Genomic DNA, 121,896 nt, shown 5'->3' on the forward strand with positions numbered 1-121,896 from the left:
ACATGAATACAAAGCCAACGAGAGGTGGTTAGAATAGAATGGGGGTCAAAATTCTGTGTAACCAATAGAGAGCCAAAGTCCTGAGTGTGGGAACAAACATAGTCTGTCCCACGATAGTGTAAACAAGAAAGTTCATAGTCAACAAAGCATGCAGGAGTCATGAGACAAATAGCAAAATGCACAAGAAAAAAATAACGACTTGGGGCTAGCCATTGGAAGTTGAGTCACTCACCCCAACAGTGCCTGTGTGCTCGAGGCGAGCGAAAGCTCGGTAGAGAGGGGGGAGTGTGGTGGGGGTACTTGTACCAGACAGTGGTAGACAAGCCAGGGCAGACGGTGAACAGATCGCCAGGTGGAATCCAAGCAGCAGTGCAGCGGAAGTAGGTGTCACACCCACTTGGTAGAAGCTTTATTTCTGGAGGCAGATTTCTTGGGAACATTGATGAACCCCATAAAGTGCTCTTCAATGGCAACACCATTGTATTGCACACACAGTGTATGATACAGCTGTTCAGTATGGTTTATATCTGGCGTGTAGTCCATGATGACAGCAAATAATTTTACCTTATTAATCTTCTCAATTCCCTCTATGGTTTTATGTGCAACCAGAGTTATAAGTTCATTTTTGATACTCTTGCTAAGATAACAGTCACTTATTTCCTGATTTTCAAACTTTCTCAAACGTTCACTCATTACAGGGTCAAATTGTGCCATTACCTCCACCTGCCCGTGATTTACCTCAAGTGCCATTAACTCTTGGTTGATTGCGTCAATGATTGTGCATGTTTTCAATCTTTCCGCAAGGTGTCGCCAACTCTCCATGTTTTTTGTAAATGCTCAGTATAACACTCATGTGCTTCTAAATTGGTCCCGATATTCTTCCAGTAACAAAAACCATCACTGCTCAAATAAGTCACTTTTTCCAAAAATGCGACAACAAAAACAAAAAGCTGCATCAGCTCTACTTGAATACAGAAGCCATGTCTGTGTGAAATATATATTTTTTCATAGTTGTCACTACTAAATCTTCAAGGGACTGGGTCCCCATTTTGAGGGAATACAATATCTCTGATCTGTGTTGGTCCCTTTTTGACAAGATCACACCTATGTTTGTCAGACAGCACCTCCGGCCACAGTGCCTCAGTCTTCTAAATACCTAACCCTGGGATAGAGTTGTATTTTTCAGTGGGACAATTACACTCATTTTAATGCCAAAGACTCACCAGAATGTTTTTCCAAGAGGTGTTGAGTGTTCCTTAGGAGTCGAGTCTGTCCTGTTTTAAATCTGCTTGAAAGTGTGGGACAAGATTTGAATATTGCTGTCCAGCAATGATTCCTAACCACATTTACTGAGCTTAATAAGCAATTTTGAGAAAAACAATGGATATACACTATATGTACACAAGTACGTGGACACCCCTTCAAATTAGTTGATTTGTCTATTTCAGCCTCCGTCATTGCTGACAGGTGTATAAAATCGAGCACACCGCCATGCAATCTCCATAGACAAACATTGGCAATAGAATGGCCTTACTGAAGAGCTCAGTGATTTTCAACGTGACATTGTCATAGCATGCCACCTTTCCAACAAGTGAGTTAGTCACATTTCTGCATTGCTGAAACTGCCCCGTCTAGGAGCAACAACGGCCCAGCCGCAAGGTGGTAGGTCACAAAAGCTCACAGAACGGGAAAGCTGAGTGCTGAAGCAAGTAGCGGGTAAAAATCGTGCACAAAGCGAGGTCCATACATAAATGATCGGTGTGAAAGAACTTGACTGGCCTGCACAGAGCCCTGACCTCAACCCCATCGAACACCTTTGGTATGAATTGCAAAGCCGACTGCGAGCCAAGCCTAATCGCCCAACATCAGTGCCCAACCTCACTAATGCTCTTGTGGCTGAATGGAAGCAAGTCCCCGCAGCAATATTCCAGCATCTAGTAGAAAACCTTCCCAGAAGAGTGGAGGCTGTTATGGCAGCAAAGGGGGGACCAACTCCATATTAATGCTCATGACTTTGGAATGAGATGTTCAATGAGCAGTTGTCCACATACAGTACTTTTGGTCATGTTGTGTATGTTGCCCTAAGACTTGTACAGAGTTGGTAGTATCTTATTCAAAATTATTTATTGCTGTAATTTAGGACCGGTGTTATGGGTGGATGGGCAACCGTACCTCGTTGCCCGTCAAAATAAAATATTTAAATATTGATAATTTATTTGATGAGACGCTCGCCGACAGAAAGACATCAATCTCATTTGAAGCATCCGAGTGAGCGAAATAGCGCCCCTCTGTCTCACTATGTGTAGACCATGTTAAATACATGCTTAATCATGTGGACAAGTATCCTGCCTCTATTGTGTTTTGGAGAAAATGGGGGTCATGTTAGCAGTAACTGAAACCAAGGTAAATAAAAGCCATTTTTCTCAGTTCCACGCTATGAGCAGTTACTTCCTTTCGATCACTCAGATACTTTCTCCTGTGATATAGTTTCAGTAGAGAGGAAGAGGCAAAGCGAGAGGGCTTACACTCGCCAAAATCTGTCCAGTATAAGCCCAATGTGTTTCTATAGGAATAATATACAGACCTAAGCTTGTCTCCTGCCTTCCCGCCTCTGGGACAAAGACTCCCATTGTCAGGGCGGAGACATGAGCATCTCGCCATTACATACGGACCTCTAGTTTCCACCTCTTGCGAATTGGAAAGGAAAGTTGGCGAGTGAACAGTGCACTGTTAGGATGCTGGATTGCCCTAAAGTAAATGAATGTTTTGCCAAAATTCTATAATTACTCCTGTCCAGAGTCAAAAATCTGATATCAACTTTGGAGGGGACAATTACATGAAATTTTCTCAAGAGCAATTCCTGAGGGGGACACCAAAAGTAGAGCTGTAACACATAGCCTACGTTGTAATATGTTAGATGTATATTGTGGAATCATAATTACTACTACTGGATAATTGATAGGTAGTTAACTGATGTTTAAATCATTATAAAACTACTGCAAATAATAGTTATAGCAGTGTTCCTTATCAGTCCAGTATGTATGCAGGTATTTGTATTTACAACCAGCAATACCAAGAAAGGCCAGTAGGTGGCAATGGTACTGTACACTGTGTATGGGTGCAGTTTTCATAAATACAATGAGCATCGTGCGATCTCACAAAGTTGGTCTCAGTATTGTGCAGTGAAATGTTTAGGCATTCCAGCGCTCCAAGAACAGCAGAGGCAAGTGTGAGGCCCAACACAGTCTTGCTTTTGCTGAAGTGCTCAAATAAGCCACTGGCAGTTGAAGCTGTCTTGGATGCAGTTTTTGCCATCTCCTCTAGGCTGTTTAGTACCCACTCATACTGCCCTAGCACAGCTCTAATAGCAGTATTCCGCACAGTCCACCTTGTTGGACATAGGGGTTTTAGGGTGGTGAGATGTGTATCTTCGGACATGGCAATTGATTCAAACATGTTCTTAAACTTTCCTGACTGGACATAGAGGACACCTAACTGATGGACCCAAGAAAGGGAATCCCGGATCAGTGGGGAGGCTGAGCAGCCAGCCTGTGTAATCAGATTTACACAGTGTGCTCCACAATGCACATAGAGGGCTAATGGCTGCTGCCTCCTCACAATTGCCTGTGCAATTGAAGCACTTTTGATGTGCTGTGAATTGTACAATTGCTTTTCTCCAGTTCCTAAATCCTGCACTAATGAAGGCAGCATCCGCTCTTTGGTCAAAAGATGGCTGGCTTGAAAACGCTTGGCTACAGTGAAAACACAACACTCCTTTTATTGATGGCTTATAATGTAGGCAGGGGAAATCGCAAAACCATCTCTCTTGAAACGTCAACACTGTTGACAAGAGTTTGCGGTTCTATAAATTGCGGGTGTGGGTGATATGCTTTTGTGCCATCACTGAGGTAACTGGACAATGCTGTGCCACTGTCCCCTAAATGGTGCTGCTGACAATAAGGTTGACACCTGGTCCTGCCGTGGCTGTGACACTGTCATCTGAAGTCTCTCTCCCTGGCTCTTTCCCTTTCACCACCCTCAATGACTCACAGTCTGTCTCCTAGAAAATAAATAAGATTTGCCATACTCCTAACTACCGGTACCCAAAACTAAACAATTAATCGCAACAGCAATACCATTGCCTTAAACAAATCGTGGTTCAGTCACCAGTTTAAGTTGAGTGGGGGTATCCATGTCATTGTCCAATTATGTCCCTATTTTACAAGTCTAAAAAAAGAGAGAACTCAAAATGTTGCCAAACAAAGACACAACAAACTAACCTGAGACTCCCTGTCTCTGCCAGTCTGTCCCTGCCTATCTGTCCCCAGCTCTGCAGCCTGTGTGCAATCCGTTGCCTGCTCTGCCTAATGACATCATCATGAAACATTTCCATTAGCATTTCACCTCTTTCTTATGAACATTTTATCAACTAGTATTTGAGATATTAGGCTACTGGTTCTTCATTTGCGTTTGGTGTACTGAAAAATTCTCTGATATCTGTCTTTTTTCTGCCACGTTTCTACCTGGCTGGCTGGCTACACACACATACAGTGTGCGGGTTATTTACAGTAGGAGATGGGCTTCTATCATATATTATCGTCTATCATTCTATAATGGGCTTCGATCTATCAGGTAGCTAGTTAGCTAGCATATGTGAAACAGATTGCAGTGACAAGGGTTCACCACTTAAGCTACAACCTTTTGTAATTGTAATATAGTTTATGTTTTAGTTTTATATTGACTGGCTTCTCACAATAGCTGAATTTGCAGAGCTAGCGAGCGCCAATTCGATTTCTGTGGTGTTTGATATCTTTGCTATCTTTCCATCTTTGACGACGCCGCATAAATGGAATAGGTGCTAGCTAGCTTGATAGTTAATGTTTGCTTTAGTTTGCTCCATCGGTTTGCTCGCTAGCTCTGCAAATTAAACTATTGTGTGTGTGTGAACCCTGCCAACATAAAACAAAATTGCTATGGTGCGATTGACTGGATTAAAACTTCTTCTCAATAGGGGGTGCTGTTTGCACTTTGTAATAATTTCGTTCCCAAATTAAACTGCCTCGTACTCAATTCTTGCTCGTACAATATGCATATTATTATTACTATTGGATAGAAAACACTCTCTAGTTTCTAAAACCGTTTGAATTATATCTGTGAGTGAAACAGAACTGGACTTAGAGCAATTTTCCTATGTGGATGTGAGAATGCAGAATTCTGCAAGCTGTTCCCAGATCAGTTTATTAATTTGCCTGTCTTCTATTGGTTGAGATGCACTGCATACGCCTTCCCCTGGATGTCAGCGAATAGTGAGACTTGAAATGGAGTCTCTAGGCAGATCTGAGAGGTTATAAATGGCTTGGGAAGGAAAGGTCCGGTCTTTGCCCTCTTTGCTCTGACGCAGGAAGGACCTTGGCATATCGTACTAGAAGCTCCGGTTATAGCTCTTAGATATATCCGGCTGTGTTTTTATTCGATATAGGCGTTAAAGACATCATAATGTTGTTATTTTAAACCAAGTTATATCAGTTTATGTCAGTATATTGTGATTTTCGGGTATTTATTTGTGTGGCGTTCTAGGGAGTTGGGTATCTCTGGCTCACATGGCTAATGTTTACTGCTAATTGCAACGTTGAAGACTACATTCTACAACCGAGCAACGATTATTTTGGACAAAGGACACCTTTCCCAAGATTCTGATGGAAGCACATCAAAAAGTAAGAACTATTTATGCTGTTAATTCATTGTTCTGTTGAAAAATGTAAAATGCATACTCCGCCATTAATTTCAGTGCGGTCTCGCTTTGACGCACGCTGTATGTTGAGTAACGTTAATTTTAAAAATGTAACACAGCGATTGCATTAAGAACTAATGTATCTTTCATTTGCTGTCCAACCTGTATTTTTTAGTCAAGTTTATGATTAGTTATCGTTTAGAATAGGTGCCTCTCCCAAGATTTCTCCCGACATTTTGTTGGCAGCTTGGCTACTTTTCTCATTGTATAACCACGATTTGTGCCGCTAAATATGCACATTTTCGAACAAACTCTATATGTATTGTGTAATATGATGTTATAGGACTGGCATCTGAAGAATTCTGAGCAGGTCAGTGAAAAAATTAATATCTTTTGGTGGTTTATACGTTATCGCTATTTTTGTCTTGAATCAATGCTGTTGTGTGGTTTGCTATTGTGGTAAGCTAATATAACGCTATATTGTGTTTTCGCTGTAAAACACTTAGAAAATCTGAAATATTGGCTGGAATCACAAGATCTTTGTCTTTCATTTGCTGTACACTGTGTATTTTTCATAAATGTTTTATGATGAGTATTTAGGTAATATACGATGGTCTCTGTAGTTATTCTAGTTGCTTTAGTGAGAGTTGTGATGGTGGCTGCAATGGTAAACTATGATTTATACCTGAAATATGCACATTTTTCTAACAAAACATATGCTATACAATAAATATGTTATCAGACTGTCATCTGATGAAGTTGTTTCTTGGTTAGTGGCTATTTATATCTTTATTTGGTCGAATTTGTGATAGCTACCTATGCAGGAAAAAAATGGTGGAGTAAAAAAAGTGGTGTCTTTTGCTAACGTGGTTAGCTAATAGATTTACATATTGTGTCTTCCCTGTAAAACATTTTAAAAATCAGAAATGATGGCTGGATTCACAAGATGTGTATCTTTCATCTGGTGTCTTGGACTTGTGATTTAATGATATTTAGATGCTAGTATTTACCTGTGACGCTATGCTAGGCTATGCTAGTCAGCTTTTTTACTGATGGGGGTGCTCCCGGATCCGGGATTGTGTGGAAGTAGAGGTTAACCTTGAGTGCCTTTCAGACGGTAGACACAAACCCTCTGTCACCTTGCCAGCTAAGGAACACTACGTTGCATTGCTAGCTTTTCTCATTGACTCGAATTCAAACAGCTGCAAACACTGGTTGATGTTACTGTAGCTAGCTAGAAATCGTCAGCTAACCGCAAGCTAACATAAAGAGTGACCTGTAAATCAATGAAGCAAAAATGAAGACTTGTGACGGTTATAAATGTGTTTTATTGTATTGAGTGGTAGAAGTAAAGAAATGTCTAACATATCCTTTGTTTGAACTACTTACTGGAGGTCAGCCACCAACGACAGACTTGTCAGATTCCCACACATGCACTGTACCAACATCATGTGCCACTGTTGAGGGCTGGGGGGGGGGCAGTGGATCAAACCATTGTGAGGCAAAGGGCGGGGGTTTGCAAACTTTTGAAACTTAAAAACTCGCTATTAAGTGTTTGTAATCAGCACAAGTGCTTTCATTGCGTATTATTAATATTATTGAAATTATATAGTTATGTTTACAATTATATATTGGGTGTGACAAATCATATTCCCCCGTCCCCCCTGGGATTTCAGCCTATGCTACTGTCTACATAAAATCATTCAAAATTGGCTAGTTGCTACAATGTTGCAAGTTTGTTAGAGACATCTTGGGGTTGGACCCTGCCCACCTATGACAAGCTACTGTGGGGGTATTTGAGTTAGAAACAAATAACGTTTTTCAACCATCTACAGAAGGACTAGTAGCTATGCACTACAGTTTGGGGGTTATTTAGCCAGGAGATTACATAGGAAGTATCCAAATACTGACTAGCTGATGTGGTTATGGTAAATATTTTCCCAAGTTTCTCTGTTTAAAAAAGTGTTTTAAAAATATTTATTACATATGACTGTATTAAAATACCTGGTTTGTAGAAATACTAAGAAGATATTGAGGTGATGAGGATGTGGTTTCACTTGACAATAAATCTGTCTTTAAGTGATCTACAATACAGGACAAAGATGAAGACTTCAACTTGTAAGCTTTGTCACTCAGAATTCATTTATCTGATTTGTATACAGATTTGTATAAAAAGTAGTTGCATTTGATAAAAACTAAATTCAATAGACTTGAAACAAACTGAAAACAAACCAAATGAAATAAACAAAATGTAACCTTAACTTGTTCACAGGCCAATGTCAATTGAACAATTAAACCTCATTCTATGTAAAGTCATAAGTGACTATTCAGGTATTGATTACCAACCATACATTAAAATGTTTTTAAAAAATCTACAAAAAATCAATATAATAAACATCAAACAACAAAGAAAGTTATTATACGAAAGAAAGAAATACATGTTTTAGTTAAAAATACATAAATATAAATAATATATATAATACTTAATTTGTACATGAAATTCCTACCTGAAAAACAAGTATATTTATTAGCACCACCTGAATCACTGCAAAATGACTAAGCTGACTTCACAGAGATCATTCTGTAGCCTATAATTTTTGCAGAGTTGTTTTTGAGGACGAGAGTAGCCAGCAACATCTTTTTTCCCACCATCCTCGGAATGAAACTGACGCTCCTCTCCATAGTGCCCCCTGGCTTTAACAGTTGAATACTGCAAGATAGGAAGGCATTTTTATGTTACGTATTTGTCTGAATGACGCAACATATGAATTGACAAGACTGGTTATTCATGTGAAGGTTAGGTGAATGGGGGTTAAAGGGGTAGTCCACCCAATTACAAAATTACATATTTGTTTCCTTACCCTGTACGCAGTCTATGGACAAGATAAGACACTGGCAGCAATCCAGGCTTTGGTTTTGTTTACCTATCTTTCCATGTCAATAGCCCGCTTACAGGATAAGGAAATCAATATGTCTATTTGTAATTTGAGTGAACTATCCCTTTGAATCTAGTGAAGTTAATCTACAGCGTAACATCTCATAATGAAAATGTTGAAGTGCAAAGAGTTTACAGAATGTAGTTTTGCCTCTAAATCTTGTAAAGTTCCCCTGTGGATATCACTCACATTGCCGTTGCTCATATTGCCATGGCACCAAGTAACCATGTACAGTATAGTTACTGCCTTTAGATAAGAGTTTCAATTGTTTCTCCAAATGATCTTATACTGGCGCTTAGGTTTACACAGCATTACGTTCTGTCCTTGACTAACCATACAAATATTTAAGGACTTATACTATGCCACTCCTTGTGTTTGCACATTCTTTTGCCAATGCTCAATGGAATGCACATTTTTGTTGTTTTCGGCAGTTACCATCACTGCCTTCCATCACTCCTTACGTAAGAAATGTTTTCGAGTTGACGTCTGAGACACCCAAGAAGGAAACACATTCAAAGAACACTTAAAGAACATGTTCTTACCTTGAGTGCATTTCCCCCTCGATCAAACCAGAGCCAGTCACGGTTAATAGGCCGCTCACAGGTACAGAGAAGGGGTTGCAGAAGACTACGAGGGCTGTGTGCTCCTTGTGTGGCATGACGGAGTCTTCATCTGCAATCTAAAGAATAAAAAAGGTTAAAGCTATGTCCTTCGTCTGCACACATAGTCCACAGGATGTTATCAACCCATTTGTTTTAGGTATAAAACAAGTAATGGACCTATTTCACATAGCAAATCACTGTCTAAACATAGCTATATTGTTTAGTCTAGGACTTAATTGCTTGAATGTTGACGCAAGATGTATAACAGACGTTCAAATACCCCGTGTGAAGTTAATTTGCTGTGTAGAGACTTTCTGAAGAGATGTCTGTACCTGTATGGAGAGTTGAGGGCTGGTGATGTTGAACTCCTCTGAGGCCAAGACTCTCTCCCGAGTGCACTCGTCCTCCATGACCACAGCCAGGTTGACCAAGTCATCTCCCATCAGAGACTCATACTGGGCATGGTCGATCAGGTGATGAATGGCCTTAGCTGGAGGGAGGGCGAGGGAGAGGGAGAAAAAGTGAGGGGGGAACCAATTAGTGAATACATGAGGTAGGTTCAACAAAATGGTATGGTGTCCCTGAATTGTTCCATATGACCAAAGACAGAATTTTAAGGAAAATTACTACTTTTAAGTGGTATAGTAGGCATGTCAAGAAATACAACACATTTCATTTCATAGATCTGTGTGGAGGGAGTACAGTATCTTTAGGGTGCTAGCCATATGACATTATGCGCCAATATTAACGTTAGCGATGCGTTAAGGTTCCTACCTTCATGCGGCGCTATCCGGATGACGTTGTGGACCTCCCAGAAGGTGTCTGAGGGACTACGGTTGTACTCTTTGGTCTGAGCGTTGACATGCTCCCTCAGCACTTTGGGGATGCTGTCCATGTTGGTGACCATGACTGTGAAGGTTATGTTTTCCCCAGCCACAGGCACTTTAAGGAGGCTCAGAGACACTGAGAGGCCCTGGGTTGACCCTATGAGACACATGTGAATGGAACATTAAATGAAGTGTATTATGTCAATGACTCAAAGAAGTGTAATATGTCAAGGACTCAAGGAAGTGTATTATGTCAATGATTCAATTAAGTGTAGTATGTCGACTACTCAATTAAATGTATGATGTCAATTAAATTTGTGGACAGACGGAATATAGACAGAACCATATAGAAGATCAAAAAATCAACACTCACTTCTCTTATGTGTTGATTCTCCTGAAAATACTAGAGAGAAAAAAACATTGTTAGACATTTGGAAATAGGAATAGGCTTGTAATAAATACTGTTGAATAGTGCTATTTTTTCATACACTGAATGAATAATGTAGCTAGTAAGTTAGCACTTGCACTCTTGCAAATTAATTACTTAAAAATCATACAATGTGATTTTCTGGATTTTTGTTTTAGATTCCGTCTCACAGTTGAAGTGTACATATGATAGAAATTCCTTACCTCTACATGCTTTGTAAGTAGGAAAAATATATATATATACACATACAGACAGTGTATTCGGAAAGTATTCAGACCACTTCGCTTTTTCCACATTTTGTTACCTTACAGCCTTAATCTAAAATGGATTAAATATTTTTTCCCTCATTAATCTACACACAATACCCCATAATGACAGAGCAAAAAAAAAAAATCTAAATGTTCGAACATTTATTTAAAATAAAAAACTTATTTACATAAGTATTCAGACCCTTTGCTATGATACTCAAAATGTAGCTCAGGTACATTCTGTTTCCATTGATCATCCTTGAGATGTTTCTACAACTTCATTGGAGTCCACCTGTGGCAAATTCAATTGATTGGACATGCTTTGGAAAGGCACACACCTGTCTATATAAGGTCCCACAGTTGACAGTGCATGTCAGAGCAAAAACCAAGTCATGAGGTCAAATGAATTGTCCGTAGAGCTCCGAGACAGTATTGTGTCAAGTTACAGATCTGGGGAAAGGTACCAAAACATTTCTGCAGCATTGAAGGTCCCCAAGAACACAGTGGCCTCCATCATTCTTAAATGGAAGCATTTTGGAACCACCAAGGCTCTTCCTAGAGCTGGATGCCAGGCCAAACTGAGCAATCGGGGGAGAAGGGCCTTGGTCAAGGAGGACCAAGAACCTAATGGTCACCCTGACAGAGCTCCAGAGTTCCTCTGTGGAGATGGGAGAACCTTCCAGAAGGACAACCATTTCTCCAGCACTCCACCAATCAGGCCTTTATGGTAGAGAGGCCAGATGGAAGCCACTCCTCAGTGAAAGGCACATGACAGCCCCCTTGCAATTTGCCAAAAGGCACCTAAAGGTCTGTCAGACCATGAGAAACAGGATTCTCTGGTCTGATGAAACCAAGTTTTAACTATTTGGCCTGAATGCCAAGCATAAGGTCTGGAGGAAACCAGGCACCGCTCATCACCTGGCCAATACCATCCTTACGGTGAAGCATGTTGGTGGCAGCCTAATGCTGTGAGGATGTTTTTTAGCTGCAGGGACTGGCAGACCAGTCAGGATCAAGTGAAAGATTAATGGAGCAAAGTACAGAGAAATCCTTTATGAAAACCTGCTCCAGAGTGCTCAGGACCTCAGACTGGGGCGAAGGTTCACCTTCCAACAGGACAATAACCCTAAGCACACAGCCAAGACAAGACAGGAGTGGCTTCGGGACAAGACTCTGAATGTCCTTGAGTGGCCACGCAAAGAGCCTGGACCTGAACTCGATCTAACATATCTGGAGAGACCTGAAAATAGCTGTGCAGCAATGCTCCCGATCCAACCTGAAGAGCTTGAGAGGATCTTCAGAGAAGAATGGGAGAAACTCCCCAAATAGAGGTATGCCAAGCTTGTAGCGTCATACCCAAGAAGACTCGCTGCTGTAATCGCTGCCAAATGTGCTTCAACACAGTACTGAGTAAAGGGTCTGAATACTTATGTAAATGTGATAATTCCATTTTTCTAAAATCCTGTTTTTGTTTTGTCATTATGGGGTATTGATGAGGGGAAAAAATGATTTTATACATTTTAGAAAAAGTCTGTATCGTAACAAAATGTGGAAAAAGTGAAGTGGTCTGAATAGTTTACGAATGTGTGTGTGTGTGTGTGTGTGTGTGTGTGTGTGTGTGTGTGTGTGTGTGTGTGTGTGTGTGTGTGTGTGTGTGTGTGTGTGTGTGTGTGTGTGTGTGTCTTCAGAGTCTACAAATAGTTTATTAACGCTTATCCATGATAGTTACTACACAGTCTTACCGATTTGATATTAGCATTTGATTCATGGCATCACTTCCTGTTCGACTCACCCGTGGTGGGTTTGTAGTTCCCTGTGATGTTCTGAGGCCTTGGTGAGCCTACGGTCTGGGTGACGATGAGGGAACCAACTCTCTCTGTGTCTGTGCTGGAACTCAGCACCTGGCCCTGCTTCACAATGACCGTTTGGACGTCAGCATTCACCTCAGCATACACAAAGGGGATGTCGTAGACCAGGTCCACACGCCGGTCTCTGATAGCCTTCACTGGGGCTGGGCCACAGCAGAAGATTCCTAGGAGGAGGAAATATATGGTGGAGCTTTAGAACTAAAAGCAATAGTAGCCATAGTCTTTGATTGATTCCAGTCTGGATGACGTAGAATGTGTCATAAAAATAATAGAAACAGGTCATAGACATATATTAATTTTTTTTCTCTGGTTATCAGTGTCGGTGGCTTGTGACTGTGACAAGTGCAGGGTCTGAATATCTTAAAAACTAAAATAATCGTTTTTTACTTGTTATTTATGAATGGCCTTTCAGTTTTATTTAATCTAACTTGTATTATGGAGTTTCTATTTAGTCTGTTTCGACTCTGACCTTCGCTCCTCTCCTGCGGGGTTGGATCCAAAACCTGCCATCCGTCAAATCCTGCACCCAGGTCTGGCCGGGTCATCCAACACTCCACCCATACATGGAAATTCCTGAAATGGGGGACAAAACAGCACATTTTAATACCAAAGACTGATTGATTTTTACATGCAATTACTTACATGTTCCTTAAAACACTTTTTACTGTCATATAATCTACTTTCATATTATTTAATCTACAAATAATATTTAATACTCATGGTGTGGTAATGCTGTAGACTAGATATCTGCTTACCATATGCTGTCTTTACTGTGAGGTAGTTTCTTGCCCGTCTCAGAGTAAAACTCCTCGATGACCAGGTTGCCGTTGGTGTCATGGGCTGAGTTGAAGTTGGTGATGACACGGGATGGAATACCAAGAGCTCTCATAACTAGGAAGAGATAGAAATACAAGGATGAAGAATTTGTCAATGATTTGACCAATGATTTTCTAACTCGTTACATTCCTAACAGAAAGACAATCTTGTTCAAATATTCCATTACGATTGTGCCATGATGAACAGATACAGAAATTCAGCTGGGAGTGATATTATTCAATATGCATTGATAAAACATTTTTACAATACATACATTTCCAACATATTCAATACCTGTGCACATCACAGCAGCAAACACCCAGCACTGGCCGTACATCACTGGGCTGAACTTGGACTTGGCCCACTGTCTCAAAATATCCGCACTTCCTGTCCACTTGGAGGGGGGCACCCCGTTCTTGAAATCGCCCAACCAGTTCCCTCTCAGGACTCCTCGGTCGTCCTCGCAGTTGATCTGATAGAGAATGACACAATTATCTACCCAATGTTCCCTCTAGGGATCAACAATGTTTATTCGGTAACCATTTATTTGACATTTCTGAAATACCTGGTAACAAGGTACTTACATGGGAATTTTTTCGAGTCCAAAAGTTAAGTACAAAGTACCGTTTATTAAATTCAGAGTGAAATCATTTAAGAAAGGTTAACATAGTAAGATGACTCAGCTACATAGAAACAATATTTTTTAATGGCCTTATCACGTAACCTCACTTCAAACCTCATTGCTTGAACTGAAATATAAACACATTGTGTGAGCGTATTATCAGTATTATAGACTGCCAGACATTTCAAGCCAGGTCCTGTTTTGTGAGCTCCAGAGCTCCTGAGTTCTTATTCTAATTTCAACACAAAGCGTGAGAGATTCATTTACTATCTGAGGGATCTGAGGCATTGTCACTCACCATGGCAGACACCACCCTACTGAGGTAGATAGGATCGGCGTGGCCTAGGTAGTCCTTCTGCCAGTTCCTGCCGTGCTGCGGGCTGACCTGGAGCAGCTTCAGACAAATATCCAGAATCTCTGGCTCGTACTGCATTGATAGAAACAAAATTGAATATTTATTTATTTATTTACTTTTTTCATCTATGTTATACATTTTTCATTTATGTAATTATTTTGTCAACTTATGTCATTATTTATTCATTTATGGAACAGATTTTTCATTTATTCCTTTATTTATCTTTAGTCATGTATGTTGTCATGTCAAGCCTTTTTGTAGATGTCTCTGGAAAATGTGGTAATTGACTGTGAATGGTATCGTAAAATGTTTTGAAGCTGGTCAGGAGATGCTCACCTGATCGAACGACCAAGGTTTTGATTGAAGGTTTTTAGGGGTCCCCATGTACAATAAACCAGAGTCATTATTTACATATTCCTCTCTCTGGTCTTCGAAGGGAATGTACACTGCATCCTCTGGAGGGATAACACTTTGATTACTTTAACATCAAACATGTTTGTATCTTATAAATTGGTACTTACTTTGAGAACGGATCGATGTAGAAATTTGCCAATATGAACCCTTACCTCTCCACCGCAATAACGGAGGTAGGATTCAAAATAGCTGCCATGCATCACCAACGTGATCACACTTAGTAAAGCACTTTTGATGATAGGCACTGCATTAATGCAGTGTACCATTATCATTTCCAGAAATCTTATTATCCTATCCAATCAAGATTAAAGTTTGCATTTGACTCAAGGACAATCTGTGTTGGGATAAATTCCATTTCATTTTGTGTCTTGAATCAGAATTTCTATTCACTTCTATATTGCTATGAAGCGAAATGGACTTGACACCAAACGCGGCTACAATCAATACATTTAATCATAGGAGCCGGTTTAAGTCATCCTAAAGATTAACTCACCGTGGCACCAGGGGTTGCAAAGGAGAACAAAGTCTCCCACCACGTAGCCCTGCTGACCGTGCTGTGTGAGCACGTGTAGCTGAATACTGTAGCGCCCTATGGAGGAAGAGGCAGGGCTGGATATGTACAGAGAGGGAGAGTTGGGGTTCAGGCCATTGGGGGTGAAGTAGGCACTCCATCGGGATGGGGATCCCTGCTTGGAGAAGGTGACGGGGAACTCTGCGTACAGCCGACCTGTCGGGAAAAAGGAATGAATATGGGTCAGCTAACGCAATGCACACCACCACTATTGTCTCCTTAATTCTCATGAATGGGTGTACTTGAGCTTTCTACAGAGTTAAATACATCATCCATGCTCTGGCAAATGTCCTAACCGATTATTGGCAAAACAAATATGACTTGAACAGTATGTATCACAGTGTACCTAGGAGGATTCTGAACATCAGGGTGTCAGTGTGTGGGTTGAAGGCTCGTCCCTTCAGGAACAGGGTGATTTTGAATGGTGCTCCTCTCCGCACCACCAGGGTTTTAGAGTTGAACCCCTGGGTATAGTGGCTCTCATGGTTGCCCTGAAGTTCCAGGTTGACATATTGGATTCTTAATTCTGGAGGGAAAGAAACACTGGGCGTTTGTCAATGGAATACTGAAGACTTTAATGTGAGTCAAATGCAGAGATCGGAAACCACATCCAAATGTGGAAATACCAAGATGTTCCTTTTTGCTATTCAATAAGATATCTCGTCTGAATAGTAAACTCTGCTTAGCAGTGCTAATTACACATTTAACAATTCCATCTAGAATAGAAGGATTTTTAAAAATTCTTTTTTTACAGATAATAAAATCATTCAGTTTTGCGTGATGATTTACACTAGAATAATTTCAAGGATTATAAAAGCATACTGATTCAATTGTGGTGTCCAGAGCTCACGGGGGTGCAATGTTGAATTGCCTCGAAAGTGTCATTGCGGATTGACCATGTGACCACAAAACTACAGTTTGACAGTTGAGTAAATCTGAGTTGTGATATAACCCACCAAAGAATCATACCACTAAACTTTTAATGTCACAGAACAATAAATTGAGTAGTCTAAAAAGAATATAGTGCAATAATAGTCATAAGACATAGCCTGACGATAAGCATAACAAAAGCAGTATCTCACCTTCCATTTGTGTGTGCTCCAGTTCGAAAGGCTCACTGTTTTAGTGATATGGGGAACACTTTCCATTTCTACCTATTTAAACAGTCTCCTCTGCCCCACCCACTGGAGTGTCTGAAGAATTACTGTACAGGGTGTTTGCAAGCAGATTAACTGGTTTCGCCTATGATCACTGACAGGTTTTTAATCGGACTTATAACCTTTATGTGATCGCCTAGGGAAAGAGTTGTACAATACTCAAGGACATAGGTGTGTTCTTGCGCAGATGACTTACCAATGTGCGTGTTTAGAATGTGAGTGACTAACAGGACCAACTCACTCAAAAGTACAGTACATCCCAGATAGCAAGATATGTCCCCTGCTTGCTATTTTCCGCTGACACTACGACCAAGGCTATAAATTCGAGTTAGCCACTCAAGACATGATTTGCATTTCTGGCGGGTAGCCCCCATTCAGAGGACCACTATAAGCCCTTGGCAGACAGCTTTTGCATCGCTGGTATTAAGCCTCCGCTTAGAGGACAGCTATTTAGCCATGAGTTAATTTGAAGGACAATGGCAAGGAATTTCTCTCATCTCAAATTCGGCCTGCCACCCTTCGGCTACCATAGCCAGCCAGAGGCTGCAAGCTGTTTTGTTGTTTCTATAAATACCTTATATCTGTTGTGATTTTAATTAGATGTAATTTATTTGCCAATTTAAAACACAGTACAACCACACATGGGGACATAATCCATTTACAATCATTACTGATTAAACAAAAAGTGATAGGCCTACATCTAAACATTTACAGTTTAAGTTAATGATAAAATGATTATACCCAATAATAGCCGACATTTTTACCATTGTTTTAATATAGGCTACTATATGTTTGAGGCACTAAACAATGGTTCCTTCTTAGCAATAAATGTCACTACCTAAACTGCCTCAACCACTTGAAGAAAAATGATAATCACAATGTACAGCAAGTAGGTGGCAGCGCCTCTTCAACCCACAGAAGAAATAGCTACCATCCTACATGGTCATCACTAGTTACCACAGCCACAAAGTCATAAATCCCGCCTATTTCTATAAACTATACTGAACAAAAATATAAACCAACATATAACAATTTCTAAGATTTTACTGAGTTACAGTTCACATAAGGAAATCAGCCAATTGAAATCAATTCATTAGGCCCTATTCTATGGATTTCACATGACTGGGAATACAGATATGCATCTGTTGGTCACAGACACCTTAATAAAATGTAGGAGCGTAGATCAGAAAAATAGTCAATATCTGGTGTGACCACCATTTGCCTCATGTAGCTTGACACAGCTCCTTCACATAGAGTTGATCAGGATGTTGACTGTGGATTGTTATCCCACTCCTCTTCAATGGCTGTGCGAAGTTGCTGGATATTGGCGGAAACTGGAACATGCTGTCGCTCTCATTGATCCAGAGCATCCCAAACATGCTCAATGGTTGACATCTCTGGTGAGTATGCAGGTCATGGAAGAACTGGGACATTTTCAGCTTCCAGGAATTGTGTACAGATCCTTGCAACATGGGGCCGTGCATTATGATGCTGAAACATGAGGTGATGGCGGTGGATGAATGGCACAACAATGGGCCTCTGGATCTCGACAGGATATCTTTATGTATTCAAATTGCCATCGATAAAATGTGTGCGTTGTTCACAGCTTATGCCTGCCCATACCATAACCCCACTGCCACCATTGGGTACTTTGTTCATAGCGTTGACATCAGCAAACCGCTCCCCCACACCACGCCAGATGGCAGTCTGCCCGGTACAGTTGAAACCTGGATTCATCCGTGTAGAGCACACTTCTCCAGCATGCCAGTGGCCATCGAAGGTGAGCATTTACCCATTGACGTCGGTTACGACGCCGAACTACAATCAGGTCAAGACCTTGGTGAGGACTACGAGCACACAGATGAGCTTCCCTGAGACGATTTCTGACAGTTTTGGAGAAATTCAACGTTTTATCAGCTGTCCAGGTGGAGATCCTGGGCTGGCGTGGTTACATGTGGTCTGCAGTTGTGAGGCCGGTTGGACGTACTGCCCAATTCTCTAAACCAACATTGGAGCCGGTTTATGGTAAAGAAATGAACATTAAATTCTCTGGCAACAGCTCTGGTGAACATTCCTGCAGTCAGCATGCCGATTGTACGGTGGCATTGTGTTGTGTGACAAAACTGCACATTTTAGAGTGGCCTTTTTTATTGTCCCTAGCACAAGATGCACCTGTGTAATGATCATGCTGTTTAATCAGCTTCTTGATATTCCACACCTGTCAGGTGGATGGGTTATCTTGGCAAAGGAGAAATGCTCACAAACAGGGATGTAAACAAATTTGTGCATGCAATTTTAGAGAAATAAGTATTTTATTTCAGCTCATAAAGCATGGGACCAACACATGTTTATATTTTTGCTCAGTGTATAAAACGCCTATTTCTAATATGTTTCTAATTAAAAATAGATTTTAAACCTAATCCTGAGTTCAACCACACTTCATCCAAACCTTAAATTAAGAAAAGCACATTTTTGTTTTCACAAATTTTTAAGAATAGACCACTTTAACTTTGTGAATGTGGTAATTAACGTTAGTGGAAACCATCCTCGACCAAGTTTTCAAACCTTTTTCAAGCCGGCACGCATTCAGTCAACGATATAGATGGAGCAACAATACACTAGCCTGGATTTTTAATCTTGCAAGCAGCCAGGGGATCATTTGCGGGAGATTTTTTAATTATAATTGTTTTATTTTTAGTTCTCATCTGTTCATGCACCAGATTGGAAAGCAATGTTTGTTTAATCAATTAAGTAGCTAATGTTACTGCTTTCCTTCATTTGTGAGTAGTTTTACTTCTGTAAAGTCAACAAGGACAATAACGCAAGCTAGCTAGCTAGCCTAGCTAACTAGTCAACATTACTTGGCTAGCTTACTAACGTTAGCTAGCTAGCTACCTACACTATATTAATAAACGTATGTGGACACCCCTTCAAATTAGTGGATTTGGCTATTTTAGCCACACCTGTTGCTGACAGGTGTATAAAATTGAGAACATAGCCATGCCATCTCCATAGACAAACATTGGCAATAGAATGGACTTACTGAAGAGCTCAGTGACTTCAATGTGGCACCGTCATAGGATGCCACCTTTCCAACAAGTCAGTTCATCAAATTTCTGCCCTGCTCGAGCTGCCCCGGTCAACTGTAAGTGCTGTTATTGTGGGTGTAAACGTCTAGGAGCAACAACAACTCAGCCGCAAAGTGGTAGGCCACACAAGCTCACAGAATGGGATGTAAAAAACGTGTAAAAAACGTCTGTCCCCGGTTGCAACACTCACTACCGAGTTCCAAAGTACCTCTGGAAGCAAGGTCATCACAAGAACTGTTCGTCGGGAGCTTCATGAAAGGGTTTCCATGGCCGAGGAGTCGTACACAAGCCTAAGATCACCATGCGCAATGCCAAGCCTCGGCTGAAGTGGTGTAAAGTTCGCCACCATTGGACTCTGGAGCAGTGGAAACGCGTTCTCTGGAGTGATGAATCACGCTTCACCATCTGGCAGTCGGATGGACGAATCTGGGTTTGGTGGATGCCAGGAGAACGCTACCAACCGAATGTATAGTGTTAACTGTAAAGTTTGGTGGATGAGGAATAACGCTACAGCATACAATGACATTCTTGACGATTCTGTGCTTCCAACTTTGTGGCAAAGCGAGGTCCATCCAAAATTGGTTTGTCGAGATCAGTGTGGAAGATCTTGACTGGCCTCACAGAGCCCTGACCTCAACCCCATCGAATACCTTTGGGATGAATTGGAACACCGACTGCGAGCCAGGCCTAATCGCCCAACATCAGTGCCCGACCTCACTGAATGGAAGCTGAATGGAAGCAAGTCACTGCAGCAATGTTCCAACATCTAATGGAAAGCCTTCCCAGAAGAAAAGTTGCTTTCGTCTCGACTTTCAAGAATGCCTGACAAATCAGTATTTGAAGGATAAACCACAAGAAATGTAAGTTGTATAATGTTAATACAGAAAAAGCTGATAACTGCTCTAATCCCCTGGAGTCGATTGACGCACAAAGAAGAACCCTGTGCCGGCCAGGGAGGCGGAAGGACGAATGAACCCTGCAGCCAGAGTCCTCAATGTACCCTTCCATGATCTTGGTCTCCGGACCAAACAGTGAATAAAGCCGCCCCAGAGGTTGTGTAGTGCCCAGGAGGAGGTCAATGGCGCAGTCGTAGAGTCGATGCATAGGAAGAAATGTGGCGTGGGAACGGCTGAGAGATCTGAGGCTTTTCCTAAGACTGCAGGAGAACATCCAGAGGCAGCCTGCGCCGCCTTGAGACAATGCGCGTGACAGAACGGGCTCCAAACTGGGATAGAACCCGTAGCCCAGTCGATCAGGGGGTTGTGCCTCTGGAGCCATGACAATTCCAAAACCACAGGTACATGAGGAGACTCAATGAGCAGAAACTGCATGGACTCACTGTGGTTGCCTGACACTCGCAGGTTGATGAGAACCTTACTGTGAGTGACCTTGCCAATAGAGCGTCCGTCCAATGCGCTGGCGTCCATGGGAATGGAGAGGGGTTGTGTGGAGATGCCCAGCTCCGACACCAGGGTAGTGTCCATAAAGCTCCCGTCGGTCCCAGAGTCCATTAGCACCCGGAGAGATTTAGACCAGTCACCCTACAGCATAGAGAGGAGTACGAGTAATGGGAGATGGGAGACTCCCTGTATGGCCCACCAGCATACCCGTACCTACTGATGAGCCTGGTCTTTTTCTGGACAGGTGGATGTGTAATGAAGTACCACAATACAGACAACTTTTGGAGCACGTCTGCGTAAACATTCCTCAGGAGACAATTTAGCCTAGCCCAGTTGCATGGGCTCCGGAGGAGGCAATTCGACAGTCCTCGATGATTCCCAAGGAAACTCGGGTGACATCGGATTATGTCGGGAATGCAGGCGTCGGGGACCTCCGGGATTCTTAGCTAGCTAGCTAGCTAATAACATTACTAAAATGCACCGTTGCCTTGATTCTCAAGAGCTATGGCTATGAAGATGTCGTGTATGGATTGTAGAAGTGTTAGACTCAAGTCTTTTGCATGAAAATAATTGATTGTTTATACATAAGACCATGTAGTAAACATTACAATACAATCCACAGGATGTTGGTGGCATCTTAATTGGGGAGGACGGGCATGTGGTAATTCTGGAGCGGAATCAGTGGAAAGGTATCAAATAAATCAAACACATGGTTTGATGCCATTTCATTCGCTCCGTCACAGACATTATTATGAGCCGTCTTTCCCTCAGCTGCCTTCACTGATACAATCCTATTTACAGTGTTGTATACATGTTTCTTTCTGTAGGATTCCAGAGCTGCTGGAGCTGGCCGTTTCCTGTATACCTGGAGTGATGTTTGACATCATGGAGTATGGGAGAGCTACAGTGCCTTGCTAAAGTATTCATCCCCCTGGCGTTTTTCCTATTTTGTTGCATTACAACCTGTAATTTAAATACATTTTTATTTGGATTTCATGTAATGGACATACACAAAATAGTCCAAATTGGTGAAGTGAAATGAAAAAAAAAGGAAAAAAAACAGAAAAGTGTATATTCATCCCCTTTGCTATGAAGCTCCTAATTAAGATCTGGTGCAACCGATTACCTTCAGAAGTCACATAATTAGTTAGATTGCACACAGGTGGACTTTATTTAAGTGTCACATGATCTGTCACATGATCTCAGTATATATACACCTGTTCTGAAAGCCCCCAGAGTCTGCAACACCACCAAGCAAGGGGCACAACCAAGCAAGGGACACCATGAAGACCAAGGAGCTCTCAAAACAGGTCAGGAACAAAGTTGTGGAGAAAGACAGATAAGGGTTTATGTTATAAAAAAATATCAGAAGCTTTGAACATCCCACAGAGCACCATTAAATCCATAATTAAAAAATGGAAAGATTTGAGACTGGGATGGAGGTTGACCTTCCAGCAGAACAATGACCCTAAGCATACTGCTAAAGCAACACTTGAGTGGTTTAAGGGGAAACGTTTAAATGTCTTGGAATGGCCTAGTCAAAGCACAGACCTCAATCCAATTGGCAATCTGTGGTATGACTTAAAGATTGCTGTACACCAGCGGAACCCATCCAACTTGAAGGAGCTGGAGCAGTTTTGCCTTGAAGAATTGGCAAAAATCCCAGTGGAGTATGTCTCGATAAGCTTGGCACATCTAGCCAAGAGACTTGCAGCTGTATTTGCTGAAAAAGGTGGCTCTAAAAGTATTGACTTTAGGGGAGTGAATAGTCAAGTTTTCTTTCTTGTCTTATTTCTTGTTTGTTTCACAATAAAAAAGATTTTAGCATCTTCAAACTGGTAGGCATGTTGTGTAAATCAAATGATACAAGCCCCCCCCCCCCCCCAAAAAAAAAACATTTTAAGGCAACAAAATAGGAAAAATGCCAAGGGGGTGAATACTTTCGCAAGCCACTGTATTTGGAAGGGTGTGAGAACCATGAGCCTCCTAGGTTTTGTATTTCTAGTCAATGTACCTAGAAGAGGACAGAAGCTAACTGTCCTCCAGCTACACCATGGTGCTACCCCACAGAGTGCTGTTGAGGCTACTGTAGACCTTCTTTGCAAAATAGTGTGTTTTAATCAATTATTTGGTGACGTGATATTTAGTTCAGTTTTTTCTAAAGGATCACTTTATTTTTGACTATTTTTATTTTTGAAATTCACTGAGGATCTTCCTCTGAGGAGCCTCCACCAGTTTAAAGTCATGGTGATCAACTGCACTGGAAATCACAGAAAATAGGTGTGGCAGTTGCAGCAGTAGAAATAAATATTTGGGTGTGCGATTTTAGTGCAGAAGGTCTACAGGAAGTTTTGAGAGATGGGGTTCCATCCTCCCATGCCGATGGCCTGGTGTTGGATCATTTAGGGGCAAAGTAGTGGGATGGGGTGGTGGGTTTTGGGGATAGTGTATACGATAGATGGTTGTGCATTTTTATTTGTATTTTTTTACATTGTACCTTCCCATTTTCCTTGTGAGCAATTCGCACTCTGACCTTCGAAAGGCAGCAATATGCAACACAGCGTCTAGTCTGCCGGAAATACAAACGAAGAAGAATATATTACGTGTTTACAACCAGACTGTTCGGTTTTTCTCCTTCAGACTAGTCGAAGAAATTACTTTTGTGCTATTTGTTAAAATGGGATGTGATGGTGGAAGGTCCAAGGTCCCTTGATCTCCTGGCTAGCTCGCCAAGTATGTGGTGGAAAATCGTCTTAGAAATATAACACTTACAAGAGCTCGTGAACTCAATAAAGGCTTTTAATACAAAATATCATAAGCCGTGCTGGTCCGCGGAACAACCAACTTCCCTGAGCACTGGCTCTGCTTTTATACACATACGAGTCCATCCCACATGCAAATGAAGTTACTTCCCTCAGTCATCTGCTTTCGGTTAGGTTATAATGGTTTCATGTCCTAAAAATAATATTTATTATGACTATAGTCCATCTGTTGGTCAGTTGGCTGGCACCCTCCTTTGTGTGTCCCTCTGACATTGGTATGTCCAGTCGTCCTATGTCTTTGGCCTTTGTACTTCCCTCATCAGAGCTAGTGGATGCACCAAGTGTCGTCTTCTCCTGTGGTCTGTTCACGCTTCTCCTGTGGTCTGAACTAGCAAATGCACCAAGTGTCATCTTCTCCTCCTGTGGTCTGATGTACACATGTCCTTGCTCTATAGTATTACATCTGTCCCTACATGTAACATTAACTCCCACAGGCGTGGGCAATGTTGAGTTTTTCACTCACCACGTTTATTCCGAAAAATGTCTGTCCTCACTCTGGTTAGCCTATGGACAAACATTAAGAATAAGCTACGTGGTGAGTTGATGCCTGTTCGGCAGCTAGTTAGCTAGGTGAATTGATCATGCTACTTTGTATGAGTTGTTTGTTGGAATCCTTGTTTTTGGAACTGATTCCTGTTGGAACGTACCACAAATTATACCCACCCATGGGGACCGGTTAATATATTTTTTGTTTTTACATTTGAGGCATTTTTTTTTCAGTCCCACAAAAAAAATGCCAAAGCCCTCACCCTGTCAAGCAGAAATGTATTATGGTGTATGCCTGCCTGTAAGTCTTTGCTAGTGTCTGTGTGATGTGTGTTAGAAACGTGATTTTTGTTTCTAGAACCATAAATAGAACATGTAAGGTTCTTGGACTATAACATTAGATTCCTTTACTCCATTATTGGGCTAGCTAACAAGGAGCTTTATGGCACAGGTGGTAGTTAACGTGGTAGTCAATCACAGAGCACAGGTGGTAGTCAATCACATAGTTGCACCATGGCTGTTCCCTCTCTATCACTATTCTTGCAAGCAAAGTATTTCAGATATAACCAAATGCAACTGAACAGTGCAGTGGGCAGGAGCCAAATTGAACGTGTAAATCTTTCTGCACAACAAGTTGACAAATGCAGAGCTTGCTGCCAGGTGGAAGTACTGTGCTCTCAGTACAGAGAAACTCCGGCGCCCTATTGTTGCTTGTGATCTGGGAAGGTGAGGCCATTTTAAAATCAGTTTGTTGTGAACTAGTCATATAGTATGACACCATTTTAAATCTAGCAATCTACAATATTTTGTTGGCATTATCAGTCTCCTAGGTGTCCCTATTAGATAACTGGATATAATCTGCATTTTAATAATATGAAAATCAGGAAGTAAGTGTTGCTTGTTGATTGGGTGCAGTTAAGAATTAAATGGCGCTGAATATTAGTAGCTTAGGTATAGGCTGCTTTTAGATACTTCTATCACACATGGATTTCATAATCAAAATGCTATTCTTGCTTACAGACTGTATAACAAAGATGCTGTGATTGAGTACCTTCTGGATAAATCTGCAGATACAACCTCGCTGTTGGGTCTATCACACCTTTGTGGCATTAAGGTATGGTAATTTTCCATGATTTCAGCTGAGGCCACATGTCATTATGTAAAGTGACTCAAAGGTGTGTGTGTGTGTGTCATTCCACAGGATATAAAGGAGCTGAACCTGATTGACAACCCAGCCTGGGAGGGCGATAGGAGGAACACGAAAGGGGACCGCTATGAGAACATGGCACAGTGCCTGGAGATAAATGGCAAACATAGGTATGGTGTGTGTGTTGCTATGGTGTGCACTAATGAATATGACTCTATATACACTGCTCAAAAAAATAAAGGGAACACTTAAAAACCACAATGTAACTCCAAGTCAATCACACTTCTGTGAAATCAAACTGTCCACTTAGGAAGCAACACTGATTGACAATAAATTTCACATGCTGTTGTGCAAATGGAATGGACAAAAGGTGGAAATTATAGGCAATTAGCAAGGCACCCCCAAAAAAGGAGTGATTCTGCAGGTGGTGACCACAGACCACTTCTCAGTTCCTATGCTTCCTGGCTGATGTTTGGTCACATTTGAATGCTGGCGGTGCTCTCACTCTAGTGGTAGCATGAGACGGAGTCTACAACCCACACAAGTGGCTCAGGTAGTGCAGTTCATCCAGGATGGCACATCAATGCGAGCTGTGGCAAAAAGGTTTGCTGTGTCTGTCAGCGTAGTGTCCAGAGCATGGAGGAGCTACCAGGAGACAGGCCAGTACATCAGGAGACGTGGAAGAGGCCGTAGGAGGGCAACAACCCAGCAGCAGGACCGCTACCTCCGCCTTTGTGCAAGGAGGTGCACTGCCAGAGCCCTGCAAAATGACCTCCAGTAGGCCACAAATGTGCATTTGTGGGGGCCCTCCATTTGGCAAATCTGACCATAATTCTATCGTCCTGATTTCTGCTTACAAGCAAAAACTAAAGCAGGAAGTACCAGTGACTCGCTCAATACAGAAGTGGTCAGAGGACGCGGATGCCACACTACAGGACTGTTTTGGTAGCACAGAGTGGAATATGTTCCGGGATTCATCTAATGGCATTGAGGAGTATACAACCTCAGTCACCGGCTTCATCAATAAGTGCATCGACAAAGTCGCCCCCACAGTGACCGTACGTACATATCCCAACCAGAAACCATGAATTACAGGTAACAACCGCATTGAGCTAAAAGCTAGAGCTGCCACTTTTTCAAGGTGCGGGACACTAATCCAGATGCTTAGAAGAAAATCCCGCTATGCCCTCAGACGAACCATCAAACAGGGAAAGCTGGATGTGACAGGGCTTGAAATCTATTACGGACTACAAAGGGAAACCCAGCCGCGTGCTGCCCAGTGATGCGAGCCTACCAGACGAGCTAAATGCCTTTTAACGCTTGCTTCGAGGGAAGCAACACTGAAGCACGCATGAGAGCACCAGCTGTTCCGGACGACAGTGTGATCAAGCTCTCTGTAGCTGCTGTGAGCAAGACCTTAACTTCTTATGGCTGCAAGGCAAAGTGTTGAGTAGCCAGTGAAATTGTGCCCATTTCAAACGGCCTCCTACTCAAATCTTGCTCGTACAATATGAATATTATTATTCTTTTTGGATAGAAAAACTTTCTAGTTTCTAAAAGAGTTGGAATTATTTCTCTGAGTGAAACAGAAGTCCTTCTGCAGCACTTTTCCTGACCAGGAAGTGAAATGTCAGAAATCGATGCTCTTTTCAACTTGATGCCTATACATGGTCTTAACACTTAGGAGTCTGCTGACACTCTATACGCCTTCCTATTGGTGTAAAGAGGATGTCAGAGAATAATTTTCTTTGCTCCTCTTGGTCTGTGGTGGAAAAAAACCTATTTCTTTGACAAGACCGTCCACTTCCGGTACTCTGAAGGAAGTGGGATTGACTTCTGTTTTGCCTTCGTATCGAACGGCTAACATCTCCGGCTCTAATTTTTTTTTGATACATGTGACCATATCATCGTAATGTATGTTTTTTCAATATAGTTTAACTTCTTGCGACTACAGGGGGTGCTGTTTTCTCATTAGCATAATTGCATTACAGATTAAACGGCTTCCTACTAAATTCTTTATCGTACAATATGCATATTATTACTATTATTGGATAGAAAACAGTCTCTAGTTTCTATAGGCGTTGGAATTTTGTCTCTGAGTGGAACAGAACTCATTCTACAGCAATTTCCCTGACATGGAGTCAGATTTCACACATTTTGGCCCCTGATCTGGAGTCAGTTTAAAGGCCACTGTGAACGCTATCAGGATACGGACACTGCTTACGTCTTCCCCTGGATGCCTTTACGTGATGACGATTTGAATGGCATCTATTGCGCAATCACAGCCCCTATAAAACAAAAACACGTGTAGGTAGGCACTCCTTTCCAGCTGCGTCGGACGCACGGTGGTCACCGAACCTTTCTTTTTCCAAGCATTAGTGTAGCCAGTTATATTTCTCCGGTCATGTTTCTACTCGTTATAGGAGTTAAAAACATCATAAGGTAGTTAATTTAAACCGTTTTATAGCAATTTATATCCATTAAGTGCGATTTTGGGACATTTATTTCTGAGACACTGTGGGCACGCTTCCAGTTCATGCCGAACGTAATGGGCATTTCTACATGGCAAGAGGACAGCTTTCGACCAAAAGACGATTAGACCCAAGAAAGGATTCTTTGCCCAAGATTCTGATGGAAGAACAGCTCAAAGTAGGAACAATTTATTATGATAAATCGTGTTTCTGTCGAGATGTTAATCGCTTATGACGCCATCTTGCTAGACGTAGCTTCGCTTGGCGCAAACTGTATTAAAAAGGGGGTGCTCCCGGACCCGGGGTAGGTGCTCGTTAGAGGTTAATCAGATTATTGAAACTTTATTCGGGAGTTTTGCCGTGTTCCGTCCTCTGACTGTGTTTACGTTGGAGAAATTTATGCCACTCGGCTAGTGCCAATGCTAATTGAAGAGGGACATTTGCCATTCTGAATCAAAACAACGACTCATCTGGACAGAGGACACGTTCTTCAACATTCTGATGAAAGACCAGCAAAAGTAAGACCCATTTTATGATGTTATTTCATATATCTGTCGTGCATGTGATCTGGCCGTGGGCGCCCAATTATTTCTGTCTATTGTAGCTACGCTAATATAGCGATACATTTTGTTTGCGCTGTAAAACATTTAATAAATCGGAAATATTGTTTGGAATCACAAGATGCCTGTCTTTCAATTGCTGCAGACTATGTATTTTTCAGAAATGTTTTATGATGAGTAATTAGCTATTTGACGTTGGTGTGTGTAAATATTATGGCTGCTTTCGGTGCAATTTCGGATTGTAGCTGAAATGTAAACTATGGTTTATACATGAAATATGCAAATTTTTTGAACAAAACATATGCTATACAATAAATATGTTATCAGACTGTCATTTGATGAATTTGTTTCTTGGTTAGTGGCTATTTTTATCTTTATTTGGTCGAATTTGTGATAGCACCTGATGGAGTAAGAAACTGATGGAGTTAGAAAAAGTTGTGTCTTTTGCTAACGTGGTTAGCTAATAGATTTACATATTTTGTCTTCCCTGTAAAACATTTTAAAAATCGGACATGTTGGCTTGATTCACAAGATGTGCACCTTTCATCTGGTGTCTTGGACTTGTTAATGTGTGAAAGTTAAATATTTAAAAAAAATAGATTTTGAATTCCGCGCCCTGCACTTTGAGCTGGATGTTGTCATAAGTGTACCGGTGTCGGGCTGCCCCCGTAAAAGGTTAAACCGGTCAATATTCACAAAGCCGTAGGCCAGATGGATTACCATGTTGTGTACTGGCAAGTGTCTTCACTGACATTTTCAACCTCTCCCTGACCGAGTCTGTAATACCTACAGGTTTCAAGAAGACCACCATAGTCACTGTGCCAAAGGAAGCGAAGGTAACCTGCCTAAATGGTTACCGCCCCGTAGCACTCACATCGGTAGCTATGAAGTGCTTTGAATGGCTGGTCATGGATCACATCAACACCATCATCACGGAAACCCTAGACCAACTCCGATTCGCATACCATGCCAACAGATCCACAGATGATGCAATCTCAATTGCGCTACATACTGCCCTTTCCCACCTGGACAAAAGGAACACCTATGTGAGAATGCTGTTCATTGACTAAAGCTCAGCATTCAACACCATAGTGCCCTCATAGCTCATCACTAAGTTAAGGATCCTGGGACTAAACACCTCCCTCTGCAACTGGATTCTGGACTTCGTGACAGGCCACCTTTAGGTGGTATGGGTAGGCAACAACACATTTGCCACGCTGATCCTCAATACTGGGGCCCCTCGGGTGCGTTTTTCATCCCCTTCTGTACTTCCTGTTCACCCACGACTGTGTGGCCAAACACAACTCCAACACCATCATTAAGTTTGCTGATGACAAAACAGTGGCAGGCCTGATCACCAACAACGATGAGACAGCCTATAGGGAGGAGAGTTTCAAGTTCCTTGGTGTCCACATCACCAACAAACTATCATGGTCCAAACACCACAAGACAGTCGTGAAAAGGGCAAGACAACACCTTTTCCTCTTCAGGAGACTAAAACAATTTGGCATGGGTCCCCAAATCCTCAAATTTCTACAGCTGCACCATCGATTGCATTCTGACCGGTTGCATCATCGCCTGGTAGGGCAACTGCTCGGCATCTGACCATAAAGCGCTACAGAGTGTAGTGCGTACGGACCAGTACATCACTGGGGCCAAGCTTCCTGCCATCCAGGACCTATATACTAGGCGGTGTCAGAGGAAGACACAAAAAATGGTCATAGACTGTTCTCTCTCGTACCGGAAGTCTTGGACCAAAAGGCTCCTTAACAGCTTCTAACCCCAAGCCATAAGACTGCTGAACAGTTAATCAAATGGCCATCTGGACAATATATTGACTCCCCCTCTCCCCTTTTTATTATTTCACTGCTGCTACGCGCTGTCTATCTATGCATAGTCACTTTACCCATACCTACTTGTACATATTACCTCGACTAACATGTACCCCCGCACATTGACTAGGTATCGGTACCACCTGGTATATAGCCTCGTTATTGTTATTTATTTATTTTGTAGGGGGTGAATCAGCTTTAATATTGCGGATAGATTGTAGCTTCCATCAATAACTGTCTGCATCATTTCCAAACCCCCATATATTTTTTGGGGGGTAAATATACATGCATACATACGACATGCCTACACATACAAACACTACCGTTCAAAAGTTTGGGGTCACTTAGAAATGTCCTTGTTATTGAAAGAAAAGCACTTTTTTTTGTCCATTTAAAATAGCATAACATTTATCAGATATTCAGTGTAGACATTGTTAATGTTGTAAAGGACTATTGTAGCTGGAAACGGCAGATTTTTTAAATGGAATTTCTGCGTAGGTGTACAGGGGCCCATTATCAGCAACCATCACTCCTGTGTTCCAGTGGCACGTTGTGTTAGCTAATTATTTTGTTTGGATTGCCATTCCAAATAAAATGTAATATTTTTGCTCACGTAATTTAAAAAACAGGTTGCTAGGTGTAGGCAAAACCATAATCAAAAGGGTAAACTATGATATGACTAAAGTTAATCAGTGTAATTTTTCCACAAATAGACAGGTATTTTCCTTTCCCCGGTAGCAAGATTTTATCTATTTTTGCTAACTTTCCCATAATTTTATTGATTTATTGATCTGATTTTAACAGCTAACATTTCAATGGCAATAATAAATAGATATGCCGATAGTGGACAACCTTGTTTTACTCCTCGACTTTCTGAGATGAAGCCATTATTTACTATTTTACACCTAGGGTTGCTATACATAACTTAAACCCATTTTATAAGAGATTCTCCAAAATTGAAATATTCCAGGCATTTATATATAAACTCCAGTTGTACTTTATCAAAGGCCTTTTCAAAGACGGCTATGAATACCAGGCCTGGTTTGCCAGATGTCACAGTGCTCTTATTTCCAGTACTTATCTTATCTCCCATGTATCGTCCATGTAAAAAAAAAATGATTAGGATTAATAATATCCGACAATACCTTTTTAATTCTATGCGCTAAGCATTTAGCTAGAATTGTTGCATCACAACATTGAAGTGCATGAGGCCTCCATTCTTTTATGGACAGGAGCTTTACATTTACCACTTGGATCCTGTTTCAGTAATAATGAAAGCCGACCTTGTTGAGTGTCCGATAATCTACCATTTACAGTATATGGGAGTGGTGTTTCACAGATGTTAATTTTACATTATTAATAGGAAAAAAATCCATACAATTGGCTTCTGTTAGTGGAGATGGAGGAGACAAATGAAAACATACGCTTAACCTGTTGAGGCTGGGGGCGCTGTTGTCACTATTTATGCTAATCGTGTAATTTTTGAAACGGCTTCCCACAAAATTCTTGATCGTACAATATGCATATTATTATTATTATTGGATAGAAAACAGTCTATAGTTTCTATAGGAGTTGAAATTTTGTCTCTAAGTGGAACAGAACCCATTCTACAGCAATTTCCCTGACATGGAGTCGGATTTCAGAAATGTTGGCCCCTGATCTGGAGTCAGTTAAAAGGCCACAGTTATTGCTATGAGTATACGGACACTGCTTACGTCTTCCCCTGGATGCCTTTACGTGATGACGATTTGAATGGGGTCGATTGCGCGTTCACAGGCACTACAAATTAAAAAACCCTGTAGCTAGTCACTCTTTTCTTGCTGCGTCATGCGCCTGGAGGACATCGACCCGCACTTGTTCCAAGCATTAGTGGAGGGAGTAATATTACTCTGGTCATGTTTCTACTCGTTATAGGAGTTAAAAACATCATAAGGTAGTTAATTTAAAGCGTTTTATAGCAATTTATATCCGTTTAGTGCGATTTTGGGACATTTATTTCTGAAACGCTGTGAATCGCTGGGCACGCTTCCAGTTCATCCCGAACGCAGTTGGCATTTCCACATGGCAAGAGGACAGCTTTCCACCAAAAGACGATTAGACCCAAGAAAGGATCCTTTGCCCAAGATACTGATGGAAGAACAGCTCAAAGTAGGACATTTTTATTATGATAAATCGTGTTTCTGTCGAAAAATGTTAGTGGCTTAGGACGCCATGTTTTTTGACGTAGCTTCGCTTGGCGCAAACTGTATTGAAAAGTAAGGATAATTTAAAAAATGTAATTCCGCGATTGTATTAAGAATTAAATTGTCTATCAATCGATGTCCACCCTATATTTTTTAGTCACGTTTATGAGTATTTATGTATAAGAGTAGATCACTGTCTAATATGGCGCACGGACATTTTCTCACCAGCTGGGCTACATTTCACATTGTCTAACCATGATTTTTGGTGGCTAAATATGCACATTTTCGAACAAACTGTATATGTATGTTGTAATGTGATGTTACAGGGGTGTCATCTGAAGAATTCTGAGAAGGTTAGTGAAAAAAATAATATATTTTGGCGATGTTGACGTTATCGCTCTCTTTGGCTAGAATCAATGCTGGGCTGCTATGTGCTATGTGCTATGCTAATATAACGAATTATTGTGTTTTCGCTGTAAGACACTTAGAAAATCTGAAATATTGTCTGTATTCACAGGATCTGTGTCTTTCGATTAGTGTATGCTGTGTATTTTTACGAAATGTTTGATGATTAGTAAGTAGGTAAACACGTTGCTCTATGTAGTTATTCTAGTCTATTTGTGACGGTGGGTGCAATTGTAACCTATGCCATCTACCTGAAATATGCACATTTTTCTAGCAAAACCTATCCCATACCATAAATATGTTATCAGACTGTCATCTGAGTTTTTTTCTTGGTTAGGGGCTATAAATATCTTAGTTTAGCCGAATTGGTGATAGCTACTGGTGTTGGTGGACAAATAAAAGATGGTGGATTATGCTAATGTGTTTTTAGGTAATAGATGTACATCTTTACATATTGTGTCTTCCCTGTAAAACATTTTAAAAATCGGACATGTTGGCTGGATTCACAAGATCTGTGTCTTTCATTAGCTGTATTGGACTTTAATGTGTGAAAGTTAAATATTTTGAAAAAATATTTTTTTTGAATTTCGCGGCTCTGCCTTTTCAGTGGGGGTGGGGGGGGAGTGCCGCTAGCGGCACCCTCAGCCTAGACAGGTTAAAATACTTTACTTCTGGGCCTGTGTTGGATTTATCATAACTCCGTAATCATACACAAGAAGAATGAGAAATACTGTTAACGTTTTATTTAAATAGCCAGCATTTAGCGTTTTGAAATGATGACAGACTTTACTAGACGTTTATAGCTGATCAACAGCTCATCTGCAGCTGGCCTCAATGTTGTATATAGTAGAGGTGAGATGAATGTCAATATGAGTGTGTTTAAAACACTCTTTCATGCACACACATGCACACACACACACACACAGGTGGCACGCACACACGCACACAACACACACACACACACACACACACACACACGCACACACACGCACACACACAGAGAGTCATGTTGGGGCTCGGTTGAGCAGGCAAAAATATGTATATTTCTCAGCAGTGTGTTTCATAAGAGATAGTCATTGAGGATTCTTCCCCCATCTACACTAGAGGAACAGCAGGAATATAAATCACACAGGCAATTTGGGTGGTAGAGTCGACTAGAGTGGTGGATAGAATACAGGACAGTATATTGCTAAGTAGAGGACAGTGGTGGATGGAATACAGGACAGTATATTACTAAGTAGAGGACAGTGGTGGATGGAATACAGGACAGTATATTACTAAGTAGAGGACAGTGGCGGATTGAATACATCCAGTTCTAACAGTACTGAAAAAAAATCACTTACAGAGTGCATCAAACATGATTTAGAGCTTGTTTATGAAAAAGTGTTTATTTCTGTATTTCAACATGATTTGGAGCTTGTTTATGGAAAAGTGTTTATTTCTGTATTCCAATTTTGCAACTTGCTGAAAACCCTCCTGGGTGGCGCAGTGGTCTAGGGCACTGCATGTATGTGGTATCATTATAGTGCTAGCTGCGCCACCAGAGTCTCTGGGTTCGCGCCCAGGCTTTGTCGCAGCCGGCCGCGACCGGGAGGTCCGTGGGGCGACGCACAATTGGCCTAGCGTCGTCCGGGTTAGGGAGGGTTTGGCCGGTAGGGATATCCTTGTCTCATCGCACTCCTGTGGCGGGCCGGGCGCAGTGCGCGCTAACCAAGGGGGCCAGGTGCACGGTGTTTCCTCCGACACATTGGTGCGGCTGGCTTCCGGGTTGGAGGCGCGCTGTGTTAACTTCTTCTGGCTGCAAGCCCGAAGCCGGGCACAATATGACAACAGCCACTTCAAGTGCAGGGCGCGAAATTCAAAATATATTTTTTTGAAATATTTAACTTTCACACATTAACAAGTCCAATACAGCATTTGAAAGATAAACATCTTGTGAATCCAGCCAACATGTCCGATTTTTAAAATGTTTTACAGCGAAAACACCACGTATATTTATGTTAGCCTGTTGAGGATAGGGGGTGCTGTTGTCACTATTTATGGAAATCGTGTAATTTTTGGATGGCTTCCTGCAAAATTCTTGATCGTACAATATGCATATTATTATTATTATCATTGGATAGAAAACAGTCTATAGTTTCTGTAGCCGTTGAAATTTTGTCTCTGAGTGGAACAGAACTCATTCTACAGCAATTTCCCTGACATGGAGTCAGATTTCACACATTTTGGCCCCTGTTCTGGAGTCAGTTTAAAGGCCACTGTTATTGCTATGAGTATACGGGCACTGCTTACATCTTCCCCTGGATGCCTTTACGTGATGACGATTTGAATGGTGTGGATTGCGCAATCACAGCCACTATAAATGAAAAACACGTGTAGGTAGGCACTCCTTTCCTGCTGCGTCGGACGCACGGTGGGCACCGACCCGTTCTTTTTCCAAGCATTAGTGGAGCCAGTAATATTTCTCAGGTCATGTTTCTACTCGTTATAGGAGTTAAAAACATCATAAGGTAGTTAATTTAAACCGTTTTATAGCAATTTATACCCGTTTAGTGCGATTTTGGGACATTTATTTCTGAGACACTGTGAATCTCTGGGCACGCTTCCAGTTCATGCCGAACGCAATGGGCATTCTACATGGCAAGAGGACAGCTTTCGACCAAAAGACGATTAGACCCAAGAAAGGATTCTTTGACCAAGATTCTGATGGAAGAACAGCTCAAAGTAGGAACAATTTATTATGATAAATCGTGTTTCTGTCGAAAAATGTTAATGGCTTAGGACGCCATCTTGTTTGACGTAGCTTCGCTTGGCGCAAACTGTATTGAAAAGTAAGGATAATTTAAAAAATGTAATTCCGCGATTGTATTAAGAATTAAATTGTCTATCAATCGCTGTCCACCCTATATTTTTTAGTCACATTTATGAGTATTTATGTATACGACTAGATCACTGTCTAATATGGCGCAGGATATTTTCTGACCAGCTGGGCTACTTTTCTCATTGTCTAACCATGATTTTGGTGGCTAAATATGCACATTTTCGAACAAACTGTATATGTATGTTGTAATGTGATGTTACAGGAGTGTCATCTGAAGAATTCTGAGAAGGTTAGTGAAAAAATTAATATATTTTGGCGATGTTTACGTTATCGCTCTCTTTGGCTAGAATCAATGCTGGGCTGCTATGTGCTATGTGCTATGCTAATATAACGATTTATTGTGTTTTCGCTGTAAGACACTTAGAAAATCTGAAATATTGTCTGTATTCACAGGATCTGTGTCTTTCGATTAGTGTATGCTGTGTATTTTTACGAAATGTTTGATGATTAGTAGTTAGGTAAACACGTTGCTCATTGTATTTATTCTAGTCCATTTGTGACGATGGGTGCAATTGTAAACTATGACATCTACCTGAAATATGCACATTTTTCTAACAAAACCTATCCTATACCATAAATATGTTATCAGACTGTCATCTGATGAGCTTTTTTCTTGGTTAGTGGCTATCAATATCTTAGTTTAGCCGAATTGGTGATAGCTACTGGTGTTGGTGGACAAAGAAAAGATGGTGGATTATGCTAATGTGTTTAGCTAATAGATTTACATCTTTACATATTGTTTCTTCCCTGTAAAACATTTTAAAAATCGGACATGTTGGCTGGATTCACAAGATCTGTGTCTTTCATTAGCTGTATTGGACTTTAATGTGTGAAAGTTAAATATAAAAAAAAATATTAAAAAAAATGAATTTCGCGGCTCTGCCTTTTTAGTGGGGTTGGGGGGGGGCTGCCGCTAGCGGCACCCCAGTCCTAGACAGGTTAACTCACCACCAAATACAAAAAAGGACAGACATTTTTTCACAGCACAGGTAGCATGCACAAAACCAACCTAACTAACCAAGAACCAACCAAACTAACCAAGAAACAACTTCATCAGATGACAGTCTTATAACATGTTGTTCAATAAATCTATGTTTTGTTCGAAAAATGTGCATATTTGAGCTATAAATCAGTTTTACATTGCAGCTACCATCACAGCTACCGTCAGAAATGGCACCGAAGCAGCCAGAGTAATTACAGACACCAACGTCAAATACCTAAATACTCATCATAAAACATTTCTGAAAAATTCATGGTGTACAGCAAATGAAAGACAGGCATCTTGTGATTCCAGCCAATATTTCCGATTTCTTAAGTGTTTTACAGTGAAAACACAATATAGCATTATATTAGCTTACCACAATAGCCAGAAACACAAGCCATTCCCCAGCAGCAAAAGTTAGCGATCGTAACAAACCAGCAAAAGATATATAATTTTTGACTAACCTTGATAAGCTTCATCAGATGACAGTCCTATAACATCAGGTTATACATACACTTATGTTTTGTTCGAAAATGTGCATATTTAGAGCTGAAATAAGTGGTTATACATTGTGCTAACGTAGCATCTTTTTCCCACAACGTCCGGATATTTTTCTGACACTCACATATTCTGACCAAATAACTATTCATAAACATAACTAAAAAATACATGTTGTATAGGAAATGATAGATACACTAGTTAATGCAATCGCCGTGTTAGAATTCTAAAAATAACTTCATTACGATATGCAGTTTACGTTATGGCGAGAGCGTGCCCAAAACCTGGCCGCAAACTACTAGTACAACATGTTCGACAGATATATGAAATAACATCATAAAATGGGTCCTACTTTTGACGATCTTCCATTAGAATGTTGTACAAGGGGTCCTTTGTCCAGAACCATCGTTGTTTGGATTTAGTGTCCTCTTCTCCAGTCTATTAGCACGGAAAGCTAGCAAAGTGGTGCGAAGCTCTCCTTCCTGAACATACGCAGACAAAGCAACACGCTTAACGTCCCGAAAAAAATTCAATAATCTAATAAAACTATATTGAAAAAACATACTTTACGATGATATTGTCACATGTATCAAATAAAATCAAAGCTGGAGATATTAGTCGTCTATAACGACAGCTGTACAGAAGGCAAAACCAGGTCCCTTCACGCGCTCTCCAGAAAACAGGAAACTGGTGACACGTCATACAAAGAGTATTTATTCGGCCCCAGATCAAGTTATACACTCCATTTCTTCTCTCACTGCCTGTCGACATCTAGTGGAAGACGTATGAAGTGCACGTATACTGATATATATATATATATCAAGGACATTTATAGGCATGCCCTAGAACAGAGCATCAATTTCAGATTTTCCACTTCCTGTCAGGAAGTTTGCTGCAAAATGAGTTCTGTTTTACTCACAGATATAATTCAAACGGTTTTAGAAACTAGAGTGTTTTCTATCCAATAGTAATAATAATACGCATATTGTACGAGCAAGAATTGAGTACGAGGCCGTTTGAAATTGGCACCTTTTATCCGGCTACTCAATACTGCCCCTGCAGCCCAAACAGGTTAAGAAGCAGTGCGGCTTGGTTGGGTTGTGCTTCGGAGGACGCATGGCTTTCGGCCTTCGTCTCTCCCGAGCCCGTACGGGAGTTGTAGCGATGAGACAGTAATTACTAGCGATTGGGGAGAAAAGGGGATACATTTTTTTACTACTAATAATAATAATTTAAAAAAAAAACTTACTTCTTTCAAAACATTGTTTAGGTCATGGGTGACTGTACAAGTTACAGTAAATAATTTTTTGTAGCATTTCTATGTTGAAGATAAAAAAAATATTTGGTGCATTTTTCCCCATATTCCATCCAGTTCACTTTATTTTTATAATATATTACACTGGATCTTTCATGAATACGTTCCTCAATTTCTTTTAGTTTGTCCTCTAACTTACTCTGAGCCTCTATGGTACAGTTTGTATTGCCATCTATCTGTACTGTTAGTCTCTTTTGACCTAAATTTATTTTGTTGTATAGATGAGTAGACTGTTCTGGTTACGGGTCCCCTACCTGTCCCAGACCTGCTGTTTTCAACTCTTAATGATCGGTTATGAAAAGCCAACTGACATTTATTCCTGATTATTATTTGACCATGCTGGTCATTTATGAACATTTTGAAAATCTTGGCTCTCTCTAATTTTCTCCTTCTCTCTTTCTTTCTCTCTCTCGGAGGACCTGAGCCCTAGGACCATACGTCAGGACTACCGGGCATGATGACTCCTTGCTGTCCCCAGTCCACCTGGCCTTGCTGCTATTCCAGTTTCAACTGTTCTGCCTGCGGTTATGGAACCGCCACCTGTCCCAGACCTGCTGTTTTCAACTCTTAATGATCGGCTATGAAAAGCCAACTGAAAATTATTAATGATTATTATTTGACCATGCTTGTCACTTATGAACATTTTGAACATCTTGGCATAGTTCTGTTATCTTCACCAGACACAGCCAGAAGAGGACTGGCCACCCCTCATAGCCTGGTTCCTCTCTTGGTTTCTTCCTAGGTTTTGGCCTTTCTAGGGAGTTTTTTCTAGCCACCGCGCTTCTACACCTGCATTGCTTGCTGTTTGGGGTTTTAGGCTGGGTTTCTGTACAGCACTTCGAGATATTAGCTGATGTACGAAGGGCTATATAAAATAAACTTGATGAGTACTGAATTGCATGGCCTCTAAAGGCACATTTTAAGTGTCCCATACAATAAGGGGATCTGCACCTGTACCCATATTTTGTGGGTACAGGTGCAGATCGACTGCATTCTGTCCCCTATCAACACATTTTTTTTAACTTTTGGTGCCAGAAAGAATGACATAAAGTAATCAAGACGACAAGCTTGATTGAGGCTCTGCCATGTATATCTCACTAGGTCAGGGTATTTAAGCCTCCATATATCCACTAATTCCAATATATCCATGACATTCATGATTTCCTAAAGTGCATGAGGGTGATAGTTTGTAGTGTGATTTCCTTTACGTTCCATAGAGGTATTTAAACCCGTATTATAATCTCCCACCATAATAATATAGTCTTGTATTGCTTGTAGGGTTGAAAAAATGATTATATTATTTCAAAGAAGCGTGGATCATCATTATTTGGACTGAACAGGTTAAGCCATATCTATTTATGGTCCAATAACAGATTTATAATCATCCATCTACCTTGAGGATCTGTTTGGACAATTTGTAAATTTGGATCAAAATTACTATTCATTAATATCATCACCCCTCTTCTTTGCCCATGGGAGAAAAATGTTTTGCACCTCTCCAGTCCTTTTTCCACACAACTTCATCTAAAATTGTTGACTGAGTTACCTGTAAACAATAGATATTATATTCCTTCTCTTTTAGCTGGGTAAATACTGACTTTCTTTTCTTATCTGCTAAGCCATTACAATTATAACTGGGCATACTTATTTCACCATTTACCATAATGAAATAAAAGTTTCATATGTATTTATCATCATATATGTTTGTAAACTCACCATTAAAAAGTTCTATAGTGATTGAGTGTCCATATACCTATTACCACCCTGCATCCCACTGCTGGCTTGCTTCTGAAGCTAAGAAGGGTTGGTCTTGGTCAGTTCCTGGATGGGAGACCAGATGCTGCTGGAAATGGTGTTGGAGGACCAGTCGGAGGCACCCATTCCTCTGGTCTAAAAAAATATCCCCAGGGCCCTGTGTAGGGTGCTGTCTTTCGGCTGGGACGTTAAACGAGTGTCCTGATTCTCTGTGGTCACTAAAGATCCCATGACACTTATTAACCCTGGTGTCCTGGCTAAATTCCCAATCGGGTCTTCATACTGTACTGTCATGGCCACCTAATCATCCCCAGCTTACAATTGGCACTTTCACCCCCCTCTCCCATGTAACTATTCCCCAGGTTGTTGCTGTAAATGAGAATGTGTTCTCAGTCAACTTACCTGGTAAAATAAGGGTTAAAAAACATGATATTTGCATTGCTACTAAGTAAACATCCAATTGGTCCCCACTATTTAACCTGCTAAAACCCCTCCCCATCCTGAGTTGGGTTGTCATCCCAGTGACGAGCAGACTGAACCCCCCCCCCCTCCCCAGATCCCATTGCCGCAGCGAGACTGGGATCCATACTTCAAAAAGAGCACACAGTGCCACCCGCAGATCAGTCACCAATATATATTATATACACTGCTCAAAAAAATAAAGGGAACACTTAAACAACACAATGTAACTCCAAGTCAATCACACTTCTGTGAAATCAAACTGTCCACTTAGGAAGCAACACTGATTGACAATACATTTCACATGCTGTTGTGCAAATGGAATAGACAAAAGGTGGAAATTATAGGCAATTAGCAAGACACCCCCAAAAAAGGAGTGATTTGCAGGTGGTGATCACAGACCACTTCTCAGTTCCTATGCTTCCTGGCTGATGTTTTGGTCACTTTTGAATGCTGGCGGTGCTCTCACTCTAGTGGTAGCATGAGACGGAGTCTACACCCCACACAAGTGGCTCAGGTAGTGCAGTTCATCCAGGATGGCACATCAATGCGAGCTGTGGCAAAAAGGTTTGCTGTGTCTGTCAGCGTAGTGTCCAGAGCATGGAGGCGCTACCAGGAGACAGGCCAGTACATCAGGAGACATGGAGGAGGCCGTAGGAGGGCAACAACCCAGCAGCAGGACCGCTACCTCCGCCTTTGTGCAAGGAGGTGCACTGCCAGCGCCCTGCAAAATGACCTCCAGCAGGCCACAAATTTGCCATCTACCGGTATGCCATCAAGCCCTGGGGTATTTCCAGACAAAGGATTTAATAGCCTCAAAAAGTTCTTCCTCTGTAATTTGGCCTTCGCACTGATCTTTCTGTAGATTTGTTAATTTGCTGTACCCAGTCCACCTGGTCATGCTGCTGCTACAGTTTCAACTGTTCTGCCTGCAGCTATGGAACCCTGACCTGTTCACTGGACATGCTACCTTGTCCCGGACCTGCTGTTTTGGACTCTCTCTCTACCGCACCTGCTGTCTCTAACTCTGAATGATCGGCTATGAAAAGCCAACTGACATTTACTCCTCAGGTGCTGACCTGTTGCAACCTCTACGACTACTGTGATTATTATTATCTGACCCTGCTGGTCATCTATGAACGTTTGAACATCTTGGCCATGTTCTGTTATAATCTCCACCCGGTACAGATAGAAGAGGACTGGCCACCCCTCAGAGCTTAGTTCCTCTCTAGGTTTTTTCCTAGGTTCTGGCCTTTCTAGGGAGTTTTTCCTAGCTACCGTGCATCTACATCTGCATTGCTTGCTGTTTTGGGTTTTAGGCTGGGTTTCTGTACAGCACTTTGTGACATCGGCTGATGTAAAAAGGGCTTCATAAATACATTTGATTGATTAATTACCGTGACTAACCGGTCACGTGGAAGTTGACTGCCTTCCTGACTCGTGACCGCCGGTGTGGCGGAATTACGGTCACTGCAACAGCCCTAATCATACCACTAGAATATCCCATGTGGTGCCTTGTCCTCAGTGACAGAAAACACATCATTCATTGTGTCCTCCACAAAATCTGGCAGAAAATCCGCCCCGACCAGGAAAATGAATACCACTGAATACAGCGGTTCTCAGGCAGGCTAGGGGCACACTGTTGTTAGTGTTGCATCACATTGGATGACCACTAGTGACTTATTGAACACAAATACAAACAGTTATATTACATCTTTAAGCCATATCATCTATTACTCCTCTTGAAATAATGTTTTTCTAACCATATAACGTAAAAATGAACCACATCTACAGTAGGCCTACTACTTTGGTTTTGAGGTGAGACGGGTATGATGGAAGGTTAAGGTGGATTAAGTATAGATCTACCAAACATCACACTATGGGCCTGTTTCCAGGTACTGATGAAATCTAGACCGGAAACCAGTTCTGTATAAAACAGATAAATTTCACAGGAAAACAAGTGTGGGTGTGGGGACACACAAACACATGCACTCACTCAGGCACGCACACACACTCAAGCACACACACACTGAAGCACACACACACAGGTTTATTTTAGATCTTATCAGTACCTGGCCTTGAATTTAGCTGCTTCTATTTAGTAATGTTTTCAAACAGAGATTTACACAATCATGTCTACTATTCTACCACGATGTCGTCTCTCATCCTTTCTCCTGGACTACTAACACCATGTCGTCAAAGTGGCATGGGGTGGACAATTCGGTTGAGGTTGACTCACCATACAATGCCCTGAAGTGGAATAGGTTAATTACAAAGGAGAATTATTGGTCAGACAGTGTTAGAGGAACTACCCTGACGTCACACATGCATCTGTTGCCTAGTCACTTTATCCCCAAATATATCTACCTCAATTACCTCGTACCCTGCACATCGACTTGGTACCTGTACACTGTGTATATAGCCAAGTTATCATTACTCATTGTGTATTTATTCCTTGTGTTATTATCTCTGTTATTTCACTTTTTCTCTCTCTGCATTGTTGGGAAGGGCCGCTAACTAATCATTTCACTGTTAGTCTACTCCTGTTGTTTATGAAGTTTGTGGGAAATCAAAATTGATTGACATGCACACAAACACACACTAGTTTTAATAAGGACTGTATTGGTGGTGGAAATTAGCTGCTTTTATTTCTCTACTAAACTCCCACTATGCTTTATCCAATTCTACTGTACTACTGTACTGTACTACTAAGACCATCAGTTGCATGGTTGAGGTGGAAAATTAGGTTAAAACAGGTTCAATTTGACTTACTTTGTTATTAACATACAGAGTTAGGGAGCAGGATAAGTTAATTTCACAGGAAAATTACAGGTGAGACCATGTGGGAATGCAATGAACTACACATCTCTCTCTCACACATGCACAGTACAGGTGAAAGGTTCATATAAAACCAACACACAGCACATCCTCTTTCCCTTGAATTGAAACGGCTTTGTAAACCACACGTAGGGTGGCACTAGGAGCAGATCAAATGTTTACTCCTATAAACAATTATAGGGTGTAGAGAGAAAGAGGAATTGAACTAACAAATTCGGACAGTCCCTTGTGCCGTTGGAAGAGGATACTTTTTTTTCTCAGACTTGCTAGCTAGCATATGCTATTATTGTGAAAGGGTTGGGCAGTACAACAGCATTACTGTCCATATAATACTTGTCAAAGGACTCATTTGTTGGTCATGCCCATTTGTAAACTACCTTCATCTAGTGAACAAGACAAAATTATGAGCTATAAATATATATAGAGGAATGTGATGTAATTCAAAAGGTGAGTATCAGACTATTCTACAAACGTTGGGCTATATGTTTAGATCTGTAATACATTGTAAGGCTGCATGATGCGACTAATGATGATTTGATAAAAGTCGCTTGAAAGGCATGAGCTCTGCTTTGTTTTTTTGTGCAGGCAGTGCACACTACATCACTCACTCATTCACAATTTGACAAGCACTTGACAATGCCTAGAATTTCACGGCAGCATCCACTTTGTTTGACCGTAATGCACCCTAAAAACATCCATGCTGTTTGCGGCCAGTGGCCATTGTGCCCTTCTCCCTGAGTGCTCCATCACATGATTGGGTCTTTCTCACAGGCTACAAGTGAAGACAGACACATCGGGGATGCAACTGTGTGCGTCTTTATCCAATTCCGAGGTGCATATTGACGATATTGGAAGAACTGTCCATATTTACTTTTCGTCAGCCAGCAATATGAGTAGGCCTAATGAACAGCAAAAGCACTAGCCTATGTAAATCTACTATCCCCCATACTACAAAAGTCAACTTATTATATTCTGTGCCAGAACAGTTGTGGGACGCAATAGATCCCAAATGAATACAACCACTAGCATAACATTTTTTTAACGCAATGTGGCTGACACAACAGATCAGAACATTTAGCTTAAAATGTTGATCAACTATTAGGCTATTTCTTCACATTATAAGAGCAGCAATGCACACATGGCAATAGGCTTAAAGCTTCAATGTTCCATTAGTGGGAAAACACCATTATCACAAGTGAACACAAATGTGATTATGCATGTAATGCTTTTATTATAAAGGTGTATTTTTATGGTGAAACTGACGCGCTGCTTATGTATGCCAGTTAGGCTCTAAACCCTTTGTAAAGTGGATTAATGTGCTTCATTTTAAGAAGTTATTTGGCCACTTTAGTTGTGATACAAACCTTATTAAAACATATGTAAAAATGAACCACATCTACAGTAGGCCTACTACTTTGGTTTTGAGGTGAGACGGGTATGATGAAAGGTTAAGGTGGATTAAGTATAGATCTACCAAACATCACAGTAAATCACATCAAATCAAATTTTATTTGTCACATACACATGGTTAGCAGATGTTAATGCGAGTGTAGCGAAATGCTTGTGCTTCTAGTTCTGCCAATGCAGTAAGAACCAACAAGTAATCTAACCTAACAATTCCACAACTACTACCTTATACACACAAGTGTAAAGGGATAAAGAATATGCACATAAAGATATGAGTGATGGTACAGAACAGCATAGGCAAGATGCAGTAGATGGTATAGAGTACAGTATATACATATGAGATGAGTAATGTAGGGTAGGTAAACATAAAGTGGCATAGTTTAAAGTGGCTAGTGATACATGTATTACATAAAGATAGCAAGATGCAGTAGATGATATAGAGTACAGTATATACATATACATATGAGATGAGTAATGTAGGGTATGTAAACATTATATTAAGTGGCTAGTGGTACATTTTTACAATTTCCATCAATTCCCATTATTAAAGTGGCTGGAGTTGAGTCAGTATGTTGGCAGCGGCCGCTAAATGTTAGTGGTGGCTGTTTAACAGTCTGATGGCCTTGAGATAGAAGCTGTTTTTCAGTCTCTCTGTCCCTGCTTTGATGCACCTGTACTGACCTCGCCTTCTGGATGATAGCGGGGTGAACAGGCAGTGGCTTGGGTGGTTGTTGTCCTTGATGATCTTTATGGCCTTCCTGTGACATCAGGTGGTGTAGGTGTCCTGGAGGGCAGGTAGTTTGCCCCCGGTGATGCGTTGTGCAGACCTCACTACCCTCTGAAGAGCCTTACGGTTGTGGGCGGAGCAGTTGCCGTACCAGGCGGTGATACAGCCCGACAGGATGCTCTCGATTGTGCATCTGTAGAAGTTTGTGAGTGCTTTTGGTGACAAGCCGAATTTCTTCAGCCTCCTGAGGTTGAAGAGGCGCTGCTGCGCCTTCTTCACAACGCTGTCTGTGTGGGTGGACCAATTCAGTTTGTCCGTGATGTGTACACCGAGGAACTTAAAACTTTCCACCTTCTCCACTACTGTCCCGTCGATGTGGATAGGGGGGTGCTTCCTCTGCTGTTTCCTGAAGTCCACAATCATCTCCTTTGTTTTGTTGACGTTGATTGTGAGGTTATTTTCCTGACACCACACTCCGAGGGCCCTCACCTCCTCCCTGTAGACAGTCTCGTCGTTGTTGGTAATCAAGCCAACCACAGTAGTGTCAACCGCAAACTTGATGATTGAGTTGGAGGCGTGCATGGCCACGCAGTCGTGGGTGAACAGGTAGTACAGGAGAGGGGTCAGAACGCACCCTTGTGGGGCCCCAGTGTTGAGGATCAGCGGGGTGGAGATGTTGTTACCTACCCTCACCACCTGGGTGCGGCCCGTCAGGAAGTCTAGGACCCAGTTGCACAAGGCGGGGTCGAGACCCAGGGTCTCGAGCTTGATGACGAGTTTGGAGGGTACTATGGTGTTAAATGCTGAGCTATAGTCAATGAACAGCATTCTCACATAGGTATTCCTCTTGTCCAGATGGGTTAGGGCAGTGTGCAGTGTGGTTGCGATTGCGTCGTCTGTGGACCTATTGGGTCGGTAAGCAAATTGGAGTGAGTCTAGGGTGTCCCGTATGGTGGAGGTGATATGGTCCTTGACTAGTCTCTTAAAGCACTTCATGATGACGGAAGTGAGTGCTACGGGGCGGTAGTCGTTTAGCTGTTACCTTAGCTTTCTTGGGAACAGGAACAATGGTGGCCCTCTTGAAGCATGTGGGAACAGCAGACTGGGATAAGGATTGATTGAATATGTCCGTAAACACACCAGCCAGCTGGTCTGCGCATGCTCTGAGGACGCGGCTGGGAATGCCGTCTGGGCCTGCAGCCTTGCGAGGGTTAACACGTTTAAATGTTTTACTCACCTCGGCTGCAGTGAAGGAGAGCCCGCAGGTTTTGGTAGCGGGCCGTGTCAGTGGCACTGTATTGTCCTCAAAGCGAGCAAAAAAGTTATTTAGCCTGTCTGGGAGAAAGACCTCCTGGTCCGCGACAGGGCTGGTTTTCTTTTTGTAATCCGTGATTGACTGTAGACCCTGCCACATACCTCTTGTGTCTGAGCTGTTGAATTGCGACTCTATTTTGTCTCTATACTGGGACTTAGCTTGTTTGATTGCCTTGCGGAGGGAATAGCTACACTGTTTGTATTCGGTCATGTTTCCGGTCACCTTGCACTCCTTAAAAGCAGTGGTTCGCGCTTTCAGTTTCACACGAATGCTGCCGTCAATCCACGGTTTCTGGTTTGGGAATGTTTTAATCGTTGCTGTGGGTATGACATCGTCAATGCACTTTCTAATGAACTCGCTCACCGAATCAGCGTATTCGTCAATGTTGTTGTTGTTGGACGCCCAATGCGGAACATATTCCAATCCGCGTGAAATTATGGGCCTGTTTCCAGGTACTGATGAAATCTAGACCGGAAACCAGTTCTGTATAAAACAGATACATTTCACAGGAAAACAGGTGTGGCCCTGTGACTCACACACACACACACACACACACACACACACACACACACACACACACACACACACACACACACACACACACACACACACACACACACACACACACACACACACACAGGGGTTTAAGTGGGATCTTATCAGTACCTGGCCTTGAATTTAGCTACTTCTATTTAGTAATGTTTTCAAGCAGAGATCCTTTCTCCTGGACTACTAACACCATGTCGTCAAAGTGGCATGGGGTGGACAATTCGGTTGAGGTTGACTCACCATACAAAGCCCTGAAGTGGAATAGGTTAATTTCACAGGAAAATTATTGGTCAGAAAGTGTTAGAGGAACTACCCTGACGTCACACATGCATCTGTTGCCTAGTCACTTTATCCCCAAATATATGTACATATCTACCTCAATTACCTCGTACCCTGCACATCAACTTGGTACCTAGGACTGTATTGGTGGTGGAAATTTTCTGCTTTTATTTCTCTACTCAACTCCCACTATGCTTTCTCCCATCCATTCTACTGTATTACTAAGACCATCAGTTGCATGGTTGAGGTGGAAAATTAGGTTAAAACAGGTTCAATTTGACTTACTTTGTTATTAACATAGAAAGTTATGAAGCAGGATAAGTTAATTTCACAGGAATATTACAGGTGAGACCATGTGGGAATGCAATGAACTACACATCTCTCACACACACACACGTGGCATGCACAGTACAGGTGAAAGGTTCATGTAAAACCAACACACATAGCACATCCTCTTTCTCTTGAATTGAAACGGCTTTGTAAACCACACTTAGGGTGGCACTAGGAGCAGATCAAATGTTTACTCCTATAAACAATTATAGGGTGTAGAGAGAAAGAGGAACTGAACTAACTGACAAATTCTGACAGTCCCTTGTGCCTTTGGAAGAGGATACTTTTTTCTCAGACTTGCTAGCTAGCATATGCTATTATTGTGAAAGGGTTGAGCAGTACAACAGCATTACTGTCCATATAATACTTGTCAACTTCAACTATACACACACACACACAGTTGAAGTCGTAAGTTTACATGCACTTAGGTTGGAGTCATTAAAACTCGCTTCTCCACCACTCCACAAATTTCTTATTAACAAACTATAGTTTTGGTAATTCGGTTAGGACATGTACTTTGTGCATGACACAATTAATTTTTCCAACAATTGTTAACAGACACAGTGAATTTTAAGTGAAAAAATCTATCACAATTCCAGTGGGTCAGAAGTTTACATACACTAAATTGACTGCGCCTTTAAACAACTTGGAAAATTCCAGAAAGGGGATGTCATGTCTTTAGAAGCTTCTGCTAGGCTAATTGACATAATTTGAGTCAATTGGAGGTGTACCTGTGGATGTATTTCAAGCCCTACCTTCAAACACAGTGCCTCTTTCATGACATCATGGGAAAATCAAAAGAAATCAGCCAAGACAGCAGAAAAATAAATGTAGACCTCCACAAGTCTGATTCAGCCTTGAGGGCAATTTTCAAACACCTGAAGGTACAACGTTCATCTGTACAAACAATAGTACGCAAGTATAAACACCATGGGACCACGCAGCTGTCATAGGGCTCAGGAAGGAGACGCGTTCTGTCTCCTAGAGATGAACGTACTTTGGTGCAAAAAGTGCAAATCAATCCCAGAACAACAGCAAAGGACCTTGTGAAGATGCTGGAAGAAACCGGTACAAAGGTATCTATATCCACAGTAAAACGAGTCCAATATTCACATAACCTGAAAGGCCGCTCAGCAAGTAAGAAGCCACTGCTCCAAAACCACCATAAAAAAAGCCAGACTACGGTTTGCAACTGAACATGTGGACAAAGATCGTAGTTTTTGGAGTAATGTCCTCTGGTCTGATGAAAAAAAAAAATAACAGTTCGGCCATAATGACCATTGTTATGTTTGGAGGACAAAGGGGAATGCTTGCAAGCTGAGGAACACCATCCCAACCGTGAAGCACGGGGGTGGCAACATCATGTTGTGGGGGTGTTTTGCTGCAGGAGGGACTGGTGCACTTCACAAAATAGATGGATTATGAGGATGGAAAATTATGTGGATATATTGAAGCAACATCTCAAGACAGTCAGGAAGTTACATTTTGGTTGCTAATGGGTCTTTCAAATGGACAATGACCCCAAGCATACTTCCAAAGTTGTGGCAAAACGGATTAAGGACAACAAAGTCAAGGTATTGGAGTGGCCATCACAAAGCCCTGACCTCAAACCTATAGAAAATTTGTGGGCAGAACTGAAAAAGCATGTGCGAGCAAGGAGGCCTACAAACCTGACTCAGTTACACCAGCTCTGTCAGGAGGAATGGGCCAAAATTCACCCAACTTGTTGTGGGAAGCTTTTGGAAGGCTACCCGAAACTTTTGACCCAAGTTAAAACAATTTAAAGGCAATGCTACCAAATACTAATTGAGTGTATGTAAACTTCTGGCCCACTGGGAATGTGATGAAAGAAATACAAGCTGAAATAAATCCTTCTCTCATTCTGACATTTCACATTCTTAAAATAAAGTGCTGATCCTAACTGACCTAAGACAGGGAATTTTTACTTGGATTAAATGTCAGGAATTGTGAAAAACGGAGTTTAAATGTATTTGGCTATGGTATGTAAACTTCCGACTTCAACTGTACAAACACACACATACATACATTATATATAGAACAAAAATTTAAATGCAACAATTTTAAAGATTTTACTGAGTTACAGTTCATATAAGGAAATCAGTCAATTTAAATGTATTCATTAGGCCCTAATCCATGGATTTCACATGATTGGGAATACAGATATGCATATGTTGGCCACAGATACCTTAAAAAAAAAATTGGGGCATGGATCAGAAAACCAGTCAGTATGGATATTGGCGGGAACTGGAACACTGTAATAGACGTCGACCCAGAGCATCCCAAACATTCTCAATGAGTCACATGTCTGGTGAGTATGCAGGCATTGGAAGAACTGGGACATTTTCCGCTTCCAGGAATTGTGTACAGAGCCTTGTGATATGGGGCCGTGCATTATCATGTCGAAACATGAGGTGATGGTGGCGGATGAATGGCACAACAATGGGCCTCAGAATCTCGTCACTGTAGCTCTGTGTATTGAAATTCCCATTGATAAAATGCAATTGTTTTCGTTGTCCATAGCTTATACTTGCCCATACCATAACCCCACCATGGGGCACTCAGTTCAGAAAGTTGACATCAGCAAACCGCTCGCCCACACGATGCCACGTTTGTGGTTGTGAGGCCAGTTGGACATACTGCCAAATTCTCTTACACAACGTTGGAGGCGGCTTATGGTAGAGAAATGAACATTCAATACTCTGGCAACAGCTCTGGTGGACATTCCTGCAGTCAACATGCCAATCGCATGCTCCCTCAAAACTGGAGGCATCTGTGGCATTGTGTTGTGACAAAACTGCACATTTTAGTGTGGCCTTTTATTGTCCCCAGCACAAGATGCACCAGTGTAATGATGCACACTGTCGATTACACCACGACTTCGAGAAGCTGCGAAGTGACATAATCAAGCACACCCATCTCATTAGTGGTGGTGAGATAATGTATCTTATGTCAGACTAATTTGCAATTGACTTTCACAGTTTGAGAAGACAATCAGAAATACTGTTAGAATGTTTTTCAATTGACTGCCATAGCCCCCAAATAAAAAAGTAAACAGGCTGTTAATTACTATTTTTTTCACGTGGTTGTGAGATTTTTTTGATATCAGAATTGGGTCGTGGGCCAAAAAAGTTTGGGAACCCCTGCTGTAGGCTGTTTCGTTGTTGGTATTCAGGCCTACCACTTGTGTCTTCTGCAAACTTGATGATTGAGTTGGAGACATGCATGTGCCTACATTCACCACCTGGGGTCGGCCCGTCAAGAGGTCCAGGACCCCGAGCTTAGTGATGAGCATCGAGGGCACTATGGTGTTGAAGGCTGAGCTGTAGTCACTGAACTGCATTCTTACATGGGTATCCCTCTTGTCCAGATGGGATAGGGCAGTGCGATGGTGATTGAGTCATCCGTGGATCTGTTGGGGAAGTATGCAAATTGTAGTGGGTCTAGGGTGTCGGGTAAGGTGATATATTCCTTAAGTAGCCTCTCAAAGCACTTCAAGATGACAGAAGTGAGTGCTTCAGGGCAATAGTAATTTATAGTTCAGTTTCTTTTGCTTTCTTGGGTACAGGAACAATGGTGCACATCTTGGAGCAAGTGGGGACCACAGACAGATAGGATAGATTGAATATGTCCGTAAACATTCCAGCCAGCTGGTCTGCAAACTCGTTGAAATGAGTGCACACATACAATCAAGTAGGATATCAAATTGATCAAACTAAACAAAGTTCAAATATAACAAAGATTGAAGTTCCAGTTGCCCATTGTTTTATTTCAGAATTTTCTAAATTAATTTTGACATTAACATCAAAGATCCTTCCTCTTCACATTCACATAAGAAAAAATAAATAGTATCGAACCATAAACTCCCTTTTATTAAAAGGTTAGAGCTTTTACAAAGAAAAATACAGTGAATACACTATCAACATGATTTACAATCCAATCATTAGAAGTTAAAGTAGTAGTTAACACCTGCATATTTCTATACATTTTATTCCACTATGATCTGGGAACAGCGCCCCCCCCAAAAAAGTGGTTAATCAGCCAAGTAAGGTGCTATCGCTTGTTATTTGTTAAATTTTCCATTGTTTTCTACATTTAATTCACAAATTATTATTTAAATAACAGCAATCTCTTCACAAGGCAGTGCACTACGAAGTGGTGAGCCAGAATGGGTGCGTGTGGCAAAGAAGTCACGAGTATGCAGTGAAGAAATGGGACAGAATCACCCTGACAATTCACCCAGTTATATAAAACGGTTTCAGAGCCAAGACAGAGACCAGCCATTACAATAACATGGCGATTTTAAAACATTTTGAAACAAAAAATGTGTTTCTTATTGGACAAGTTCAAGGAGTACATCCGTTTCAAAACGTTTTCAAACTACTGAACACGACCCAGATGCTCATAGCCAAGACAGCCTAGGGGTTAAAATACAATATTTTTGCCAAATATGTAAGTTGGTCTCCAGTGCATTAAAATAACACACTCAGAACAAGGTTGTGTGTCACTTGCAAGTTTGATTTGACTGCAAACACACACGTGACCTAAACATTTCATGAGTGAAAGCTATATTTCATCTAACTTCATTACACTTCCACTTTTCCTGTGAAGAAATCCTACCGAGAGGCCTGTTAGAGATATGCCTGAGAAGCAGAGGACACAAAAAGGTCAGAAGTGGCAGATCTCATTCAATGCCAATCAACCGGCTGGTGTTTCTCAGGTCACGTGACAGAAAAGGTTTTGCAAAATTTTGCAATGAGAAACGAGAATGAGGACAAGTCCAGGTAGTCCCTCCCGGTTTGAGTCCATTTTCTTCCATGTGGTGCCTAACACAACCCGTTTGTTTTCTGGCAAGCCTTTTTCCCCTTCTCCCCCCTCCTATCGGTCTGTCTGAAACTAAGCTTAGAACTTATCTTGACTTGACGCTGGGCTTGTCTGTTTGGTGTCTAGATTTTTAAGATACAATGTTGCCTATTACCAAACATATTTTTCCTCAAAACACAGTGCTGACCATTTGCGGTTGTGGATGGACATGGTTCATATTTTACTTTTGATTCACAGTCGTTCTCCTACGCTCACGCCAGTGGTTTTAAAATAATAGCTAACATAATTTGGGACAGGTGAGGCAATGTTTAGCTTCACACTTTTAACAAAATATCTAGAATGACAAAACTGAACCCTATAAAACTAGGGTCGCATTGGTGTTGAGTTAATTACGTTAACTACTACTCGTTATTGTCATTCTTATCCTCTTATTCACTTAACATGAATATACAGTATATTTCTTAGGGCTATGGGCCTGGGACATGACCTTATACTGTATACTCGGGTTCATTCATACTTAGCTCTACTTAGTAAGTACGCCATTTGAAAAAGTTCCCGGCATCATACTGTATATGCATGTATACACGCCGAGCATTCATTAAAATCAACTAGTTTGGACACTTAATTGTTTGATCTTTAAATCACGGAGTTATTAGTTATTCTCTATAGGACAAAAAGGAAAGTGATACCTTTCAGAGGGAGTGATTCTTACAAGCTGTTGTCTTAGTTAATTTCCTAATTATCCCATTCTTAAAATGTACTCCTAAAATGTACTCTTTACCTAGCCGCTGTCTTTGACACGCTGCTGACACTCCCACGTCATTAGTAACTCACTCGGTTTGCCATAAAAATAAAAACAAAGTTATTAGCGTATACATTTGAACCCCTATACAGCTCAAATCAGTAGTGCTGATCCTGAATTTTCGGGAAAGAAAAGGTCCGTCAAAATGACAACAAACCAGGGTCGTCTTCAGCAGGCACAAAAAACAAACAGTTTCAAACAGAAAACAAAAATGGCTTGAGCACTAAGACAAAACGTTGTCACTTCTCTTCCATTTGAGGCCTAACGAATACGACCCTGTTTTACTACAATGATTCCAGGCTATAAAAAAAAGCATTCTCCATATTCTGGGTTGAAATCAATACAGAGACTTGATTAAAAACTGACTTATAAACAAAAACTTTGGATTGCAGTAAATAATTAAATGTCTGGTTTATCTATATTAAGGGCATAAACAGCTGACTAGAAAACTATTCTATTGCACGTAAAAAATATAGCTTTTCATCTTTGCAACATTCACAAATACCTTTTGCCACAACACGGTGGTGTGCCAGCAAAGTAGATGCTTTAAGTGTCAATATTTCTTTCAGAAAGCGACATGTTAAATCAAGTAATACTGTAAATCTCTAAACGTCAAATCGATGAGAGGTCTTTTTGGAAGAATCCGCAGCACTCGATCCTAGCATTAATTCATCCATCCATTCATACACTTAACAAATCAGGGCTCAGGGAGAGGAAGGGAAGAAATGACGGCTGACATTGTACTGCATTTTGAATAGTCTCCGTGATTATTAACTACTGTGGTGCGGTGTGGAGATGAGACAGAGACAGACGTGAGTTGGGGAGGGAACATCCCCTCTTCCTCTCAATCCCTACCTCTTTCTTCCTCCCTCTCTCCCTCCTCCCTTCCCGGACACGTGGGCTGAATAAGGCAAGCTGCAACAGGGTCACACAATTTAGGAGGTGAAAGGTAAATCAGTCAGTATGAAGGGTCATCACCATGGAGACGGACTGACTCCACCTTAGGTGCAGGGGGTGTGTCTATAATGGGGCTCGGGACTGCAGAAAGGAGTGGATGTCAGTTTCTGCCCTTACAAAGAGAGCCAGGTCCTGGGGGAAAAGTGCTGTTGCCTAAAACCTAGACAGAACAAAGTGCTGGAGAGCATAACGTCGTGTGGAAAACGGCTCCTCGTGGCGGCCATTTTGGCGTCCCCATGTTACTACTCCTGTCCGAAGCCCTCAGTTTCCTCAATGGCAAACATCAGCTTTTCCTTCAGCTGCTCGTAGCTCTTGTACGGGGGCAGGTCCAGTCGATTAAAGCTTTACAAAACACAAAAGGAACACAGAATTTAGACAATTATATTGTAAGTAGATAAATGATACAGACTTCCCAGTTGGTAAGAGCATGGGCACTAGAAACACAAAGATTGTGGGGTTCAATCCGGGGGGATCACAGACACATAGTAAACACTTACGTTCTCACTGTACAGAGTTGCTTTTGATAAAAGTGGCATAAAATGTATTAGATATTTGATAACAAAATGCAATGTTTGAAGAAAGAGAGGAAAGGTCGTCTATGGTTGAATTGAAAACATCAAAAGAAGTCTTGTGTGGCAGGGCAACGTTTAATATTCAGTCAGTGAAAGTGCTTTAAAACTACCAGTGAGTAACTCCATGAAGGAACTTACCAAGTGTGACTTCTTGGAAGCCAGTTTTCTTTGCCCACCTTCTCAATGCAGAACTTCTGTGGGCCATTACTCCCTAAAAAAACAACAACAAAACATTACTCGATACAACTCTCCTCACAAGTAACATAAAATTGCTCAATGTCTGTAATTGGGCCTGGTCTAGCAGTCCATACTTGTTTGTCCATTTCCATCTACAGCTAACTGACAAAATAAAGGACACATTTGAGCAAATGAGGGATACAAAGTATATTGAAAGCAGGTGCTTCCACACGGGTGTGGTTCCTGAGTTAATCAAGCAATTATCACCCCATGCTTAGGGCCATGTATACAAATGCCAAGTTGCCCAATATTTTGGCTATCATGACTAGAAGAAGAGATCTCAGCGACTTTGAAAGATGGGTCTCAAAAGGAGCATAGGGGATTGAAAGGGTTGTGTGTGTGTGTGTGTGTGTGTGTGTGTGTGTGTGTGTGTGTGTGTGTGTGTGTGTGTGTGTGTGTCACCAGATCTCAACCCAATTGAACACTTATGGGAGATTCCGGAGCGGAACCTGAGACTGCGCTTTCCACTACCATCAACAAAACACCAGATGATGGAATTTCTCGTTGAAGAACGGCATCTTATCCCTCCAACAGAGCTCCAGAGAATCTATGCCAAGTCGCATGAAAGCTGTTCTGTTATCTCGCGGTGGTCCAACGCCCTATTAAGACACTTAATACTGGTGTTGCCTATATTTTGGCAGATAAATATAAATAAAATGCCCCCCAAAATATATATTTGAATACTCAACTTCAAATGGATTACTTGCTCGGTATCCATAAACAATCCCTTTAGGTGTGAGTTAGTTGAAAGAATAGAACAAAACATATCTTATATTGGGACGACAGGGGTTAACCAGCCTTCTCTCTAACCTTTTCAAATACATGTATTATTTATTCTCCAACGTACCCATGAGGTCAGCGAAGCCGCCCATGGGAAGCCGACAGGTGCCGGTGACAAACTGCAGCAGCCTCATACGTTTCTCATTGTCCATCTCCTTCACAAACTGGAATTAACATTTTCACGTCAGAACATTTTACGCGTCAAACTATGCCAAACACCCCTTCACAACATTCCATAATTCATGAATTAATGAACTGCGTCATTAAACGGTAGAGCCATGCTGACCTGCCAGAACCAGAGGATCTGCTTGCTGCTGCGTGCGTAGTGCCTGTAGATGGTGTGCCTCTGCCAGTCCACCAGGTCTATCTCCTGCATGCCACACAGCATCACCTGGTGGGGGACGGACCGGGGGGTGGGGGGGCGGACCAGATATTACGTTACACCATACTCAAATAGGGAAGCGCTGTACACTCCGGGAGAGTGACTTTTTACCCTGAGTGAGTTTTGAACCCAGTCCACCAGGCCTACTCCTGCATGCTACACAGCACCACCTGGTGGTGGGACCGGATATCACTTTGGGAGATTATATTTTTTTTTAACCCGCTACTGTGGTGAATGACCACTGCTGGTTTCCAAATTGACCCCGAGAATCAACAGTCTAGGGCCGAGGCACTCGATACTTCAGTGCAAGACATTAGCACTAGAAAGGAAAGGTTGAAATACTGAAGGTAGGTCTCTGTTTAACAGCCATACGGTTAGATTAAAAGGAGGCCTCTATTTGGGTAGTCCCCTTATAGATGGTCCAAAAAGCACTGAGTGGTTTTCACGTGACATTTCTTCATTACAGAAACTAATTTGATCAGTCTATGAATTAACCCATTGTGTACCTCCAGTTCCTTGGCGTCAAAGTACTGCAGGTACTGCTGGGGGAGGACCTCATTAAAGCCCTCGAAGAAGGCCTGGGTCTGCTCCTCCACCCCTCTGGACAACCTCCACTCTGCCACCAGCCTGAAGGAAGGACACAGACACACAGGGGGACACAAAGACAGACACGCGCACACACCGATGTGTCAGAAGACTTGCTTTCTTCTGTTAGAAAAAACATCTGATAAAGTGTTCACACACACACACAGATTTCTACACTGAACAAAAATATAAATATATAAACTCAACATGCAACAATTTCAAAGATTTTAATGAGTTACAGTTCATATAAGGAAATCAGTCAATTGAAATACATTTATTAGGCTCTAATCTATAGATTACACATGACAGGGAATACAGATACGGATCTGTTGGTCACAGATACTAAAAAATCTTTTTAGGGGTGTGAATCAGAAAATCTGTCAGTATCTTGTGTGACCACCATTTGCTTAATGCATAGAGTTGATCAGGCTGTTGATTGTGTACTGTGGAATGTTGTCCCACTCTTCTCCAATGGCTGTATGAAGTTGCTGGGAACTGGAACATGCTGTTGTATGTGTCGATCCAGAGCATCCCAAACATGCTCAATGGGTTAGATATCTGGTGAGTATGCAGGCCATGGAAAAACTGGGACATTTTCAGCTTCCAGGAATTGTGTACAGACGCTTGCGACATGGGGATGTGCATTATCATGCTGAAACATGAGGTGATGGCTGCAGATGAATGGCACTAAATGGCCCTCAGGATCTCATCACGGTTTCTCTGTGCATTCAAATTGTCATTGATAAAATGTAATTGTGTTTGTTGTCCGTAGCTTATACCTGCCCATACCATAACCCCACTGCTACCATTGGGCACAACTCACAACTTTGATATCAGCAAACCGCTTGGCCACACAACACCATACACATGGTCTGCGGTTGTGAGGCCGGTTGGATGCATTGCCCAATTCTCTGAAACGACGTTGGAGGCAGCTTATGGTAGAGAAATGAACATTCAATACTCTGGCAACAGCTCTGGTGGACATTCCTGCAGTCAACATGCCAATTGCACGCTCCCTCAAAACTTGAGACATCTGTGGCATTGTGTTGTGTGACAAAACTGCACATTTTAGAGAGGCCTTTTATTGTCCGGATCAAAAAGGTGCGCCTGTGTAATGATCACTCTGTTTAATCAGCTTCTTGATGGATTATCTTGGCAAAGGAGAAATACTCACTAACAGGGATGTAAACAAATTTGTGCCCAAAATTTGAGAGAAATAAGCTTTTTGTGCGTATGGAACATTTCTGGGATAATTTTATTTCAGCTCATGAAACATGGGACCATCACTTTATATGTTGCATTTCTATTTTAGTTCAGTGTAGTTGGTTTTTAAAGCAATCCTACCTGATGTATTCCTCTTTGTTTTCCTCAGTGACCAAGACATTGCCTCCGTCTGGCTTCAGCTCGTGAGTGGTGACCTCCCCCAGGATCTCCTTGTCCACAGAGAAGTACATCTCCAGACCACACTCCTCCAAGTTGTTATCTCTGGTGGTTGGGAATCACAAGAGGGCAGTCATCCTCATCAGCTCCTCCTCTGCGCCATCGTCGTTATAGTCATACATTTTCCTCTTCTCCTCTTCCTTATAATCATTCTTACACTTATCTCCCAATCATCCTCACTCAATAACAATCAACAGCAGTTTCCATTTATAAGGAAAGCTGTTCACACCAATTCCCATTTCTACTCCCAATTCCCAGACTCACTTGATCCAGATGAGGGAGTTGTAGAATTCCGGGTCAATGGATTCCAGGTCCTTCAGGGCCAGGGGTTTGTTCAGGATGCGCTTGTAGAAGGGCAGGGAGAATCCAGTGTCGATGAACTTCCCATGGAACAAGGCCTGGAGAGAAACATAATGAACCAGGGATGTGAAGGGCTGTTGCGGTGACAGTATTACCGCCACACCGGCAGTCATCAGTCATGACCGCAGTAAAATTCTATGTGACCATTGAGTCACGGTAATCTCCTCTTATGCACTCTGGACATTCATTGGTAGTACCCAACTCGCTAACGATCATCAGGTCACTAATAGCCTGGTACTCAGGGCTCTATTGTCTCTCTAACCACTCTGACATGACATTTACATTTACATTTAAGTCATTTAGCAGACGCTCTTATCCAGAGCGACTTACAAATTGGTGCATTCACCTAATGACATCCAGTGGAACAGCCACTTTACAATAGTGCATCTAGATCTTTTAAGGGGGGGGGGGGGGCAGAAGGATTGCTTTATCCTATCCTAGGTATTCCTTGAAGAGGTGGGGTTTCAGGTGTCTCCGGAAGGTGGTGATTGACTCCGCTGTCCTGGCGTCGTGAGGGAGTTTGTTCCACCATTGGGGTGCCAGAGCAGCGAACAGTTTTGACTGGGCTGAGCGGGAACTGTACTTCCTCAGTGGTAGGGAGGCGAGCAGGCCAGAGGTGGATGAACGCAGTGCCCTTGTTTGGGTGTAGGGCCTGATCAGAGCCTGAAGGTACTGAGGTGCCGTTCCCCTCACAGCTCCGTAGGCAAGCACCATGGTCTTGTAGCGGATGCGAGCTTCAACTGGAAGCCAGTGGAGAGAGCGGAGGAGCGGGGTGACGTGAGAGAACTTGGGAAGGTTGAACACCAGACGGGCTGCGGCGTTCTGGATGAGTTGTAGGGGTTTAATGGCACAGGCAGGGAGCCCAGCCAACAGCGAGTTGCAGTAATCCAGACGGGAGATGACAAGTGCCTGGATTAGGACCTGCGCCGCTTCCTGTGTGAGGCAGGGTCGTACTCTGCGGATGTTGTAGAGCATGAACCTACAGGAACGGGCCACCGCCTTGATGTTGGTGGAGAACGACAGGGTGTTGTCCAGGATCACGCCAAGGTTCTTAGCGCTCTGGGAGGAGGACACAATGGAGTTGTCAACCGTGATGGCGAGATCATGGAACGGACAGTCCTTCCCCGGGAGGAAGAGCAGCTCCGTCTTGCCGAGGTTCAGCTTGAGGTGGTGATCCGTCATCCACACTGATATGTCTGCCAGACATGCAGAGATGCGATTCGCCACCTGGTCATCAGAAGGGGGAAAGGAGAAGATTAATTGTGTGTCGTCTGCATAGCAATGATAGGAGAGACCATGTGAGGTTATGACAGAGCCAAGTGACTTGGTGTATAGCGAGAATAGGAGAGGGCCTAGAACAGAGCCCTGGGGGACACCAGTGGTGAGAGCGCGTGGTGAGGAGACAGATTCTCGCCACGCCACCTGGTAGGAGCGACCTGTCAGGTAGGACGCAATCCAAGCGTGGGCCGCGCCGGAGATGCCCAACTCGGAGAGGGTGGAGAGGAGGATCTGATGGTTCACAGTATCGAAGGCAGCCGACATGAATGCAAATGCGATTGAAAATCACATCAAACACTTACCAATAAAACAGTATGTGGTTTTAAAAAACTCACCCTCACTGTGATTGATCATTTTGAAGAAAAAAAGTTTAAAAAACAGGTTGAAACCGGGTGGAAAACATGGTCGTTGTGGCTGTTGTTTCAAAGCCTAACAAAATGGACAGCGCTTTCTAAGGTGATGATTAATTCAAAACATCCATATGCATATTAGAGCTTATGCATAGGCCTATATACAGAGCATTCGGAAAGAATTCAGACCCCTCCAATATTTTCACATTTTGTTATGTTACAGCCTTATTCTAAACTTTATTTTATTTTATTGGCCCCGCATCAATCTACACACAATACCCCATAATGACAAAGCAAAAACAGGTTGTTTGAAATACGGAAATATCACATTTACATAAGTATTCAGACCCCTTACTCAGTACTTTGTTGAAGCACCCTTTGGCAACGATAACAGCCTCGAGTATTCCTGGGTATGACTCTACAAGCTTGGCACACCTGTATTTGGAGAGTTTCTCCCATTCTTCTCTACAGATCCTCTCAAGCTCTGTCAGGTTGGATGGGGAGCTTTGCTGCAAAGCTATTTTCAGGTATCTCTAAATATGCTCGATCTGGTTCAAGTCCGGCTCTGGCTGGGACACCCAGGACATTGAGACTTGTCCCAAAGCCACTCATGCGTTGTCTTGGCTGTGTGCTTAGGGTCTTTGTCCAGTTGGAAGGTGAACCTTCACCCCAGTCTTAGGTCCTGAGGACTCTGGAACAGGTTTTTATCAATGATCTCTCTGTACTTTGCTTCGTTCATCTTTCCCTCGATCCTGACCAGTCTCCTAGTCCCTGCCACTGAAAAACATCCCCACAGCATGATGGTGCCACCACCATGATTCACTGTAGAGATGGTGCCAGGTTTCCTCCAGACGTGACGCTTGGAATTCAGGCCAAAGAGTTAAATCTTGGTTTCATCAGACTAGAGAATCGTATTTCTCCTGGTCTGAGAGTCCTTTAGGTGCCTTTTGGCAAAATCCAAGTGTGCTGTCGTGTGCTTTTACTGAGGAGTAGCTTCCATCTGGCCACTAGCATAAAGGCCTGATTGGTGGAGTGCTGCAGAGATGGTTGTCCTTCTGGAAGGCTCCACCAACTCCAGAGGAACTGTCAGTGACCTTCCTGACCAAGGCCCTTCTCCCCCAATTGCTCTGTTTGGCTGGGCAGCCAGCTGTAGGAAGAGTCCTGGTGGTTCCAAACTTCTTCCATTTAAGAATGATGGAAGCCTCTGTGTTCTTGGGTGACCTTCAACGCTGAAAACGTTTTTTGGTACCCTTCCCCAGATCTGTGCCTCGACACAATCCGGTCTCAGAGCCCTACGGACAATTCCTTCGACCTCATGGCTTGGTTTTTGCGCTGACATGCAGTGTCAACTGTGAGACCTTACATAGACAGGTGTGTGTCTTTCCAAATCATGTCCAATCAATTTAATTTACCACAGGTGTACTTCAATCAAGTTGTAGAAACATGAAGGATGATCAATGGGAACTGGATGCACCTGAGCTCAATTTCACATCTAATAGCAAAGGGTCTGAATACTTATGTAATTAGATTGTTTTTATTTTTAATACATTTGCAAAAATTTCTAAAAACCTATTTTGGCTTTGTCATTATTGGGTGTAAATTGACAAAGAAAAGGTTTTCTTTTATACATTTTAGAATAAGGCTGTAATGTAACAAAATATGGAAAAAGTCAAGGGGTCTGAATACTTTCCAAATGCACTTTATGAGCCCAAGCCTGAAAAAAACTGAATTAAAATAATGATTGTGTCTTTATACAAGACATAGCCTACCATATATTATACAAGGCAGAAAAACATTTGGAAAAATACTGATACTGATATCTTTGGTACATAATTGGTCTAGCCTACAATTACAGTGAATTTGTACCTGATTTTGAATAGCCTAATAATAGGGCATTTTCAATATTTTTTATCATTAATAGGGTGACATTTGCTTTCGCTACAGAATATCTCACCACTGAGTTACCATCTCCTCCCCTCTCTCCTTAATTTCTTTATCCAGTGCGCAAAGAGAGGGGTTGTTAACAGTTTAATGAAATATGTTTAGTTGTGAAAACGTGACAATCGATGTTCCCAAACAGATTTCACTTGGTTTCCCAAAGCACTGGGTAGCTGCAGGAACAGGGTTGGAGAGCCCATGGCATACAGAGTTTGGACGGAATATCACCTGTTGCGCAGCGAAAGAGATGATTGTGGACTACAGGAAAAGGAGGACCGAGCACGCCCACATTCTCATCGACAGGGCTGTAGTGGAGCAGGTTGAGAGCTTCAAGTTCCTTGGTGTCCACATCACCAACAATCATGGTCCAAGCACACCAAGACAGTCATGAAGAGGGCACGACAAAGCCCATTCCCCCTCAGGAGACTGAAAAGATTTGGTATGGTCCCTCAGATCCTCAAAGGGTTCTACAGCTGCACCATCGAGAGCATCCTGACGGGTTGCATCACTGCCTGGTATGGTAACTGCTCGGCCTCCGACCGCAAGGCACTACAAAGGGTAGTTTGTATAGCCCAGTACATCATTGGGGCCAAGCTTCCTGCCATCCAGGACCTCTATACCAGGCGGTGTCAAGAGGAAGGCATATTACCTCAATTACCTCAACTAACCGGTGCCCCCGCACATTGACTGTACCGGTACCCCCTGTATATAGTCTGGCTATTGTTATTTTACTGCTGCTCTTGAATTATTTGTTACTTTAATTATATTGTTTTGTATTTTTTCTTAAAACTGAAGTTGTTGATTAAGGGCTTTTAAGTAAGCATTTCACTTTAAGGTTGTACCTGTTGTATTCGGCGCATGTGACAAATAACATTTGATTTGAAATAACCGGAGTAACCTATACCCGGCATGAGTGTAAAACATACCAGCGGGAAAGTGGCCTCCATTCGATATTCCAGTGCATACAGAAGACATGTCTTTTTTGACTTGACTCTGTTCCTGCCCACTTGAAAACAGGCCATTCTAAATCTCAACAAATTTGACATATTGGTAAAGACAAGATTAAATTGAGAATAGTGTAATGGGTGAAAATATGATCATTTGAGAGAACAGCGTGTGCAGCGTGAGGCCAAGAGCCTTTAGTTGCAACACGCAGCCCATACGTTTTAATTTCTAAGGCTTTCTAAGGTTTATATCATTCACAACTAAAGTTGCCAAATAACTATAAATCTAGCTGTTTCAAATTATCACTTTTTAAAATGTAGATGTTCCAAAGGCGGGCGTCAGATGCTAAACGATGTTAATGTTAATTAACGGTCCATTACCATGAGACCGGCAGTCTTGCATGGCAATAACCGGCTAACAAAATGTCATGACCGCCACAGCCCAAGATGTGATCAGGAACGACAGTGTGGCTTATTTCAGGGTTGTGTTAATTCGGCACCAAACAAACTTAAAAAGGCATAACGCAGCAGTTGTCATCTCCATATTAAATCATATCTGGGTAACAATTAAGTACCGTACTGTGATTGTTAATTTTAGACAATTTGAAAACTAAAACAGCTTTTTTAGCCAGGAGCAATTTCTCAAGCAATAACTTTAAATGAACTGTCTGGGGGTGATCTGAGTGGGGAGGGGGAAACTGAAAACTAGCTGTTGTTGGCAGAGAGGTCTGGAACTCTTTCTTATTTGTCTGTTAACTAATTAACCACCTGGTGAATTCACCAGGCAGGCCAAAACTCCATCCCACCAAAACAGGTGGTCTTTTCAAACAGCTTTTACACTACAAGGCATTATCATCATTTTCACAATATTATTCCAACCAAATAGTGTGGAAATTCGACCTAAATGGAAGTCAAGTTTCACCCCATAGAGAGTATTGAGGTAGGTACCATGGCAATGAATCGTCCAATGAACTTGAAGTACTTGAGGTGGTCGGGGTTGATGTAGGAGGCAGGGTTGATCTGGAGACAGTAGTTGTCCTTGCCGGCATACTCAAACAGGCAGTACATTGGGTTCAGCACCTCGTGGGATAGCAAGAAGAACCACTCCCTGAGAACACACACACACACACACACACCATATAAGAACATACCACACACACAATATTCCATACACGCACGCATAAAAAAAAAGAAACATTCAAATCGGCAATGATATCTAATATGAGTTCATACTTAACCTATCAGAATTCACCTTGCCACTCCTCCGTAGTCCAAGCCTTCCTCTCCGGGGAAAATTATCCACAGTCTCCGCCTGAGATCTTGTGGATGAAAGCTCATCATCTGATGGATACAGAATTGGAAACAGTTACAAAGTTTGACTATTCTTGGAACACAGCCCTTATATTCATCCGCTATTCTGTACCACAGGCAATGGTACAGAAATAGAGTACTGAAAGAAAAGTACTAACTATTTCTCTAACACTGATGTCTTTTCAACTAGTGTTATTATTATTTTTTATTCACAGGACTACAAAAACAGCAAGTGCAGTGGTGTCTTAATATATTATCATTTATTTCTTTGTAATATATCATTTTTTTTATACACTCACTTGCTGGAATGAATCCTCAAACAGGGTTTTGCGGGTGACGGTGATCTTGATGTGCTGTGGCATTGACAGTTGCTGGAAGACGAAGAGAATTACTCAATTTACGGCCCCAGGAACAAGAGGAATAACTATGGGTCCCAATTCTCTACCCTTCTGCCATAAATGACAAATCCTAACTTCCAATTAAGTCACATTTCTTGGTCATGCATTAATGTCAATGGGAATCTAAGTGTCAATTCGACTTAAGGGCAACTCCTAATTTTCACTTAAGCGTGCACGTGTTCACTTCCCTTCATGGATTTAAAAGGAAAATTAGACTGGTGGAAGAAATATGGTGGAAGCCAGATCTGGGTTCCAATACTTGAGCTGTGCTTGATTGAGCTTGCCTGTTGCAATGGAACCAATACAAAAGTCCCAAAAAGTGCAAATCCACCCACGAGGCATTACAGACAAGCTTAAGCAAACACTCAAAGTATTGTAACAATGTCTAATAATAATTTTGACCCAGGTCTGGTGGAATCTCCCTCTAGCCCGGCATTAAATACACCAATTCTACGTTTAAAGGCATGGGGTAGAGTGCACTTGTAAGTGTATACTTTGGGAGAATTGGGACACAATGCCAAAGACTCACTGCATATTTATTTAAAGTTTTGCAGAATGAAATCTCTCGAATCTTGTTTTCAAGAGTGTCCAAATGAAAAACAAAAACAATACTTATTAGAAGGGCAGAGGTGGTTCTGAGGATATAAAGTGCACACTACGATATTGTAGTGATTGAAGATGACGCCGTACTGTATGGCTGCCGTCTTGTGAGCCATCTTTGTTATTTTGTTTTTATCTTTACTATTTTTGCACAAAATGCATCCACTATGATTTCTTATGATCAACAAGAACTTTTGAACATCAGATCGGCAGTTACTACCCTCAATTCTGGCTTCAATTTAAACTAATCTGCCCTGGGCTCTGTGTAATTCCGATCCAATTTTCAGGCTATCCACACGCCGGCCACCTACTCCCTCCATTCTATTGGCCAGTCACTTGATAATAAAATGGACTCTCATAACTGCAATATTCTGTGCTTTGATGAAACAGGGCTTTCGGACAAGATACCCGCCCCTCAATGGCTATCTAACTAGATGGATTCTCCAGTCATTGAGCAGACAAGACATTGGATTCAGGGAAATCAACAGCAAACAGCAAAAGGACAATATAGGAACAAGATGGAATCCTATTACACAGGCTCTGATGCCCAACACATGTGGCAGGGGCTACAGTCCATTACGGATTACAAAGAAAGACCCAGCTGTGATCTGGCCAACTTTGCCTCTCTACCAGATGAACTCAATGCATTTTATACACGGTTCGACAAAAACAATACCGAGCCGTGCACGAGGGCCCCCGCTGACCCAGTGGACTGGGTGATCTTGCGCTACGCGGCCGACGTCAGTAAGGTTTTTAAATCAGATCAAGACTCATTAGGACTCGGGGGGGACAAGACAGTATTCCAGGGCGCATTCACAGAGCGTGTGCAAGACAGGTGGCAGGCATATTCACTGTCATTTTCAACCTCTCTTTGTCCCAGTCTGTAATCCCCACGTGTCAAGCTGACCACCATCATTCCTGTGCCTAACAACTCTAAGACTACCTGCCACAATGACTACCACCCTATAGCACTCACATCTGTAATCATGAAGTGCTTTGAAAGGCTGGTTATGGAACAAATCATCTCCATCATCCCAGGCCCACTCCAATTCGCATACTGCTCAAACAGATCCATAGACGATGCAATCTCAAATTGCACTCCACACTGCCCTCACTCACCTAGATAAGAGGAATACCTATGTGAGAATGCTGTTCATTGCCTACAACACCATAGTCATGGTGGCATGGGCCCTCAAATCCTCAAAATGTTCTACAGCTGCACAACTGAGGCCATCTTGACTGGCTGCATCCCTGCTTGGTATAGCAACTGCACCGCCCTTGATCGCATGGCTCTACAGAGGTTGGTGCAGAGAGCCCAGTGCCTTAGCAAAACAAAAATACCTTACTTACACAAGTATTCAGACTCTTTGGTATGAGACTCGAAATTGACCTCATCGAAGGAATTGTCTGTAGAGCTCCGAGACTGGATTGTGTTGAGGCACAGATCTGGGGAAGGGTACCAAAAAATGTCTGCAGCACTGAAGGTCCCCAAGAACACAGTGGCCTCCTCCATTCTTAAATGGAATACGTTTGAAACCACCAAGACTCTTTCTAGAGCTGACCGCCTGGCAAAACTGAGAAATCGGGGGAAAGGGGCCTTGGTCAGGGAGGTAATCAAGAACCTGATGTTCACTGACAGAGCTCCAGAGTTCCTTCCAGAAGTACAACCATCTCTGCAGCACTCCACCAATCAGGCCTTTATGGTAGAGTGGCCAGACAGAAGCCACTCCTCAGTGAAAGACACATGACAGCCCGATTGGAGTTTGCCAAAAGGCACCTAAATACTCTCAGACCATGAGAAACAAGATTCTTTGGTCTGATGAAACCAAGATTTAACTCTTTGTCCTGAATGCCAAGCGTCACCATCTGGAGAAAACCTGGCATCATCCCTACGGTGAAGCATGGTGGTGGCAGCATCATGCTGTGGGGATGTTTTTCAGTGGCAGGGAATAGGAGACTAGTCAGGATCGAGGCAAAGATGAACGGAATAAAGTACAGAAAGATCCTTGACGAAAACCTGCCCCAGAGTTCTCAGGACCTCAGACTGGGACGAAGGTTCCCATTCCAACAGGCCAACGACCCTAAGCACACAGCCAAGACAACGGAGTAGTAGCTTCAGGACAAGTCTCTGAATGTCCTTGATTGGCCCAGCCAGCGCCCGGACTTGAACCCGATAGAATATCTCTGGAGAGACCTGAAAATTGCTGTGCAGCGACGCTCTCCATCGAACCTGACAGAGCTTGAGGATCTTCAGAGAAGAACGGGAGAAACTCCCCAAATACAGGTGTGCCAAGCCTGTAGAGTCATACCCAAGAATCCCCGAGGCTGTAATCGATGCCAAAGGTGCTTCAACAAAGTACTGAGTAAAAACAATTTAATACATTTTAGAATAAGGCTGTAACCTAACAAAATGTGTAAAAAGTCAAGGGGTCTGAATACTTTCCGAAGGCACTCTACATCAGTGGCGCCGAGCTCCCTCCCATCCAGGACCTCTATATCAGGCCGTGTGAAAGGGGCCGGAAAATTGTTAAAGACCCAAGCCAGTGTTCTCTCTGCTTCCGTTTGGCAAGTGGTACCGGAGCATCAAGTTTGACACCAACAGACTCCTGAACAGCTTCTATCCCCAAGCCATAAGACTGCTAAATATCCAACAAAACGGCTACATGGACTTTCTGCATAGACGTTTATATTTTTGCACTGTCTCCATGCACACATATTCACACTTTATGCATATTTTACACACTCACGCGCTCTTCATTTACTCACGCACACACATTCATACGGACTCTACACCCACGCACAATCATCAAATACGCTGCTGCTACTCTGATTATCATATATCCTGATGCCTAGTCACCTTACCACCCTACATATCTAACCCTACCACGCCATTATCCCTGCACATTGTATATGGTATTGGCACTGACCCTGTATATAGCTTACTTACTTTGTGTTATTATTTATATTTCCTGTGTTTTGTTCAAGTTGACTTTTTCTTATTTAAAAAAAAATGTATAGTACTACTGCATTGTTGGGAAAGAGCAAGCACGTGTACTAGTGCACGTGACAAAAACTTGAAACTAGGATTCAGGGTGTGTAGGGTACATACCTGACACCAGAACCTGAAGTACTGCACTTTGGCTTTGAAGTCCCTGACGTAGGTGATCTGGGGCCCGTTCTCACTGTGGGAAGCAAAGATTAAATGCATGAGCTTGTTGACGTGGGTCTCACTGGTGTACAACATTTTACATCTTTGTATTGAGTGACACAATTGAACCTTCGCTAAGCCCCGCCCCAGAATTTGGGGCAACAAAATTGCAGTGCTACGGTGGATAGCAAATGTTGCTAACCAAGCTCGAGTCATGACAACTTGGACAAATTCACGCTTCAAAGCACGGAAGCCAATGAGGGCAATGGCAAAAACAGTTTTCATTCAAAAAAACATTGTTGAAATGGCTAAATAATTATACAGTTCACCAGGGAAAGAAAGGGAAAGGGGATACCTAGTCAGTTGCACAACTGAATGTATTCAACCAGAACGTGTTTTCCGCATTTAACCCAACCCCTCAGAGGTACGGGGGACTGTCTTAATCGACTTCCGCGTCATCGGCACCCGGGGAACAGTTGTTGTTGGGGGTTAAATGCCTTGCTCAAGGGCAGAACAGCAGATTTTTCAAAATTGCCGGCTCAGGAATTCAAACCAGTGACCTTTCAGTTCCTAGCCCATCGCTCTTAACCGCTAGGCTACCTGCCACCCCAGGGGTAATTGTAACTGTAATACCTTAAAATGCATTGTTTGCTAACTGGTTACCTAGCGCTCCTTGAGTCTAGGGCTGGGCGATATGGCCAAAATATCAAATGGTATTTTATGTTTTTGATTAATAAAAGTTCTATATTTCCTTTATGAGTAGTGTGTGACCCTAGGGTGGCAACACAGATATTCTCAATTATTTCAATGGGTCTTTCTCCATTCTGATTGTTTTATACTGTTCAATTCAACTTCAACCTAAAATAATTTCCTGCATTTCCTGCACTCGTTTGAGATCATTCCACACTGCCACAATATGGGCAAAAATACTAGGCCTTATTTTTAACCAAATGTTGCAATTGCGATTTAGATCAAAACACTTGAGTGAACTTTTGGAATAATGGAAATAGAATGTTTATTATAATTAGAAAATAAATAATAGTGGGCACTTTGAATACAGTGTTGTTTGACATGACAACGAATGAAAATGCCATGGACAAGTTATTGTGACAGGTTTGGAACCAAAGTGATGTTCCGTGTTTCCTAGGGGACGCTATAATCTTTGGATACATTACATCTTTATTCATATAAGCTAATATATTTATGCTTTGCCTATTCCTAATTGATTTAGCAGATACTGTTGCACAAACATGCTGATTTAAGCCTCCACCAGTACTGGTATCAGGCTGTATTAGCTAGCTCCGTTCGCTCTGACTCTGCCAGCTAACTAGCGATTAGCATTAGTGGCTAACACGATTTAGCTTAACTTGCTTTGAAAAAATAAACAGCTGTTTGCAGATGTAAGGAACAAACTAATATTGTAATTATAGAACACTTGTGGATTTATATTAAGATCAAAGTGTAAACATTGTTGTCATCAACATTGTTGCATGTGCTGCATGTACCATGCAGACTGAACGAAAGTGGCTCGTGGTCAAGCAACAACAAACACGCTCCTTGAGTGACGGGGGGTGGGACTAGGTCTGTGTGGAAAGCGGCACGGAGAGAGAAAGAGAGCGGAGAATGATGACTCAAGTAGCGGAGTAAACTATAAAAATGGACATTACACACGGCGTATCACATTTAACAAACCAAAACAGTCAAATACCGTTGATAGAAGGTAAAGTAAAAACCCAAACCGGTCTGTGCATAAATACTGGTATATAGTAAAATATGGTATACCGCCCATCCCTACTTGAGTCACCATTGAAACCTTTGCTAACACCAGCTAGCCAATTAATATAACTTGTTTTCTCCTAATGCATGTTAGCTATTATGAATATAACTTTTATCTGCTATTGACATCAGGAGACAATGTGAGAGCACTAGTTGGCTCCAAATGTGGTTCGCTAGTAGCTTTTACTGCATGCTGACACTGCATTCAGAGCCATCCAGTGACTTGCCATAATACAAACTTCATTTTACCAGGTTCACGTGAAGCAATTGTAATGACTGTCCACCACAACATTCCCAAGAGTCTCCTGATCCTCAAGGGGTAGTCTGTGTTTAATTTCATTGTGTATTAAAAACAGTTTGCGATCATTGTGAGGGGTTTTCTCCAATGGTTTGAACTAATATTTTGACTTCCTGGGAAAATGGAGGTGAGCTTAGGGAATGGTCAATTAGGTGGGTGAGTGCACCTGTGAACTTTGACTAATGCGATTTGTGGATTAAAATTAAGTATTTAAAATATGTGAGTGCGTGTGTTGGCACGTAAGTGAATGAGGAAGCGGGTCTAGAGATTTGAGAGCCGGCCAGCAATCAAAGGGTGAGTGAACACTTGAGGGTTTACTAGACTCACAGGGAGGATTTGCCCGTGCGAGGGTCGATGTAGGTGGTGGTTCTCCGGTTGTGGTCCACAAAGTAGGGGATGCCATCCACTGTGAACCTCATCTCCCAGCCTTCAGGTAGGGGCTTGTCATTCAGCAGCCTACAGGAGGGACAGACACACACTTATTTACAGGGCATCGACAGTCATGCAAGAGCCTTAATTAACAGAACAATACTTGTGTTGTTTGTTTAGAAGTTTAACTGACCCTTGTGTCCGTGGGTCCTCCCACTGAGTCATCCGCGTTGTGTGGTGAACAAAATAAACCCTGCCGTTGGTGTCTGTTCGCTTCTCTGCAGTAGACAAAAACAAACAGAAGAACGACACTTATAAAAATAGAGCTCTAAGGCAGCCCTTTCTTTAAATGTATATTTAATATTGCAGATAGATTGTAGCTTCCATCAATGTAAATGTCTGCGTCATTTCCAATCCCCCAGATAGATAGAAAAGTTTGGACACCTACACATTCAAGGGTTTTTCATTTTTTATTACTATTTTCTACATTGTGGAATAATAGTGATGACCTCACAACTATGAAATAACACATATGGAATCATGTGGTAACCCCCCCAAAAAAGTGTTAAACAAATCAAGATATATTTTAGATTCTTCAAAGTCGCCACCCTTTGCCTTGATGACAGCTTTACACACTCTTGGCATTCTCTCAACCAGCTTCGGCTGGAATGGTTTTCCAAACGTCTTGAAGGAGTTCCCACATATACTGAGCACTTGTTGCCGGCTTTTCTCCACTCTGCGGTCCAACTCATCTCAAACTATCTCAATTGGGTTGAGGTCAGGTGATTGTGGAAGCTAGGTCGTCTGATGCAGCACTCCATCACTCTCCTTGGTTAAATAGCCCTTACACAGCCTGGAGGTGTGTTGGGTCATTGTCCTGTTGAAGAACAAATGATAGTGGGACTAAGCGCAAACCGGATGAAATGGCAGAAAAGCACCCCCACCTCCATGCTCACGGTAGGAACCACACATGTGGAGATCATCTGTTCACCTACTCGGCGTCTCACAAAGACATGGCGGTTGGAAACAATTTGGACCCATTTTTGGACCCATCATGCACATTTGTGGCCTGCTGGAGGTCATTTTGCAGGGTTCTGGCAGTGCACCTCCTTGCACAAAGGCGGAGGTAGCGGTCCTGCTGCTGGGTTGTTGCCCTCCTACGGCCTCCTCCACGTCTCCTGATGTACTGGCCTGTCTCCTGGTAGCGCCTCCATGCTCTGGACACTACGCTGACAGACACAGCAAACCTTTTTGCCACAGCTCGCATTGATGTGCCATCCTGGATGAACTGCACTACCTGAGCCACTTGTGTGGGTTGTAGACTCCGTCTCATGCTACCACTAGAGTGAGAGCACCGCCAGCATTCAAAAGTGACCAAAACATCAGCCAGGAAGCATAGGAACTGAGAAGTGGTCTGTGGTCACCACCTGCAGAACCATTCCTTTATTGTGGGTGTCTTGCTAATTGCCTATAATTTCCACCTTTTGTCTATTCCATTTGCACAACAGCATGTGAAATTTATTGTCAATCAGTGTTGCTTCCTAAGTGGACAGTTTGATTTCACAGAAGTGTGATTGACTTGGAGTTACATTGTGTTGTTTAAGTGTTCCCTTTATTTTTTTGAGCAGTGTATATTCACACACCGGAAAATACTTTTAATGCGCTCAATTAAGAAAAATTGTCTGAGAATGAGTAAACTGCAGCTACCATACAATTTAGGAGGCCTGGCACTACCTAATTTGCTATTTTATAACTGGGCATGTCATGCTCACATAATGGCTCAGAGATTAACCTTGCTCTAACTGGGTCAGTAATGACTGCTGCTTCACATTTCCATATGCATTTAAATCAGTTTCATGACTGGTAACAGAAACTCAGTCAGCACAAAAGTCTTTGTGTGCAGTTTGAAGGAAGTTGCTAACTAACGCTAGCGCAATTGCTAACTAGTGTTAGAGCAATGACTCGAAGTTCATGGGTATCTGATAGCATGTTAGTAGATACCCATGGACTTTCAGTCATTGCTCTAACGCTAGTTAGCATTGGTCCACGAAACTAGCTCTAAGTTCCTACAGACATAAAAATGGTATCCACGAGTTTCTGACTGGGGAATTAGGTAAACAGCCTCATTGCTAAATCTGGAGAGATATTTGCAAACACCTTGGGAGAAAGGATTACTTCTCCGCTCTGACTCCCCTTACTAACAACAAGGTCTTCCCCCTGGTGTTTCTAACAGCATTTTCCACCTCTGGTAACAGAAAGGTAAAAGGTCAATAGAGATGTTTGATGGTGATATTGCTATTGTTTCAGCAAATCCAACAAAAATGTGCTGTATCACACAGACAATTCTATGCGTATCTTATTGAATCCAAGATGGTGTTCCCCCCACAGAACCCAATACGAACCACAGTTGACAAAATTGTATTGCAATTTTTATGTTGTCATATACACTAATGTTGAAAATAACACAAGTGCTCTGATTAGGGTATGGGAAACAGAGCTGGAAAGAGGCCCAGAAATTCAAAACTGGATAAAAGATGTGCTCGAGGCATGACAATTGTTCATCTGCAAGGTGCAAGAGATACAATATAAAGATTATGCAAAAGGTTCATATGACTCCCATTATATGTAATAAAATGAATGCAAAATCATCTGATACCTGTAATATGTGTAAGAAGGAAAAAGCCACTCATGGCTATCTGTTTTGGACTTGTCCATTAATTACAAATTTCTAGGAATGGATAAAGGAATTCCATTCTAGGAATTCCATTCTAGGAATGGATAATGCATAAGTGTCATTGGAAATAGGCCCTCATTTACCATAGCAGAGCTCAATCTTTAAAAAAAAAAGACTCCGCTCTTGACTCCGCTTTCTTGTATGGAATACATTTTGTGGTATAGCTAGCTGTAAGGCAAGGCCTCAATACTCCGTTAGGGGTATTTTGTTTTCTATATACACTACAGCCACACCCTTTGCAACAGTCAAATTAAGGAAGGCATGTATGGGAGAAAAAAAATCGTTAGAGGCAATGAAACATTGTAAGAGAGCAGAGAACTCAAAGTGAATGTACAATTGTTTGTGTTTTTGTTTGCTCTCATTGTTTTGTTATTTGTTATGCTATGTTTTGTTACCTTTTGTTTTTTGGAAATCAAATATATGTACATATGTACAATTTGTTTATGATGTTGACCTGAAAGGAAAACAAAAAAAATTAAGATAATTTTTAAAAAGCTTTGCGGCAGGCTTTCATTGACCAGTGAGTTGTCAAGCCCTCGTACAGACCAACAACGGTATAATTCATAGAAAGCCTGCCTCTTTACACTAACGGCAGGTGTGCGCCCATAATTCCCGCTGTCAAAATAGAACAAATATATCTGACACCCACAAAGCAACAGCGAGTGCACTAAGATTTATGTTTGCATTTGGATTGTTAAAATAGAGCCCTCAAGGCATCTACAACTAGGTTCGGTTTGTTCCTAGCAGAACTTGGTTAGGTGAAGCGAACGTCTGCCTCGCATACTCCCTCAAGATCTTTGGTAAAAAAAACAAGAAAGAATCTGCAATATTAAAAGTTGCTTGTCCCACTTGAGACTAGGCCTGGGCGGTATACCGTATTTTATGATATACCGGTATTGATGCAGGGACCAGTTTGGGTTTTTACTTTACCTTCTACAACAGTATTTGAATGTTTGGTTTGTTAAATGTGATACGCCATGTGTAATGTCAATTTTTATAGTTTACTTCGCTACTTGAGTCATCTCTCTCCCCTCTTTCTCTCCGTGCCACTTTCCACACAGACTTAGCCACGCTCCCTGTCACTCAAAGAGCGCATTTGATGTTCCTCAACCACGAGACACTTGCGTTCAGTCTGCATGGTCAACGCAGCACATGTAACAATGTTGATGACAACAATGCTGTTTTCACTTTCCTTCTTAATATAAATACACTAGCGTTCTATAATGACACTATTAGTTTGTGTTTCTGTTAGGAATTTTGTTAAAAATAACTAAAACAATTTCTAGATTTAGATAAAACTATAACTAATTGAATTCTGCACGCCTAGTGAAAAGAGATTTGTGCTGTGGGTTATAAAGTAAGCAAAAAGGGTCGTTAAACTATGGTTGAACTGACCCAACTTAGCCCTGAGATGTTTAGATAAGGCAGTGAGTAACTTTTTAGGTCTTCCATTATCTTGAGTTGTCTGCTAAAGTGGTAATAAATTATAGTGAGCCTTCAGGAGAATAGATTATATTGTGTGTCATGTGTGTGCGCCGGGAAGTTGGAATGAACTAATGAACCTGTTTTATATTGGTCAGGAGGAGGAGATTTATTCTCTAACCTATGACGTCATATCTTGTATATAAACTGTTGTTTATGGTCAAATGGTAGCGTGCTCCGAGAATAAATACTATTATCTAATTTTAATAAGACTGTATCCTGTCTATTTTATTTTATTAAGTATCTTACAAATTCTTATAAATAGACAGATTGATTTTAATTAAGGAGTACATTAGAGGAATTATTTAATTCCCTTAAAAGTTTCTTACATCAGCATGTTGTTTGTGCAACAGCATCTTCTAAATCAAAGAGGAATATGCAACGCAAGAGTATGTTAGCTACATGAAGTAGCTAAGAGAATACATGCAATGTAGCCAAAGCTTATAGAGTCCCCTAGGAAACACTTATCAGCACTTTAGTTCCTACCCTGTCACAAAAACTCCTCCCTGGCATTTTAATTCGTTGTCATCTCAAACACTGTATTCAAAGTATTATATTCTAACTATAGAATTAGAATAGTCATTCTATTTCCATGATTCCAACAGTTTTGCTCTAATTAGCAAGTCAAATCGCGATTGCAACATTTGGTTTTAAATAAGTCCTAGATTATTTGCCTATACCGTGCAGCCCTACGTGGCAGTGTAGGAATTATCTCAATTGAGCAGTGGTGTAAAGTACTTAAGTAAAACTACTTTCAAGTACTACTCAAGTCATTTTTTTTGGTATCTGTACTTTACAATTTTTATTTTTGACAACTTTTACTTCACTACATTCTTAAAGAAAATACTGTACTATTTACGCCACACATTTTCCCTGACAACTAAAAGTACTCGTTACATTTTGAATGCTTAGCAGGAGAGGAAAATGATCCAAATCACATACTTGGCAAGGGAACATCCCTGGTCATCTACTGCCTCTGATCTAGAGGACTCACTAAACACAAATGCTTTGTTTGTAAATTATGTCTGAGTGTTGGAGTGTGCCCCTGGCTATCCTAAAATATAAAAAAACAAGAAAATGATGCCATCTGGTATGCTTAATATAAGGAATTTGAAATTACTTATACTTTAACTTTGATACTTAAGTATATTTAAAACAAAATACTTGTAGACTTTTATTCAAGCAGTATTTTATTGGGTGACTCACTTTTACTTAGTAATTTTCTATCAAAGTATCTTTACTTTTACTCAAGTATGACAATTGGGTACTTTTTCCACCACTGCAATTGAGCGCAGGAAATGCAGAAATTATAAAAGTGCTGAAATTTGTTTTGGTTGAAGTTGAATTGAACAGTATAAAACAAATCAGAATGGCTAAAGACTCATTGATATCACTTAGAATGTATGTGTTACCACCCTAGGATCACTCACTACTCATAAGCAAATGTAGAACTTTTATTATTCAAAAACCAAAAATATCGTCAAATACAGTCATACCGTCCATTTTATTTTAAATACCGTGATATAATACTTTGGCCATATCGCCCAGCCCTACTTGAGACAATGTATCAATAACATACCCAGTAAAACTTCCTAAAAAAAGCCATAAACAATCTAAGATAAATGAAGAAATCTATCATTAACTTCTCTAGGGTAGCTGAGACGCTAACGTCCCACCAGGCCAACATCCGGTGAAACTGCAGAGCGCTAACATTTTAAATACACCATTCGTTGGATTAAACATTCTTGTAAATACATGTATCTTACATTATTTAAAAGATGAACGTCTTATTAATCCAGCCGCTTTGTCAGATTTCAAAAAGGTTTACTGCAAAAGCAAACATGCGATTTTCTGAGGACGGCGCCCCACACACACAAGTATTACTAGCATTTTCCAACCAAACATTAGCGTCACGAAGGTCAGAAATAACAATAAAATAAATCGCTTACAATTGAAGATCTTCCTCTGGTGGCAATGCCAAGTGTCCTAACTACACAGTGAATGTTTGTTTTGTTTGATAAAATCCATTTTTATAGCCTAACACGAAACATTTGTAAACCGGTTGTGTCGTGATTTCCGTCTCATTCAACTTTGGACGAAGCGTTCGTGGTAATTACACACACTAAACAAACGTTTATCCTGACATGGTTGGTTCTATTGCAATCCTCTGGTTCCTCTGGTGCAATCCTCTGGCAATCCACTAACACAACCATACATGATGGCTCTTTTCCCGGGATGTATTGACCGAAACAAACCGATTGGAAGACACCAATCAATGACCTCATTGCGCACCAATGGTAGGACCGGTCTATCGTTGATTGACTGTATTTTGGCCCAATGACCACTGATCATCTTGAAATCTAGCTTGGAAGATAGCCAATGAGCTGAGGTAAACGGCAATATGTAATGGTTATACGTTTGAAGACCAGCCTTTGTCGTACACTCTGGCGTAAAAGAGGTTCATTCGCCATTGCAAATCCTACTTGACGGAGCCACGAGGAGTGTAACGCATAGCAGTACATATTCAATAGCATTTTCAACAAGTTTATATATTTAAATTATGGCGAATAAATCAGGAAAAGCTAAAACAAAGTCTAGAGTCTGTGAACACCACAACCAGTGGTGTTCACCTGCCCAGATTCATCTCTGCAGGCATGAATGTGCCTCAGGGCAAAAAGGGCACAGTAGGGAGACGTCGTTGTGCGCTTTGTCACAGGAAATGCCCCATCACCTGCACCACCTGTTCAGTAAGCCTCTGCTTTACAGTAGAAAGAGACTGCTATGGGCCATGGCAGCAGCAGCACAATATTGTGTAGAGGAATGAGAGTCTTCACAATATTGTAAATAGAAAATGTGTAAATAGTTACCCTTGTTATTTGTTTGTTTATTATTATTTATTTATTTAAATTATTTTTTTCATATATATATTTATTTATTTTTGGGGTGTGTGTTAGAATAGCATTAATGTATTTTGTTTATAGTTCTTTCCTTCAAAATGTATCACTGTACCAATTTGGCCACTTGGGTACATTTGTGTGGGACACCTGGGTGACTTCATGCTCAATGTCATGTAGCTCGCTCATCTTTGAAGTTATCTGTCTAAAACTTTGCTATTGTTGCCATCTTATGTTCTTCATTCAAATCATCCACAGCATCCTATCTGTATGTTTGGCTGTTCTTGGACATTTGAAAGATGCAGCAACAATAAAAAACAGAAAACGTATGTTTAATTCCTTGTATTTTCTTCTACCAGATCTATTGTGTTATATTATCCTACATTCAATTCACATTTCCACAAAATTCAGAGTGTTTCCTTTCAAATGATACCAAAAATATGCATATCCTTGCTTCTGAGCCTGAGCTACAGGCAGTTAGATTAGGGTATGTCTTTAGGCGGAAATTGAGAAGAAGGGGGGATGCCCCAAAGAAGTTCATTGAAGTTTTTGCTGAGGAGGTCTATATTCGCACACTTTTAGATCTAACTAAGATGTTTGGTGAAATATTTCAAGCGGGAAAAAATTGCAGGAAAGGTAGTCTCCTCTCGTTGAATGACAAACATTTAATTGAAGCATCCTTACTGTTGACCACTCACAAAGGGGCGTAGACGTTGACTACCGAACTTCGGCTTACCTCATGAAAAAAATGTGCACTTGAACAGCCAAAAGAAACCCTGCCGAATACAACATTTCTGCAAACTGTGTCGACTGGTAAGCATAGAGTAAGCTTTAGAATCCCTCATCGTACCACATACAGATTTCCATTACAGCTGTATGCTTAGAAAGTTAATTGAATCCTAATCTGTCAAAATAAACATCAATTTTGACACACCAGTGTTGGGGGTAAAGCGAAAGCGTGTGAGCAGTTGCTAACTAACTGGAAGTAATTTCAGCTAGTTAGCTAACTAACCTGGCTAACTGTGGGGCAAAAACAATGTATAGTTAGTTAGCTATAACACTGCCCTGTGCTAGCAAACATGACGCTGCCACCAAAACTGGCAAGGTATTTCTAGGCAATGTTTACATTTTGATGTTTTGTCTGCACTTTCCAAGCATAGTGACATAAGTTACAGTTGAAACGTGCTACTTACCCCAGCCGTGTGGCAGCGGCCCAAGTGGGTCAAACTCTTTGTTTGCTGCAGCTATTTGCTGATCCTGGAGCTACAATGGAGAAACAAGGAGGTGAAATTAGCAGAGTTTATAGTACATGTGTTGAATAATGCTTCTTTACAATAGTAGAAGGGAGGGAACCTGTGTGGGGGTTGACAACTCACACCCTGTCGTATATGTAAGTATAAAGAGGATTCTCTTTTCCCTTCCAGTATTGGCGAAAGGAATGTCCTTTGTTAACAGACACCCACTGAAACTCTAACACGTTAAAAAGTGAATACTGGATCAATATTTCTAACATAAGAACGTGGGGAATTGTCAGAGATGATCTACAGAAAACAAATGTCATATAGGCTGTTATTTTGTGATGTCATAAAAACTTTGACGATATACTGTAACTTGAAAAGTATACACACTATATGCACAAAGTTTTCATTCAATACGTTGGACATATAAAAAATTATAAAAGTGTTTTTGTTAAGAGAGGGCTGATTAGCCTAAAAACCCATGCTGTAGCTCTGTTCAAGACTACATGACCAGTCTTGGAGCCATGGGCAACTAAGGAGGTCATTGTGACCTCTTGTGGACAATCAGAGCCTTACAAGCGCGCCAAATGAATATCCAACGAACTACCTTTCCAGGGTGGCCCGGTTCCGAGAGCTACACCGCGGCATCCCACGAAAATACATTCATGATTTCTTACTCCAAGCGGGCAGCGGTTCATGTGCAAAGTATATGATTACTGTGAGAGTAGGTTCTAAATGTACCAAATTATATGTCTCTGTCCCTCTCTGCCCCCCCTCTCTCCATCTATGTTGTAACAAGCCATCATATTATGTCAGTCTGCTAGGGACCTGTTTGCTTCGTATTAAGTTTCTAGTCAACAATCTATACAGTGTGTGTGTTTATCCTTTGTTATTATTTAGTTAGCTAATAAATAAATAATTTAACCAATTTGTGTAGTGCTGAATCATAAGTAAGGCTAGGGTTTTTGCAGATGCAAGGAGGATACAACATTCAGAATGATGATATGAGGTGATGATTAATAAGTTGACTGTTATCAATGTAATAGATATATACCTTCTTGAGTTTAATTCGGGAGATGGTAACTCTTTAAACAACTTTTTCCGTGGTGCTCAAAATCCTAATGAGTTATTTGTTTTACACTATGAATTTAAAAACGGGTAACAATTAAACATAGTCAGAGACAACAGTCCTCAGATTAATCAAGGTCACGTCACGACAGTGGCCCAATCCCATTTCCACCCCTAGACCCTATGCCCTATACACTTGTGGAGATCTGAGATGATTCGACAGGTGTAAGCAATTTGGTAATAGTTTCAACTTGCCACTTTGATAAGCTAGGAGGTTCTAAGGCTAAGTTTCACCATATTGCCTACACCTTTCAAATAATCTCAGATCTCCACAATTTAGGATTGTGCCAGTGCAGGGAAGTGAACAAGTGCACACTTTGGGAGGAAGAAGAGAGTATTGCAAGGTAGCCTGTGTCTTACCCCAAAAATGAACCTCTGGTTGAACTGCTGCATGGCCCCCTGCAGCTGGCTGCGCTGGTGCTGCCACTCCTCATAGTTGCGCACAGACTCCTGCGTGGGGCGCTGCCACGTGGTGGTCCGGGTGATGTGGTCCACGAAGTACACCCTGCCCATGGGGTCCACACGCCGCTCCCAACTACACAGGACAGGAGGGGAGAGGCGAGTGAATTTTGTATGACGGCAAAATTATGAAGGCCCTGGTTGAATAGTTCAGAAATAAGGATCCATTTCCAGTCCACCTTTCTTGAAGTAATCACAGATCTGAAACCGTTGGATTGGTGTAAGTAATAGGGTGGTAACCTTGCTTACATCTATTCATTAACTTATACACCAAGTGTACAAAACATTAAGAACACCTTCCTAATATTGAGTTGCACTGCCACTTTTGCCATCAGATCAGCCACAAATTGTTGGTGAATAGACTCTACAAAGTGTTGAAAGCATTCCACAGGGATGCTGGCCCACATTGACTCCAATGCTTCCCACAGTTGTGTCAAGTTGGCTGGATGTCTTTGGGAGGTGGACCATTCTTGACACACAGGAAACTGTTGAACATGAAAACCCAGCAGTGTTGCAGTTCTTGACACCTATCACCTGGCACCTATTATTATACCCCGTTAAAAGGCAATTCAATATTTTGTCTTGCCCATTCACCCTCTGAATGGCACACATACAACGCATGTCTCAATTGTCTCTATGTAACGGGTGTCTAGATCTTCCTCCTCCTCGGACGAGGAGAGAAGGATCGGAGGACCAAAATGCAGCGGGTTGTGAATACATACTGAATTTATTGAAAGACGAAAAGACGAAAAAACACTTGAATAAACTACAAAACAAATAACGACGTAGACTGACCTAAAACATGAGAACTTACATATAACATGAAGAACGCACGAACAGGTACAGACTACAACTAACGAACGAACAAACAAACCGAAACAGTCCCGTGTGGTGCGCAGACACAGACACGGAAGACAATCACCCACAAACAAACAGTGTGAACAGCCAACCTTTATATGGTTCTCAATCAGAGGAAAACGTCCAACACCTGTCCCTGATTGAGAACCACATAAGGCTAATTACAAGTGACCTAAACATAGAAACACAAAACATAGAATGCCCACCCCAACTCACGCCCTGACCAACTAAACACATACAAAAATAACATAAAACAGGTCAGGAACGTGACACTCTAGGCTTAAAAACCCTTCTTTAACCTATTGTCTCCCATTCAGCTACACTGATTGAAGTGGATTTAACAAGTGACATCAATAATGGATCAAAGATTTCACCTGGATTCACCTGCCCAGTCTGTCGTGGAAAGAGCAGGTGTTCATGTTTCGTACACTCAGTGCACAGTGATTCGGAAAGTATTCAGACGCCTTGACTTTTTCCACTTTTTGTTACTTTACAGCCTTGTTCTAAAATGCAATAAATAAAAATCCCCAGCAATCTACACACAGTAACCTATAATGAAAAATTTGTTTGAAAAATTAAAAACTGAAATAGCTTATAACATTTGTACTCAGACTCTGTGCTATGAGACTCAAAATTGGGCTCAGGTGCATCCTGTTTCCATTGATCATCCTTGAGATGTTTCTACAACTTGGGAGTCCACTTGTGGTAAACTCAATTAATTGGACATTTGGAAAATTTGGAAAATAAACACCTGTCAATCTAAGGTCCCACAATTGACAGTGCATGTCAGAGCAAAAACTAAGCCATGAGGTCGAAGGAACTGTCTGTAGAGATCCGAGACATGATTGTGTCGAGGCACAGATCTGGGGAAGGGTATCAAAACATTTCTGGTCATTGAAGGATTGAAGGTCACCAAAAGAGCACAGTGGCCTCCATCATTCTTAGATGGAAGAAGATTGGAACCACCAAGACTCTTCCAGGAGCTGGCCACCCAGCCAAACTGAGCAATTGGGGGAGAAGGGCCTTGGTCAGGAAGGTGACTGAGAACCTGATGGTCACTCTGACAGAGCTCCAGAGTTCCTCTGTGGAGATGGAAAAACCTCCCAAAAGGACAACCATCTCTGCAGCACTCCATCAATGAGCCCTTTACGGTAGGGTGGCCAGGCGGAAGCCACTCCTCAGTGAAAGGCACATGACAGCCGCAATGGAGTTTGCCAAAAGGCACCTAAAGACTCTCAGTCCATGAGAAACAAGATTCTCTGGTCTGATGAAACCAAGATTGGCGTGAAGCATGATGGCGGCAGCATCATGTGGTGGGGATGTTTTTCAGCGGCAGGGACTAGGAGACTAGACAGAATCGAGGGAAAGATGAACGGAGCAAAGTACAAAGAGATCCTTGATGAAAACCTGTTTCAGAGAGCTCAGGACCTCAGACTTGGGCGAAGGTTTACCTTTGAACAGGACAACGGCCCTAAGCACACAACCAAGACAACGCAGGAGTTGATTCGGGACAAGTGTCTGAATGTCTTTGAGTGGCACAGTCAGAGCCCGGACTTGAACCCGATAGAACATCTCTGGAGAGACCAGAAAATAGCTGTGCAGCAACACTCCCCCATCCAACCTGACAGAGCTTGAGAGGAGTAGAACGGGAGAAACTCCCCAAATACAGGTGTGCCAAGCTTGTAGAGTCATACCCAAGAATACTCAAGGCTGTAATCGCTGCCCAAGGTGCTTAAACAAAGTACTGAGTAAAGGGTCGGAGTACTTATGTTAATGTAATATCTGTTTTTAATTTGTAATAAATTGGTAAACATTTATAAAAACCTGTTTTTGCTCTGTTATTTTGGGGTATTGTGTGTAGATTGATGAGGGGGGGAAAATAATTTGACATTTTAGAATAAGGCTGTAACCTAACAAAATGTGACCCATTTCAGGAAACTAGGCATATAGCCATTTGAATGGAAACAAAACAAAATCAAAATGCTTTTTTTTGGCAGAAATGCCTTCTGGAACATGTAAACTTTCATGTGCCTTAACAAACTAGGCATATAGCCATTTGAATGGAAACAAAAAAAAAATCAAAATGCTTTTTTTGGGCAGAAATGCCTTCTGGAACATGTAAACTTTCATGTGCCTTAACAAACTTGTATGCCATCTGTAAATACGATTGAAATTGTTAATTCGAAGCATAGTTGGTTTAGCCACAGAAAAAGTAAGCAACCTTCCCGCTAGCCATGATTGGCTGAGATAATGAGTGGGCTGGACATGCCGAGATGAGTTCGGATTGGTCTGCCATATAGCACACTTCTATCTCTTTGAGCTGGTTAGTGTGTGTGTAGGTAATCCTAACACAGCTATTTTATTTAAATATATTGCTTAGTAGAACTGTATAAATCAAATCAAAATGTATGTCACATGCGCTGAATACAACAAGTGTAGACCTTACCTTACTTACAAGCCCTTAACCAACAACGTAGTTCAAGAGAATTAATAAAATTCTTTTTTTTATCTAATCAATCAAAAGTAACAATACATTTATATAACAATAACAAGGTTATATACAAGGGGAAACTCTCCATTTTCTGGAGGACCGAGTTTTGAAATCAGTGGAATTAGAATATGACAGCTAAGGAGATGGAGAAAACACCTGTCTCTGGATTACATCTTCAAACTAAGGGCAACCGCGACAGGGAGAAGCGTCCAACCATCCAGAAGCGGCACTCTTAGTGGCTGGGGACTTGAATGCAGGCAAACTTAAATCAGTTTGACCAAATTTTTTATCAGCATGTCACATGTGCAACAAGAGGTAAAAAAACAAAAATAAAAAAATAAAATAAAACTCTAGACCACCTTTACTCCACACACAGAGATGCATACAAAGCTCTACCCCGTCCTCCATTTGGCAAATCTGACCATAATTCTATCCTCCTCATTCCTGCTTACAAGCAAAAACTAAAGTAAGAAGTACCAGTGACTCGCTCAATACGGAAGTGGTCAGATGATACAAATGCTACGCTACAGGACTGTTTTGCTAGCACAGACTGGAATATGTTCCGGGATTCATCCAATGGCATTGAGGAGTATACCACCTCAGTCACCGACTTCATCAATAAGTGCATCGACGACGTCATCCCTACAGTGACCGTATGTACATAGAGGTCGACCGATTAGGAGGACCAATTATTGATTACCGATTATTGGAGGACTAAAAAAAGACAATACCGATTAATTGGCCCATTTTATATATATTTGTAATAATGCCAATTACAACAATATTGAATTAACACTTTTATTTTAACTTGTTATAATACATAAATAAAATCTATTTAGTCTCAAATAAATAATAAAACATGTTTAATTTGGTTTAAATAATGCCAAAACACAGTGTTGGAAAAGAAAGTAAAAGTGCAATATGTGCCATGACAAAAAACTAACGTGAGAACATATGAAAGCTGGTGGTTCCTTTTAACATGAGTCCTCAACATTCGCAGTTAAGAAATTTTAGGTTGTAGTTATTATAGGAATTACAGGACTATTTCTCCCTATACCATTTGTATTTTATTTACCTTTGACTATTGGATGTTCTTATAGGCACTATAGTATTGCCAGCCTAATCTAGGGAGCTGATAAGCTTGAACTCATAAACAGCGCTGTGCTTCAAGCATTGCGAAGAGCTGCTGGCAAACGCAGGAAAGTGCTGTTTGAATGAATGCTTACGAGCCTGCTGCTGCCTACCACTGCTCAGTCAGACTGCTCAATCAAATCATAGACTTAATTATAATATAATAAACACAGAAATACGAGCTTTAGGTCATTAATATGGTCAAATCCGAGAACTATCATTTCGAAAAACAAAACATTTATTCTTTCAGTGAAATACGGAACCGTTCTGTATTTTATCGAAAGGGTGGCATCCCTCAGTCGAAATATTGCTGTTACATTGCACAACCTTCAATGCTATGTCATAGCTATGTAAAACTCTGGCAAATTAATTAGGTTTATGTTAGGACGAAATGGTCTTCACACAGTTAGCAACGAGCCAGGCGGCACAAAATGCTGCATATACCCTGACTCTGCTTGCACTAAAGGCAAGAGAAGTGACACAATTTCCTGCTAAAATGAATTTCTTTTAACTAAATATAAACTAAATATTCTTTTAACTAAAAAAAATACTTGTGTATTGATTTTAAGAAAGGCATTGATGTTTATGGTTAGGTACATTGGTGCAACGACAGTGCTTTTTCGCGAATGCGCTTGTTATATCATCACCCGTTTGGCGAAGTAGACTGTGATCCGATGATAAATTAACAGGCACCGTATTGATTATATGCAACGGAGGACAAGCTAGTTAAACTAGTAATATCATCAACCATGTGTAGTTAACAAGTGATTATGTTAAGATTCATTGTTTTTTATAAGGTAAGTGTAACGCTAGCTAGCAACTTACCTTGGCTCCTTGCTGCAATCGCGTAACAGGTGGTCAGCCTACCACGCAGTCTCCGCGTGGCGTGCAATGTAATCAGCGTCCAAAAATGCCGATTCCCGATTGTTATGAAAACTTAAAAATCGCCCCTAATTAATCGGCCATGGTCGACCTCTAGTACATATCCCAACCAGACGCCATGGATTACAGGAAACATCCGCATCGAGCTAAAGGCTAGAGCTGCCGCTTTCAAGGAGCGGGACACTAATCTGGACACTTATGAGAAATCCCGCTGTGCCCTCAGATGAACCATCAAACAAGCAAAGTGTCAATACAGGAGTACGATTGAATCGTACTACACCGGCTCTGACACTCGTCGGATGCGGCAGGGCTTGAAAACTATTACGGACTACAAAGGGAAACCCAGCCGCAAGCTGCCCAGTGACGCAAGCCTGCCAGGTGAGCTAAAAGCATGCACAAGAGCACCAGCTGTTCTGGATGACTGTGTAATAACACTCTCAGTAGCCGATGTGAGCAAGAACTTTAAACAGGTCAACATTCACAAAGCCGCGGGGCCAGACGGCTTACCAGGACGTGTACTCAAAGCATGCGCGGACCAACTGGCAAGTGTCTTCACTGGCATTTTCAACCTCTCCCTGACCAAGTCTGTAATACGTACATGTTTCAAGCAGATCACTATATTGTCTCTGTGCCCAAGGAAGCGAAGGTAACCTGCCTAAATGATTACCGCCCCGTGCACTCACATTGGTAGCCATGAAGTGCTTTGAAAGGATGGTCATGGCTCACATCAACAGCATCATCCCGGATACCCTAGACCCACTCCAATTCACATACCGCCCCAACAGATCCACTGATGATGCAATCTCATTCGGACTCCACACTGCCCTTTCCCACCTGGACAAAAGGCACACCTATGTGAGAATGCTGTTTATTGACTACAGCTATCTGGGTCCCCAGATATTCAAAGTTCTACAGCAGCACCATCGAGAGCATCATGACTGGTTGCATCACCGTCTGGTCTGGCAACTGCTCTGCATATGACCGTAAGGAGCTACAGAGGGTAGTGCGTACAGCCCAGTACATCACTGGAGCCAAGCATCCTGCCATCCAGGATCTATATAATAGGCGGTGTCAGAGGAAAGCCCATAAAATTGTCAGAGACTCCAGTCACCCAAGTCATAGACTGTTTTCTTTGCTACCGCACGGCAAGTAGTACCGGAGCGCCAAGTCTAGGTCCAAAAGGCTCCTTAACAGCTTCTACAGTTGTTCCTCCTTTAAAAGTTGTGTCATACATTCTCTGGCATGTTATTTAGTTGTCAGCCATTATTACATTAATGCAAATTAGTGCTAGTTTGACCACCAGAGGGCAACTTTGAGAAGCATTTGATAGTTTCCCATATTGGCATTAGAGAATTTAAAAAAAATGTTGTAATAACAAAGTGCATTGTATTGATTTGAATAAATTTGGTTTAATTAAGTTGATTAATATTGTGGTGTTTCTATTCCGAGAAAAATGTAAAACTCCGGGTTTCTGTCATGATGGAATGGAAAATACGGCGCTGTACAACGCCGTAAAGATTGGAGGATTCTAAATGAATATCTAAGGGCCAAAACATTTCCACACTAATTGTAGTGTAACCAATACTAATTTTGCCTATGTTAGGCCTACAGTATATCTAAAAGATTAGTTATCAATGACGTGACTCTAACCCAATGATTACATTTAGAAGATTGGAGGATTCTAAATTAATATCTAAGGGGCATTTCCTGGGGCTTTTACATAATTCCAAATTAATTAATAATCAATTTGTTTAAAAAGTAACAATATTTTGGAAATTTCCTTTTTATTTAAGCTAGAGTGAGTGAGAAAAAAGACGTTCTTGGACATGGGGGAGACATTCTCAATTATTTGTAAATAAAGACAGTTTGTTATTTAGAATTATATTTCTGGAGAAACCTAACTTGATTATTAAGCAGCCATCACTTGCTTATATTCAGTCAACACATAGAGTTGAAGTCAGAAGTTTACATACACCTTAGCCAAATACATTTAAACTCAGTTTTTCACAATTCCCGACATTTAATCCCAGTAAGAATTCCCTGTCTTAGGTCAGTTGGGAACACCACTTCATTTTAAAGAATGTTAATTATATATTCAGCTTTTATTTTTTTCATCACATCCCCAGTGGGTCAGAAGTTTACATACACTGAATTAGCATTTGATAGCATTGCCTTTAAATTGTTGAACTTGGGTCAAACTTTGCGGGTAGCCTTCCACAAGCTCCCACAATAAGTTGGGTGAATTTTGGCCCATTCCTCCTGACAGAGCTGGTGTAACTGAGTCAGGTTTGTAGGCCTCCTTGCTCGCACACACATTTTCAGTTTTTCCCACAAATGTTCTATAGGCTTGAGGTCAGGGCTTTGTGATGGCCACTCCAATACCTTGACTTTGTTGACCTTAAGCCATTTTGAAAACACTTTGGAAGTATGCTTGGGGTCATTGTCCTTTTGGAAGACCCATTTGCGACCAAGCTTTATCTTCTAACTGATGTCTTGTGATGTTGCTTCAATATATCCTCATAATTTTCCATCCTCATAATTTTCCATCCCCATGATGACATCTATTTTGTGAAGTGCACCAGTCCCTCCTGCAGCAAAGCACCCCCACAACATGATGCTGCCACCCCTGTGCTTCACGGTTGGGATGGTGTTCTTCATCTTGCAAGAATCACCCTTTTTCCCCCAAACATAACGAAGGTCATTATGACCAAACAGTTCTATTTTTGTTTCATCAGACCAGAGGAAATTTCTCCAAAAACTATGATCTTTGTTCCCATGTGCAGTTGCAAACCGTAGTCTGTCTTTTTGTATGGCGGTTTTGGAGAAGTGGCTTCTCCCTTGCTGAGCGGCCTTTCAGGTTATGCCGATATAGGACTCGTTTTACTGTGGATATAGATACTCTTGTACCGGTTTCCTCCAGCCTGTTTCCTCCAGCATTTTCAGAACGTGTCTTCCTGAGAGGTATGGCGGCTGCGTGATCCCATGATGTTCATACTTGAGTGCTATTGTTTGTACAGATGAACGTGGTACCTTCAGCCATTTGGAAATTGCTCCCAAGGATAAACCAGACTTGTGGAGGTCTACAATTTTTTTATGAGGTCTTGGCTGATTTCTTTTGATTTTCCCATGATGTCAAGAAAGAGGCACTGAGTTTGAAGGTAGGCCTTGAAATACATTCACAGTTACACCTCCAATTGACTCAAATTATGTAAATTAGCCTAACAGAAGCTTCTAAAGCCATGACATAATTTTCTGGAATTTTCCAAGCTGTTTAAAGCCACAGTCAACTTAGTGTATGTAAACTTCTGACCCAATGGAATTGTGAAACAGTGAATTTTAAGTGAAATAATATGTCTGTAAACAATTGTTGAAAAAATTACTTGTGTCATGCACTAAATAGATGTCCTAACCGACTTGCCAAAACTATAGTTAGTTAACAAGAAATTTGTAGAGTGGTTGAAAAATGAGTTTTTATGACTCCAACCTAAGTGTGTAAACTTCCGACTTCAACTGTATAAGCCACCTGCATTTGTTAATAAGGCTACTGTGCAGTAAACATAACCTACAATACATACTGTAGTAAACATGGGAAAGTGCCTAACTCCTTACACAAGGGAGAGCAAGCCATGTCCAGACTTTCTCGGTGACCTCAAGTACCTTTAATAATGGCTGTACTAGAGAATGCGGGTACGCAGAAGACCAGGGTTCAATTCCCTGACGGGGAGGATGAAGTAGGCTGTCCTTGTAAATAAGAATTTACTTGTAAATAAGTACTCTGCCAATAATTACATATAGGATGATTGGATGATTCTAAATTAAAACCAAAAGCCACCTCATGGGTCTCGAACCTGCATCTGTAGCAACTCATTTTGCACTGCGGGAGCCCCCATCCACAAAGTATCAAAATACAGAGGTGTTGGTAAAGGTATATTGTCCTGCTAATAGTTCATAATGGGCTATTATAATACTGTACATGGTGTCCAGGTCAGGATAACCAAAACATTTCTTTATTAAAAGACTAAATCAGAGAATGTTGTTACTTATTTATTTTGATCCAAAGCCATGAATGAGTGAGTCACTCAGCTTCATGTAGGTGCTGCTATATGACTGTGTCATCAACTTCATAATATATGACGATATTTGAGGTTCTCAATAAGGGCCAAAACATTCATTTCTGTTTTTAGAGGGAGAAAAACGCTGGGCCAATTGTGCGCAGCCCATAAAGGCCAAAATATATCCCTACTAATAGCCATAATGGCGCTGTACAACGTGACTGTGTGTTTGAAAGAGTATTTTCCAGTAAGCAACAATTTGTTTACCTTCATTAGACAACTTCGTTCCAATATTTCTGGAATTCACTGATATTTATTCACATAGTCATTTGTAATAGATCCATAACTACATAAACATCGGCATTATGAAAGAGTATTTTTATCATTATTTTATTAACGATAGCATAAAGATGATGATGAAGAAATACTATACTGCTGTTTTTTGAGTTAGAAATGTAACACTTCAGAATTCTTATGCATCGAATACATTGCAGGTAGGGGGATGTTCACACCTACAGTAGCCAGGATATAAAGAGTCTATTGTCCTGCTAATTGGACTACAAGTGTTTGAAAACCTTTTTTCAAAATGCCACTAGCTGTCCATCACTACTGTAAATAAAAACACAGCATCTTGTTCACATTCTTTATTGTAACCACAAGATCACAAATGATTTGTATGTACCTTTCTAATTACTTTAAGGGTTTGGGATTCATTTGAGTAATATTATGGTGTTTCTATTCCAAGGAAAACGAAAAACCCTCTGGGTTTCCGTTAGGATGGGAGGGAAAATATGGAGCTGTACAATGTGACGGTCAGGAGTACAGAACTGGGCTATTTAGCGAAAGAATCCAGTGACCTGCGGGAGACCGGGGTTCAATTCCCCGACAAGGAGGAAGGAGTAGGCTGTCCTTGTAAACAAGAATTTGTTCTTAATTAACTGACTTGCCTAGTTAAATAAAGGTTACACTAAGAGCATTACATTTCTACACCCTAATATTCAAATTCTAGTCTAACCAATACCCAAACGGAGATTAAGTGAAAATAAAAATCTCATTGATTTATCAAGACCAGTCCCCATGCTTGTCATCGGGTAGTGCGAAACGGTGCTAAAATAGTTGTAGGCTATTGCTTCTAACTTCAATATGCTCTTTAAACAAATAAGACCTACACCACTTTTAACAGCATATTACTCAACACTAGTGAGACTCATGTCGTCTACGGTAGGCCTACAGTATATCGAAAAATATGACGTGACTCTCCGCCAATAACTACAAAGAGGATATTTCTGCAATTCAGTGATATTTATTCCCATAGTAATTCATTATGGATCCATAACTAAATAAACATCAGCATTTTGAAAGAGTATTTTTAGCATTATTTTATTAATGAAAGCATAAAAGATGCCATTATTAGTTACATTGTTTTAGTTTGAACGTGCAGACTAGCACTAAGAACAGAACAGCGGAAAAGTTTCCCTAGTCAGCGCCATTATTAGCGCAATGCCCCTTAAATATTTTGGAGATGATTTCATTTTCAAATAATGGAAAATAACTGAGAAAAAGGCCATTCTTAAACATGAGGTGAGACATTGTTACTAATTTGTAAATAAAGCCAGTTTGTTATTTAGAATTATTTATTTCTGTTTTTAGAGGGAGAAAAAACAAAAACCTAGTCATCTCATGGGTCTCCCATTCGAGTCCGGCACGGTTATTGAACCAGCATCTGTAGCAAAACAACTTGCACTGCTATGCAGTGTCTTAGACTGTTGCGCCACTCAGGCACTGTACAACGTGACCGGTTGGGAGTGGCCTACAGTACTACAGTAAGAGCAAAATAATCCTAACAAAATAAAATAATAAAAACCTTTGTGCAGCAACAGTTTTAGTAAGTAATACTGAAGTCATGCAGAAATATCAGTTTCTATTTAGGTTTATGTAGCCCATTCATTGTCAGTTAGAAACACAGTAGGACCCAAAAGCATAATCCGTGCTCTAACTCCCCCTTGTGCTGATCTGGAGCAATGAAGTGGTGATGCAAGGTACCATATTAAACCACAAATTACCTTTTAAGTGCCGGAGCGTAAGCTCGCAACTTTAAAGGAGGAACCACTGTACCCCGAAGCCATTTTTTTTGCACACTGCTACAACTCGATGTTTATCATCTATGCATAGTTACTTCACCCCTACCTACATGTATAAATTACCTCAACTAACCTGTAGCCCCGCACACTGACTCGGTACCGGTACCCCCTGTATATAGCCTCGTTCTTGTATTGTGTTACTTTTTATTATATTTTACTTAGTAAATATTTTCTTCTTGAACTGCACTGTTGGTTAATGGCTTGTAAGTAAGCATTTCATGGTAAGGACAACACTTGTTGTATTCGGCGCATGTAACATAAAGTTTGTTTTGATGTATATGGGTAAGATCGCCTAGTCAGCAACATTTTCAGATATTACATGTTTCTAATTTTTACAAAGTAGTTTTCATTTCAAGTTAAAGTGTACTGTTAGCTAGCTAGCTAACTGGTCCGCTAGCTAACGTTACATGTACGATCTTATTATTCGGATTCGGATTTGATGAATAAAGTATATGTTTCTTAAGTGTTAGTTACCCAGAGGGGAGAGACTCTGGTCGGTCCCATGTCGTTCTCTTCTCAATGTGATCCACGAAATACATGCGGCCATTCTGGTCCACCCTCTGCTCCCAGCTTCATACAAAAAAACACATAGAACAGTCAGCAACTACATTTGACAGGCAACAGGCTTGGACAAATGTAATCGTAATACCTAAAGGAATGTTAAGTTCCTCATAAAAAGCATAGCAAAAATGTGGTTTCACATTCATTGAAATTTCAAAGAATATTATTACTAGCAACTGATGTATATTGTATTACATGTAATTACCCACGTTATGCATTATACAATAGGGATACTGGCGCTTATGTAACAACAGACTACAGTAAATCCATTATCTTTTCGACTGACTGTCAAATGAGTGAGAAATCTCTCAAGTCCCATCTACTGGCGGTTGAGAGGTTGTTTGAAATATCAAAATGAAGTGTCAACCGTTATTCATAACCAACGTGGCGTTAAACATTTATTTAACTAGGCAAGTCCGTTAAGAACAAATTCTTATTTACATTGGCGGCCAAACCCGGACGACGCTGGGCCAATTGTGTGCCGTCCTATGGGATTCCCAATCGCATCCGGATGTGATAAAGCCCGAATCTCTTACATGATGCAGGTACACAGCGTGGGGATATATTGCACGAAACATACAATAGGCTATATAGGAAATACAGTCAACTCCTGACATATGCAATAGCTTGGTTGGTGAATACAGTGGGGCAAAAAAGTATTTAGTCAGCCACCAATTGTGCAAGTTCTCCCACTTAAAAAGATGAGAGAGGCCTGTAATTTTCATCATAGGTACACTTCAACTATGACAGACAAAATGAGAAAAAAAATCCAGAAAAACACATTGTAGGATTTTTTATGAATTTATTTGCAAATTATGGTGGAAAATAAGTATTTGGTCACCTACAAACAAGCAAGATTTCTGGCTCTCACCGACCTGTAACTTCTTCTTTAAGAGGCTCCTCTGTCCTCCACTCGTTACCTGTATTAATGGCACCTGTTTGAACTTGTTACCAGTATAAAAGACACCCGTCCACAACCTCAAACAGTCACACTCCAAACTCCACTATGGCCAAGACCAAAGAGCTGTCAAAGGACACCAGAAACAAAACTGTAGACCTTCACCAGGCTGGGAAGACTGAATCTGCAATAGGTAAGCAGCTTGGTTTGAAGAAATCAACTGTGGGAGCAATTATTAGGAAATGGAAGACATACAAGACCACTGATAATCTCCCTCGATCTGGGGCTCCACGCAAGATCTCACCCCGTGGGGTCAAAATGAGCACAAGAACAGTAGGCAAAAATCTCAGAACCACACGGGGGGACCTAGTGAATGGCATGCAGAGTGCTGGGAACAAAGTAACAAAGCCTACCATCAGTAACACACTACGCTGCCAGGGACTCAAATCCTGCAGTGCCAGACGTGTCCCCCTGCTTAAGCCAGTACATGTCCAGGCCCGTCTGAAGTTTGCTAGAGAGCATTTGGATGATCCAGAAGAAGATTGGGAGAATGTCATATGGTCAGATGAAACCAAAATATAACTTTTTGGTAAAAACTCAACTCATCGTGTTTGGATGACAAAGAATGCTGAGTTGCATCCAAAGAACACCATACCTACTGTGAAGCATGGGGGTGGAAACATCATGCTTTGGGGCAGTTTTTTCTGCAAAGGGACCAGGACGACTGATCCGTGTAAAGGAAAGAATGAATGGGGCCATGTATCGTGAGATTTTGAGTGAAAACCTCCTTCTATCAGCAAGGGCATTGAAGATGAAACGAGGCTAGGTCTTTCAGCATGACAATGATCCCAAACACACCGCCCGGGCAACGACGGAGTGGCTTCGTAAGAAGCATTTCAAGGTCCTGGAGTGGCCTAGCCAGTCTCCAGATCTCAACCCCATAGAACATCTTTGGAGCGAGTTGAAAGTCCGTGTTGCCCAGCAACAGCCCCAAAACATCACTGCTCTAGAGGAGATCTGCATGGAGGAATGGTCCAAAATACCAGCAACAGTGTGTGAAAACCTTGTGAAGACTTACAGAAAACGTTTGACCTCTGTCATTGCCAACAAAGGGTATATAACAAAGTATTGAGATAAACTTTTGTTATTGACCAAATACTTATTTTCCACCATAATTTGCAAATAAATGCATAAAAAATCCTACAATGTGATTTTCTGGAATTTCTTTTCTCATTTTGTCTGTCATAGTTGAAGTGTACCTATGATGAAAATTACAGGCCTCTCTCATCTTTTTAAGTGGGAGAACTTGCACAATTGGTGGCTGACTAAATACTTTTTTGCCCCACTGTATGTGCATTAAAATGATGCTACAGAACACGAACGCACATTTCCGATAGATGGAGCTGGTCAGGGCTTTTTTTGACTTGTTCTTTTTGTACTTTCTCATTATAACATCTGGTTAGGCATCTATGAGTCCCCTTACCCTGGAGGCAGTGGGCCGTTAGGGATGACTCGGGGGGGCCCACCGGCTGGGGGTGCACCAGCTGGTGCCCCGATAGCCGGGGGGGTGCTGGCTGCCTGTGGGGGTGCAGCTCCGTTCTCCTGAGGGGGGTCTGAGGAGGCCCCGCTGGCCGAGGCCAGGGACGAGCCGTATGAAGCCGGGGGCTCACTCACCTCGCTATGGGTAGAGCTGCTGGAGGAGGCTGGACGGAGGAGAGAAGGTTAGCTGTGGTCGCTAGTAGGAGATGCCGATGAGAATCTAGTAAATAAGGCTAAAAAGGTTACTAGAATGCATATCGGTCGGTGTTGAATACCATATCTGGCCAGCACTTATTTCTTTCAATTTCACTAAATGGCATGAATAGTGAATGGCATGAAAACATGACAGTTTCATTACATGAGAAAGCAATAAATGGACATGGCATTAGCATGTCAACACATGAAAGGAATATCTTTCAATAGTTCTGTCAGAGAATTCTATGTTCATCTATTGTATTACTATCGTTTTACTTTTTCTATTGTATTTCTATAGTATGGCTATGGTATTGCTGTGGTATTTCTACCATATATATCTAGGGTAATACTATGGCATTTCTACAGTATTGTTTTGCGTGGTGCCCACCTGGGGAAGCGGCTGGTCTGCGGGGGGTGGGTGGGGGAGGCCGTGCAGGTCTGGGGGGCCGTGTGGACTTGGAGCCCCCTGGGGATGGGGCAGGAGAACCCATGCTGTTGACCGTGTGGCCGTTGGGGACGATGACCCAGTCCTCTGTGGAGTCACTGGAGGGGGACGTGTCCCTGCTGGATCTGGGTGGTATATTATCACTAAAAGTCAAAATATAGAAACAAAAGTAACAGCCAATGGCTCCTAGTCCTTTTTCAACATATACTTCTTCTTTGATGTTTTGGCTGTAATGTAAGACAGGTAGTGCCTATTCCTTTTTGCTTCCCTTAGTGACGTTTTTTTTGTGATCAACCTTTTTATTTACTTATACTACTACTACTTTTAATTTGACAATATACACATACTGGAGGATCACATCACTGACATCAGCAATTATGACACTAAAAAATTACTTTTATGAAAGCAATATAAATATTTATATACTGTCAAGTGTTAACGTCATGTAAAATAAAATGTCCTCCCCCTCTCCCTTACCAAGAATGTAAATTAAGTAGGATCAAGAATTGTTAAGATATGTCCTTTGTTAAGATAATTGCAATCAGCAAGCTGTTATCCGGACTTCCCAGACAATATCGATTTAGTATAGAAAAAATGCAACTGATATCGATATAGATTTTCCATATCTGTGCCCATATCTAGTATTCACATTGGGAAGATATCCTTCTTTGACTGAGTAATATTACAAAACAGTTGCTGACTTAATACCTTAAGGACATTACCAAACATAGTCAAAAGTAGGTGTGTTCACTTGAAGAACTTACAGAAGACATAAAACAATTGTTAGAAAATATTTTAGAAGTATAAAAACACAATACCTGTTGACACTATCTCCGTTCTGTCTCACCTCCCCGTTTGGAACAGCAACTGTTGAAATGTTTTTAAAAATCAAAACAAAGAATACAATACTGAGGGGAGAAATAGATCATATTCAACCCAGGGAAACATATTAAAGGGATAGTTCACCCAAATTACATACTGATTTCCTTTCCCTGTAAGCCGTCCATTGACAAAGTATGACAGCAATCCATGCATTGATCAGGCTGCTGTTTCAAATGCTAACTTTTTAGCATTTGTGGCACAAATCCAATGCAAGTCCATAGCACCTACACTACCGGTCAAAAGTTTTAGAACACCTACTCATTGAAGGATTTTTCTTTATTTTTACTATTTTCTACTATTTTCTAGTGAAGACATCAAAACTATGAAATAACACAAATGGAATCATGTAGTAACCACCCAAAAAAGTGTTAAACAAATCAAAATCTTTTTTATATTTGACATTCTTCAAATACCACCCTTTGCCATGATGACAGCTTTGCACACTCCTGGCATTCTCTCAACCAGCTTCATGAGGTAGTCACCTGGAATGCATTTCAATTAACAGGTGTGCCTTGTTAAAAGTTAGATTGTGGAATTTTTTTCCTTCTTAATGCGTTTGAGTCAATCAGTTGTGTTGCGACAAGGTAGGTGGGGTATACAGAAGATATCCCTATTTGGTAAAAGACCAAGTCCATATTATGGCAAGAACAGCTCAAATAAGCAAAGAGAAACGACATTTCATCATTACTTTAAGACATGAAGGTCAGTCAACACGTAAAATGTCAAGAACTTTGAAAGTTTCTTCAAGTGCAGTCGCAAAAACCATCAAGCGCTATGATGAAACTGGGTCTCATGAGGACCGCCATTGGAAAGGAAGACCAGGGGAAATTTGTCCTTTCGTCTGGAGTCCAAATTGGACATTTTTGGTTCCAACCGCCGTGTCTTTGTGAGACGCGGTGTGGGTGAACGGATGATCTCCGCATGTGTATTTCCCACCGTAAAGCATGGAGGAGGAGGTGTGATGGTGCTTTGCTTGTGACACTGATTTATTTAGAATTCAAGGCACACTTAACCAGCATGGCTACCACAGCATTCTGCAGCGATACGCCATCCCATCTGGTTTGGGCTTAGTGGGACTATTATTTGTTTTTCAACAGGACAATGGCCCAACACACCTCCAGGCTGTGTAAGGGACTATTTTACCAAGGAGAGTGATGGAGTGCTGCATCAGATGACTTGGCCTCCACAATCCCCGACATCAAACAAATTGAGATGGTTTGCAGAATGAAAGAAAAGCAGCCAACAAGTGCTCAGCATATGTGGGAACTACTTCAAGACACTTGGAAAACCATTCCAGGTGAAGCTGGTTGAGAGAATGCCAAGAGTGTGCAAAGCTGTCATCAAGGCAAAGGGTGGCTATTTGAAGAATCTAAAATGTTGGGGTTACTACATGATTCCATATGTGTTATTTCATAGTTTTGATGTCTTCACTTCTCTAAAATGTAGAAAATAGTAAAAATAAAGAAAAACCCTTGACTGAGTAGGTGTTCTAAAACTTCTGACCGGTAGTGTATATTAGCATTTATGCACGATAAACCAATATGTAATTTTGTAATTCAGGTGAACAATCCCTTTTAAATCACATGACCCTCACCATGGTCCCTCTCTGCAGAGGTGAATGTCTCTGGGTCCACCTGCATGCCGTCCAGACAGACTGACAGGTCCCCCACCACGTCAGTGTGGTCTCGGTCTGAACACAGCTGCAGGGTCTGCACCACCTCAGAGACTGACACAGGAGCGGAGAGTTGAGAGATATGGCATGCACGCCACACATACATGCACACACACACAGGCATGTAAGCACGCGCACACATACACACAGGCATGTAAGCACGTGCATGCACATGCTGGTTTGTAAACAAACTGAAGACAGTGTAAACATGGATGTGGTGGATTAGCTTGAATTCTAGCCTAGATATATTCCCATCTCATGTGAGAAATATGACTTGTGTTCCTGAAAAAGCTATGGCTGGGATAACAAGTATGAATGGCATTTATTTACCATATTATTATCATTTTTATTCATTAGCTTACATAGGTGTGTCTGGTTCCTTTGACCTCTGACTGTAGTGCAATAATTTATGAATCGGGTGTTTGAGGGTCACATGCCGACCATGACCGAAAGGACTCACTGTATTGGCAGAGGAAGCCCATTCACCTGCTTGAGTGAAAGTCAAGAGTGGGCTAATATAAGCTGGAGTGAGGGTTGCGTCGCAAAGAATACCATACATGTATGAAATAGTGGATTAGAGAAGAAAATCTAATTTCCCCCTAACAGACCACGACACACACATACAAATATTCTTCCATAACGTGTGTGCAGTCAGACAGATATAGGCCTATATGCAGGCCTTGACAAGACAAAAAGTATGTTAGTATATAAAGGACTATATGTAAATATATTTTGCAAAGCCCTTGTACAGTGCCTTCGGACCCCTCGTCTTTTTCACCTTACAGTCTTATTCTAATAGATTTTTTTTTTTTAATCCTCAGCAATCTACACACAATACCCCATAATGACAAAGAAAAAAAGTATTTTTTTATATAAATGTTCCTCAAAATTTAGCTCAGGTGCATCCTGTTTCCACCTGTGGTAAATTCAATTGATTGGGCATGATTTGGAAAGGCACACATCTGTCTATATAGAGTCCCACAGTTGACAGTGCATGTCAGAGCAAAAACCAAACCACGAGGTCGAAGGAATTGTCCGTAAAGCTCCGAGACAGGATTGTGTTGAGGGTCAAATCTGGGGAAGGGTACCAAACAATGTCTGCAGCATTGAAGGTCCCCAAGAACATAGTGGCCATTGCTCTTAAATGGAAGAAGTTTGGAACGACCAAGACTCTTCCAAGAGCTGGCCGCCCGGCCAAACTGAGCAATCGGGGGAGAAGGGCCTTGGTCAGGGAGGTGACCAAGAACCTGATGGTCACTCTGACAGAGCTCTAGAGTTCCTCTGTGGAGATGGGAGAACCTTCCCGAATGACACCCATCTCTGCAGCACTCCACCAAATCAGGCCTTTATGGTAGAGTGACCAGACAGAAGCCACTCAGTAAAAGGCGCGACTACCCGCTTGAAGTTTGCAAAAAGGTGAAGGTTTACCTTCCAACTGGACAACGACCCTAAGCACACAGCCAAGACAACACAGGAGTGGCTTAGCGACAAGTCTCTGAATGTCCTTGAGTGGCCCAGCCAGTGCCCAGATTTGAACCCGATCAAGCATCTCTGGAGAGACCTGAAAATATCTGTGCAGCAACACTACCTGTCCAACCTGACAGAGCTTGAGAGGATCTGCAGAGAGGAATGGGAGAAACTCCCCAAATACAGGTTTGCCAAGCTTGTAGCGTCATACCCAAGACTTGAGTCTGTAAACACTGTCAAAGGTGCTTCAACAAAGTACTGAGTAAAAGGTCTGAATACTTCAGTAAATGTGATAAAGTTGATTTTTTTAAATAAATTTGCTAAAATTTCTAAAAACCTATTTTTGCTTCGTCATTAAGGGGTATTGTGTGTAGATTGATGAGGGGAAAAAACTATTTAACATTTCAGAATAAGGCTATAATGTAACAAAATGTGGAAAAAGTCAAGGGGTCTGAAGACTTTCCGAAGGCACCGTATATGTTACATCCCAGTGCATCACGCTTTTCCAATATCAAAGAGTCAAACAGAGATTTCAGATAATCACATTTCATACTACCTGCTCTGTGCCTTATAGGGAGAAGAGAATTAACTCACGTTTCATATCATTGGACTTTAGGGTTTCACTGATCTCCAATGTAGCCATTCCCAATAAGATGTCGGCCTTCAGCGTCTGATGACTCCATACCCGGAAAATGAGCTTACTGAAAGGTGTGAGAATTCTGTGTAGAGGGAAAAAGTATATTTAGTTAGGGTTTCAACACTGCACGTAGGCTATACAACAGTACACAAGGAAGAGACAATAGTGTTGTCACGATACCAGAATTTTGACTTCGACACCGATACCAGGTTTAGTATCACGAAACTCAATACCACGGCAAAAAAAATAAGGCATATTAGCCAAAGTCACAGAATGGCACTTGATCCAGACAGATCTTTTGAGATTAATATCATAACATTTGACATTCGAATGTATGCACTAATGAATAAAATCATACAAATCGATGTGAGTTTTTTCTTTTACCTATCCAACTACAAAAACAACAATGGTAGTCATTTATTTGAATGGTAAATCTCTATTGATAAACTGGGTAAATCAAGATGTAGCCTAAGCCTATTCACAATACAGGTGAATGCATACTCAATAGGTGTGTGCATGCATTGAGTTATTGAGCTTGTTTTGGCTGATATCATGAGGCTACAGATAAAAAAAATCTATACAAAAAAAAAAGGAAGTGTACCTTCTATTTGTTAGGGCTGTCCCCGACTAAAAAAAATCTTGGGTCGACTGAAAGTTGTCTGTTCTTTCGACCAATCGATTGGTAAACATTTTTAAACGTGCATTTTTCCAAACACCCTATGTGTTTTCATTAAATCAACTATATGCATTGAGCTTGCCTGACGCTTTAACCTTACAGTTTGATGAAATAAGACAAATGCCTCAAGAGGGCACCAGAGAACGATGACCTGAAGGAAAAAAAGAAGAAAAAAAACCTAGCCCAACTATTCTCCTCCCGCTCCTGCTGGTTTTTGTAGATCCTGCCATGACTCTCCTGAAGTTGCCGGTAATAGGCTACACGAGCAACCTTTCCCATATGGAATGCCAATTTATCTTACCATTTCTACCGATCTGCGTGCCAGTTATGGTTTTCAAACATACATTTTCGTGAAATAGTTTCATTTAGATAAAGTCTTCATATCTTAAAATTGATGTTATGTGGTTAATCAATCCAAATGAAAATAATAAACCTAAAAAGTAACTTCTATTGCCATTGCCAACTACGTAGAAATAGCCTACATAAAGACAACAAATAAAAACATTGCAGCCTGCAGGTAGAATATACTCTGATAAAAATAAAATATCCTATAAAATCACATTGTTGTAGACTGGCAATGTGTAGCCAAACTTGAAACATTGTATCAACTATTAACTTCTGTCTGGCCCGAAACTAGTACTAACGAACTTGCAACATTGTATAAAAATAAATTGTGAGCTCGGGACAGAAACAACTGCAGGCTATTTGCGCAAGAGATAAGAAGCAGTGCTTGACTTGGGCAGATGTACCAGCACCTCACATTTTCTACTGCTTGAGCTCCTCTTATAGAATATTAGCTCAAAAGCATTGTGGAGCTCCTGCACCTAAATATAAAACCATACCAGCACCCAAAATGAGTACCAGAACCTATTTCAATCTAAGTCAAGCACTGATAAGAAGTAATCAGGTAGAACTATTTTATGACGTTTCAACTGGATCAGAGCATGCCATTTTTCCCTTTCATGCTGAGTAGTTAAGGAACTATTGTAATTCTCAATGGGATGTAAAAACAGACTTTGTTTGCTTGCTGTTTTGAGGTGAATAAAACATTATTTTGAAAAGCTCCACAGGTCATTAGTGGTGATGCGTTAACCTGTTGGGGATGGGGGCGCTGTTTAGACTATTTATGCTAATTTGGCTAATTTTTTAAACGGCTTCCCACAAAATCCTTGATCGTACAATATGCATATTATTATTATTATTGGATAGAAAACAGTCTATAGTTTCTATAGGAGTTGAAATTTTGTCTCTAAGTGGAACAGAGCCCATTCTACAGCAATTTCCCTGACATGGAGTCAGACTTGAGAAATGTTGGCCACTCTTCTGAAGTCAGTTATAAGGGCACTGTCGTTGCTATGACTATACGGACACTTCTTACGTCTTCCCCTGGATGCCTTTACGTGATGACGATTCCAACGGGGTCGATTGCGCGTTCACAGGCCCTACAAATGAAAAAACCCTGAAGCTAGTCATTCTTTGGGAGCTGCGTCATGAGCCTAGAGGACACCGGCGCGCACCTGTTCCAAGCGTTAGTTTAGCCTGTTATATTTCTCCGGTCATCTTTTCACTCGTTATAGGAGTTAAAAACATCATAAGGTAGTTAATTTAAAGCGTTTTATAGCAATTTATATCCGTTTAGTGCGATTTTGGGACATTTATTTTTGCAACGATGTGAAAAGTTGGGCACGCTTTTCAGTTCATCCCGAACGCAGTTGACATTTCCACATGGCAAGAGGACAGCTTTCCACCAAAAGACGATTTCTCCCAAGAAAGGATCCTTTGCCCAAGATACTGATGGAAGAACAGCTCAAGGTAGGACATTTTTATTATGATAAATCGTGTTTCTGTCGAAACATTTTAGTGGCTTAGGACGCCATGTTTTTTGACGTAGCTTCGCTTGGCGCAAACTGTATTGAAAAGTAAGGATAAATTAAAAAATGTAATAACGCAATTGTATTAAGAATTAAATTGTCTATCAATCCCTGTCCACCCTATATTTTTTAGTCACGTTTATGAGTATTTATGTATAAGAGTAGATCACTGTCTAAGTGGCGCAAGGACTTTTTCTTTACCAGCTTGTCTACATTTCACATTGTCTAACCATGATTTTGGTGGCTAAATATAAACATTTTCGATCAAACTGTATATGCATGTTGTAATGTGATGTTACAGGAGTGTCATCGGAAGAATTCTGAGAAGGTTAGTGAAAAAATTAATATCTTTTGGCGATGTTGACTTTTATCGCTCACTTTGGCTAGAATCAATGCTGGGCTGCTAATTGCTATGTGCTAAGCTAATATAACGATTTATTGTGTTTTCGCTGTAAGACACTTAGAAAATCTGAAATATTGTCTGTATTCACAGGATCTGTGTCTTTCGATTCGTGTATGCTGTGTATTTTTACGAAATGTTTGATGATTAGTAGTTAGGTAAACACGTTGCTCATTGTAATTATTCTAGTCCATTTGTGATGGTGGGTGCAATTGTAAACTATGCCATCTACCTGAAATATGCACTTTTTTCTAACAAAACCTATCCCATACCATAAATATGTTATCAGACTGTCATCTAATGAGTTTTTTTGTTGGTTAGGGGCTATAAATATCTTAGTTTAGCCGAATTGGTGATGGCTACTGGTGTTGGTGGACAAATAAAAGATGGTGGATTATGCTAATGTGTTTTTAGGTAATAGATGTACATCTTTACATATTGTGTCTTCCCTGTAAAACATTTTAAAAATCGGAAATGTTGACTGGATTCACAAGATCTGTGTCTTTCATTAGCTGTATTGGACTTTAATGTGTGAAAGTTAAATATTTTAAAAAAATATTTTTTTTGAATTTCGCGGCACTGGTTTTTCAGTGGGGGGGGGGGGGGGGGGGCCGCTAGCGCCACGCTGATCCTAGACAGGTTAACTTCTTTGGGATAGGGGGCGGTATTTTGACGTCCGGATGAAAAGCGTGCCCAAACTAAACTGCCTGCTACTCAGGCCCAGAAGCTAGGATATGCATATAATTGGTAGATTTGGATAGAAAACACAAAAGTTTCTAAAACTTAAAATAATGTCTGTGAGTATAACAGAACTGAAATGGCAGGCAAAACCCTGAGGACAAACCACCCCCCGCCCCCCCAAAAGATAATCAGCATATCACTGATTTCAATGGCTGGCACTTGTATAATAGGGTGAAATCGTCCCCGGTTGCAGTTCCTAGGGCTTCCACTAGATTTCAACATTCTTTAGAAAGAGATTCAGGCTGGTTTTTGGAAAACTGAGGGAGAAGTTGTAGTTTTTCTAAGTGGCTCCCATTTTGGCTGTAGTGTTTAAGAGTTTCCAAGGGCATGCCCAAGGAAGCGCATTCTTTTTGTTTATCTCCCGTAAAGACAATAACGATTCTCCATCTTAAATTTTATCGTTCATTTGCGTATTAGGGTACCTAAGTTTTGATTATAAACTTTGATTGACTTGTTTAGATAAGTTTATTGGTAACGTTTGGGATTAATTTTGTATGCATTTTGAAGGAGGGAAACCGAGTGAATTATTGACTGAAGCGCGCCAGCTAAACTGAGTTTTTATGGATATAAAGAAAGACTTTATCAAACAAAAGGACCATATGTAACGTAACTGGGACCTTTTGGAGTGCCAACAGAAGAAGATCTTCAAAGGTAAGGCATATATTATATTGCTATTTCTGACTTTCGTGTCGCAACTCCCTTGTTGAAAATAATTTTTTATGCATTTGTGTGCTGGGCGCTGTCCTCAGATAATCACATGGCTTGCTTTCGCCGTAAAGCCTTTTTGAAATCTGACACGGCGGCTGGATTAACAACAAGTTAAGCTTTATATTTATGTATAACACATATATTTTCAAGAATGTTAAATATTTAAATTTAGTATTTTTGAATTTTGCGCTCTGCAATTTCACTGGATGTTGGCCAAGTGGGGCGCTATCGTCCCACGTATCCATAAGAAGTTTTAAGCCAATCAGAAATACTATCAGATCTCCAATTGGCCACATTTATATGCCTACATTTCTGAGCAGGCTAGGTGGCCTATAGGCCTACTTCTATGTGTGTGCGTCCTTAATCAACATTGACAGGAGCGCTCCAAACAAAAAAGACAATGACTGAAATGACAAAGTCAATTCTCACAAGTGTAGCATAGATTATGCGCTGCGCAAACAATGTGTTCACTCCAACAATGGTAACAGTAAGACTGGAATAATAATATTTATTGCATTAACAGCAATTACATAACCAATGCAATTAGGAATTAACAGAAATGTACTACTAGTGATATACAATGCATTCGGAAAGGATTCAGTGACTTTTTACACATTTTGTTACGTTACAGCATTATTCAAACGTTTTTTCCCCCCCTTATCAATCTACACACAATACCCCATAATGACAAAACAAAAACTTTTTGGGGGAAATGTTTAAAAATGTATTACAAATTTAAAAAAAACTGAAATATAACATTTACATAAGTATTCCGACCCTTTACTCAGTACCTTGTTGAAGCACCTTCAGCAGTGATTACAGCCTCGAGTCTTCTTGGAGATGACGCTATAAGTTTGGCACACCTGTATTTGGGGAGTTTCTCCCATTTTCTCAAGCTCTGTCAGGTTGGATGGGGAACGTTGCCCCACAGCTATTTTCAGGTCTCTCCAGAGATGTTTGATCGGGTTCAAGTCCGGGTTCTGGCTGGGCCACTCAAGGACATTGAGACTTATCCCAAAGCCACGCCTGTGTTGTCTCGGCTGTGTGCTTTGGGTCTTTGTCCTGTAGGAAGGTGAACATTCGCCCCAGTCTGAGGTCCTGAGCGCTGTGGCGCAGGTTTTCATCAAGGATCTGGCAGAATCATCCCCACAGCATGATACTGCCATCACGCTTCTGCCACCATGCTTCACCATGGGGATGATGTCAGGTTTCCTCCAGACGTGACGCTTGGCATTCAGGCCAAAGAGTTCAATCTTGGTTTTATCAGAAAAGAGAATCTTGTTTTTAGGTGCATTTTGGCAAACTCCAAGCGGGCTGTCATGTGCCTTTTACTGAGGAGTGGCTTCCGTCTGGCCACGCTACCATACAGGCTTGATTTGTGGAGTGCTGCAGAGATTTTTGTCTTTCTGGAAGGTTCTCCAATCTCCACGGAGGAACTCTGGAGGTATGTCAGAGTGACCATCGGGTTCATGGTCACCTCAGTGACCTTGCTTTAAATCCTATTATAACAATTGGATGACTTTGGGTGTTCCAGTAAGCAACAATGTTGCCTTCATTAGCCCAATTTATCCAATATTTCTGTCATTCAGTGATATTTATTCCCATATTAATTCGTTATGGATCCATCCAGACTCGGTAAGATGGACTCAATGATGGTTGAAGATGATCACCCGGCAAAGGCAATCAACATGGCTCAAATCATAGTCAGAAGACAGTCGAAGACATTTTACATATTTATTTTTCTCTTTTCTCCCCAGAACAGTAACCATGTGTGTTCTCTTGTATTGTTCAGTAGTTTCGACGCAATGATTTGTCTGACAAACAAGAACTTTGTGTGTAGCAGGCCCAGGCATGGATCAAACCTGGCAAGACATTCAATGACATCAAGAGATATGCTGGACCCTGTCAGAGAGGTGTTTTTGGGACCACATGGTGTCTATTGTCCTGCTAATAGCCCTTGTGAAAAACAAGTGTCTGAAAACACGTTTTCAAAATGCCTCCAGGCCGACAGAGAAGTTTCTTACTTTTTCCCCCTTCCACTTGCCTCTTCCATGTATTCCCATAGTAATTCGTTATGGATCCATTAATATATATAAAGTCCCTAAACTTGACAAGAGTCTATTTTCCTGCTGATAGTTTAAATGTCTGCATTTTGAAATTATAATTTTATTAATGAAAGCATAAAGATGTTGATGTGCCATAGAATCGGTACATCAGAAATCTCTTCCCAACTATTTTGCAATCTATATGGCACATCTGCCAATTTTTTGGTCCTCTTCTCCAAATGCAGACAATGACCCAAAACACATTGCCGCCCAGGTTTGCATTGCAAATGAGGGTATAAACTGGGTCAAGACACCAGCAGAGTAAGTAGACCTTTACGTAGTAAAATGAAGGTGAAATAAAAATAAATAAAACACATAACACTTTTAACAGCACATTATTCAACATTAGTGAGACTCATGTCGCCTACGGTAGACCTACAGTATAACAAACAAAGAAATTCTCATCTCTATATGTAGGTCTCCTAATTTAAACCCAATCAAATTTGTTTGGCATCCACTGAAAACGTTAATCCTTAACTCTGCCAAGCCTACAAGGAAAGAAAAACTGGTGAAGGCCATCAAGACGTCTTGGCTTGAGAAAATGACGATACAACAATGCAACCAATACATTGATCATCTCAGCAAGGTTTTACCCGTGGTCGTGGAGCTGGGGGAAGTGCAACTAAAATGTAGTTGAAATAAACATTGAATACATTGCAAGTTGGGGTGGGGGGGGGGTTACAACTACAGTAGCCGGGCTATTAAATTCCCATTTTGTAAATAAAATCACACAAAAAAAAAGAGGTGGAGTTCCAGAGCTCAAAGGTGACTCTCCGTTACTCTCCTGGCTCTGGACCAATGCATCAGATGATTCATTTTACAATCACGGCTAAAGCGATTTAATTAAAAGGTTTCCATTAGGAAAATATGGTGCTGTACAACGAGACAGGTCGAGAGTACTGTAGGCCTACGCTACTAGGTGAATGCAAATGAAGAGCAAAATAATCCTTATATTGCCAAATAAAAATCTGATTGATTTATCAAGACCAGTCCCCATGCTATGTCATTCAATAATAATAATAATAGTTGGATAACAGATCGGCTCTCGGAACTCATTAAGCGGCGGCTTCTATCTTTAATATAATCATTAGTTCAGAAGATTAAACCCATATGTTTTTGGCCTGCGGTAGGTTATAATAAACGGAAAATTGCGTGTCAATTAATAAACCATGTGCTATGGAATCGGTACATCGAAAATCTCTTCCCAACTAGTTTGCAATCTATATGGCACAGCTGTAAATTTTTTGGTCCTTAAATGAAACTGTTTGTCATGACGTTGGCCTGTTGGTGAGGTTTATGACCCCCATAAATACCTTTCCCCCTTTCCTCTCTCTCTCTACCCTACAGAGTGACTCTTGGAAAGCACTTTGTTAACATAGAGAGTCGGGTAACATCAAAAGGGTGGTGAACAGAACCAAATTTCGGTAATCCAACCAGTTGAAAATATGTGTTGGTACTTAAAGAATATGATATCAGATCAGTTGTTATCTGAGACATTATTATTGATGATAGGATGACATGAACTGTATCTTGGAAAGTCTACACATTATAGTTATCAGATTCACATGGAATTGTTGTGCAATTTAAATGTTTACATTTGAAACTATTTGTGAACAGATGAAATGTAATTTTAGCTTCTAAATGAGAGAATTGGTTTTCATAAGTGAACTAGGCTCAACTCAGTGGCCCCGCCCATGTGAACCGACATTGGTTGTGAACTATGAAACATGCCCTTCTATCCCTACTACATCAGCCCTTTACAAAAATGTTTGTAAACAGTTCATACATTAAAAGGGCTAATATCAAACTACAGAACTAAGCCAACTTCAGCGTGAGCTCAAAGTATGGCAACTTAGTATGAACTTTGAACTATTATTCACTAAAGAAGTGATACCACCTAGCCGTTGAGTTAGCAGCAGCAGCTGTAAACGTGGGCTAGGAAAGGACGGACAAAGTATCTGCTCTACCACACGACGACGGCACTACAGCGTATCCGTTCTGCCACAAGACATATTCTTCAAAGGACAAGGGAGATCTCTGTTGGGCAACATGGCCTTCCATCTACGACCAACCTATTGAAGCATAGCTCAGAGCAAATATTTCTTGCATTTTCCTTTTCCAAATGGGCGGTTATTTACAATGCATACGATTCTGTATTTACTATAGCATAGCCTTACAAGGTCTGATCAGAGACCAAATTATTTGTTCCTCAGTCTTCCTGCACTTTCATTCGAACCCCAACCCCCTTTCTTTGTGTAACCAGCCGTCAAATTTGTTCAATCCGCTAGGGACGTTTTCTTTTATGACAATTAGTAATCAATGTATGACCCATCCTGTGTATATGTAATTCTGTGTGATTGTTTAGGTATTAGTAAATGAATAAATCAAATTTTGTATTGCTGATTCAACTTGTTAGCCAGGGTTCGTGAAGATAATCAAGAGTTTACGATGTTCAGATGAGACTGAATAAGGTGACGATTAATAATTGACTGCTATTGATGTAAAAGATTACCAGGTCTTTAACCTTTTTCCAATAGGTGGCGCAATTAGCACTTTTTATTTCTGGGTGTCGCCAAATTAAACTGCCTCGTGCTCAATTCTTGATCGTACAATATGCATATTATTAATTCTATTGGATAGAAAACCCTTTCTAGTTTCTATAGCCGTTGGAATTTTGTCTGTGGGTGACCCAGAACTCTTTCTACAGCGAAATCCATGACAGGTACTGCGATGGTCTGAGAGCGAAGCTCTGATTTCAGATCAGTTTTGAAAGTCTGTGTATATCCTATGGAACGACATGAACTGCACCCGCCTTCCCCTGGATGTCAGTAACCAATGAGAAGTGGAATGGGCTTGCTGCGTAGCTCTCAGAGGTTATAAAAGGCCAAGGAGCGAGAGGAGCCTTCCTTTCCACGCTGAGCATTGCGCAGAGAGGGACCTCAGGATGCCATTTTCAAACGCTCAATTTTAAACGTTAGATGTATCCATCTGTAATTTAATTAGACATAGGTGTTAGAAGCATCATAACGAAGCTATTTTAAACCGAGTTATATCAGATTATGCGAGTATATTGCTATTTTTCGGAATTTCCTCAGTATTGCGCCTTGAGGATTTGGACACGTTATGGCAAAATAGCTATGGCTAGCTAGTGTTAGCTGCTATATCAGAAGTTGAATGCAACGTTTTACAACCAAGCAACGATTCTTTTGGACAAAGAACCACCATGGCAAGATTCTGATGGAAGCTCGTCGAAAAGTAAGAGCTATTTATGATGTTATTCCGTTTTTATGTGGAAAAATGTAAACTCAATAATGGTGAATAGTGACGCCGTTATTGCGTCACTAGTCTGGCTGTAACGCACACTGTATGTCTAGTAACGTTAATTTTAAAAATCTAACTCTGCGGTTGCATTAATAACTAATACATCTTTCATTTCATGTCCAACCTGTATTTTTTTAGTCAAGTTTATGAATAGTTTTTGATAAAAATATTTGTATTTTCAAAATGGCGCCGGCCAGATTGCTTGAGTAGTTGAACACTATTTCCATTGTGTAAGCACGATTTGTGCCGCTAAATATGCACATTTTCGATCAAACTCTATATGGATTGTGTAATATGATGTTACAGGAGTGTCATCTGAAGAATTCTGAGAAGGTTAGTGAAAAAATTTATATATTTTGGCGATGTTGAGTTATCGCTCTCTTTGGCTAGAATCAATGCTCTGGTAACGTTTGCATATGTGGTATGCTAATATAACGATTCATTGTGTTTTCGCCGTAAAACACTTAGAAAATCTGAAATGTTGTCTGAATTCACAAGATCTGTGTCTTTCCATTGCTATGTGCTGTGTATTTTTAAGAAATGTTTTATGATGAGTAAATTGGTAATACACGTTGCTGTCTGTAGTAATTCTAGGAGCTTTGGTGAGATTTGTGATGCTGGCTGCAATGGCAAACTATGATTTATACCTGAAATATGCACATTTTTCTAACAAAACCTATCCTATACCATAAATATGTTATCAGACTGTCATCTGATGAGTTTTTTTCTTGGTTAGTGGCTATCAATATCTTAGTTTAGCCGAATTGGTGATAGCTACTGGTGTTGAGAAAAAATGGTGGACAAAGAAAAAGGGTGTCTTTTGCTAACATGGTTAGCTAATAGATTTACATATTTTGTCTTCCCTGTAAAACATTTAAAAAATCTGAAATGGTGACTTTATTCACAAGATCTGTATCTTTCATTTGGTGTCTTGGACTTGTGATTTAATGATATTTAGATGCTACTATTTAAATGTGACGCTATGCTAGTGATGCTAATCAGTGTGGGGGGGGGTGGGGGGTGATCCCGGATCCGGGTTTCTGAGGCGGTAAAAGTTAAGAGTTTATTCGGAAGATAACAGCTCTATAAACATTCTTTAGTGGTGCCGACTTTATAGTTAATTACATTTACATGATAGTTTAATCAGGTAATATTAATTACAGAGAAATTATTTTATTACAATAGCATGACATATCACTTAATCCAGCATAGCAAAGACACGACACTGGTATATATTTTTATTTGTCACAATTTTCTTAAAACTATTTTGGTTTTTAATGCAGGGCCGACAGACAAGTTCCTTAATTTTTTGCAATCAACTTTCCATGTCTTGTTTAAAAAGATAACGATATTTTGATTAGCGTTTTAACTCCCCCTTGTGATAGTGTGGTGCAATGACAGAATATGCTAAATGAATATACATGCAAATAATTATTGCTGTAGTTACACTGTCAGTGACTGCTTCCATTTGGGGTTGTGTGTGTTGTTGCATTTCTCGGTCTTCTTCGACTGACCGTCCACAGCCACCTCCACGTACGGACTGGGGCCAAACCAGTTCTTTTTGTTCTCCTTCAGTTTGGCCGACAGCACTGTGTGCAAAAAAGGACATAAAACACACAAATAGCATGGTAAGCAAAAGTGTAGTAAATCTCTTATCAGTCACTTAAGTGAGATATAGAAATAAACCTCAGAATGGAAATGCGAGAACTACATTCACTTAGGCCTAACCAATACCCTTGTTTTGGGGTCTGTTAATATCCTACCATGTTACTTATATTTTTGGAACACTGAAAAGCAAAGTTCCCTCAAAATAAAGTTATTCTATACACTATAAGTACTTGATCAAAGCTTGTGCCATCAGCTAGGCCTATAGAGAATAAGCACTGCCCAGTCCAATTCAAAAGGTGTCTTCTGCCTCCTCGGGTGTCAGTGGCTGATTCTTATTTCCATTCTATCCACAAAACAATATTAAATGCCTACTGAAAAAATTAAAACATACCATCACTTTACTATTAGCTACTCAGGGCTATAAGTTAGGGTGTAACAAAAGGTCAAAACTCACCAGTAACTTGTAGTTGGGCCTTCATGGTTCAGCCATTAACACCGAAGCCCGCTTCGGTTACGACAGGCTCTGCAGAGAAAGCAAACGTCACATCAAATGTAAACATTAGGAAACAAGACACTCGTCTATATTACAGGTGTCCTCGTTTACACAAGGGATTATCCCACTGCAGTCAATGGAACGTTTAAATATACTACTATACTTAGGCCTATAACAAACCTATGGAGACAAACTAAACAAGGCAATGAATGCTAACATTGAGCATTTTGTTGTACAGAGAGCAAGAAGTAGCCAAAAAGCCTACCTTTGCATACTAATTTGCTAGGCAATCCCAACTACCATAGAGCCGTGACATTGGTGGTCACAGCTACATCAGAAGGATAGGAAAAGTTAAATCCCTCCTGGATTACCAGATTACGGAAACTAGTACATCATGAGTCACCAATAGTTTTAGGCCCCGATTGGTGTCCTCAGATAGCCGTTTGGCCTAGTGGCTCAGGTGACATTTGGGTTTATATATTATGTAGGTTTAGACCTACAGTGCAGTCTGAAAGTATTCAGACCCTTCCCTTTTCCACATTTTGTTACGTTACAGCCTTATTCTAAAATGGATTAAATCATTTTTTCCCCCCTCAATCTACACACCATACCCCCATAATGACAAAGCAAAAACAGGTTTAGACATTTTTGCAAATATATATATAAAAAAATATTTAAAAAAAAAATGAAATATGACATTTACATAAGGATTCAGACCCTTTACTCAGTACGATGTTGAAGCATCTTTGGCAGCGATTACTGCCTTGAGTCTTCTTGGATATGACACTACAAGCTTGGCAAATCCTCTCAAGCGCTGTCTGGTTGGATGGGGAGCACCGCTGTACAGCTATTTTCAGGTTTCTCCAGAGATGTTCGATTGGGTTCAAGTTCAGGCTCTGGCTGGGCCACTCAAGGACATTCAAAGACTTGTTCCAAAGCCAATACTGTATTGTCTTGGCTGTGTGCTTAGGGTTGTTTTGTTGGAAGGTGAATCTTCACCCCCTGTCTGAGATCCTGAGTGCTCTGGAGCAGGTTTTCTTCAAGGATCTCTCTGTACTTTGTTCCTTTCATCTTTCCTTCAATCCTGAATAGTCTCCCAGTCCCTGCCGCTGACAAACATCCTCACAGCATGATCCTGCCACCACCATGCTACACTGTAGGGATGGTGCCATATTTGCAAAAATACCTAAAACCTGTTTTTGCATCGTCATTATGGGGTATTGTTTGTAGATTGATGAAGGATTTTTTTTTATCTAATCCATTTTAGAATAAGGCTGTAACGTAAAAAAACAGCTTGATTGTCGCCTGTCTCAGCAGACTAATCCATTGCGGAGGCCGCGGGGATGGCACACCAGTAGCACATTAATTCCCAGAATGATGTTTGTTCGGTTACCATAATTTCTGTTAATGCATTCAATATATTATTACAGTCTTTTACTCTTCTCATTGTCAGAGTGGACGCATTGTTTGCAGAGCGCACAACCTAGGCTACACTTGTGAGAAACAAGTTTATTTCATTCCATTTAGGCAATGAGTTGTCAATTGATTGTCTTTTGTTTGAAACGCTCCTGTAAATGTTGAGTAAGGACGCGCACCTGATTATGCATATATAAGTAGGCTTAGGCTACCTGGCCTGCGTGCGAATGTAGGCTTATAAAATGCGCTCATCTGGGGATCTGATAGTATTTCTGATTCTCTTAACTCACCACCACTAATGAGCTGTGGAGCTTCTCAAAGTAATTTTTTCTCCACCTCAAATAGCAAGTAAATTAAGTCTGTTTTTACATCCATTGAGAATTACAATAGTTCTTCAATGTAGCCTATTTGAACAATATTTCCAGCTGTCTCTTTCGAAAACCACTCTGCAAAAAGAAAAAACATGTACATTTGAAAATTATAACATTTCTACCGATCTGCATGTCAGCTATTATAAATTGGCACTCCAAATGGGGGAAAAGAAGGTTGCCGACCACTGGTGTAGCCTATTACCGGCAACTTCGGGACCGTAATGGCAGAATTTGTGAAGGCCAGCAGCAGCGGGATGTGGCGGTTCGGGAACAGGTTATCTTGATTTCTGTCTCCCTTGAGTCATTTGTGTGTCTTAATTATTGAATCACTGTGCTTAACCTTTTCACGCATGAGTTCCAAATATCTCTAACGGTCATCCAAACATTGATTGTTTTTTTTATGTGCGCGATGTCAGAATGGACTCACTCACTGTTCCAAAATGTGATTGTTATGCAACAGGAAAGTTAGCCTATATATAAATAGCTTGAGGGCAATGCGGGTTGTTTCAACTTTTCAATTTCAAGTTTCAATGAAGGTGTGTTGCCCCTACTCATTAATTCGCATAATTAGCCCATTTCACTGGACAAATTATGTTTGAAGCTTTATTGAGCATGACAAACTCTTCAGCGAGAGTTCAAGCACTTCCCCAGTGTTTCCCCAGATGAAGTATGAAGACATTTGTGCATCTCTAGTCAGAACAGGTCTTGCACAAACCTTTCCCCCCTGGCACATTTTCTGGCTGGTGTCTGCATTGCCTTCATGGTTGTTTTCCTTACAAATAATAACTTATGACATGTGTGCGTTCCTATCAAAGGAAGGGCCTTATCTTCTGTGCATCGTGTTGTCGTTTCCACTGTAGCATTCCGTATGCATGTACAGTACCAGTCAAGTTTGGACACCTACTCATTCAAGGGTTTTTCTTTATTTTTACTATTTTCTACACTTTAGAATAATAGTTCAGACATCAAAGCTATGAAATGATACAAATGGAATCATGTCGTAACCAAAAGTGTTAAACAAATCAAAATATTATATTTATATTTGAGATTCTTCAAAGTAGCCACCCTTTGCCTTGATGACAGCTTCGCACACTCTTGACACTCTCAATCAGCTTCATGAGGTAGTCACCTGGAATGCATTTCAATTAACAGATGTGCCTTGTTAAAAGTTAATTTGTGGAATTTATTTTCTTCTTAATGGCTTCGAGCCAATCAGATGTGTTGTGACAAGGTAGGGGTGGTATACAGAAGATGGTCTTTTACAAAATAGGGCTACGTCAATATTACGAAGAACAGCTCAAAAAAGCAAAGGGAAACGACAGTCCATCAATACTTTAAGACATGAAGGTCAGTCAATCCAGACAATTTCAAGAACTTCAAGTGCAGTCACAAATTGTAATGACTTGCCTCGTTAAACAAATAAAATACAGAACATGAAGCGCTATGATGAAACTGGCTCTCATGAGGACAGCCACAGGAAAGGAAGACCCAGAGTTACCTCTTCTGCAGAGGATATGTTCATTAGAGTTAGCCAGCAGCATGCCAGCAGCATACCACCCTGCATACCACTACTGGCTTGCTTCTGAAGCTAAGCAGGGTTGGTCCTGGTCAGGCCCTGGATGGGAGACCAGATGCTGCTGGAAGTGGTGTTGGAGGGCCAGTAGGAGGCACTCTTTCCTCTGGTCTAAAATAAAAATAAAAAATCCCAATGCCCCAGGGCAGTGATGCACATTTGTGGCCTGCTGGAGGTCATTTTGCAGGGCTCTGGCAGTGCACCTCCTTGCACAAAGGCGGAGGTAGCGGTCCTGATGCTGGGTTGTTGCCCTCCTACGGCTTCCTCCACGTCTCCTGATGTACTGGCCTGTCTCCTGGTAGCGCCTCCATGCTCTGGACACTACGCTGACAGACACAGCAAACCTTTTTGCCACAGCTCGCATTGATGTGCAATCCTGGATGAACTGCACTACCTGAGCCACTTGTGTGGGTTGGAGACTCCGTCTCATGCTACCACTAGAGTGAAAGCACCGCCAGCATTCAAAAGTGACCAAACATCAGCCAGGAAGCATAGGAACTGAGAAGTGGTCTGTGGTCACCACCTGCAGAACCATTCCTTTATTGGGGGTGTCTTGCTAATTGCCTATAATTTCCACCTTTTGTCTATTCCATTTGCACAACAGCATGTGAAATTTATTGTCAATCAGTGTTGCTTCCTAAGTGGACAGTTTGATTTCACAGAAGTGTGATTGACTTGGAGTTACATTGTGTTGTTTAAGTGTTCCCTTTATTTTTTTGAGCAGTGTATTTGCTGACATCCTACAGTCAAATGTTGGCACCAGTAGAGTAGCCATTTAGCTATATGAACCACATACATCTACAAGCACACATCTACAAGCACACCTTCTCCAATGTTGGTTACAAGGCAGTACTTAAATTAGGTAAGATAATATCATGTTACCATTGGCATAATATAATGAAAGTTAGTGATTTCAAATCTTCCCCTTAATAATGAATCCAGTGTCAAAGTGTTTGACACTGGAGGGGAACAGTAACTTTCTGATCAAACATTATCAATGTAACAGCAGACATTTTGCATACCTTTGGTCATCATAATTTGATCTGGTTTTCTTCAAATATCCTCCAACGTCATGAAAAACATGATTTCGACTGTCCATGATCTTTAAAGCCTGCTTTAAAAGACCCAATAGCTTTGAGCAGTCCTGAGACTGTCAGGAATGGAGCGCCAAAGGCACGGTGCTTGGGAAGAAGAGGCACAGAACCCCATTGTGCAGAGCCAGGTCCTATGGCTATGGAGCAGTTTGGCATGGCCTGAACGTAGTGTGCGTGGAGGTTTATAGGGTGAGAGTAGATCTGACAGGTAGGCAGGGCCGGTGCCATTTAAGGCTTTGTAGACGACGAAGTGAATTTGAAAGGCAATTCATTGAGGGACAGCCAATGGAGGCCAGCATGGATGGGGGAGATGGGGGTAGACTTTTTTTGTTTTCCTTGCAGCATTGTTTTGGATGAGCTGTAATTTATTAATTGAATTTGCAGGCAGGCCCCCAAGTACTGCGTTCACATAATCAATTCTAGAGAAAGCGAATGCATGGATAAGCTATTTCTTGATCAGAAATGGTGAGAGGGTTTTAGGCGGGAAATGTTCTACAGATGAAAGAATGACGTTTTACAAATGTGACTAATGTGGGTATTGTAGGAGAGCGCAGGGTCGAATTTCACACTCACGTTTATGACTGAGGAGAGGGGAATGATGTGGCCTCTATCAAGACAGATGCTGCAGGAGTTGTTGATCTGCTGGGGGGTGAGTATCAGCATTGCCTCTGTCTTGCTGCTGTTGAGTTGGAGGAAGTTGTTTTGCATCCAAGATTTGACCTCTTCCAGACAGGATTTGTTTAAAGGTACACTTGTGTGACATCTGCATAGCAGTGGAAATGGGCACTGTGCTGTCTGAAGATCTGGACAAGTGGGAGCATGTAGACTAGGAAGAGAATGGGTGCTAGCGCCAACCCTTGTAGGACCCAACAGATTATGGTGCACTCCTCTGAACTTGTATCACCGAGGGTGACATCCTGCTTGTAGTTAGAGAGGTATGTGAACCAGTTTAGGGCAGTCCCACAGATGGCAGAGTGCTCTCTGAGGCACTGCAGTAGAATGGTGTGATTTACTGTGTCAAAAGCAGCACTGAGCTCCAGGAAAATCAAGATGATCCTGAATCTGCAGACATGAGCAGGTAATTTGCAATGTTCACCAAGGCTGTCTCAGTACTGTGCATGGGTCTAAAGTCTGACTGAATAAAATACACTCAAATCAATAGAACCAAAATGCTTTCGCCTAAATGTTCATATCTGTTTAATAACATGTTTGGAATGACAATGGGTCCCACAGCATTGAAGCCCATTCCACCCAAAAAATAAATTGAGGATACTAACTCACAATTTAGAGACACGCAACTCAAAATGTTGGGGTACTAAGTTGAAATGTTGAGATAGTAGACCATACTTATATATGATTCTTCATTTGTAACATTATGTGGTGATGCACAACAAGGTCCCAGAGTGGGGAGGACCCTAGTTGTAGAGTACAACCTTGTAATAAACCAGCTGTAAAACGGTTTTATATGGGCTATGATGGGACCAGATTGGACAATAGAACTAACAGGGCTGAGCTTACTTTATGCAGGGTTGCATCGTGTAGGCCTTTGCATTTCTATTTAAAAATGTACTCACACATTAGGTCATCACTACTGTGTTTATTAATTCCAGTCAATAATGTGATTGATAACATCTAGGTAGCCTTGCCACCCGAAGTTTGAATATAAACCAAATTTGATCACATTAACTTTTCTCTTAACACAAATAAATAGGCCTATTTTAGGCTAGAAATCCATAGCTTAGGCTATAAATACATGACGTTACCGCTTCGTTTCCCCTGGCCAAAGGGGATCAGAGCGCATAGGCATCTCTAGGTTACCTGCAGCGGTGGTTGTTATCAGTAGACTACAGTTGATCAGACTGAAGCACAGATTAATTGTGCACGAGTTGACAAATCATGAGGCAAATCAGTCTAAACAACAGTACTTTGTCCTTTTTTCAACGCGGTTGTGTCAATATTTGTTGGGGCAAATGCCAGCTCGCCAGATGTTTGCCAGCGGCCCTGCTGTTCTGATCTCTGCAATGTCTTTAGATGGATTGACTTACTAAATAGACATTTTGAGATGCGTATCACAACATTTCTAGATAAGCAAGTCAACATTTTGAAATACTTGGTCATAATTTCAAGATGCGAATTCGACCTTTTAAACAAATGTTGGTAGTGGCAATGGGCTTCCGAGGAAACAAGGCAGTCTAAAAATAAAGGATGCTGGCCTACTGTTCCCCTCGCCTCATTTCTTTAGTTACTGTAACCTGGCTCTCACTTTTCTGAATGGGTTGAAGGCAAACATTGACTCGTCCCTTGGTTTCCTAACTTCCACAGGCTAGTGACAATAAGTACGTCAAGCTCAGAAGTTGCCACAAAACCCTACTCAATAAATAAAGGTTAAATGAAAAAAATACAAAAATTAAAATATATATATCACTACAAATGGCAAATCCGATCTTACATAATTAACTAGCTACTTCTGGTAGAAAGACAAACGCTTAGTAACTAACGTTATTAGTATTGCTAGCTGTTTGTGTGTGGGGGGATATACAGCTAAATTAGCTAACTAACTAATCCACGTTTTAGTGTTAGCAAAATACAACCATGTAGACCTAACCACGTTAGATAACTAAAGTAACTGCTGTATGTTTGCTAGCTAAATTAGCTGCCCTGTAGATACTATTTGAATAATTTATCATTCCACAGAGTAACGATACAACAATGTATAGCCTACTGCTACATGGAATAGGAGCGATACAATAGGAAACTGTCAAGCGAAAAGCAAAACGGAGATTACAATAACAAGCCATGGTCGCTCTGTCTGGTTGAAAGCAGGCCAAAAAAGCTAGCTAGTTACTAACAGCTAACAACAACAACTCTGGTAGTTAGCTAGTTAGCTATCGTTACATATTAGTTTCACAACATATAGAATAACAAACACTGGATTATAGTTTGCTATCTTAATTATTAACTAGCTACTTAGCCAGTAGCATGTGTCGTGAAGTTTTGCACAGGTTTGCTAGCTTAGAATTTTGCTGTCACACAGGTGAGATAGCTAGCTAACGTTAGCTAGCTAGCCTAGGCTAACTAGCTAGCTACGGATATCTTTGAAAATGTACAATTCTTCCATAAAAACGATTGGATTATGTCTTACCCGTGACGGTTGGTAGCAAAATTTTCTGTAATGTCCCCTCACGCCCACCAAGGCATATGTGGACGGTAAACGATTTCTCAGAAAAACTAGAAAGATGTCTGACAGGTACCGCTCACAGCCCTTGGCACGGTTTCCACAAGCCCATTCACTTCTTCGTATATGGTATTACGGCGGTTAGCAAACAAACACTAGAGGTGCATGCCACCACCTACTGTACTGGAGTGTGTAGTCAATCACAGTTTAAAATACAGACAAAATAATAAACAAACACAACCTGATTTCCGCCTACATAGACATACCCAAAATACTGTAATTCTTTATAATGAGAGGGCCATAAACAAAACCTTGTAATGCTTATACTACCAGAAATATTACAATCTCATAGTTATGTTATCTATGTTTTCAAACATAGTTATACATTGCTGAGGTGTAGTCATTTTTAGGACACAAGGTCAAGTACACAGTACAAATATGATTAAAATGTAAAAATATAAAAGATCATATAATTTTTCCTATTCAACAAAAGTGGGGGAATAGGGCTTTAAATGATTGAAATGCTTTCTAAATATAGTAACAATCAAATTATATATACGACTTAATCTATTATCTCACATTTCTTATAACTTTCAAATAAATATCATACTTAGTTACAGTACAAAATTGTAACTGATGACAGAGCATTTTCTGCCCAGTGTTCTCCGCCAGTCAAATGTCTGCTGACTCATTACAACTTCAGCTCTAAGGACAAGTTGATTTTGTCTCTGTGACCAAGAGAAAGTGATCTTGTTTCAATACTACAAATTTATTTCGTATTTTTTCATGTTGAAAGCTCTAAATCCATCTGAGAATATTACAGCGAGATGAGACTGCGTTTGCTGCCATTGCTAGTCTCCCGTCCCATATCTTATATTTTAAGCAGA

General features: G+C 41.2%; 2 protein-coding genes and 1 long non-coding RNA gene across 4 annotated transcripts; 1 reads left to right on the top strand and 2 right to left on the bottom strand.

Annotated features, from left to right (window-relative positions):
- Positions 1–7,581: 7,581 nt before the first annotated feature.
- On the bottom strand, positions 7,582–21,174 carry tgm5l (transglutaminase 5, like). Its single transcript, XM_055900732.1, has 14 exons — positions 21,003–21,174; positions 15,764–15,943; positions 15,340–15,573; positions 14,769–14,887; positions 14,376–14,504; positions 13,750–13,927; positions 13,395–13,530; positions 13,109–13,212; positions 12,564–12,803; positions 10,470–10,499; positions 10,044–10,253; positions 9,602–9,759; positions 9,210–9,346; positions 7,582–8,441 (listed from the first exon to the last, which is right to left on the bottom strand). The coding sequence occupies exons 1-14, from the start codon at positions 21,172–21,174 to the stop codon at positions 8,288–8,290; spliced, it is 2,181 nt and encodes a 726-aa protein (XP_055756707.1). The 3' UTR covers positions 7,582–8,287.
- Positions 21,175–25,010: 3,836 nt separating this feature from the next.
- Positions 25,011–25,636, top strand: LOC129834458 (uncharacterized). The gene is made up of 3 exons (XR_008756260.1): positions 25,011–25,097; positions 25,392–25,485; positions 25,573–25,636. It is a non-coding gene; the product is annotated as an uncharacterized LOC129834458 (long non-coding RNA).
- A 26,428-nt stretch (positions 25,637–52,064) lies between these two features.
- LOC129840860 (E3 ubiquitin-protein ligase Itchy-like) lies at positions 52,065–121,125 on the bottom strand. 2 transcript variants are annotated; one of them, XM_055908930.1, is made up of 24 exons: positions 120,977–121,125; positions 113,342–113,410; positions 112,727–112,868; positions 101,415–101,539; positions 99,276–99,407; positions 97,618–97,666; positions 96,743–96,924; positions 96,104–96,323; positions 93,636–93,731; positions 81,508–81,682; positions 79,975–80,044; positions 71,865–71,949; positions 71,630–71,758; positions 69,190–69,262; positions 65,382–65,453; positions 65,024–65,112; positions 64,720–64,879; positions 59,166–59,299; positions 58,806–58,946; positions 57,383–57,503; positions 56,781–56,885; positions 56,562–56,658; positions 55,616–55,688; positions 52,065–55,247 (listed from the first exon to the last, which is right to left on the bottom strand). In XM_055908930.1, the coding sequence occupies exons 2-24, from the start codon at positions 113,364–113,366 to the stop codon at positions 55,148–55,150; spliced, it is 2,595 nt and encodes an 864-aa protein (XP_055764905.1). In that variant the 5' UTR covers positions 113,367–113,410; positions 120,977–121,125; the 3' UTR covers positions 52,065–55,147. The 2 variants fall into 2 exon arrangements, with proteins under 2 accessions (XP_055764905.1, XP_055764904.1); XM_055908929.1 differs by having other exon boundaries at positions 96,743–96,942.
- Between the last annotated feature and the right edge of the window lie 771 nt (positions 121,126–121,896).

The sequence above is a fragment of the Salvelinus fontinalis genome, chromosome 3 (assembly GCF_029448725.1).
Source record: "Salvelinus fontinalis isolate EN_2023a chromosome 3, ASM2944872v1, whole genome shotgun sequence".
Taxonomy (NCBI): domain Eukaryota; kingdom Metazoa; phylum Chordata; class Actinopteri; order Salmoniformes; family Salmonidae; genus Salvelinus; species Salvelinus fontinalis.

What these genes read in the sequence shown, in the direction of transcription:
- LOC129840860 (XM_055908929.1), bottom strand. Translation starts at nt 113,366, where the DNA reads ATGAAGGCCCAACTACAAGTTACTG. An exon ending in TTGAGGATTCATTCCAGCAA is followed by an intron (nt 65,113 to 65,381) that starts GTGAGTGTATAA and finishes TGTATCCATCAG; the next exon opens with ATGATGAGCTTTCATCCACA. An exon ending in TTGGACGATTCATTGCCATG is followed by an intron (nt 59,300 to 64,719) that starts GTACCTACCTCA and finishes GTTTCTCTCCAG; the next exon opens with GCCTTGTTCCATGGGAAGTT.
- tgm5l (XM_055900732.1), bottom strand. Translation starts at nt 21,174, where the DNA reads ATGGACTCTGGGACCGACGGGAGCTTTATGGACACTACCCTGGTGTCG. An exon ending in GCGAGTGTCAGGCAACCACA is followed by an intron (nt 15,944 to 21,002) that starts GTGAGTCCATGC and finishes CTTTCCCTCCAG; the next exon opens with AATTAAGAATCCAATATGTC. An exon ending in AACCTTGGTCGTTCGATCAG is followed by an intron (nt 14,505 to 14,768) that starts GTGAGCATCTCC and finishes CTATCAATGCAG; the next exon opens with TACGAGCCAGAGATTCTGGA.